The sequence below is a fragment of the Bos taurus genome, chromosome 7 (genome assembly GCF_002263795.3).
Source record: "Bos taurus isolate L1 Dominette 01449 registration number 42190680 breed Hereford chromosome 7, ARS-UCD2.0, whole genome shotgun sequence".
NCBI classification, from domain to species: Eukaryota; Metazoa; Chordata; class Mammalia; order Artiodactyla; family Bovidae; genus Bos; species Bos taurus.
Genome location: NC_037334.1, coordinates 19,744,684 through 19,882,062, shown reverse-complemented (window position 1 = coordinate 19,882,062; position 137,379 = coordinate 19,744,684). Strand labels below are relative to the sequence as shown.

The window sequence follows — 137,379 nt, the reverse complement described above, 5'->3', positions numbered from 1 at the left end:
GCCGAAGAATTGTTGCTTTTGAACTGTGGTGTTGGAGAAGACTCTTGAGAGTCCCTTGGACTGCCAGGAGATCCAACCAGTCCATCCTAAAGGAGATCAGTCCTGGGTGTTCATTGGAAGGACTGATGTTGAAGTTGAAACTCCAATACTTTGGCCACCTGATGCGAAGAACTGACTCATTTAAAAAGACCTTGATGCTGGGAAAGATTGAGGGCAGGAGGAGAAGGGGACAACAGAGGATGAGATGGCTGGATGGCATCACTGACTCAATGGATATGAGTCTGGGTAAACTCTGGGAGTTGGTGATGGACAGGGAGGCCTGGTGTGCTGCAGTTCATGGGGTTGCAGAGAGTCAGACATGACTGAGCAACTGAACTGAACTGAACCACTTTCTATCACCAAGAATTACTGTTTGTTTGGTTTTTTTTTGTCAAGTCACAAGTCATGTGGGATCTTAGTTCCTTGACCAGGGATTGAACATGTGCCCCCTGCATTGGTAATGCAGCATCCAACTGCTGGACTGCCAGGGAATTCCCACCAAGAATTGCTTTTGCCTCTTCTCTGGGTTTCATTTAAGTGGAATCTTACAGTATACATGCTTTTGCATCTGGCTTCTTTTATCATTATGCATTTGAAATTCATATGTGTTGTTGAATGTATAATTAATAGTAATTTATTCCTTTTAATGACGAGTAGCATTGTGTTGTGTGGATATACCAGTTTGTTTATCTACTCCCCTATTATTGGATATTTGAGTTGTTTACTGTTTGGGACAATTATGAATAAGATTGCTATGAACATTCATGTACAAGTCTTTCTGTGAACATATATTTACATTTCTCTTAGGTAGATACCCAGGAATACAATTGCTAAGTCATATGGTAAATGCATTTTTAACTGTAAGAGATTGCCCAGATTTCCAAAGTTTCCCCAAGAGGTTGGACCATTTTGATTCCCACCAAGAGGTGAGAATTCTGGTTGCTCCATATTTTCCACCAACATCTGATGTTGTCTTTTTTTATTGTAGTCAGGCTAGTCTAGTGAAGTTGCTCAGTCGTGTCCAACTCATTGCAACCCCATGGACTGTAGCTTACCATCCTCATCCGTCCATGGGATTTTCCAGGCAAGAGTACTGGAGTGGATTGCCATTTCCTTCTCCAGGGGATCTTCCCAACCCAGGGATCAAACCCGAGTCTCCCGCATTGTGGGCAGACACTTTACCGTCGAACCACCAGGGAAGCCCCTAGTCAGGCTGCTGCTGCTGCTGCTAAGTCACTTCAGTCACGTCCAACTCTGTGCAACCCCATAGACGGCAGCCCACGAGGCTCCCCCGTCCCTGGGATTCTCCAGGCAAGAACACTGGAGTGGGTTGCCATTTCCTTCTCCAATGCATGAAAGTGAAAAGTGAAAGTGAAGTCGCTCAGTGGTGTCCGACTCTTCGCGACTCCATGGACTGCAGCCCACCAGGCTCCTCCATCCATGGGATTTTCCAGGCAAGAGTACTGGAGTGGGGTGCCATTGCCTTCTCTGAGTCAGGCTAGTGGTTATCTTTAAATGTTTTCGGGTGTTAGAAACGGTTCCGTATGAATGAAGTAACAATTGGAAGCAAAGCTCACACCTAACAATGTTTGAGAAATGCCACAAATTCATACCTTCTGAGAGTGTTACAGAGTATTGTAAAGGCTCTGACAAGTTCCATAAAGCTGTTTATTAACACAGTGTCCCTCAGTCTTGTTTGGCCACAGCATCCTCTTGTGTCTTGTGTTGTATTTTATACTTAAACTCATTGGTGGAATCTATCGTGGGAATTTTACTTTAGATTCCAACTTAGCATTGCTCTGAAGCATGTGTTTGTGTCTGGTAAATTAGATCATGATGTCAAGGGCATCAGAAAGTCCTCTTGTCCCTCAAGTGCTTACCCTCATCTTATCCTTTCAGGTATCTCTTCATTGTGCTCAGTCCTATCTGAATCTCCGCGGTCCCAGGGACTCTAACCCTTCAGGTTTCTCTGTCCATGGAACTTTCCAGGCAAGAATACAGGAGCGCGCTGCCATTTCCTATTCCAGGGAATCTTCTGAACCTGGGGATCGAACGCATGTCTCTTGCACGTCCTGCATTGCAGGCGGATTCTTTATCAGTGTGCCACCTGGAAGCCCCATCTTTTCACTAGGGCATATGAAAGCCTTCTAAAGCCCATGACTATAAAATTATAAAAGGGGACATCCCTGGTGGTCTGGTGGTTAAAAAGACTCTGTGCTTCCAATGCAAGGGGCGTGAGTTCAATCCCTGGTTGGGGAACTAAGATCTCACATGCCATGTAGCATGGCCAAGAAAATATAAATGAATGAATGAATGAGTTAAAATAAATTACAAAAAAGTAACAAATATCCTGCAGAGAAGACTATGGGGTCTAAACACCCATGTAGGTATTAAGTGAGTAATGCCAGATCATTTATTCAGGCAGATTTGGATAAGATGGGGACAAGTTCTATGTCAAGGGTACCGGGGCTCCTGAGAGTCATAAATGGGAGTGAGGGGGAGGCAGAGACAAGTCCAGAAGTCAACCTTCACCTATTTTCTACACCTGCCAAGACAGCCCTGGAAAGGTGCCTCCACAAGCCAAGGCTGAATAAATATTACGACTGAGAACACTAAGCCAAACCAAACCAAACAAACCCCTTAAAAATCCAACCCAGAGTAGTGAAAAAGGAAATGAAAGATGCAGAGGCCAAGAGTGAGCTAATGTTACCAGTATCCGGTGTGTGTGTGTGGCGGGGGGGGGGGCAGTTACGGTAATGCAAGGGTCCTCCTGCCTGGCACTGCCCACATCAAGGTCAGGCATTCCCTGTGAGGGGCTGTCCTGGGCACTGTGAGGTATGGAGCAGTATCCCTAGCCCCCACTCACTCCAGGAACACCCCAGTTGTGACAACCACAGGTGTTATTGTGAGATAAGAGCAACACTCTGGCACAGCTCATAGTAGGTCTTAAATTTTTGTTGCCTGAATAAATAATGGCTGGCCCATGGAGAAACATACACCAAGATGTGTATTTCTTGAGAGCAAGCAGAGTGTTTGAGTTACCGTGTAAACCTAGCACCTAGCATCTTGGCCAGCATACAGAAGGCTTGTCATCCATTCACTAAGCTCCCAAGAGCTTCCACTGTATTTAGTATAAACCAGTGGGTTTCCCTGGTGGCTCAGATGGTAAAGAGTCTGCCTGCAATGTGGGAGACTCAAGTTCAATCCCTGGGTTGGGAAGATCCCCTGGAGAAGGGAATGGCAACCCACTCCAGTATTCTTGCCTGGGAAATCCCATGGATAGAGAAGCCTGGTGGGCTAAAGTCCACAGGATCTCAAAAAGATGCGACTAACTTAAACTCCTTGCCACAGCCCACAAGACTCTGCATGACCTGCCCTGTTCCCTCTGTGTCCTCCTTTCCTTCCTCTCGCCCTTCACTCACTGTTCTCCAGACACACGGGCCTCCTTGCTGTTCCTCCCACACACCAGCTAGAGTCCTGCCCCAGGGCCTTTGCATGAGCTGTTCCTTGACCTGAAACAGCCTTTCACCAGGTATTCCAGTGGCTGGGCTCTTGCTCATCATTTAGGAACATACTTAAATGTCACCTTCCGAAAGAATCCTGGAACTTTCCTGGTGGTCCAGTGGTTAAGATTCCTTCTTCCAATGCAGGGGATGCAGGTTTGATCCTGGGTCAGGGAACTAAGATCCCACATGAAATGCGGCCCAAAAAAAGAAAAAAAAAAATTCATGGCATGCAGTTCAAAGAAAGCACACTATTTTTTTTTAAAGCATTAAAAAAAATAAAAATAAAGTCTTTGCCCGTCCTCTGTTGCTCTGTACATGATTACATTCAGCTTCTTGGTAGCATTCACCCATTTGTCAGCTATTGGTGTGTTTATGCTTTTATGATCTAGCTTGTCCACTGCCCTAGGAGTTGCCAGATGAGTAAGAGTTGATGGAGTGCCTCCTGTGTGTGGGCATCTTTAAGACACTGGGGACCCTGCTGAGAGCAAAAGAGCCTCTATTGTCCCCCTGAAGGTGCTCATATGAAAGGGCAGAGGAGCAATGAGAGAAGAATATAGGTAAGTAAACAAGAAAATTTCCAGTAGTGAGGTCCATGAAAACAGTGATGTGATCAAGCGGTAAGGGGTGGGGGGCCCTCCCTGGTTGTGTGTGTTGGGGGTGGATGGAATCCCAGAGGGGCTTCTCAGTTGTCTGTGCTGGGTTCCACAAATAGCAAACATTCAGGAATGTGTGAACACAGTGAGAGAGTTGGGTTGAGCAGATATGCCTTCCAGGCAGAGGGAACAGCCAGTGCAAAGGCCCTGAGGCAGGAATCAGTTTGGCTTGCAATAAATATCTGTTGAGAATAAGTGAACGCTAGAAGATTCTAGAAGGGATTGATTGCTCTGGTTTGGCCGGAGAGACCTTGCCTGGGGGAAGGGGGCTTTGAGGGCTGCCAGCTGTGATGAAGGAAGGGAACTCCTGGCTGAAGGAAGGGTGCCCCCAAAAGTCTGGGCTATTCTTTTGGGTTCTGTTTTGTTCTGGGAGTGGACGGGACCCGGCCAAGGGCCCTGGGCTCTCTTGGAGCTGACATCCGGGGACTATGGAAGACACAGTCCCCGAAAGTAGGGGAAAGATCATGGAGCCGCGGAACCCCAGACTTTGGCCTTTGCCCACTGCGACTGGAAAAGCACAAAACATGCGAGATAACGGTCTTCCCGCCCCTCCCCCTAGTCTGCCCCGCTGTCATTGGCCCTTAACTCTGTCCGTCCTGCCTGTTGCCCAATCAGCACCTTGGGGTGGGCTGGGAGAGCCCCGGGACTATTTCAGCATCTTTTGGGGAGTGGTGACAACCACAGAGAAGACGCAGCTGAGCCCGGGAGACTTGATGGCAGACTGAGCCTTCAGCTCGAGGCAGACGCAGGAGGTCTGGAGAAGGAGCTAGAGGGACTCATGGATGGGGACTTAGCTATTGGAAAGGTGAGACCTGCACGGGTCCCCAGGGGAGGGACGATTTATGCCAGGAACTCTCCCCAAGCTCCCAGAATTGGCAGGCACCTCACACCCCCTTGTACAGATGGGAAGACTGAGACCTGGAGGGAGAATACAATGACTAAGATTGTGTCTCTATTCCGGGCCGCTGCTGGACTTTATTCTGGGCTTCCCTGCCTTCCAGAAAAGGGTGTGTGTGTGTGGTGGGGGGGGGATTCTTACAGGATGGGAATGCAAGAGGGGGCTAGCTTCATCTGCTGTCCATCCCCACGGGGCAGCTGTCTAGTGCTTTTTAAAGAAATTGGCTCCTAGGCCCAGGAGCCTCTGGGTTGGCCCCATAACAGAGATTTGGAGATTGAGGCTCCGCAGGCAGGAGGGGCAGGCCGACCTGGGGGCTACAGCTGGGACTGAAGCAGAGGGGAAGGTACCTCAGGTGGTGGCAGATGGGCAGTGGGCAGGAGAGGGGCTGCATGACCCTCACAGGTGTCCCCTCCTCGCCCCAGATGGCTTCCTCCACCAGTCCCATGGGCCCTATCGACAGCCTGGAACTCCTGGATCTACTGTTTGACCGGCAGGACGGCGTCCTGAGACACGTAGAGCTGGGAGAGGACTGGGGCCATGGGGAGGACCAGGTGATAACCCAATGCGTCGTCCCCACCCCCAGGTCAGAGCCGGGACTCCGCTCAGCTTTGTGCCTTTACCACACACACATGTGATTTTAGCAAAGCACGTTGTATAAACCCTTTCAGCGACCCTAAGGGCCAGATGACATCGCCTTCTTCTTAAAGGGGTGGAAAGCAAGGCCCAGACAGGAGTGGTAACTTGTCCTGGGTCACACAGTAGTTTGAAGTTGGCTCCAGACTTAAACTTGGGGCTTGTTCCTCGCTCGACAAGGTTTGATGTTGTTCCCGAGCTACACGATTGGGTTCAGGCTCCAGCCATGCCAATGGGCAACAAACATTAGCTCTTTCCATATTACAGAAAGGACACGTGAGGCCCAAAGAGGGTCAGCAGCTTGCCCAGAGACACAGCATTGCAAAGCATAGACCTCCTAATTCCCACCGGTGCCCTCTGTCCCAACAGGTCCTGCCAGGTGCGGACTCTGATGACTTCCTCAACTCCATCCTGGGTTCTGGAGATTCAGATTCCCCAACCTGGTCCCCCGCGGCCAGTGACAGTGGCATCTCAGAAGATCTGCCCTCTGACACCCAGGACACACCTCCACACGGTGGGGTGCCTGCCACCCCTGCCGGCTGCCATAGTGTGGAGTCTGGCAAGGGGCCCTGCCCCTCCTACCATCCTGGCCCCACCTGCCCTGCCAGGCACCTCGGGCCAGTGGCCCCAAGGCTTGAGACTTCTGTTGCCATAGACCTGGGTGAGTCCTGTGTCAGCTGACTATCCTTGCCTTGTCTCAGGCACTGAACGCACAAATCCACCCTTTGAGATGGGCACTGGTGTGCTGTCATGGACCCATTTTCCGGATGGTTAAGAGATGAGTCAGAGCCGCAGAGCTGGGATGCAGTCTGCCTCAAGCATTGTGCTGGCAACCTCATTTTTTATACCTTCCATGCCTGGTTCATAGGAGACTCAGTGAAAGTTCGTGAGATTGTGGGATCCCAGGCCTTGGGGTGCTCCTACAGACCTGGGGAAAGGCCTGATGCAGAAGACTCCACCAAGAGGGCATCCTTTGTCTTTTGAGCCCCTCAATGGCGTGGGAGTACTTATTAGTCCCATTGGAGACTTGACAAAACTGAGGCTCAGAGAGGTTTACTCCCTTACCCAAGGTCACACAACTCCACCCAGTTGGTATTAGAAGCAAGGGCCCTCTGACTCGGAAGACTGTGCTCTCCAGAGCAGCTCACCTATGGGGTGCCAGGTAGCTGGTGGGAGGGAACTGCGGGTGAATCAGAACTGGTCCCTGCCCCCAGGAGGAGATAAGGCCAGGCCAGCTGCAGATCCAGCCCCTAATCCTGAGTGATAACAGCCACTCCCTCTTGGGCTGGCCGTGGGTTCCTAACAACGTCCTGATGAACTGGGGTCCCCGTCTTATGGCAGAGGGGAGACTGAGGCACCTGGTCTTGGAGTCCCAAGCCAGGCAACAAATGCCTAGCACATTAGGGTCGATGCTGTAGCTTTGCTGGAGGAGGCAGGTAGGACCTGGGAGCTCGAGGCCCCTTGCCTGACCCCCACCCCTGTCTCCATCCTCATGTGCCCTGTTAGAAATGTGGAGCCCAGGCGTCTATGCTGAGGAGCAGACCGACCTGGCTGACTCGCCCTCACGCTACAACCTCACAGTCAAGGACCTCCTCCTCTCCAGCAGCAGCGGGGACCTGGTGAGCAGCCCCCACCTGCCCCCTGGAGCATCAGAGCTGGGAGGGGCACTGGGCTCATGGGGCCCCAATACACCCATTTTGAAGACTGGAAGACAGTCACAGACAGGAATTGGTATTGGTCCCAGGTCTTTTAATTCAAAGCAACCGTGAAAATTGAGGCTATTATCTTAATTTCACATATGATTAAATGGGCACAGAGAGGTTTAGTAATTTGCCTTAAATCACACAGCTGCTGCAGGCCCACTTCCTGAGCTGACCTATTGGGTCTATTGTGCCCTTTGTATGCTTACCTTGGGCTATCTTATCTTGCCCTGAGCTTCCGCTATGGGCAAACCAGGCCTGAGAACCCAGTTAGTACCCTGCTCCCTTTCACAGATGAGAAAACCAGTCCCCAGAGAGGTTAAGCCACAGACACAAAGTCACACAGCAAGCATGTGGCCAAGTCAGGATTTGATCTCCTGATGCCTAAAGTTGTCCTGACAACCTCTAAAAAAGACCAGAACATCCCTCTTGACTTGAGAGACCTGCAGTGAGCATCAGCTGTGTGCTCAGTCTATGGGGACCTCATGGTCAAGAGGGGACAATGACTGCTTAGGGAGAGAGGCTAGAGGGGCATTGCAGGTCCAGGAAAGCTTCCTGGAGGAGATAGAACTTCAGCAGGTCTTGAAGGATAGGAAAGACAAATGACTACTTTGGAAATGCTAACTGGATTTTGTAAAAATATCAAGTTTAATATCATTGTTTTGTGGAAGTGGGAGGCAATAGGGGAAGAAGGCCTCCCACTTCCACAAAACAATGATATTAATCTTCCCATATTGCAGATGAACACACTGAGGCTTGAGCCCTGAAGAGAAAATGGTTGGACTGATCAATGGCCTGGAATTCCAGGAACTGGAATTTTATTCGATAGATAGCAGGCTGCCCCAATCTCTACCTTTATTCCTGAGTCATGGTGTGACATTCCTAGAACTTGGCTGTCTGATGACACGCTTCTTTCATTTTCAGTGTTTCTATTTCGTGATTTAAATTTAGTTTGAAAATTTTTTGAATAGTCAAATGCATGCACACAGTCCAAGTTCCAAAGGTACAAACAGGTACATGGGGAGAACCACCTCTCACTCTCTTTTCCCAGAGGCTCACTTATCCTATACACCCTGTTTGTTGGATTTTCCTTTTCCTGTTGCAGACAAGAGCTGCAAGGAATGCTCAGAGCGCGGAGCAGTGCGTAGCCTGTAGTAGATGCTAAACACATAACTGTCAAATGACTATTTGTGAAACAAACAAAAAACCACACTTGTATCTGTAAGATGAATTCCTGGAAACGGAATGGCTGGGTCAGAGGGCTGTGGGCTGGTTGTTTGGTGCCCTAGTGCCAGTGTGGACCCTACAGCGACTGGATCAATTGTTTCTCCATGCCTTTTATTTCTCAGAGGTAGTCACTGTCTCTGCCCCCAAAACAGTTCTCCTGGTTTCCCCACAGCAGCAACATCACCTGGCAGCCCCCCACCTGTTGCGACCTGGGACTGGGCACTGCCAGGAGCTGGTGCTGACGGAGGATGAGAAGAAGCTACTAGCCAAAGAAGGCATCACTCTGCCCACTCAGCTGCCCCTTACCAAGGTGAGTCCATGGGACCCCTGGCTCGGCCTCACCCCACTTCCTGCAGCAACATGCCCACGAGTCTCACCTTTGTGTGCATGTGTGTGTGTGTGTGTGTGTGTGCACACTCAGTCATGTCCAACTCTTTGCGACCCTATGGATGGTAGCTCACCAGTTTCCTTTGTCCATGGCGTTCTTCAGGCAAGAATATTGGAGTGGGTTGCCACTGCATACTCCAGGGGATCTTCCTGACCCAGGGGTCGAACTCATGTCTCTTGCATTTCCTGCATTGGCAGGTGGATTCTTTACTTCTGTACCACCTGGGAAGCCTGAATCTCACCTTTATGTCTCCCTAACTGGTGGCTCAGATGGTAAAGAATCCGCCTGCAATGCTGGAGACCTAGGTTCGATCCCTGTGTTGGGAAGATCCCCTGAAGGAAGGCATGGCCATCCACTCCAGTATTCTTGCCTGGAGAATTCCCATGGACAGAGGAATCTGGTGGGCTACAGTTGGTGGGGTCACAAAGAGTCGGACACGACTAGTGACTAAGCACAGCACACGTAATTAGAGTGTTAGGATGTGTCTGTCACCAGAACCAGAAAATTCATCGTCAGAGCCAACACAGAGGGGGCTTTCTAGCTGGCCGGGGCCTCCACTCAGCCTGTTCACTCAGTATCAATACCTGAGTTTGCCTTTTCCAGTTGAAAGACTTCTCTTAGTGATAACTGGCCTGGGAAAAGGCGCCAATCCTACACATGGCCAGATGGTGGCGCGACTGCACCAGTGCACAAAATCTAGTTGTTAATCATGGAACTGGGACTGGGAGCACAAAGACCGTCAGGAAACCAGGACCATTCCCATCCCCCCGCCCCTCCCCACCCCCACAACCACTAGAGACTCTGAGGGAATTTGAGGACAGAAAATCTGGCCTTCAAGCCATGAAGGGTCTGCCCTCAAGTCCCTGAGTCTGGCTCCCTTGGGAGGATACTGGGGGTGAAACTGTGGGCTCTGGACAAGAGAGTAAACCCTTCAGACTAACTCAGTCTCCTCCCCATGTCACTCTGCAGTATGAGGAGCGAATGCTGAAAAAGATCCGCCGGAAAATCCGAAACAAACAGTCAGCTCAAGAAAGCCGGAAAAAGAAGAAGGAATACATTGATGGCCTGGAGACTCGGTAAGGCTGGGGACCCAGGACCCCACACTCGAGGTGAAGGGGGTGGGGACTGAGGCCTGAGAGAGGCATGCAGTGGAGCAAAGGTCACAATCTGTGCACGCGCGCGCGCGTGTGTGTGTGTGTGTGTTCAGTTGCTCAGTGATGTTCGACTACATGGACTGCAACCTGCCAAGCTCCTCTGTCCATGGGATTCTCCAGGCAAGAATACTGGACTGGGTAGCCATTTCCTTCTCCAAGGGATCTTCCCAACCCAGGGATCAAGCCCACGTCTTCTGAGTCTCCTGCGTTGGCAAGTGGATTCTTTACCACTGTGCCACATGGGAGCGACTGTTTTGTCTGTGAATTACAAGGATGGAAAAATGCCTAGAGGTGGCACAGGGCTCAATTTTGAGGCCCCTAATCCCCTAGAATAGGGGTCCCCAATTCCTGGGCCATGGACTGGTATCAATCCATGGCCTGTCAGGAACCAGGCCGCACAGCAGGAGGTGAGCAGCAGGCAAGGGAGCAACGGTGTTTACAGCCGCTCCCCCCAACTCATATTACCGCCTTAGCCCCACCTCCTGTGAGATCAGCAGCAGCACTAGATTCTCCTGGAAGCACAGACCCTAACCCTAATTTCCAGAAAATAGAAATAAAGTGAAAATTAAGTGTAATGTGCTCGAATCATCCTAAGACTATCCCCTCCACACCCCGGATTCATGGAAGAACTGTCTTCCTTGAAACCAGTCCCAGGTGCCAAAAAGGTTGGGGACCACTGCCCTAGATGATGCTATGTCAAGAAGGGAGGTTATGTCCTGGCTCTTTGCCTGTAGGTGGGACATTTACTTCCCTTGTCTGAGCCTCTCTGGTCCTCAGAGCTGTCATGGCTTCCTTCCAGGGAGTAGAAGGAAGGAGGAACTTCCTCAACTTAAGAACTGTGCACTCTCAGTTCAGTTCAGTCGCTCAGTCGTGTCCGATTCTTTGTGACCCCACGGACTGCAGCACACCAGGCTTTCCTGTCCGTCACCAACTCCTGGAGCTTGCTCAAACTCATGTCCATTGAGTCGGTGATGCCATCCAACCATCTCATCCGTCATCCCCTTCTCCTCCTCCCGTCAATCTTTCCCAGCATCAGGGTCTTTTCCAATGAATCAGTTCTTCACATCAGGTGGCCAAAGTATTAGAATTTCAGCTTCAGGATCATTTTTCCAATGAATCTTCAGGACTGATTTCCTTTAGGATTGACTGGTTTGATCTCCTTGCAGTCCAGGGGATTCTCAAGAGTCTTCTCCAACACCACAGTTCAAAAGCATCGGTTCTTTGGCACTCAGCTTTCTTTATAGTCCAACTCTCACATCCATACATGACTACTGGAAAAACCATAGCTTTGACTAGATGGAGCCTTTGTTGGCAAAGTAATGTCTCTGATTTTTAATATGCTGTCTAGTTTGGTCATAGCTTTTCTTACAAGAAGCAAGCTTCTTTTAATTTCATGGCTGCAGTCACCATCTGTAGTGATTTTGGAGCCCCAGAAAATAAAGTCTGTCACTGTCTCCATTTTTTCTAATCCCTGTGCACTCTAAGCCCATCCAATCACCTCTCTAAAGTCATACAGGATACTGAGAGGCAGGGTCCTCATTGTTCTTTAATGTGGTGGTGTTATTCAGTCGCTCAGTCATGTCTGACTCTTTGTGACCCCATGGTCTGTAGCACGCCAGGTTTCCCTGCCCTTCGCCTTCTCCTGGAGCTTGCTCAAACTCATGTCCATTTAGTCAGTGATGCCATCCAACCATCTCATCCCCCGTCATCCGCTTCTCCTCCCGCCCTCAATCTTTCCCAGCATCAGGGTAGGAAACATAAAAACTTAGTTCACTCACTTTTTAAACCAAAAGTGATTTTAGTAAATGTTACAGGTCTATCTGTGTTTTCTATTTCTTCCCTAGTCAGTTTTGGGATGTGTTATTCTAAGACTCTGATGCTGGGAGGGATTGGGGGCAGGAGGAGAAGGGGATGACAGAGGATGAGATGGCTGGATGGCATCACTGACTCGATGGACGTGAGTCTGAGTGAACTCCGGGAGTTGGTGATGGACAGGGAGGCCTGGTGTGCTTCGATTCATGGGGTCGCAAAGAGTTGGACACGACTGAGTGACTGAACTGAACTGATTCTTCTGGAAAGTTGTCCATTTCAAATTTATCGACATAAGATAGTTCATAGTTCTCTCCCATTATTTTTTTAAGCTTTGAATCATCTGTAGCTGGGACCTTAGTAATAACTCATGTTGTGTATTTGCACCTTCGCTTGTTTTTTATCTTGAGCAATCTTGCCAGAACTTTGTTTTACTTATTGTTTTCAAAGAATGAATTTCTGACTTTTCCTCCCACTCAATTGTGTTTTTGTGTACTAGTTCCTTTATTTCTACTCTTAGCTTTATTGTGTCTTTCATTTTTTTTTTAAGTGAGTTTATTCTGTTGTTCTTTTGCTGATTTTTAAATGTGTATGTTCAGCTGCAGGCTTCCCCGGTGGCTCAGACTGTAAAGAATCTGTCTGCAATGCAGGAGACCTGGGTTTGATCCCTGGGTGGGGAAGATCTCCTGGAGGAGGGCACGGCAACCCACTCCAGTATTCTTGCCTGGAGCACCCCCATGGACAGAGAAGCCTGGCGGGCTACAGTCCATGGGGTCACAAAGAGTTGGACACGATTGAGCGACTAGGCACTGCACATGTTCAGCTGCTTAAACTGTAATAAGGTTATGCGTTTTCTCCTCAGCACTTCTTTAGCTGCATCTCATACATCTTGATTTGGATGTTGTCATTACTTGGTTCCTAGGTCTTCCCTACTTTTCACTGTGGATTCTTCTTTATCCCATGAGTTATTTAGGAGGGCCTTTTAGTGGGGGAATTTATCCTCTTCCCTGGATACTAACATACCCTCATGCCATGATTTGAATGTTTTATTTTTTTATGTCAGCTGTGCGAGTCTTCATTGCTGTGCGTGGTCTTTCTCTAGTTGCAGGAAGCGGGGGCTACTCTCTGGTTGTGATGTGCAGGCTTCTCATTGCGATGGCTTCTCTTTCTTCTTTTTTTAAAATGTTTATTTAGCTGTGTGAGTTTCTAGTTGTAGCCTGTGGGATCCAGTTCCTCGACCAGGGATCAAACTTGGGCCCCTTGCATTGGGAGCATGTGAAGTCCTAGCCACTGGACCACCAGGGAACTCCTGAGGTGGCTTCTCTTGTGGCAGAGCTTGGGCTCTAGGTTCTTAGGTTTCATCAGTTGCAGCTCACGGATCTGCAGGGGTGACAGGCATATTCTGAATGTCACTGTGATGTTGCATTTGCAGGATGTCAGCTTGTACCGCCCAGAATCAGGAACTTCAGAGGAAGGTCTTGCATCTCGAAAAGCAGAACCTGTGAGTCTTGGTGTGACTGGGACTGAGGACAGGGGGAAGCTGACCCTGGAGTCTCTTGCAGGAGAGGTGGACAAGGGGGGACAGGCTGTGTGATAGCAGGGCAGAGCAGAAGGTGAGGATTCCACCCAGAGAGGGGGCAGGCTGCACAGAAGAGGGGATTTAGACTTGGGCCCTTGAAGGATGTATAAGAGTTCCATAGAGGGAAGAAGGAAATGGTATATGAATGGCCAAAGGCTAGGAGTATGGTGTGTTGGAGAACTGCAGGTGATTCCATCTATGGGGTACATGTACTAATTCAGTTTTTATTAGCATCTACTCAGTGCCAGGCATAGTTCTGGGTACTGATACCTCAGTAGTGAGCAAAACAGATACAGTCCCTCCACTTAAAAGACTCATACTCTAGTGAGAAACATACTCAAGACAAACAAAACTGTGTAAAAGATCATTCAAACAGTGATAGCCACTTGGAAGAAAAATAAACTAGGGGGAAGGGGCTGGGGGGGGCGCTATTTTAGGCAGGGAAGTCAGATAAGCTGCCATTTGAGATGAGATCCAACAGATAAGAAAGAAGATAAGAAAGATAAGAAAGAAGCAGCTACAAAAAGACCTGTGGGTGGGGGGGGGGGAACAGTGTCCTTGGTACAGAGGGCACAGCCAGTGCAAAGGTCCTAGGGCAGGAATACTTGTATGTAGGAGAAACAATAAGGGGACTGTGTGGCTGGAGCAGTGTGAGTGAGGGGCAGAGTCAGGGGAGAGGAGAGAGGGAGGCAGGTCATGCAGGGCCTTGTGGGCAACAATGAAGACTCAGGCTTTTACCCCAAGGGAGGTGGGAACCTGGAGGGCTGGGGGTTGAATCACATTTGAAAAGTATGGAGCGTGAACCCTAGAGGGGGCACGAGAGGCTTGAGGGGACCAGAGGTGGGGGCTGGTGTCCAGGTGAGTGATGATGGCAACCTGGATGGAGGAGGCTGGGTGTCAGAAAAGCGGGTGAGATGTTCAGTGGAGATTTATTGAGGGAGCTTCTGGGACTTTTAATTAGCAGTAGGGCCTTGAGGGGTGGATAGGATTCAGACCTCAGCCAGGCTGGGAGAGAACAGAAATGGACAAGGAGCCAGGTGAAGGCCATACAGGGCTCAGCCAAGGCTTCCCATTTCCACTAAGGTCTCTCTTGGAACAGCTGAAGAAACTCCAGGCCATTGTGGTCCAGTCTACCAGCAAATCGGCACAGACGGGCACTTGCATAGCAGTGAGTCCTGACCCCCAGCTCTGAGTGGGAGGGTGTCCTCAACCTTGGCAGAGGGGCCTGTGGGGGAGGAGAGCATGAGTAGGAGCAGAGCCCTGAGTGCCGGGTCAGCACGATCTAGTCTTCTGGGCCTCTGTTTTCCTGCTTAAGCATGCTCAGGGGTTGTGGAGGGATGGGGTGACCCCACCCACATCTCCACCAGGTCCTGCTCTTCTCCTTCGCCCTCATCGTCCTCCCCTCCATCAGCCCTTTCGCCTCCAACAGAGCCGAGAGCCCCGGAGACTTCGCACCTGTGCGAGGTAGGTGGACTCGGATTTGCTCTTCCTTCAAAACCCCTCTGGGGCACATTCTGCTTGGCTCCCCAGTCCCCACTGGGGGAGGGGAAGGTGCCCCTTTGCAAGTGCTCCCTGGGGCTGGGGGCTAAGGAAAGAAGGGAACCGGCCCTCAGGCCATCCCTCATGACCCTCCCCCACCCCTTGCTCAGTTTTCTCCAGAACTCTACACAACGACGCGGCATCCCGGGTGGCTCCCGACACTGCACCAGGCTCTGAGGCCCCCGGACCCGGGCCCAACACTGGTGCACTTCAGGAAAGGTCTCCAGGCAGCCCTCCGGGGGAATGGGAATCCCAGGACACACGTGCTCTGGACAACTCGACAGAGGATCTGGACAACTCAACTCTGGTCCAGGGCAACTCTGTGAAGGAACTGGACCAGGCCACCCTACTGGACTGTGCCCCACCTGAGCCAGCAGTCAGCCCGGGCCACGTGGGGCTGGAGGCAGCAGGGGGGGAGCTGTGAACACCATGGGTCCCTGCCCCCTTCTCCACCCTGGCCCCTCTGCTCAGGGGTGCTTCAATAGGTGCTGTAGTGGACAGGGACAGGCATGGGGATCCAAGGTGAGAGAGAGAACCTGGAGAAGGTATTAGGATGGAGATGCACAGATACACAGCTACAGACCCAGGGATCCAGGTACACACTGAAACTGATTCTCAGACAAAGACCATAAGGCCACAAAGTCTGAGAAATCTACATGCAGACCCAGGTGCGGAAGGAAACAGGGACACACGCACAGACTGATCCCTGACCTGGACAGATCGATACACACCAGGCCTCAAAAACTACCCCCGCCCCCCGACCCTGGGGACTCCTCCCTGCCCCCTCGCACACACGGAGGAGAAAGCAGCCAAGTCTGCAGGGACCCCGGCCCCAGAGCACGGGGTGAGCCCTAAACTTCGGCGCTGCCATGACCCACAAACTTTTCCTTTTTTTAAACTGCCATGATCCTTAATAAAGTATCTTGGCAGAACACGGCTGGCGTGGAGGTGGAGTATGGTGGGGGCTAATTAGTCTGGGGCTCCCCAACCCACAGAAGGAAGGACTGGGCCAGCCGAAGATAGAGGAGTGACGTGGGGGAGTCCCTGGACCCCGAGGCTGGAGCGGGGACGAGAGGCGCCAGGGTTGTCTTCAGGACCTTGGAGAGCGGCGGCTGATGGAGGGCAGGGTGCGCCAGGAGCGCGAGGTTCTGACGGCTCTGGCCCCGCCCCGGCCCAGACCCTTCAAGGGAGTCTGCGGAAGGCCTGGGGCAGCTGCTTTCCTGGGGGACTAGGCTGCCCACCCGGCTTGTCTTATGGATGAGGAGACTGAACCGTCGGGAATGAAGGGACTAGCCCAAGGTCACAGCTGGGGAGCATGGACCCCAGCTGCACCCACGCTCTTCCTTTAAAGAGTCACACCCGGATCCCTGCCGGCTTTGTGCAGGTGTGGGGATGTGGGGTCGGGTGGGGGAATTTGCAATCGCGATTAGAAGATGTGGCCTCTCTCCTGGAGAGGCTCAAAGCCTAGTAGCATAGGGCACGGATTAAAGAATCACAGAAATAATATTTACAAATGGAGGACTCAAGGAATGTCAACAGCTGGTAAGGCCTTCCTTTACCGCCAGAGCTGGACTGTATGAATGTCCCAGCACACACACACACCAGGAGCCGCAGGCACCACACAGTCCTACCCCCAGGGATTGGACCCTGGGCAAGGTTGTGGATGGTAAACACAGACTCAAGATGCAAGAAATTCTGCTTTTATTGCATTGAAGGCTTTTCTGGAAGCCTGGAGGAAGTCAGGTGGACCCACTTGTCTCCCTCCAGCCACAAAGGCAGTGTGAGCCTCTGTTGTCTGTCCTGCCATGAAGTTTGGCTCCTAAATGGTGGCTGTGTGTCCCCTCCCTCCTAGAGGGGCTGTGAAGGCTGTGTGGGGATAGGCAGAGGTTGGGGAGTGTGAGGGTCCAGGGGGCAGACAGGCTTGATTCCTGTTTAGGCTGGAAATCAGGGAGGGCCTGGTCACGCCTCCCAAGAACACCCTGAGTCAGGGGCTGCAGACTGGGGGTGGAGCAGGTGTGGGGTTGTCAGCTCCAAGTTCAGGATCCGGGGCAGGGATGCTCCTTGCCAAGCCCCCTCCATAGGCCCCAAGTTAAAGGGAGGTCCAGTGGACGGCAAGTCTGCCCCCGGGCCTGGAGCCCAGCTCTCAGCACCCTGAGATCTCCCCCAAAGGACAGAAATGAGTAACAAAGTGAGACCGGTAAGAAAAAAGAAAAAGAACCCACGATTTCTATTTTAAAAAACCCCGCCCTCCCTGGGGCCCCTGGTCAGCTAGGCACCACCTCGGTTTTCACTCTTTTGGGAGGCCTGTGAGGGGAAGGGCTGTCCGGCCGCTCCCTTTTGGGGCTGGTGGGTCCAGAACCATTGTGCTGGGTGCAGGGCTCAGCTGTGGGTTCCTGCTTGGGGTTGGCAGGCACTGGGCTGTTGAGCTGGGGGGAGGCCTCCTCCTTGGGCTCCAGCTTGGGGGCAGGTGGGCGTGGCAGGGGCGGCAGTGCCCTCTCCACCATGTGGGGGCCGTCCCAGGCCGGGATCTCCAGGCCCAGGTGTTTCATGAGCCGCGTCATGACCTCATCAACATAACCGTGGATTCGCAGGTCTGCGTGGCGGTCCTGTGGAGGCGGGGACCAGTCAGGTGGAGGGGGAAGGCTTGAGGTGGGGTCCAGGGGTGATATCAGGGGTAGGCTCCCACACGTACGTGCTTGGTGGGCTGAAGGTTGACGATGACCAGGCGACCTCCACGTCGCTTGGTGGCGAGGGGAAGGTTCCCGCTGGGCCGGATTTGCAGGGAGGTGCCCAGTGTGATGGACAGGTCTGCATTCCTGGGGCCAGGAGGCAGGATTAGTCTAAGCCCCTTGGCAAGGGTCTCTGCAGCGCTCTTCCTGCCCCATGAGGCAGGGGCGTGTGGTGGCCAGCACATATACTCCCTGACCCTTGCTCAAACACCATGGCTTCACTGCTCTGCCAACACAACGGGGCCAGTCCTGGGAGACCTGCTCACACAGCACCCACCTCTGCTGGGGGCCCAGCCATGGCCTGCCTCTGATGCTTCCCTTCTTCTGGGCCACCCCCCAACCCTGTCGGCAGAAGTGGAGCTGCTGGTGGGGAGCAGGCCATCTATACTTGGACTCCTGGGTTCTGATCCTGGCTCAGTCACTTCTGGGCTGGGCAGCCTGGATGGAGGAGTCCAGCTGCTCCAGCCTCAGTTTCCTCCTCTGTGAAATGGGCCTGAGCAGCACCCACCCTGGGGTGTGGTAAGGATGGTATGTGAGGGCTCAGTACAAGAGCTATTACGAGCAAAGTGAGGCCCAGACAGGGTGCTGATCACTCCTCTCTGGAATCCTTTCCTGAGGTCCCTCGGGGCTGGAGCTAGCTGTGTTTCTGCCCCTCCCCCACCCACCCCACCCAGGACCCACTGGGGTCAGACCTGCTGGCTTCGTCGGCCAAGGTGAGGTCCCGGTCAGGCAGGGAATCCTCCCAATCCAGGATGGTATCTCTCAGCTCCCCCCTGTAGCGAGAGCAGGGGAGTCAGCAGGAGACTGGCGGCCCTCCCTGGGGTCCAGGGCATGGGGAGGGGTCACTCACCTGCAGGCCCGCAGCCCCCTGGACTTGGCCACGGTGCAGAGCCGGCCCGTGGGTTTCAGGCCCATGCTGCCCACCACGGTGTCCCGGACATACTGCCTGTGCCAAGGAGGAAAGGGTCGGCTCACTGCTGGTTCCCAGGCAGCCACCCTGCAGCCTACCTGGGCAGCTCCTGCTTTTTACACAGAGCTGTTTTCCTAGGAAAGTGCGGGAGCATAAGACCAGAATCTAAACATGAGGTGACAGCTGGCAAACCCAGCAGGGGTTGGGGATGGGGAAGCAGAGGGGGCCTTCCATGAAAAAGCTGGCCTGGGGACTTCCCTGGTAGGTTAGTGTTTAAGACTCTGTGGAGGGAACACGGTTTTGCCAACACCTTGATGTTGGACTTGTAGCTTCCAGACCCATAAGATTATGAATTTCTGTTGTTTTTAAGTTACTCAGGTTTGTGGTTGTTTTGGCAGCTGCAGGAAATGAACACACCTCCCAGGAGGAAGATACACTCCCAGATCCCACCTTGGGAGGGTCACACCCCTGACTCTAGACGCAGCAGGCTTAGCTCACCAGGACCTTTTGGGGAGCCTGACCTGGGTCATCCATGCCTTGTGTCCCGCCCCCTCCCACAGTGGCACTCACATCTTACACTTGACACATTCTTCTATAAACATGTTTCCGTGGAGCTCTGCCAGCTTGTCTCTGTGGGAGGAGAAGGAAGAGGCTCAGTGGAGAAGCAGGATCCCCAGATCCCCAGCCAGCCAAGATCCAGAGGGCTCAGGGCTGGAATCCTCCCAGGACCAGGAAGAGGGGATCCCGCCCAGCTCTCCAGGTGCTACTGAGAGACCTGACAGCTGAGCGCCAACCCTCCCTGGCTGCCTCGCTGAACTGCCCCAGGGGCCTGGAGAGGGACGGGCTGCATCAATGTCCATTTTCTAGATAAGGAAACTGAGGCTCAGGGAGAGGGGTGGCCTGCTCAAGGCAAGGCAGGGGGCTGGACACTGGGGGCACCTGGGGAAGCCGGAGCGCACGTGCAGTCCGTCCACGTTCTGGCTGACCAGGAAGTGCAGGAGGCCCACACGCTCCAGCTGGACCAGCGCCATGTGGGTCTTTGTGGGCTGGGCGTTCTCGAAGGTGGTGTCGAACGTGGGGGCCAGGCCCCGCTCCTCCATCGTCCAGACGCCATGGGGGCCCCTGCGGCAGCAGGTGGAAGAGACAGAGAGAATTTAGAGACCAAGGAGAGAGAGAACAGAAAAAGAGAGAAACAGGCAGAGAAAAAGTCAGAGAGATTGATATAGACAAAGGAGGTGAGGTAGGAAACAGGGAGAACATGGTACATAACAGGAGATATTAATTATTCAACTCGCCCAGCACTTACTACTGCTGCACTTGGCATGGCCCTGCACTGGGGGATGCTGGGGCCCTAGTGCACCCAGGCCCTGCCCTCAGGGAGTCCATGGCCCTGCACTGGGTGATGCCGGGGCCCTAGTGCACCCAGGCCCTGCCCTCAAGGAGGTCTCCATCTTGTGAGGGAGAGATACAGGTGGATACAGACCCTCTGGCCCTCTGGGGGCCAGGGCAGAGGGAGCAACCCAGGGCTGGGCTGGTCCAGTGGAAGTAGTGAGGGCTCTCTGTGGGACTCGGGGAAGGCTTCCTGGAGGAGGTGGAGCTGTCTCTGAACAGAGAGGAAAGGGCAGGGCTGTTTAGACAGTCTGGGGGCTGCAGGGGCTGAGGTTGGAGAGCTGAACCAAGGCTAGGTTGGGAAAGGCTTTGATTTCCAGCCTGAAGTGCTTGGAACTCTGAAGTGTGGCAATGGGGAGCGATGGCAGGTTATGGAAGGGGGATGAGATTCACACCTTAGAGTTCTAACACTCCTCCAGACGAGGAATCTGCTCTTCTGCTATGAGAGTCTATCCTGGGGGCCTGAGAAGCCTCGGAAAGGGAATACAAGTGCAACAGGCCTGCCCATCTGGGTGGGGTTGCAAACTTCACACCTACAGGGGCCACTTGGCGGCCACAATTTTGAGACCCCTGCTTTTCAGCAATGAGACCCTTGCCTAACACAGGCTGCCCAAAGTAGAGGGAAGTTAGACATTATCTGGTCTCATACCCTCACTTGCAGTTTAGGAAACAGGTTTGGATGGTTTCTATGGTAATAATAGAACCCAATATTTAGCCATGCACAGTGGGCCTAGACAAAAGACTTATGTTTCCCAGCACCACTTACAACTAGGTACAGTCACATGACCCAGTTCTCACCAATGAAAGGCAATGTTGGGTGTGATATAAAGGGACTTGCTTTGAAGGAAGGGTCTTACACATCCCCAACACCCTAGGGGACTGACGGGTCACCCTAGACTCAGTGGGAGGGAGGGCAGCAGGATGGGCTTTGATTCCTGTTCATCTGGCGAGCTCACAGGGAAGGCTGTGGCAGCCTGGCAGGCCCTGCCTTAACTTCCCGCCCTGCCCACCGACCTGAAGTCGGGGATGCCTGAGGCAGTGCTGATGCCTGCGCCTGTGTGGAACACCACACTGGAGGACTGCCAGATGAGCTGTGCCAGCTCCCACACCTTCTGCTCCAACTCCTCGGGGGGGTCGAAGACCTGTTGGGTGAGGGAGAGCAGCAGGGAGTGAAACAGAAGGGAGTGGGGCAGGTGCTGCGTCTCTTTAGTCGTGTCCGACTCTGTGCGACCCCATGGACCGCAGCCTGCCAGGCTCCTCTGTTCATAAACTCTCCAGACAAGAACACTGGAGGGGGCTGCCATTTCCTACAAGGATGACAGAGCCACAGTGAGGCAGGAAGTACATGCCCACCCCCCCACCCCCACCCCCCTCCGCCGCCACCTTAACGATTAATCGATTGGAGACTCATTCCCAGTGCTCCAAAGAAACTCTAAGGTGAGAACAGCAAGACAATTAAGGTAGGACACTGGGCCCTGCCCAGATCACATATTTCTCATTCTCAAAGTCAAGAGACCTCGCTGATCACATGTGGGCAGAAAGGCTCCTTGGAGGTCAAAGGTGAATGATGCCAAAGGATAATCGACCCATGGGCCTTCATAGTAGAATCCATCTTGGCTAAGAGATGCACGTGCACACATGGGAGGAGCCTGAGATATACCAAACATGGACTCTGAACCAGGCAAATCAAAATGACTGGCCAAAGGAAATCCAGAAGAAATGCCCCATAAAAGTGATTTAAACTGCCACAAGAGCACAACTCAGGGACTCTCCCTGAGTCTGCCTGTGTGTCTATCCTTAGGTATTGTACTCTTTTTCTTCCTAATAAATACTCTACTTGCTTCCTCACTACTTTCTGTCTTTGTGGAAACTCTTTTCTGCAAAGCTGAAGGGCCAGGACCCTTGTCACTGACCACTAGTCTAGTGGTTAGGATCCGGTATTTTCACCACCTTGGCCCAGGCTCAATTTCTGGCTGGGAACTCAAGCCTCGCTTCAGTTCCCAGTTTTAGGCCGGTTTTAGGCCCAGGCCACTTGAGATCAATAAAATGTGACAAAAACTGATTAGAAGCAACTAGGTCCAAGATGGCGGAAGACGAGCCTTCCAGTAGACCTTGAGCCTCATTACATGCTCATTGTAATACACCAGCATGATAAATGGCACGACAGTTCAGAAGGCGAAAACATGGGTGGTGGCCCAATTCCTGGAATTCCCCACCCCTTCCCTGAAATAATTGGAATAATCCTCCCACTCACTAGCCTATGAAATTATCCAGCCCCTAAAAACTAACCACACCATATTTCAGAACCTCTCACCTGCTGAGATGGCCCACACCCTGTGTGTGGAGTATTTCTCCCAAGGCTGTTCTCACCTTTTGAGACAGACTGCATTCTGTCTGTGCAGAGTGTTTCTCTCTAAATAAATCCACTTCTTACCTATCACTTTGGGGCTTCCCAAGTGGCACTAGTGGTAAAGAACCCATCTGCCAATGCAGGAGACCTAAGAGACACGGGTTCAATCCCTGGGTTGGGAAGATCCCCTGAAGAAGAAAATGGCAATCAACTCTAGTATTCTTGCCTGGAGAATCCCATGGACAGAGGAGCCTGGCAGGCTATGGCCCACAGGGTCACAAAGGGTCAGAAACAACTGAAGCGACTTAACATGCATGCATGCACATATCTCTGTCTCGCACTAAATTCTTTCTGCAGTGAGAAATAAAGAAACTGAGCTTCATTAAGTCCTAAGACAAGGGTGTGATCTCAACTGAACCATGGGTTCAAATCCCACTCCAAGTTCATGGTTTCAGGAGAAGTTACAACATGTCCCACAGTGGGCAAGCCCACAAGCCACAGACTGCCTTGCCCAGGAGGAGGGGAATGGGTGGGAAAAGGCAGCTTGTTATCACATCCTTTCTCTGCCCACAGCCCTCCAGGGCTCCCACCTCTCTCGATGGAAAAACCCAAGTCCCCACCAAGTCCCACAAGGCCCTGCAGTACCTGCCCCATTCCTGCTCTCCCCTCCTCCCTCTCTCCCCTTCATTCACTCCACACAGGCCTCCTTTATGTTCCTCCAACACACTAGGCACAGTTCAGCCTCAGGGCTTTGCAGAGGCAAAGCCCTCCACCTGGAATGTCCTTTGCCCAGACACCTACATGACTTCCCTTGCACTTCCTCTCCATCTTGGCTCAAAAGCTATCTCATTTGCACACTCATGTTCACAGTAGCATTATTCACAGGAGCTAAATATGGGAGCAACCCCAGTGTCAATTAACAGATGAATGGATACTAACAGATGTGGTCTACACGTACAATCAAACCAGTCAATCCTAAAGGAACTCAACCCTTAATATTCATTGGAAGGACTGATACTGAAGCTGAAGCTCCAATACTTGGCCACCTGATGCGAAGAGCCAACTCATTAGAAAAGACCCTGATGCTGGGAAAGACTGAAGGCAGGAGGAGAAGGGGATGACAAAGGATGAGATGGTTGGATGGCATCACCAACTCAATGGCCATGAGTTTGAGCAAACTCCAAGAGATAGTGAAGGACAGGGAAGGCTGGCGTGCTGCAGTCCATGGGGTCCCAAAGAGTTGGACATGACTGAGTGACTGAAGAACAGCAACACATACAATGGAATATTATTCAGCCTTAAGAAGGAAGAAAATTTGGACACATTATTCAATACACATGAAACCTGAGGACATCACACGCTCAGTGAAATCAGACAGACACAAAAACACAAATACTGTGTGATTTCACTTATGTGAGGTCCCAAGAGGAGTCAGATACAAAGAGAAAGCAGATGGTGGGCCTGGGGCTGGGAGAGGAGATGGAGAGTCACTGTTTAATGGGGACAGAGTTTTAGTTCGGGAAGAGGAGAAAGTTCTGTAAATGGATGGTGATGATGGTTGCATAACATTAAATGTATTTCATACTGCTGAGTTATCTTAGTGGTGGCTATTACCAGCCACCTAGTTTGCGATGCAGCCCCCAGCTCTCATCATCCGCTTTACCTTTCTGCCTAGCGCTGACCACTATCTGACTGACTCCTTACATTTATTTGCTGCTCATCTGTCTCCCAGCTGGAACGAGGGGGCTTGGCCTGTCTGGTTCCCCATGTGGTCCCAGGGTGAACGTAGGTACTTAATAAATGTTTGTGGGATAAAGTGAAAAAACTGGCAAGAGAGAAGAGTGGGGCTTCACACCATCTGAGAACTCGTGAATGACTGACTCAGAAGGAACGGACCAACCTTTGTGGGAGGGAGCAAGCTTCTCTCCAGTTTACAGGAGGGAAAGAGACCCAGAACGAAGGGATCCCGCCAAGGTCTCAGTGCATGGCGGGGACTTCTCTCAACGAGGTTGGAGGGCTCTGATTTCCATCCTCCAGGTTCCTCCTCAACTAAAAATCCTCACCAGCCTCAGAATAGTGTCAGGTCCTCAACTTGGCACGTGAGGCCCATCCTGCCCCAATTATGGAAACCTCTCTGCCCAAATCTGCCCTCCAAGTTTGTTTATTGCCACCTCCCGCCTTTGCCCCGGTGCCTTCCTCCTGGAACTACAAGCCTTGTTCCCCCATCAGAACTTCAGGACTTCTCGAAGTGGGTCCTATCCTCCGTCCCCTGCCGGACCGACCCGGAGCTGGGCGTGGTCGCATCCCCAGGCGCACTGGGTCGTCACTTCCCGCCCCCTCCTCACTGGGAAGTCCCTCCCATTGTCTAGCCTCAGTGTCTCCTGATATTCCCACAATGCTCCACTGCCAGCCGGTCCCGCCCAGCCCACGGCCTTGACGGCTGCCGTCGGGACCCCCAGCCGTGCTCACCTCGGGTAGACCGCACTTGCCCTTGTCTGCATACGGCGAAAGCCCCGCCGCGTAATTCACCGACATCCTCACTGCACCAAAGGGAACAATAAAGTTTAACTTGTTGCGGCCGCTTCCGCCGGAAATAGGGTGGGACGAGGAAGAAGGAGGAGCCGTGTTCTCATATTTCGCACCCGGCCGCTCCTCGCAAGGCGCATGCGCCGTGCACTGTCGCCGCAGTCGCCATATTAACTGCTGGCAATGGCCTGGCGGGTTCTTATACGCTGATCATGTGGGGTGGGGGCCTGGGAAAGTGTTGTTCAATGACCCGGGCTGGATACTAGGGGACTGCCCACGTGAAAGTTCTCCAGTCACCTGTAAAATGAAGGGCGCAAGCGATCGGTTCCCTCTTTCCCCTTTTGAAAACGAGTAAACTGACGCCCACTTACCTCCCTGCGTCCCCCAATCCCAGGACAGAGCCTGAGAGAGGAAACCCAAACTCTTGCTTCCAATCCAAGGTTCTTCCCCCTGCATATTTCAGAAGTTTATAAATATACAAATTCAGGGTTGCTGTGCATGTGTGCTGGAGTCAGGAGGCAATTTGGACCCTCACTAGGGAGGCTAACGGATGCCGTTCTAAGTTACCTGAACGTTATCCATGTGTGTGATAATCACTCAGCAAGACAAGTCCTGACCGCACCTAGAGGCTGGAGAAACTGCTTATGTCCTTGTTATGGAGGCTTGAGGACTTATTCAGGAAATGTATTGAGCACCTACTGTGTGTTGGCGAGACGCTGGAGACCACAGGCAGCCCCCTGTGATGGGGCAATGGTGACTTGGTGTGACTGGCTTGTAATGAGGGCCCTGGACAATGAAGGGGCTCAAAGGAGGCGCCTGACCCAGCCTGGGGGCAACCAGGAAGGCTTCCTGGAGAAGGGATGTTGCAGCAACTATCTGAACAGTGAGTACCAGTGAGAATCAGCCAGTTGGAGGTGACAGGAGGTACAGAAAGAAGGCTCCTGGCAGAGGAACTGCAAGTACAAAGGCTGAGAGGAGAGAAAGAAGGTGGCTCATTCCAGAAACCGAAATAAGTCCAGCGATGTTAGGGAAGAACCTCCGTGTCTTCCCGCCAGAGCCCCTTGGCCAACAGACAGCCCGGCTGCCACCCTGTCTCCTCCCTCTGCTCATCCTCGGGCCCCCTGGGGCAGCTGCTTGCTCAGAGCTGATCAGGTGTCAGGGTTGAGTGCTGGGAGCTGCGGGTGCAAGCTGGTGGCCCGGCTGGGAGCAAGTAACCAGAGCCGGCAGTGGACACGGTGGCCTAGTGCTGGCGGCACTGGAACTGCAGGAGGTAGGAGGGAAGGAGGTGAGGGAGGCCCAGGATGGAGGCTCCCCTAAGGCCCTCAGGCTCCTTGCCCCCCAAGCCCTGCAGGTGGGAGAAAGGAAAGGCCAGTGTGTCCAGCCATGCTAAGGCACCATCTCTCTCACACACACACACATGCGCGCGCGCTGGTTGATGCGTGCACCTCTTACTTCTTTGTCTAGGATTCGTACCCTCTCTTCCTGCTGCTGCAGCTCAGTGTCCTGCCCGGCCAGCAGGCCCTGTGGATATATCATCACCTCTTCCGGGAAGCAGCTCCCTAGATGAGGGTACTTTCCCCTCCCCCAAGCCGGCAGATTCCCTCCTGCCCTGACAACCTGTGGACTCCTCTCTTGGGTGTCAATTACACCCTGCTGTAGGTGTGATTGAGTCTGTTAGACAAGAGTAAAGAAAAATGGTGGTGGATGAATGTGTACATTGATGAATGGGGTAAATTGAAGGGGTGAATGAATGGATGGGAGGGAGGATGGATGGGTGGGTAGCTGGTAGGTGGGTGTTGGCTGGCTGGCTGGCTGGGTGGATAGTTGAGGTGGATAGATGGATAGATGAGTAGTTGGGTGGGTGGATAGGCAGCTGGATGGTGGGTGTGTGGTGGATGAAGCATGGTTGAAGGGTGCATGGAGAACCATAAAAAGATGAGTTTGGTGGATAGGTGGTGGCCAGTGAGTGGTTGGATGGATGAATGCATGGGTGACTGGATGGTGGGTGGATGGATCAATGGATGGTGGGTGGATGAACAAGTGGATGTGTGGATGTTGAATGGGTGGGTGTGTCAATGGTAGATGGATGGATGGATAGGTGAGTGAGTGAGTGGATAGGCAGGTGGGTGGATGGTGGATGGAACATGGTTGAAGGGTGCATGAAGAACCATGAAAAGATGAGTTGGATGGATGAGTGGATGGGTGGTGGCCAGTGAGTGGTTGCATAGATGAATGAATGAGTGAGTGGATGGTGGGTGGATGTTGGATGGATGGGTGGGTAGATGGTGGATGGATGGATGGATGGATAGGTGAGTAGGTAGGTGGCTGGGTAGGCAGGTGGATGATGGGTGGGTGGTGGATAAAGCACGGTTGAAGGGTGCACAGAAAACCATGAGAATATGAGTTGGATGGGTGGTGGACAGTAGGTGGATGTAGAAATGCTTGGTGGAAGGATGGGTGCATAGGTGAGTGAATGGGTGGAAGGAAGTCTTGGAGAATTCATGGGCAGGAGGGCAGGTGAAAGGTGAGGGATACACCTTTACAGCAATCCCATTCTGACATAGGAAGGAATTCCTAGCCAGACACCCAGCAAAACACCCCCTTGAGATCACTGCCTGACCTCTGTACCTGCAGGTGCACAAAACACAGAACAGGCTAAGCTGGACAGACATGCGTGTACAGACATACCTTGTGTTGAGCTGTGCACACACATGCATGGAGCCATCAATCACTCTAGACCTCCGCCCACCTCGGGCGACTGGCCTCTGTGCTCTTATTCACGCAGGAACCAGGCTGGTGTAAAGGGTTTAGTCTCAAGGATGTTCTCTCTGACTTCCCAAAGAATGTGCTCTGTACTAAGAGGCGTCAACTCTGTGCCTGGGCCCTGAGGACCCACTAAGTATTCAGGAAAACAGAACCAGTCAAGACACTTCTAGCCTCTGGAGCCAAGGATGGAGCAGAAGAAGAGCTGAGGGGACCCAATTTGGGAGTTAGAGTTCTGCCCATTTGTAAGAGGCAAAGCTGATCAGAACACCACAGGGTTTTGGAACTAGGCTGGGAAAGATGAATAGGAGTTCACCAGAGGAGGGGTGGGGACAAGGCAGACATAACTGCACAGATAAAAGCTTGAAGACCAGAAAAAGCTTGTACCTACTTGGGCAACAGGGAAAACTGGTGGGATGAATTTACTGAGCACCTACTGTTTGCCAGGCTGTATGTTAGAGACCTCATGGGAAAGCAGAGGAAATTATCTCCTGCATTTTAAGGAAGAGGGATGTGAAACTCAGAGAGGGGAAGTGACCTGATGAAGGACACAGAGCAGTTAGAAGATGAAATAGGTCTGTGACCTGCTCTAAGGGCTGGGATGGCCTGGGGAGGAGGAAGTGGTACTTTTGAGGAGTGAGAAGCAGATGACCCACCTGCCCCCAGAACTGACGTCCCTCACCTCCTGGCTTTTCTCAGGAGGTCTGGGGAGAGGAGAAACACCAGACGCTAGCTATGAAGACCCTCCGGGCACGATTTAAGAAGACAGAGGTGAGTCTGAGGCCACTGAGATGCCCGCTATCTCTCAACTTCAGACTCCTGTCTCCCAGGACCTGGCTGAAGGTCTACTGGGCCTTTGCACCATTGTCCTGTGTCGCTCGTCACATTCTTTTGGCAACTTCCTTATGACCAAGCCCCTCCCTGGTTCCCTACCAGCCACAGGTTCAAGTTTACCATTTTATCCTCTGGCCACCTCTCCCGTTTCTCTCTACTGCCCCCTGCTGCCCTCATCTCCACACTGCCTCCTGCTCAAGCTTTCCAGCCTCCATGCTTTTGCCCCGGCTGTTCCCTCCATCTGGCCTTTCCCTGTACTGCTCCCCATCAAATCCTCCCCACTCTTCACAATTTGGCTCCAAGAACATTTCTTCTGGAAGATCTCTACTCCCAGATACAGTGACCATTGGCTCTTCTGGGGTCTCACTTTCACAGGGATCCAGATATCTTGCTGTTGAGTATTCAGCAAATACTTGTATCCAGTGCTGTTCTGGACACAAAGGTGACAGCAATAAACAGGGCAAACAGAAACCCCTGCCCTCGTGGAGCTGACAGCCGCGTGTGGGTGATGGATGCTGTTAATAAACAAGATAAATAAGTGAAAAGGCATGCTTTGTACCAGGCAGACAAAGAAAGTAAAGAAAGGGAATTAGAAGCATCCAGGAGAGTGGAGATGGTTTCAGTTTTAAAGCAGATTGTCAGGGAACTTCCCTGGTGGTCGAGCGGCTAAGACTCCATGCTCCCAGTGCAGGGGGCCTGGGTTTGAATCCTGGTCAGGAAACTAGATCCCGCATGCTGCAGCTAAGAGTTTGCATGCCGCAATGAAAATTGAGGATCCTGAGTCCCACAGCTAAGACCCGGCACAGCCAAAGAAAAAAAAAAAAATTAATAAATTGCCAAAATAAATAAATAATAAAATAATAATAAATATTTAGAAAATGAAGCAGGTTGTCAGGAAAGGCCCCACCAAGAAGCTAATACAAGAGCAAAGATTAGAGGGGAAAGGAGGAGGAAATTGTGTGTATATTTGAAGGACAAGCATTGCAGGCAGAGGGAACAGCCAGTGCAAAGGCCCTGAGGCAGGATCCAGTTGGCATCCCTTGCAGCTCTATCATGGGCTATGAACTTCCTCAGTCATCCTTTCTCCCTCCTAACTCTCCTATCCCTAGTCCCTGCGGGGGTGGAGGGCAGTCCAGGGCAGAGTGACAGAAGCTGAGTGCGAATTCACACAGTCAGGCAGCCAGCCTTCCTGATCACTGGTCTTTGTGGCTGCCCTCTGTCAGGCTAAACTCCGCAATTACAGCACAAAGAAACTGAGTTCCAGAGAGGTTAACTTGGCTTTCTTGTCACAGAGCAAAGCAGCAACAGGGAGATTCAAGCCCACACGTGTCTGACTTCAGAGCCCTTAGTCTTTCTATCATGATGGGGCCTCCCCATCAGCCAGGTGTGGCCCCAGGCAATCTGGGAGGCTACCTGGAGGAGGTGGTGCTGGAGCAGAGCCTCGAAAGACCGGGAAGATTCAGACAAGTGAAGACCCATGGCGGGCGAGGGGGAGGGGAGGTATATGGATATGTATGGATATGGATATGAGGATATGGACCAGTATGGGCAAAGGTTTGGAGGCTGGGCTGAGCCTCTTTGATACAGAGGCATTATGGGATGATGAAGAAGTTCTTTTGGCTGGAGCAGAGAATGTCGAAAACCAGGCAGAGGAACATGCCGGTTGTTGTTCAGTCGCTCAGTTGTGTCCGACTCTTCGCAACCCCATGGACTGCAGCATGCCAGGCCTCCCTACCCTTCACTTTCTCCCAGAGTTGGCTCAAACTCTTGTCCATTGAGTCGATGATGTCATCCAACCATCTCCTCCTCTGTCGTCCCCTTCTCCTCCTGCCCTCAGCCTTTCCTAGCATCAGGGTCTTTTCCAGTGAGTCAGCTCTTCACATCAGGTACCCAAAGTATTGGAGCTTCAGCTTCAGCATCTGTCCTTTCAGTGAATATTTAGAGTTGATTTCCTTTAGGATTGGCTGGTTCAATCTTGCTGCCCAGGGGACTCTCAAGAGTCTTCTCCAGCACCCCATTTCAAAACCATCAATTCTTCAGTGCACAGTCTCCTTTATGGTCCAACACTCACATCTGTACATGACTACTGGAAAAACCAGAGCTTTGACTATATGGACCTTTGTCAACAAAGCGACATAAAAAATGGGGCAGAGGAAAAAGCCTGGTTTTATTCATTCATTCATTCATTCATTTACTTGGGCCGTGCTTCGAAACTTGCAGGATCTCAGTTCCCTGGCCAGGGACTGAACCTGTACCCCCTGTAGAGGAAACTCAGAGCAGGGAATTCTGCCCTCCCAACCAATTCTTAAATGTATTTTTATTATTTATCAATTTTAACATTCCTTCATTTTATTTATTTAAAATTTACATTTCATGTTGTTGAATTTATTTTTATTTATTTCATCCTATTTTTGTTTTTATTTTCAAACACTCTAAGGAACTTTCCAGGTGCTTGGCAGACGTCAGTCTATTTAATCCTCCTAACAATCACGTGGGATGAGAGCTTTTATTATCTCCACTATTTAAATGAGTAAAGGATGCTCAGAGAGGTTAAGGAACTTGCCCAAGGTCACACAGCTAGCAAATGAGAGGCCCGCCTTCTCCCTGGACTGTGTTACTAGGAGCAGGATAGGGTCTTGACTGTGAGAAAAGTGCACTGATTAAGAGAGAGAGGGACTGGGATGGGAGAAAGTGAGAGAAGAGAACGAGGAATAAATGGCTTGTTAATCCCTACAAAATCTGGCATGGGGTCAGCTTCATTTGGGGCTTCCCTGGTAGCTCAGATGTTAAAGAATCTGCCTGCAATGGGGGAGACCCAGGTTCAATTCCTGGGTTGTGAAGATCCGCTGGAGAAGGAAATGGCAACCCACTCCAGTATTCTTACCTGGCAGAACTCCATGGACAGAGGAGCCTGGCAGGCTACAATCCATGGGGCCACAAAGAGTTGGAAACGACTGAGTGACTAACACTTTCACTTTCTTTTCAGCTTCATTTATTGCAGACTGATCCTACAATTTTCATTCCGTTTGGAATCAATTCTTAGTTAGTGTTCACATTTACCCCTAAGAATTCCTGAGAACTTGAAGTCAGTGTTAGACCAAACCATATCATTGGTTTTTAATTTTGTTGTAAATTGAGAGAATGCTTTTAATCAGGAAGAGCATCTCATATTTTTTATCTACAATTTCTATTCAGAGAAACCAGGAATCCAGGTATCAATCACATGGGTCTCCTCAACCATAACAGAGATAATACCAGAGGGCCTGTAGCCATCAGTTCAGTTCAGTTGCTCAGTCGTGTCCGACTCTTTGCGACCTCATGAATCGCAGCACGCCAGGCCTCCCTGTCCATCACCAACTCCCGGAGTTCACTCAGACTCACGTCCATCGAGTCAGTGATGCCATCCAGCCATCTCATCCTCTGTCGTCCCCTTCTCCTCCTGCCCCCAATCCCTCCCAGCATCACAGTCTTTTCCAGTGAGTCAACTCTTCACATGAGGTGGCCAAAGTACTGGAGTTTCAGCTTTAGCATCAGTCCTTCCAAAGAAATCCCAGGGCTGATCTCCTTCAGAATGGACTGGTTGGATCTCCTTGCAGTCCAAGGGACTCTCAAGAGTCTTCTCCAACACCACAGTTCAAAAGCATCAATTCTTCAGCGCTCAGCCTTCTTCACAGTCCAACTCTCACATCCATACATGACCACAGGAAAAACCATAGCCTTGACTAGACGGACCTTTGTTGGCAAAGTAATGTCTCTGCTTTTGAATATGCTATCTAGGTTGGTCATCACTTTCCTTCCAAAGAGTAAGCGTCTTTTAATTTCATGGCTGCAGTTACCATCTGTAGTGATTTTGGAGCCCCCAAAAATAAAGTCTGACACTGTTTCCAATGTTTCCCCATCTATTTCCCATGAAGTCATGGGACTGGAAGCCATGATCTTCGTTTTCTGAATGCTGAGCTTTAAGCCAACTTTTTCACTCTCCACTTTCACTTTCATCAAGAGGCTTTTTAGTTTGTCTTCACTTTCTGCCACAAGGGTGGTGTCATCTGCATATCTGAGGTTACTGATATTTCTCCCAGCAATCTTGATTCCAGCTTGTGTTTCTTCCAGTCCAGCGTTTCTCATGATGTACTCTGCATATAAGTTAAATAAGCAGGGTGACAATATACAGCCTTGACGTACTCCTTTTCCTATTTGGAACCAGTCTGTTGTTCCATGTCCAGCTCTAACTGTTGCTTCCTGACCTGCATATAGGTTTCTCAAGAGGCGGGTCAGGTGGTCTGGTATTCCCATCTCTTTCAGAATTTTCCACAGTTGATTGTGATCCACACAGTCAAAGGCTTTGGCATAGTCAATAAAGCAGAAATAGATGTTTTTCTGAAACTCTCTTGCTTTTTCCATGATCCAGCGGATGTTCTCAATTTGATCTCTGGTTCCTCTGCCTTTTCTAAAACCAGCTTGAACATCAGGAAGTTCACAGTTCACGTATTGCTGAAGCCTGGCTTGGAGAATTTTGAGCATTACTTTACTAGCGTGTGAAATGAGTGCAATTGTGCGGTAAAGTTTGAGCATTCTTTGGCATCGCCTTTCTTTGGGATTGGAATGAAAACTGACCTTTTCCAGTCCTGTGGCCACTGCTGAGTTTTCCAAATTTGCTGGCATATTGAGTGCAGCACTTTCACAGCATCATCTTTCAGGATTTGAAAGAGCTCAACTGGAATTCCATCACCTCCACTAGCTTTGTTCGTAGTGATGCTTTCTAAGGCCCACTTGACTTCACATTCCAGGATGTTTGGTTCTAGATGAGTGATCATACCATTGTGATTATCTGGGTCGTGAAGATCTTTTTGGTACAGTTCTTCTGTGTATTCTTGCCACCTCTTCTTAATATCTTCTGCTTCTGTTAGGTCCATACCATTTCTGTCCTTTATCGAGCCCATCTTTGCATGAAGTGTTCCCTTGGTATCTCTAATTTTCTTGAAGAGATCTCTAGTCTTTCCCATTCTGTTGTTTTCCTCTATTTCTTTGCATTGATCGCTGAAGAAGGCTTTCTTATCTCTTCTTGCTATTCTTTGGAACTCTGCATTCAGATGCTTATAGCATTGTTAATTTCAGAAGCAGAGTTCTGTTGAAATAAAATTCTTCAAAAAGTTTGGGCCGCAAAAAAAAAAATTTACCTAATTTGGGACATGACTGTGTTTTGATAGGTGCCTAGCACAGAGTCAGAAGGCAGGGGCGGAGGCAGAGGGGTGTTAAAAACCCCATCTGGGTGTGAGAGTCTCTGGGGTTGGGTGTGGGGGTGTGCAGCGAGCAGAGACACCAAAGGCTGGGGCAGGAGCGGCTGATGCTAGGCCTGGAGCAGGAAGCAGAGGAGAAGCTGCGCTCCATCCTCCCATTCCCCCCGCAGCACACCCCCACCCCCACAGCCCCGCCCCGCCCCGCCCGCCCCAGGGCTCCAGTTTCTCTGCCGGCAGCAGGAGTCAGGTTCAGCTTTTGTTCGGCTGCCCCGAGGGAAGAAAGCAAACACCCCTGACGGCAGTGGTCCTCCTCCGCCTTCCTCCGCCTCCGTCTCCCCGGACAGTCTGTTTCCCTTTCTCAGCACACAGCCCAGCCACCACACCTGGGCTCCAGACCTTCCCTGCTTCCACTGCTCTCAGGATCCAGCCTGCTCTGCCAGGCCCCCTGGCAGAGCGCCCTGTTTGCTCTGAGTCCTCTCCAGGCCTCAGTATTTCCATCCGTAAGATGGGAGTTAGGCAATGGCAACCCACTCCAGTACTCTTGCCTGGAAAATCCCATGGACGGAGGGGCCTGGTGGGCTGCAGTCCATGGGGTCGCTAGGAGTCGGACACAACTGAGCGACTTCACTTTTCACTTTCCTGCATTGGAGAAGGCAGTGGCAACCCACTCCGGTGTTCTTGCCTGGAGAATCCCATGGACGGGGGAGCCTGGTGGACTGCCGTCTATGGGGTCACAGAGTCGAACACGACTGAAGTGACTTAGCAGCAGGAGCCTCGATTTTTTGGATTCCCATGATCTCTTGCCCTTATTTCAGGTTTTAGAAAAATCCCACAAGAAAGAAGCTTGTGGATCTGTAAAAAAAACTTTTTAGAACATTCATAGACTCCCGGTGCCTCAATGCTTTTTGGAAAGTCTGTCTGTCCCTGTCCCTCACTTTTACTCCCAGAGTCTCTATTTCTTTTTTTTTTTTTTTTCAACGTGAACAAACTAGTCTTTTGATATTGGATCAAAAAAGGCACTGGGGAATTGACTGAATTTTGTAGCTTGTAGTTTATTATTAGAATGCCCTGCAAAATACTCTTTTTGTTTGATTTTTTTTTATTGAATTTGTTACAAATACTGCTTCTGTTTTGATTTTTTGGCTCCGAGTCAGGTGGGGTCTTAGCTCCCTGACCAGGGATGGAACCTACGTCCCCTGCATTGGAAGGCAAAGTCTTAACTACCAGACCACCAGGGAAGTCCTGAAAAATACTCTTGAAATGAAGAAATGTACATGTAGATATTTACTAGATATATGACCTTATTTTAAATCCGAGTCACTATTTAATTCATTCAACAAACATTTAATGAATACCTACTGTAGGCTGGAGACCAAGGCTGGCTTCACAAATGCTCCCACTCGGAAGAGCCCCGTATTTGGTTTCGTTTCTGCCTGTCTTGACATTCGTAGTCACTTTTCAGCTAGGGGCCCTGTGATTTCACTTTGGATCGGGCACTCCTAAATCTGTACCTGGGACCTGCTGGGGAGATGCGGCAATGACTAAGGGACACAAAAATTCCTGCCTGTGCAGAGATGACATTCTGTGGAGACATCAAGAGGAAGTGATATTTTCAGAAAGGTACATGGGATGACGTCAGGTGATAATAAAAACCATAAAGGAAAATTGGCCCCCACTGAGGGAATCAGAGTGACAAGGGGGTGACCGGAGAAGGGCTGTCTGAAGAGGTGTCTTCCAGTGCAAAAGACAGTGTAGGGATCAGCCTTGTAGGCGGTGGAGGAGAGAGGACATCCCGGGTGGAGGGCACAGGAAGGGCAAAAGCGCGGAGGTGGGCAGAGCTGTCAGAGGACCGGAAAGGAGGCCACTGCAGCAGGAATCCATGGACCAGAGGGCAGGCCGGCGGAAGAGCTCAGAGAGTTGATGAGGAGGAGTGATTAGAGCCAAAGTGGGCACATTTTTCACGTAAAAGGCCCGATGGTAAATCTCTTTTTCGGCCACATCTTGCAGCTTGTGGGATCTTCGTTCCCAGTGTGTGCATGCTAAGTCACTTCAGTCGTGTCTGATGCTTTGCAGGTCCATGAACTGTAGCCTACTAGACTCCTCTGTCCATGGGATAACTTGGGAGTCCTAACCATTGGGCCATCAGGGAATTCCCAGAGGCTGTTTGAAAATTAACGAGCATAGCTTCATCCCAGTGTTGTTGTTCAGTTGCTCAGTGGTGTCCGACTCTTTGGACTGCAGTATGCCAGGCTTCCCTGTCCTTCACTATCTCCCAGAGTTTCTTAAACTTATGTCCATTGAGTCAGTGATGCCACCCAACCATCTCATCCTCTGCCATCCCCTTCTTCTGCCTTCAATATTTCCCAGCATCAGGGGCTTTTCCAATGAGCCAGCTCTTTGCCTCAGGTGGCCAAAATATTGGAGCTCCAGCTTCAGCATCACTCCTTCCAGTGAATATTCAGGGTTCCTTTCCTTTAGGATTGACTTGTTTGTTCTCCTTGCCATCCAAACTTGTTCTATGGACTCTGAAATGTGATTTTCATATAATCTGGGGGGGGGGGGGGGGGGGGGTGGCGGCCATACCTTGAGGCGTGTGGGATCTTAGTTTCCCGACCAGGGATCAAACCACGTCCTGCATTGGGAGAACAGAGTCTTAACCACTGGACTGCCAGGAAGTCCCCTCATATAATTTTCATGTGTTACAAAATATAACTCTTCTTTTGATTTATTTCCCCCCTAACCACTTATAAGTGTAAAAACCGTTCTCAGCTCTTGGCCTGGACAAAACCAGATGGGAGTGGGGTAGGGTGGGAGACCTTAGTTGGTGGACCCCTTGCCATGGATCCTCCTGGGCTCTGTGAGCAGTTAGCATCTGATGACAAGTGAGGTCGCTGGAGGCTTATGTGCAGGAGAGAGAGATGCTCTGTTGCAGGTTTAGGCAGCCGGTAGGCCAGGGAGGGGAATAGAAGCAAGCAGGCCCGGGTGGAGGTGACCCCACGGTGGAGCTGTGATGGGACTGACCGTGAGTGAGAAGGGGTCCTTGGATGCAGTTTGGCTGCTGGGTTGGGTGTGGGGAGAGAGAGAGGAGTCAGGTGGGATGGTGGTACCCTTGGCACACTGTGAGGGGAGGGGCTTCTGATTGTGTCTGGCATCCAGAAGGACAGACCAAGGGCAGTTGGAAATCCGAGGCCTGAGCTGGGAGATCCATTTCAGTCTCCTCTCTGGACAAGCCTAAGAGTCACCCCCCTACCCAAGTGTAAGAGGAGAGAGGAGGCCTCAACACCCTCCCTCCAACTCCTCAACTGCTTATCAGCAAACTCTCCATTTACCTGTCCCCACCTCTCCCTCCACCTGCCCAAAGGTGTCTGAGAATAATCACGGACAACGGCAGTGATCCTGCCCCCAGGGACACGGGTGATGCCTCTGACATGGTTGTCACACAGTGGGCGGTGGGGAGGGGGGCTGCTCCTGGACCAAGGATGCTGTTCAACACCCTCACAGAGTCCAGGATGGCCCCACCCCAGGGAATGACCAGACCCCAAATGTCAGCAGTGCCTCCAGGTGGAGGAACCCGGCTTTATGCTATCCATTCCGTTATCTATTCCATTTAACAGTGGAAGAATTGAGGCCCAGAGAGGGAGAGTGGCTAGTCTCAGGTCACACAGCAGGTATACAATGGCCAAGCTGTCTTCAAAGCCCCAGTGCCTGTCAGCAGCCATTGCTCTTAAATTCAGGTTCCTGGGACTTCCCTGATGGTCCAGAGGTTAAGACTCTGCACTCCCAAGGCAGAGGGCATAGGTTCAATCCTTGGTGGAGGAATTAAGACCCCATATGCCTCGTGGTGCAGTCAAAAATGAAAATTAAGGTTAAAAATTCAGGCTCCTGAAAGCCTGTCTCTCCACACATCCCTTTCTCTCCCCTGTAATCCCAACCTCCCACCTTCTCCTGGCCATTTCTCAAATTTTCATTCACAACACAGTGGACCGTCCTACCTTTTGGAACTGTCTGTGGCTCTCCTTACATCCCACACGCCTTGTTTCCCCCTAAGCCCAGCTCCTATACAACATCTCTCCCCCTCTGCCCCACCCTTCAGTATGCCCCTCACCAACGCTCCAGGTCCTGGACCAGGGCAGAGTTACCACACTGGTCCAGGAGTGCAATTTATTTCATGATTTCTCCCTAACATGATCTTGTTCCTGCTGTTCTCCAATGCTGTCCATTCTTCAAGTTTCAACTCAGATGTCCTCTCTTGCAGGATTTCCCTGACTTCCCAGATAGTTTCAAGAGTCCTCTCTGAGCTTCCAGCTCATCTGAGCTTCCCCTTTAACAGCCCTGATCACTTTGGTTCATAAATCCGTGGGTGTGTCTGTCTCCCCAGGGACCTCAGTGACAGCAAGGACAACTGTCTTTGCCACCGAGTCCCAACGTGCAGGGTTGTGCCAGGCACCCTCTAGGACGCCCGGACTGAATGAATGCAATCGGCCTATGAGTCATGCCCTCACTGAGCGAACATTCACCAACTGCCTCACTCCACCCTGGGAGTGAGGCCCTTTGCCAGGGAGGCCTCAGTGGGACTCTGCTTTCAACGGGCTCCCAATATGAGAACAGAATGAGGGGAACACAGACCTTCCCATCTCCTTGGAGTTAGAGCTAAAGCAGGTGTCCTCGCTGTCTTTCAGTGGTTTAACTGAGCACCTACTATGTCCTGAGTCCCAGGATGCAGGGTTAGATATGCAGACAGTCCAACCACATCTCTCTGCGATGAATGAATCTGTGTTTGTAGCACACTTGCTTTGTGCCAGGCATTATGTGTTGCAGAGGTCCCCAACCTTTTTGGCACCAGGAGCCAGTTCTGGGGAAGACAATATTTCCATGAGCCCAGGGTATGGGGGTGGGGATAGTCTCAGGATGATTTAAGTGCATTACATTTATTTTGCGGTTTATTTCTATTTTGTGGCAATCTCAGGATATTCCACCTTAACTTTTAGGGTTAGGGTTCAAGTTCCTCAGAATCTGATGCCCTTGCAGATCTGACAAGAGGCGGGGTTCAGGCAGTAAACATCAGTGAAGCGTCTCTTGTTTGGCCACTGCGCACCTCCTGTTATGCGGCCTAGTTCCTAACAGGCCACCAACGGATACTGGTCCATGGCTGGGGGGCTGGGGACCCCTGCTATATAGCATCTCATTTAGTCCTCCCAGTAACCCTCGGCAGTAGGTACTGTTTAATAGGAAACCCATTTCCTGGATGAGGAAAATGAAGTCCAAAGCAGGTAAGTATCTTGGCCCATCTTGTAGATGGTAAATGCGAGTGTGTGGAGGGTGGCGCTGGGGTGTGGGGGGATGGTGTCCTGGATTCAAATTCAGGTTTGTCAAGACTGCAGAACAGCCCCACTGGCGGATGAATGAATGAATGAGTGAGTGAATGAGTGACAGCCCGGATGGCCCAGCAGCAGTGAGACCAGGCCGAGAGTCACCTGAGACCCCCGCATCCCCCATTCCCCGGCCAGCTCAAAGGAGGCGGAGACGGATGCAGTCGGGTCCCTGGAGATGCTGGGACACTGGCCCCCTTTGCCTCAGCCTCCCGGTGGCGAGAAGGTCAGGTCTGGCCTCGGCGGTCCCCCTCCCCCAGAGCCCATCCCCGCTCCCTGGCGCTCCCCCCCACCCGTAGGGGAGGGGCCGGGAGGGGGGCGGCAGGCGGGGCGCGGGGGAGGGGCGGTGTCTGGTTTGGCTGGACCGCGCGGGCCGGGCGGCCGAGCTCCGGCTTCGCGGGCCCTTATCTCCGGCCCTTCTGGCCCCTCCGACCGGGTCACCTCCCGGAGCCCGGCCGCCCGGCCGCCCGGCGCCCTGGACGCCATGAAGCAGCTGTGTCTGTGCGCCGCCGCCTCCTTCGCGGTAGGGCCGGGGGAGGGGGCGCGGGAGGGGGCTGGCGCGGGCCCTTCCTCCCCTCCCCGCCCCGCCCCGCCCCGGCCCCTGACCGCGCAGAGCCTAGACCCTCCACCCGCAGACCCGAGAGAGCGAAGCAGGGAGGGCAGCGGGAGGGGGGGAAACAGAGATGGGAGGATGGATGGCACATATGGGGAGACAATTTTGAGGACAGATGGGGACACTTAGAGGAATTTAGAGGGCACTGACTCATTGGAAAAGACTCTGATGCTGGGGGGGATTGGGGGCAAAAGAAGAAGGGGACGACAGAGGATGAGATGGCTGGATGGCATCACTGACTCGATGGACGTGAGTCAGAGTGAACTCCGGGAGTTGGTGATGGACAGGGAGGCCTGGCGTGCTGCGATTCATGGGGTCGCAAAGAGTCGAACACGACTGAGCGACTGATCTGATCTGATCTGATCTAGGTGGACAGTTTTGGATGGGATCATCCAGGGGGACAATTTGGGTGATACTTTGACCTTTTTTTGGGGAAAAGATACTGACATTTGGAGAACAATTTTGGAGGACGTCTGAAAGATTTTGCGGGGAGGACATTTTGGGGACATTTGACGGGGTCATTGGAGGGATGAATTTGGGGAAGAGATTTATAGATGCATTTAGGACATTTGCGGGACAATCTTAGCATCTCAGGGGCAGAAGAAGGGTAGCTGGCAGAGGACAGTGTGAGGGACATTTAAGGGACCTTTAGTGGTTCCTTTGGGAATACTTTGGAGGGCAGTTCAGGAAGACGTGGTGAGGTAATATTAGAAAGGCGGGTTTCACTAAGAGATGGCTAGGGACCTAGGTTTGGGGGACAGCTTCTTGGAAAGATGCTGGGAGCTGAGCTGGGGGTGGTTTATGGTACGGTTGCTGGCAGTGGTGGAGGACAGCTGGGGGGGCAGGTGCTGAGGACCCAGGCTGGAGGTATGCTGTCTCAGGCCCCCACCCAGGACCACTTCCCCCGGCAGCTGCGGCTCAGCCCCACTGACCTCGGCTCCTGCCCGCCCTGCGGCCCCTGCCCCATCCCGAAGCCGGCGGCAGCCAGAGGCAGGCGCCAGGCAAGTGCCCAGGACCAGCAGGGAGAGCCCAGAGCCCCTGCCAGGGGAGCGGGGAGGGACAGTGGCCACCAGTCCCACGTTCCTCTGGGTGTGCCCCACAGAGCCAGGACTGGGGCAAAAGTGATGAGCGGCTGCTGCAGGCGGTGGAGAACAACGATCCCACGCGGGTGGCCTCCCTCATCGCCCGCAAGGGGCTGGTGCCCACCAAGCTGGACCCCGAGGGCAAGTCCGCGTGAGTCTCCATGTCCTGGGGGTGTGAGGGCTGAGGGGTGGCCACCCTGCAGTTGACCCCTGACCTCTGGCCTCCAGATTCCACCTGGCAGCCATGAGGGGTGCAGCCAGCTGTCTTGAGGTGATGCTGGCACACGGCGCCAACGCCATGAGCACGGATGGGGCAGGTACTACCCGCCGGCCCTGGGGGAGGGAGGAGGAACTCTGACCAGGTGCCCAGCTTGAGGGTCCAGTCACACCCTGCTTCATGGCCTCAGTGTCCTGTAGAAAAGAGAGGTTCCCTTCAGTGCCCCTGGGGACAGGAGCATGTTAGGCTGCAGTACCCAAGGATGGAGACTGGTTGGCAATAGACCGACTGAGGCAACTTGTGGATTGGGGGAGCTGGGACTCAGGTAGTGGCTGAGTCAGAGGAAGCAGCAGAAACAGAGGAGTGTCTGAGCTTGAGGAGCGTCTGAGGGCATGAGAATAACTAGTATAGTTTTTTGGGGGGAGTATCTGAGGTTCATGGAGTAGCTGGGGTTTAGAGGTAGCAGGAGCTCGGGGAGTAATGAGGCATGGGGCATAGCCAGGTGCAGGAGCCAGAATGTATGGAGTACTGGGGATTTACAGAGTATCAAACATAGGGGCATAGCTGGCACTTTGATATAGTTGAGCTTATAGAATAGTTAGGGCTTCCCTGGTGGCTCAGCTGGTAATGAATCCACCTGCAATGCAAAAGACCCAGGTCAATTCCTGGGTCAGGAAGATCCCCTGGAGAAGGGATAGGCTACCCACTCCAGTATTCTTGGGTTTCCCTGGTGGCTCAGACGGTGAATAATCTGCCTGCAATGTGGGAGACCCAGGTTTGATCCCTGGGTTGGGAAGATCTCCTGGAGGAGGGCATGGCAACCCATTCCAGTATTCTTGCCTGGAGAATCCCCATGGACAGAGGAGCCTGGCGGGCTACAGTCCCTGGGGTCAAAAAGAGTTGGGCCCGACTGAGCAACTAAGCACAGCACGTAAAGTAGCTGGGGACCTGGGGAGCAGCTGGAGACCCGAGGAGTAGATGGAGACATTGGGGAGTAGCTAGGGACCTGAGGAGTAGCTGGGAACAGAGGGAGCAGCTGAGGACATGGAGAGTAGCTGAGGACCGTAGTGCTTGAGGAATGGAAAGATGTGAAGTGTAGCTAGGATGAGATTGTCTGAGACTCAGACCAGCTGGGGCTTGGAGAGTCTCTGCCCCCGGGAGTAGCAGGGTTTTGAGAATACCTGGGTTTGGAGACTAGCTAGACAGAGTCATCACAATTATTGACACAGGTTTGGGGGGGCAGCAGAAGCTCCCTGAGTATCTGAAGCTCTAGTACATTCTAGAATATTCATTTTCCCTTTTAGGTTACAACGCCCTCCACCTGGCCGCTAAGTACGGGCACCCACAGTGCTTGAAACAACTACTGCAGGTCATTTCCTTTCCTGTCTCCAACACTTCCCAACCCCCTGATATTCCCCTGCCCTGACTATTCCTGATGAGTTCCAGCAATTCACAGAAGCCCCAGATACACCCCGAATCCTAGGTATTCCTTGGCCCCTTTTATTCCTGAGTCCTAGCTACTCCCTGGACAATGAGACTCTCCAAGTGTCCAGCTATGTCCCACATCCAAGAAATACTCTGAATATCAGATGACTCCCGAGCCCCACCTTCTCCCTAAACTCTGGATACTCTCTTAGCCATAGCCACTTTCAGGGCTCCCACCTACTCCCCAAAACCCCAGCCGCCCTTGGGCTCCCAGCTAATCCCTCTTTCTCACCAATTTTCATAAGAGTCAAGATGGGGGCCCATGAGGAGTGGGTTCCACAGAGCACGGGGGTGGATGGGAGGGGGGAAGGGCCAAGGAGCCTGAAATACAGCAAAGCCCAAGGAAGAGCAGTTCCTAGAGAAATTAGACAACAAACAAGGATGGCTCCAACTCCAATGACCCATCCCTCCCCCCAGGCATCCTGCGCGGTGGATACAGTGGACAGCAGCGGGTGGACCGCCCTGCATCATGCAGGTGGGTACAGCCCAGCCTCACCCTGGCCACCACGGCCCCCAGAGGCTGAGCTTGGGGATTATTCTACCTGGGGTTCTGGGGATGTGCCTGGGACATATTCCACCTTCTTCCTCACAGAGCCCCTTGCTCTGCATTATCATTTCTTTTTTTTTTTGGCTGTACTGTATCTTCATTGCATCATTCTTCATTGTGGCGCACAGGCTTCTCTAGTTGTGGTTCACAGGCTCAGTAGTTGCAGTGCTCAGGCTTCGTTGCTCCACAGCATGTAGGGTCTTAGTTCCCCTACCAGGGATCGAACACAAGCCGCTTGCATTGGAAGGCAAATTCTTAGCCACTGGAGCACCATTGGACGGACAAAGGAATTGAGTCCTGTAAACAAGGAAGTGGGGAGGATCCAGGCCGCCTGACCCCAAAGCACAGCCTACTGTATGCCCAGCCTGGGTGAGGACGATTGGAGGGTTATTGCTTCAAGGAACTCCTAGGGAACCTCAGGAAGGCTGAAGGTCTTCATAATCATCAACTCCAAAGTTTTCCAAGGGAGGGGAAGAGACCCAAACCCCTTGAGCCAGAGCCCAGCCCAGTGTCTAAACACCAGGCCCATGGCATTTGGGAATGTCTTTCACTTGATGACTCTCAAGTGAAAACATGATATACATTTGCTTTGGAGTTTTATTTAGTTGAAACATTCCCTGCAGTTAAAGTACGCTGCCACCTAGTGGTAGCAAAGCCTTTGCTTACTTTATGGAAGCTTCTTGGTTTTTTTCATTCAATAAATATTTGTCAAGTGTCTGCTGTGTGCCAGGTTCTGTTCTAAACAATGAGATTACGGCAGCAAAACAAAATCCCATAAGCCCTTGGGCACACAGCAGATAATAACGTCAGTTCAGTTCAGTCGCTCAGTCGTGTCCGACTCTTTGTGACCCCATGAATCGCAGCATGCCAGGCCTCCCTGTCCATCACCAACTCCCGGAGTTCACCCAGACCCATGTCCATCGAGTCGATGATGCCATCCAGCCATCTCATCCTCTGTCGTCCCCTTCTCTTCCTGCCCCCAATCCTTCCCAGCATCAGAGTCTTTTCCAATGAGTCAACTCTTCGCATGAGGTGGCCAAAGTACTGGAGTTTCAGCTTTAGCATCAGTCCTTCCAAAGAAATCCCAGGGCTGATCTCCTTCAGAATGGACTGGTTGGATCTCCTTGCAGTCCAAGGGACTCTCAAGAGTCTTCTCCAACACCACAGTTCAAAAGCATCAATTCTTCAGCGCTCAGCCTTCTTCACAGTCCAACTCTCACATCCATACATGACCACTGGAAAAACCATAGCCTTGACTAGACGGACCTTTGTTGGCAAAGTAATGTCTCTGCTTTTGAATATGCTATCTAGGTTGGTCATAACTTTCCTTCCGAGGAGTAAGCATCTTTTAATCTCATGGCTGCAGTCACTATCCGCAGTGATTTTGGAGCCCCAAAAAATAAAGTCTTACACTGTTTCCACTGTTTCTCCATCTATTTCCCATGAAGTGATGGGACCGGATGCCATGATCTTCGTTTTCTGAATGTTGAGCTTTAAGTCAACTTTTTCACTCTCCACTTTCACTTTCATCAAGAGGCTTTTTAGTTCCTCTTCACTTTCGGCCATAAGGGTGGTGTCATCTGCATATCTGAGGTTATTGTTATTTCTCCTGGCAATCTTGATTCCAGCTTGTGTTTCTTCCAGTCCAGCGTTTCTCATGATGTACTCTGCATATAAGTTAAATAAGCAGGGTGACAATATACAGCCTTGACACACTGCTTTTCTATTTGGAACCAGTCTGTTGTTCCATGTCCAGTTCTAACTGTTGCTTCCTGACCTGCATACAGATTTCTCAAGAGGCAGATCAGGTGTTCTGGTATTCCCATCTCTTTCAGAATTTTCCACAGTTTATTGTGATCCACACAGTCAAAGGCTTTGGCATAGTCAATAAAGCAGAAATAGATGTTTTTCTGGAACTCTTTTGCTTTTTCCATGATCCAGCGGATGTTCTCAATTTGATCTCTGGTTCCTCTGCCTTTTCTAAAACCAGCTTGAACATCAGGAAGTTCACGGTTCACATATTGCTGAAGCCTGGCTTGGAGAATTTTGAGCATTACTTTACCAGCGTGTGAGATGAGTGCAATTGTAGTTTGAGCATTCTTTGGCATTGCCTTTCTTTGGGATTGGAATGAAAACTGACCTTTTCCAGTCCTGTGGCCACTGCTGAGTTTTCCAAATTTGCTGGCATATTGAGTGCAGCACTTTCACAGCATCATCTTTCAGGATTTGAAAGAGCTCAACTGGAATTCCATCACCTCCACTAGCTTTGTTCGTAGTGATGCTTTCTAAGGCCCACTTGACTTCACATTCCAGGATGTCTGGCTCTAGGTCAGTGATCACACCATCGTGATTATCTGGGTCGTGAAGATCTTTTTTGTACAGTTCTTCTGTGTATTCTTGCCATCTCTTCTTAATATCTTCTGCTTCTGTTAGGTCCATACCATTTCTGTCCTTTATCGAGCCCATCTTTGCATGAAATGTTCCTTTGGTATCTCTAATTTTCTTGAAGAGATCTCTAGTCTTTCCCATTCTGTTGTTTTCCTTACTTCTTTGCATTGATCGCTGAAGGCTTTCTTATCTCTTCTTGCTATTCTTTGGAACTCTGCATTCAGATGCTTATATCTTTCCTTTTCTCCTTTGCTTTTCGCTTCTCTTCTTTTCACAGCTATTTGTAAGGCCTCCCCAGGCAGCCATTTTGCTTTTTTGCATTTCTTTTCCGTGGGGATGGTCTTGATCCCAGTCTCCTGTACAGTGTCACGAACCTCATTCCATAGTTTATCAGGCACTCTATCTATCAAATCTAGTCCCTTAAATCTATTTCTCACTTCCACTATATAATCATAAGGGATTTGATTTAGGTCATACCTGAATGGTCTAGTGGTTTTCCCTACTTTCTTCAATTTAAGTCTGAATTTGGCAATAAGGAGTTCATGATCTGGGCCACAGTCAGCTCCTGGTCTTGTTTTTGCTGACTGTATAGAGCTTCTCCATCTTTGGCTGCAAAGAATATAATCAATCTGATTTCGATGTTGACCATCTGGTCATGTCCATGTGTAGAGTCTTCTCTTGTGTTGTTGGAAGAGGGTGTTTGTTATGACCAGTGCATTTTCTTGGCAAAACTCTATTAGTCTTTGCCCTGCTTCATTCCGTATTCCGAGGCCAAATTTGCCTGTTAACTCCAGGCGTTTCTTGACTTCCTACTTTTGCATTCCAGTCCCCTATAATGAAAAGGACATCTTTTTTGGGTGTTAGTTCTAAAAGGTCTTGTAGGTCTTCATAGAACTGTTCAAATTCAGGTTCTTCAGCGTTACTGGTTGGGGCATAGACTTGGATTACTGTGATATTGAATGTTTTGCCTCGGAAACTGTCACGCGAGTGTATGTTCCTCGGTTCTTTGTCTCGTCACAACAAAGATTTGGAGCAACAGACATTAAAGCCCTCGGTGCATCACAGCTCTCAGGTCTTGGACAAACCGTGTTACAGCTCTTAGGCAAATCAGTGTTACAGCTCCATTTTATTTATAAGATAGCAGGAGAATCCAAGACTCGAAGAGAAGAGAGTGGAGGAGTGCGTGGGGAGGGAGAAAGAGAGAGAGAGAAAGAGAGAGAGAGAGAGAGAGCACGCACGTGGGAGAGAGAGTCCAAGAGAAAGCGCTTTGGCTCCTCCTTTTATATGTTTTTTCCTCCACCTGGGCCTGCCCTATACAAATTGGGCTTAGCCAGGAGTGCTGTTTGTTCTGTTTGTTCTGCCTTAAGTCTTCACTCTGGTCCTCGGACCTTCCTTGTCTTTTAGCCACCGTCATTTTGGACTCCTTTTCCCTATTCTACCTACCTAACAGAAATGAACAGAGATCATTCTGTTGTTTTTGAGATTGCATCCAAGTACTGCATTTCGGACTCTTTTGTTGACCATGATGGCTACTCCATTTCTTCTGAGGGATTCCTGCCCGCAGTAGTAGATATAATGGTCATCTGAGTTAAATTCACCCATTCCAGTCCATTTTAGTTCGCTGATTCCTAGAATGTCGACATTCACTCTTGCCATCTCTTGTTTGACCACTTCCAATTTGCCTTGATTCATGGACCTGACATTCCATGTTCCTATGCAATATTGCTCTTTACAGCATTGGACCTTGCTTCTATCTCCAGTCACATCCACAGCTGGGTATTCTTTTTGCGTTGGCTCCATCCCTTCATTCTTTCTGGAGTTATTTCTCCACTGATCTCCAGTAGCATATTGGGCACCTACTGACCTGGGGAGTTCCTCTTTCAGTATCCTATCATTTTGCCTTTTCATACTGTTCATGGGGTTCTCAAGGCAAGAATACTGAAGTGGTTTGCCATTCCCTTCTCCAGTGGACCACATTCTGTCAGCTGTCTCCACCATGACCTGCCCATCTTGGGTTGCCCCACGGGCATGGCTTAGTTTAAAGTTTATATATTTTTTTGTAGCTTTTTTTTTTCTTATTTTATCTTTATGGCCATGGTGAGGCATGTGGGAGCTTAGTTCCCTGACCAGGGATTGAACTTGGGCACCCTGCAGTGCAAACATGGGGTTTTCACCACTGAACCACCAGAGAAGTCCTAAAGTTTGATGATTTCCAGCAGCACTTCCTTGCACAAAGCCTTCCCTTCCCTCTCTGGGGCTCTGGACATACACAGCCTGTCCTACTTCTTTGACGACCAAGTCCTCCCAAGCTCCTCCCTGCCTCAGGGTCCGCATCCATGCAGTGACCTCTGCCCTTCCCCTTTCACCATCAGAACTCAGATCAAACCCCAATAAGCCTGCTAAACCTCAGCAGAGGTCTGATCTCTCTAGTAAACAGTAACACTCTTTGGGGAATTCCCTGGCAGTCCAGTAGTTAGGGTTCCAAGCTTCCACTACAGGGGTTGTGAGTTTGATCCCTGGTCAGGGAATTAAGGTCCCACATGCCACGTGGAGTGGCCAAAAAAAAAAAAAAATTAACACTCTTTGTATGATGGTTTGGTATATAGTCAGTATACAGTTAATGCTGCTTGGACAAAAAAGGGATAAATACTTGAAAATCAGTGAAAAATTCCACCCTAAGAGGAAGCCACAGGCTTCCCTGGTGGCTCAGCGGTAAAGAATCCACTTGCACTGCAGGAGACCGAAAAGGCACAGGTTCAGTCCCTGGGTCAGGAAGATCCCCTGGAGGAGGGCATGGCAACCCACTCCAGTATTCTTGCCTGGAGAACCTTATGGACAGAGGAGCCTGGTGGGGTACAGTCCATAGGGTTGCAAAGAGTCGGATACGACTAAAGCAACTGAGCACGCACGCATGCAAGAGAGACCCACAGTGGAAAGATGAGGAAAGAGCTTTGGATTGGGAGTTAGAAGACCCAGGTCATTCTGGCTGTCTCTAACCCCCTGAGTGACCCTGGAGCTGGTTGGGGCTCAGTTTCCTCATCTGTTAAATTTAAGTCTTATCTTTGTTACTGATCTTCTGGGGGAGGTGAGAGTTTCTTATGAAATAAAGGGTAAGAATGACACCCAGGGACATACCTGGTGGTCCAGTGGTTAAGAATCTGCCTCCCAATGCAGGGGACACAGGTTAAATCCCTGGTCCAGAAAGATTCCACATGCCGAGTGGCAGCTAAGTCCATGCACCATAGCTGCTGCCTGTGCTCAGCCATGAAGACCCAGCACAGCCAAAAAAAAAAATCACCCTCAAGCAGAAGGCCCCCAGAAAATATCAAAGCCTCGCCCTACCTACCCACCCTTCTCTCTTTTTCCAGCCGCTGGCGGCTGCATCTCCTGCTCAGAAATGCTCTGCTCCTTCAAGGCCCATCTGAATCCCCGAGATCGGGTGAGTCCATGGATTCTTTTGTTGTTTTTCTTCAGTTGCTCAGTCGTGTCTGACTCTTTGCAACCCCGTGGACTGCAGCCCACCAGGGTTCCCTGTCCTTCACTATCTCCCGGAACTTGCTCAAACTCATGTTCATTAAGTGGGTGATGCCATCCAACCATCTCATCCTCTGCCACCCCCTATTCCTCCCGCCCTCAATCTTTCCCAGCATCAGGGTGTTTTCCAATGAATCGGCTCTTCGCATCAGGTGGCCAAAGTACTGGAATCTTTGGGGAAAGTGCATTTGAGGCATCCCAGGCACCCTTTGAAAAGTGTGAAGATTTGGAGTGAACTTAGGGGGCCCATCACAGGCTTCCCAACCTCCCAGAGTCAGTCTCTCATGTCTTGTCCTTGTCTCATCCTCTCCCCACGCCCTCCCTCAGCTGGGTACAACACCCCTCATCATCGCAGCTCAGATGTGTCACACGGATCTGTGCCGCCTCCTCCTGCAGCAAGGGGCTGCTGCAAATGACCAGGACCTTCAAGGCAGGTGAGCTTCTCCCCTCCCAGCCAGTTCACTGTGTGCTGTGTGACTTTGGGCAAATCTCTTAACCTCTCTGGGTGTGAGATCTAGTGTGTCTTCCTCTCTCAACCCAGCCTGGGCGTTGAGGAGGGTGTGGAGGTTTGAATGTATCCTCGCCCCCTCAGCAGCCTCCTCTTCTGGTAGGACGGCCCTGATGCTGGCCTGTGAGGGAGCCAGCCCCGAAACAGTGGAGGTGCTGCTGCAGGGCGGGGCCCAGCCGGGCATCACAGATGCGCTGGGCCAGGATGCTGCTCACTACGGCACCCTGGCAGGGGACAAGCTCATCTTGCACCTCCTACAGGAGGCAGCCCAGCGCCCCTCACCACCCAGCGGTATGCAAACCCCACCTCGTAACAGTTTCAAACACCCCCTTCCCTCCACTAGGTAGTCTGTCGCCACCCCTTTCTCTCCCTTCCTCCTGTGGATAGTTTCAAGGTATCCCTGTTCATATTATAGGAGGTTTCGTTGCGCCCCTCACACTGCTCGGGGTAGTTTCAAGGCGCCCCAGAGCTTTTAGAGTAGTCTAGGGGTCAACTCTGTGTTCCTGGGGCATCTTGGAGCTTTGCTTTCCCTAAGAATTGGCCCTCCCAGTCGCCCTATTCTGGAGATGCTACTGTTCTCTCTTTTTGAGAGTTGCAAGGCCCCTCCTATGAGCATTCTGTCAAAATGGTTAGTTCCTACCTTAAAAGTCCTGATTCTGGGGGGGACTGGGAGATCCCTCAAGTTCCCTGGGCTAACAAATACCCTTCCTAGGGCTAGGAAGGGAGCCCCTAACGCAGTGCCTGACCCTGCTTCCCTCTCTCCCCTGCTCTCGCAGAGGATGATTCGGGCGAGGCATCATCTCAGGTACGGATCTCTAAGCAGTGAGTGAGTCCCACCCCCCACCCCCACACCCCCGTGCACACACTGCCTTTCCCCTTGACTCAAGCTCCCTGAGAAGAGAAGGAAGAGATGGACCCTTGACTTGGGGTTAATACTTCGAAGGACCTCTTTGGAAGAGTGCTACCTTTAGGGTGGACTTTCCAGGTGGCGCTAGTGGTAAAGAACCTGTCTGCTAATGCAGGAGATGTAAGAGGAGTGGGTTCAATCCCTGGGTTGGGAAGATTCCCCTGGAGGACGGCTTGGCAACCCACTCCAGTATTCTTGCCTGGAGAAATCCCATGGACAGAGGAGCCTGGCAGGCTGCAGTCCATAGGGTTGCAAAGAATCGGACACGACTGAAGTGACTTAGAACACACCTTTAGGGTGCGCTGCCACCAAGTGGCAGCAACATCCATAACATAAGCACCAGGACTCTGAGAATACTGGGGGCATGGGGCCAAATCATAGGGCTGGGGTGGGATGGTAGAGGGAACGAGATTGATAAGGGCTGGTGTGGTCAGGGAAGGAGGCAAGTCTGGCCTCTTTCTCAATCCTACAGGTTTTCAGCTCCACAGGGAAAGGATTGTAAACAGTAGGGTCTCACTGGGGAAAGTACCAGGGCACAAAAAGGGACAGAGGGTAAAGCATAAGATCTGGAACTCTCAGGGGACGTAGTCTTATCCCTTTTTATACTGGGATAAGTGAGGGCCAGAGAGAGGCAGGGATTCACTCAAGATCACCCAGGAAGTGAGGGCAGAGTTGGGGCTGGTGACAGACAGTGGGCTGTGTTGGTTTATTTGGGTGGGAGGCTGGCATGTCGCCCATATCCCCCATCTACCCCTACCCCCAGAATTCTGTGTCCAGCCATGACAAGCAAGGGGCCCCCAAGAAGCGGAAGGCACCTCAACCCCCCATCAATATCCCAATGCCGGTGAGAGATGCCCTGGCCGTGGGGAAGAGTTGGGAGGCTTGCCTCTAGGTAGCACGGGGAGAAAGTTCTGGCTCAGGTATGGGAGGACGCAGTCCTTGGGCCTCCTGTAAAGGTGGTGGGGTGGGGGGCACAGGATGACCAAGATGCCTACGAGGAGATCGTGCGGCTGCGACAGGAGAGGGGCCGTCTGCTACAGAAGATCCGGGGCCTAGAGCAGCACCAGGAACGAAGAAAGCAGGAGGTGGGGGGTAGCAGAGACATGGGCTGGGGCTGAGCCTGGGGTGGGTGCCATTCTATGGGGATACTCCCCTCCCTGCCTTCCCCCTCCTCCCTCTCTCCCCACCCACTCACTCTGCTCCAGCCACACAGGCCTCCTGGCTCTTCCTCCAACACACCAGGCCTGGTCCTGCCCCAGGGCCTTTGTACAAACTGTGCCCTCTGCCGGGAACACCTTCTGCCAGCTGTCCGTATGACTCCTTCTCGCCCCTCCTATAGGTCTTTGCTCAAATGCACCTCCCCTACCCAACTTATTTAAAATTGTAACATCCCCATTCACTTTTCAGTCCCCTTTGTTTTTATTCAAAGCACTGCTATTAGATATACTATATATTTCATTCATATTCACTCATTTGCCTGTGAACCCACAAGGGCAGGCTTGGTTGATGGTGCCTCACTCACCATAACTGCCTAATAAGTATTTATTGGATGAATGAATATTTGAGTGAGTGAGTGAATGAATAAATAAATGAGACAGGAGTTCCCTGGTGGTCCAGTGGTTAAGGCTCTGTGCCACTGCAGGGAGCATGGATTTGATCCCTGGTTGGGGAACTAAGATCCCAAATGCCACACTACACAACCAAAAATAATGATAATAAATGAATGCATGCATGAATGAATGAGTTAGTGGCTCCAAAGGGGTTCTGGCACAAAATAGGCCAGAGGACATCTGTGGTGGGGATGGACGGTCACTGAGCAGGAGTTGGGCTGGGGAGGCCCCCCAGCCCGGATCTAAGCCCAGTCCCCACTTCTTCTGTCAGCTGCCAGAGGCAGAGGCCAGCTCCCTCCACAGCCTGGAGAGACAGGTAGGGTGGAAGGTGGGAGGAAGTGGACCCCCAGCTGCCTGGTGTTTTCTCCTGGAGGGCCACTGAGACCACCACTCCCTCCCTGCAGGTCCAAGAGCTACAGCAGCTGCTGGCCGAGAAGCAGGAGGAGAAGGAGAGCTTGGGCCGGGAGGTGGAGAGTTTGCAGAGCAGGCTGTCCCTTCTGGAGGTGGGCCCAATGGGGAGGAAGGCAGGGGTGGGGCCACCAGGAGGTGGGGTATTTCTTCTGCTGCAGCTGCACGATAACCACACTAATACAGATAGTCTCACACACGTGCAAACACAGAACAGACAAATGTACAAACATAATCACGTATAGATAACAAACACACGTACACATAATGAACACTTTCGGAAACCTGCAATCACCCATACTCATGTACGTGCAGAGACGGACAACAACATTTATGTATATGTGGTCTTACACATGCAACAGGCAAACACACAACAAACACATCTGTGGGTATGTCATCTCACCCACACAACAAATACTTGGGCACACACAACAGATACTTCGCATTCAATCACATACCTAGGCAACACATTCACAAATTCATGTATTCACACAAGTATTTCTCAAAATAAAGCAAACAGATACAGGTACACAGTCATACACACATATACACAAATACAAAACAGTCACACACCACAGACTACAAGTGCAAAATCACACACACTCACAGGAACTCACACAGAAGAGGCTGGGGCCGCTGTGCACGCCCCACAGGGGCACACACGTGTGCACATGCATGCTCACTGCAGACCTACAAACCCTGAGCCACTGTTGCAGGGACTTGCACCCAGGCAGACACATGTGGCCCCACACAGAATCCCAGACACACCCTTTCAAGGATGCACTGCCATCCCTCCCTTGGCCCCACATACCAGGCAGCATATACAACCCTCGCTATTGGGTTATGATCACACACTCACGGGGGAGACATGGGGGCTGGAGGGAGGGCAGGACCTCAAGCTGAATCCTGCGCCCCCCAGAACGAGCGGGAGAACACCAGCTATGATGTGGCCACCCTGCAGGATGAGGAGGGTGAGCTACCTGAATTCCCAGGTGAGACCCCACCTGCCTTCCCCCTGCCCACCCCCACCCCCCACCATGTCTGGGGCCCCAGGAGTCACAGCTGTAACCCACAGGCATGGAGAGAGGTTGAAGTTGGGAGGGAGCCTAGCCGACACTCACAGTTTATGCCATTCCTAGAAGCATGCCTGCCCTGGGGGCCCTGACCCACAGCTCCAGACCCCCAACTCCCATTCCTCGTGGCTGGAACTCTGGGGCCTGAATCTGTGTCCCCTGCCAGGGGCTGAGGTGCTGCTCTCCAAGCAGCTAAGCCCGTCGGCCCAGGAGCTCTTGGCTTCGCTGCAGGAGCAGGTGGCCATGCTTACCAGACAGAACCAGGAGCTGATGGAGAAAGTCCAGGTGGGGAAACCAGGAGCTGATGGAGGTTTCCGGGGGGTAGGGGTGCAGGTGGCCATGCTTACCAGACAGAACCAGGAGCTGATGGAGAAAGTCCAGGTGGGGAAACCAGGAGCTGATGGAGGTTTCCGGGGGGGAGGGGTGCAGGTGGCCATGCTTACCAGACAGAACCAGGAGCTGATGGAGAAAGTCCAGGTGGGGAAACCAGGAGCTGATGGAGGTTTCCGGGGGGGAGGGGTGGGGGCAAGTCTGAGGAGCCAAGGGGCTATTTCCCAGGGGTTTGGGTGGGCACGTGGCTAGGTCTGTGGACAGGGAAAGTGGTGTGGCTGCCCTGTGCCCCCCCACGCCCACCACGGCCACTTCCACTCTTGCTCGGTTCCCCTGTCCCCACCAGATCCTGGAGCACTTCGAGAAGGATGAGATGGAGGCAGATGGTCCGGCCGAGGTCATTCCTCTGGAGCTCTATGACGCTCTCCAGGCTGAGTTTGACCAGCTCCGCAGGCAGCACGCCAAAGCCCTGCAGGCGCTGGAGCAGCAGGAAGCCCGGGAGGCCCTCGCAGAAGAGGAGGCAGCCTCTAGGGAGGGCAAAGGTCTGGGAACCAAGACCTCCAGAAATGGGCCAGTGGAAATAGAGCTTAACGGCACTGCAGCTCCGGAAACCAGAGTGAATGGAGTCAAGACCACAGACGAGGAGGCTGCAGGAGTAGAAACCACGGAAGCCTTGTCACAGAGCTTGGAAGTGGTGTCCACGATGGCCGAGGCCACAGTAACAAAGCCCACAGACACGGAGGCCTCAGAAACAGAGGGCGTGGGAGCCCAGCCCTTGGAAACAAAGGCCACGGGAGCTGAGGTTACAGAAATGAAAACTCTAGAAAGAGGAGGAAACCCAGAACCAAAGGCCACAAGAGCAGAGACCACCAGTATGAAAACAGAAGAGCCAGAAATGAAGCCCAATGGCGTAAGTGCAGTGGAAGAAGAGCTCACAGGCACAGAAGCCATGGGAGTGGAGCTCATGATTCCGAGGGCCCTCACAGGCCCCATCTTGCACCCGGGTGCTGCGGAGGCCTCAGAAAAGCTGCAGACAGAGCTAGAGACCAGGATCCGCAGCTTGGAGGAGGCGCTCAGGCAGCGGGAGCGGGAGGCGGCGGCTGAGCTGGAGGCGGCCCATGGCAAGTGCGAGGCCGCGGAGGCCGAGGCTGGCCGCCTGCGGGAGCGGGTGCGGGAGGCTGAGGGCGGCCGGGCTAGCGGGGTCAGAGATGGGGACACAGGCCAGCTGCGGGCCGCCCTGGAACAAGCCCGCGAGGACCTCCGGGACCGGGACTGCCGTCTCCGGGAGCTGGAGGCGGCCTCGGCCCGGCTGGATGAGGCCCGGGCCGGCCGGCTGCTGGCCGAGGAGGAAGCCCGGGGCCTGCGAGCAGAGCTGGCCCGGCGGGAGGAGGCGCGGCTAGAGCTGAGCCGGGAGCTGGAGGCGCTGCGGGAGCAGCTGGTCGCGGCCACAGCCACAGGGGAGCAGCAGCGGGCCGCGGCCGCTGAGCTGGGCCAGGCGAGGGACGCGGCCGAGGCCCGGGCCGCGGAGCTGTCCGCGGCCTGCGAGGAGGCCCGGCAGGGCCTGGCAGAGCTGCGGGAGGCCTCCGAGGCGCTCCGTCAGTCGGCCGTGCCGGCCTCCGAGCACCACCGGCTGCAGGAAGAGGCCCTGGAGCTGCGGGGCCGGGCGGCCTGCCTGGAGCAGGAGGTGGTGGCCACGGGCAAGGAGGCCGCCCGGCTGCGCGCAGAGCTGGAGCGCGAGCGGGTGGGCAGCATGGCCCGCCTGGAGCATGAGCGCATCGTGGGCGCCCTGCAGGCCGACGTGGCCCGGTTGCAAGGGCAGCTGGAGGAGCTGGGGCGACGCCACGAGAAGACCAGCGCCGAGGTCTTCCAGGTGAGTGTGGGGGAATCCCCACTGGGCACACTGGGCAGCTGCTTGGTGGTCTGTTTTGATCCCACAGCCAGGCGAGGTTTCGACCCCACTGGTTTCAGTCTAGCAGAAACTTGACCGTGCTGGTAGGCCTTTAACCCTGCAGCCATTCTGACCTCCCCGGTGTTTGAACAGGTGTTTTCTGTTTTTAAAACATTTTGTCTATTTGACCCCCCATTTGTTTTCCAATGGTTAGCAGGTTTTGAGATCTGTTTGTTAAACCTCTGCATATCCCAAGATCGGGAAGATATTTTTAAACATTCATCTTTTGAAGTATCCTTGATTTACAATGCTGTGTTGGTTTCCGCTGCGCAGCCAAGTGGCTCAGTCGTGCGTATGTGTATTCTTTTTCGTATTCTTTTCCATTATGGTTTCTCACAGGCTATTGAATATAGTTCCCTGTGCTATAGGATAGGACCTTGTTGTTTATGGTGAAGTTTCATTTTGTTTGTTTTGGGTTTTATTTGTTTGTTTTTCTGCACCCTGGGGCATGTGGGATCTTGGTTCTCTGGCCAGGGATTGAACCCAGGTCCCCCTGTGTGGAAGCTTGGACTCTTAAACCACTAGACTGCCAGGGAAGTCCCAGTGAAAATGTTTTTATGTGCCTTCTTCAGCATCTCTTTATTTTAATTTCCCAACCGCATTTATACTGTGTTTCTAACTGTGGGTGTGGTGTGAGGTAGGAATTAATATTCACCCATCTTTTGGTAAGCAGTGAACTGGGCTTTTTACTCTGATATTTTTTCCTGTATTCATTTTCTCTGTTGGTCAAACTGACCCTGTTTTGTTTTGTTTAGCCAGCTGTTTTGAGATTGTCATTTTATCTTAGATCATTTTTGATGCTTCAACCCCCAAATAGGAGGATGTTTTGTATAAGGAGTGTTGATCCAATTATTTTGAACCCAGTAGATTTTTATGCTGATTTTCTTTCAAACCAAGCCCTGAAGGTGTATCTTTTGACTCCGTCTCTTTCCTTAAACATACACAGACGCAAACCAAACCAAATTAAAGAAAACAGCAATTTTTTTTTAAACAAATGTGGGAATAAAAAGCCATACTTATTGTCATCAGGAAGGCATTTTTCTCTCCATATGTCTGCTTACTCATCTGTGTAAGTGAAGTGAAGTGAAGTCGCTCAGTCGTGCCCGACTCTTTGCGACCCCATGGACAGTAGCCTGCACCAAGCTCCTCTGTCCATGGGATTTTCAAGGCAAGAGTACTGGAGTGGGTTGCCATTGCCTTCTCCAATCTGTGTAATGGAGCTGCTGAGAATTCTTAGTCCTCACATGAAAATTAAATGGTTTAATTTCTGTAAAATACTTAGGACAGTGATGGTACAAATGATAAATAATTGCAGCCAGGATTATTTTTTTCCAATAATATACTCTTTTGGTTTTTTTTTTTTTTTGGCTGTGCCACTTGCCGGGATCTTAGTTCCCCAATGAGGGCTCAAACCCAGGCCCCCTGCTTTGGAAGCACAGAGTCCTAACCACTGGACTGCCAGGGAATTTCCAAGAACATGCTGTTTTAAACCAGTAAAGTTTGATCTATTTCTTAGAATTCATGATCCAACTTTAAGTATGCCCATCTTCATACTTATTTTCCAGATTTTACCTTCTCTCTTGACTACTTATTTTGGGGGTAAAATGATTTGAACTTAGTTTTTCTGTTTTGTTTTTTAATTGTTAATGTGTAGCCAGTCTGTACTAAGTGAAACATCTAATTATTATCTATTTTTCCTGGAGTTTTATTTCTATAAAGCCCAGTGATCCACCCAGGCTCAATTTTTGCAAATCTAACACTGTTCCAACCTTGATATTTTTGTAAAAAATGCAGTCACAATTTTTGGACATTTGTTGACTTTTCATCCAGATTCTTCTGTTTTTCCTTCATTTTTGTAAGAAATCTACACACTTTCACACCTTCCCACTGGCAGAGAACAGAATGTTAGTTATGATGTAATAAAAATAATAACAATAACATTCATTATATAATTTTAATAATAATAGTGACAACAACGTCACAAACTCAAGCACAACACTTACTCTGTACCACCCGCTGTTCTAAGTGTCTTCTATGTATTTGCTCGTTTTATCCTCACAACCACCCTGTGACATGGGGATTTTTATTATCCTCCTTTTATATATGAGCAGGTTGAGGCACAGAGAGCTCGTGTCACTTGTCTAAGGACTCACAGCTTGGCAGAGTCAGAATGTTTCTAGTGCCTACAGGAATCCAGGGCCCCTGAACCAAATTCCTTGACATCAAATGGCCTTGAATGTCCCAAGATTGCAATGGAAGGGTAGGATCATTTTGGTCCAGGCTTCTTTGGGGTCCAAATGTCCTCACAGTCACACGGGGGCTTGGGCTGCAGGTGCAGCGGGAGGCACTGTTCATGAAGAGTGAGCGACATGCAGCTGAAGCCCAGTTGGCCACGGCTGAGCAGCAGCTGCGGGGGCTGCGAACTGAGGCTGAGCGGGCACGCCAGGCCCAGAGCCGTGCCCAGGAGGCCCTGGAGAAGGCCAAGGAGAAGGACAAGAAGGTGGGTTCCCTTTCCTTGTGCTCCACCGGGAGGTCCCCCACTCAACAGACATTGGAAGGAATCTAAGAATGTCCCAGCTGAATGGGTCTTGGGAATTTTCCAGATGAGCAAACAGGCTCCCAGAGGTGAACTGAGTGGCTCAGAGTCACACAGCACGTTCTGAGACAGTGGACGAGACCCCCAGGTGCTTTTGCACACAGAGTCACCCAGCTACAACTTGCTGTGTGTCCCTGGGCAAGTCACGTGACCTCTCTGAGCCCCAGTTTCTACCTTTGTAAACTGAAGATAAAGTTGTGATAAGGATTATGGTTTATTTATAGCAGGGTCCTTCCCTCTCAGCACTAGTGACATTTAGGGATGGGCCATTCTTCTTGAAAAATATTTATTTGGCTGCACCAGGTCTTAGTTGCTGCACACAAGATCTTCGATTTTCATTACTGCATGTGGGATTTGGTTGCAGAATGTGGGCTCTAATTCCCTGACCTGGGATCGAAACCAGGCCCCCAGCATTGGGAACTCGGAGACTTACCTGCTGGACCACCAAGGAAGTCCCAGGGGCTAGGTCATTCTCCGTGGGGGACCATTCTGGGTATTGTAGGGTATGGAGCAGCATCCCGGGTCCCTGCCCACCTGATACAAGGAGAGCCCCCAGTCCTGACAAACAGATGCCTCCAGATATCACCTGGCATCCCCTGGAAATAGGACCATCCCTGATTGAGAACCTCTGATCCACGGAAATAACAACAAAGCCCAGCATGCATTGAGTGCCTGCTGTTTGCCATCACAGCTTAAAATTATTCTCTGTTCAGAGTCACAGCAACCTACAAAGTTGAGAACGATGGTTCTCCTTACCTTACAGATGAGGAACCTGAGATTTCGAGTGGTTAGGTCATATTCCCAAGATCTCCCACTAGGCAAGGGGAGAGAAAGACCCAAACCCTGGCCCAAGTAACCCAGCCCCACCAGGATGGGCTGCTTTTGTCCCCCTTGTTCTGTCTGTCTCCACTTTCACCTTCTGGAGACTCCCAAGATCTGTACACTTTTTCTGCAGAGGGCCAGATGGTCACTGATTTTGGCCCGGCCTTGCCACAATACTCAGCTCTGCCACTGAAGAAGGGCCGTAGACTTGACAGCGAATGGGTGTGGGCACATATAAATAAAAACTTACATATGACCATGGAGTTGTGAATTTGGTATAATTTTCATGTATCAGAAAATATCATTCTTCTTTTGATTTCCTCCCCCTGCCCTGATGATTTTTTTAAAATATTTATTTATTGGGCTTCCCTGGTGGCTCAGACAGTAAAGAATCTGCCTACAATGTAGGAGACCTGGGCTTGATCCCTGGGTCAGGAAGATCATCTGGAGGAGGCAATGGCAACCCACTCCAGTTTTCTTGCCTGGAGAATTCCATGGACAGAAGAGCCTGTTAGGCTACAGTCCATGGGGTCACATGACTGAGCGACTGAGCACGTTTATTTATTTGGCTGTGCCTGGTCTTAGGTGTGTCACCAGGGATCATTGATCTTGCAGTGTGCAGCTTCGGTTGTGGCATGTCGCAGCATGTCAGATCTAGTTCCCCAACCAGAGATGGAACCCCGGCCCCCTGCACTGGGAGCACAGATTCTTAGCCTCTAGACCACCTTCTCAGAGAAGGCAATGGCACCCCACTCCAGTACTCTTGCCTGGAAAATCCCATGGATGGAGGAGCCTGGTAGGCTGTGGTCCATGGGGTCGCTAAGAGAGCGACTTCACTTTCAGTTTTCACTTTCACGCATTGGAGAAGGAAATGGAAACCCACTCCAGTGTTCTTGCCTGGAGAATCTCAGGGGCGGGGGAGTCTAGTGGGCTGATGTCTATGGGATCGCACAGAGTCGGACACGACTGAAGTGACTTAGCAGCAGCAGCAGACCACCTTCTGACGATTTAACATGTGGAAACCATTCTTAGCTAATGGGCTGGACTAAGCCTGCAGGGAGGCTTCTGTGAAGTCCAAGGCTCTTCCTGCTGCCCAGGAGAGGTCCCCAAGTCCCCACCCCAGGCTCAGGTGCCAGCTGACTCTCCCGCCCTCACTCCAGATCACGGAGCTCTCCAAGGAGGTCTTCAGTCTTAAGGAGGCACTGAAGGACCAGCCGGGGGCCCCAGACTCCTTGGAGGTGGAAGCCCTCCGTGGCCAGGTGAAGGCTCTGCGGGAGCAGCTAGAGGTGAGCCTCGCCTGCCCGTTGGGCACAAGGTCCCTGGAGGGTGACGGGCAGGCAGGCAGTGCACATGGAGGAAAATAGTTCAGTATTTTAGCAAGCAGCACTGCCATGCTGTTGCGTGCCATCAAAACAGGGACTCAGGGTGCAAAGGGGGCTTTTTGGCATAGCCTGGAGGGGGTCCTGCTTCTCTGAGCTCCCCTCCCCTACACTCACAGGAGGCTGCCAGGGAGCACAGTGCAGTGGTGGCCTTGTACAGGAGCCACCTCCTCTACGCCATTCAGGTGAGTCTCCCTGGCTTTGGGGGCACCACTGCTGCCCTCTGGGCCTTAGTTTCCCTATCTGTACAAGGGGAGGCTGGTGGAGGGAAGAGGAGCAAGGGGCAGGGAGGGAGGAGGATGAAGAAACTGGGTGGGGGGGTGGGAGAGAGTGCCCAGGCTCCCTCCGCTTCCACCCTCCCCACTCCTCAGGGTCAGATGGATGAAGACGTGCAGCGAATTCTGAGTCAGATTCTGCAGATGCAAAGGCTCCAGGCCCAGGGCCGCTGAGAGCAGAGTACTGCCCTCTGCCCCCCAGGCCTCTCACGGGGGCTTCGGGACTCATGCGTTGACCTTCCGCACTTGGAGACCAGCCTGGGCCCCTTCCACACTTCCCTCACTGCCTCCACCAGCCCCACTGGTCCCTGCGTGCACTGGGCAGTCTAGACCCCCACCTTGACCACAACCCCTCCTGGGACCGGGGAATTTGAGTCCTCTCCCCGACATCCGGTCCCAAACGCTACACCAGGAATAAAAGCTCATGGAGCAGAGCAGAGAATGAAAGTGTCATGTGGCCTGATTGCTGGGCCCCACTGCAAGTAGGGGAGGGAGTGGCCCAGAGCAGGGATTAGGGATTAGGGTGAGGAGAGTGAGGCAGGACTCAGTCCCCAAGATGGACACTGTGCTGTGCTGTGCTAAGTAGCTGCAGTTGTGGCCAGCATTGGAAGCTCAGAACCCTAAACACTGGCCCACCAGGGAAGTCCCCTAGTTACTGCAGTATTTTGAAAAGTCAGAATGGGTGCCCCAGAGTTCATGGTGAACAAAATATCCAAGTGTTAAGTGAAGACAGAATCAGATCATACACCTTACTTCACTGTTCTCACATGAAACCCGTTCCTGGTGGGACGGTCCCCAGAGGGTCCCACCCTCGCCTCCCTGCTCCTGGGCTAACCTTCTGAAATCCCCTGGGGGTTCTTGGCTCTTTCCAGCTCAAGCAGGGAGGTGGCCCTGTGTCCAGCCTGTCCCCGGGGTTCCACGGCACCCAGCAGTCATTTTGCCTCTCCCCGGGCATCCCAGGTCCTCGGAGAATGTCCTCAGTGGGGGATGTCCGCCCAAAAACCTGGGTGTCTGCCTCTCTGTGGCCTGGAGCATGGAGTGCAGCTGGCGGGGGGAGGGGTCCCCATCTCAGTGGTTGATGAGTGATCCAACATCACCCGGGTCTGTCAGTCTGTCTTGCTTAGTGCCCCCCCGCATCCCGCCTCTCTGTTGTCTCTCTCGCTGTCATTACCACCCTCCCCGGGGGCTCCCCCTCCTTGCTGAAGCCGGAAGGAAGGCTCTGCTGGGAAAGGCCATGGGGTCACCACTTCTCCCTTTTGTGGCCTCCTCTCTCTGCCCCCACTTTCGGGGCCTTCCGCACCAGAAACTGGGGGTGGCCGGAGAAGGGACTGGGGGCTCCTCCTCCAGGGCCCCAGGAACTGGGCGGTGAGTCAGACAGGGAAGGGGAAGTAGGGGGCCTCCAAAGGGGGCTGGGCTTTCCCCTGGGTGGGACCCGAGTCCCCTGCCTCCCTGAGGGTGCTCCTGGTCCCAGCCCCTGAGAGCAGAGCCTGCCGGAGCCATGGCCCTGAGACTCGTCCTGGCTTTTGCCGTCAGCCTCTGGCTGGGCTGCTCATTCTGTCGCGAGAGAGAAGGTATGTGTGGACCCCAGGGGTTGGAGGGAGTCCTGGCAGAGAGACACTGTCTGAGGACTGGATTGGTATGCCGCCATGGAATATTCTGGGTGGGCTGAGAGCCCACATGCCTTCTGTATGCCCACTTGCGGGAGAGAGTTACCATCCCATTGCATAGATGGGGGAAACTGAGGCACAAAGAGGCAAGACCTACCCCAAGGGGACCAGGAAGCGGCAGCCACAGCCTGGAGGGAGGGAGGCTGGGAGAGAGAGACATTTTAACTGTATTCATTCACTTCATGTGATTCAAAACAAAACTATCACAAAGAGGGAGTTTAGGAAAGCATCTCTCTCCCACCAGAAGTCCCTACCACCCCCAGGTCCCCTCTGTGACTCCTTCAACCTCAGTTTTCCCATCTGGAAAATGGGCTAATAGTTCCTGCCTTGGCAGGTTGTATCAAGGGATGGGAGATGATGTGAATGCCTTTCATTCATGTACTCATTCATTCTACAAACCTTTATTAGGCACCTGCTGTGTGCCCAGCACTGACTGGTAGCAAGATGGGGGCTGGTGAGCCACAGCAAGGCTTTGACAGTTCCAGTGGATGAGAAGCTCACACTCTCCCTCTCTCTCCAGGCCACCCAGTAGCTTCCTCCCAGCCCAGGGTGCGGTGCCAGGCCTCCAGGTACCCGGTCGCCGTGGACTGCTCCTGGACCCTGCCGCCCACTCCTCCGAACTCCACCAGGCCGACATCATTCATTGCCACCTACAGGTCAGACAGCCTGGAGGGCTTCATGGGGACTAAAACTGGGCTGACCCCTAGGATCAGGGTAGCTGAACACTTAGCGAGAACCTGAAACACTCAAAATTCTAGAGCAGCACCAACCCTTAGAAATATACTCCCTAGAATACATATTGTCAGCCATGTATGGAGGGTAAAATTTCCTAGAAGCCCTATTTGAAAAATTTAAAAACAAAATGGTGATACTGGTTTTAGTATTTTATTTAAATAATATTCAAATATTCCAAAGATGTAGCATTTAATATGATTGAATATAATGTGCTTTAACATGCTTATATAGAGTTCATATATTTAAATTTATACTAATATGCACATTCAGTCACTCAGTCATATCTGAGTTTTTGCAACCCCATGGACTGTAGCCTGCCAGGCTCCTGTGTCCATGGGATTTTCCAGCCAAGAATAATGGAGTGGGTTGCCATTTCCTTCTCCATTTATACTAAAAATTTATACTAGAAATTGATTTATTATCATGAATAGGATTGCTCAAAGTATTGTTTCAACATGTCATCAAAACTTTAAAAATTAATGAGATACTGTACATTCAGTCCTGTTATACTAAGTCATGGAAATTCCATTGATGCTTTATGTATATATATCACATTTCAATTCAGATGCTAAATGTTCACTGGAAAATATTGATCTCTAATTAGATTTTATAACATTTGTGTTTGGGAAAGTAGATTCATACACCTGAGTTGTTCTGAGAAACTTTCTCAAGCTTTCTGATAACTAGAAACTTCATGTAGATTAGAAAGAAAGCAGAAAGTGTTAGTCACTCAGTTGTAGCCGACTCTTTGTGACCCCAGGAACTGCAGCCCTCCAAGCTCCTCTATCCATGGCATTTCCCAGGCAAGAAAACTGGAGTGGGTTATCATTTCCTTCTCCAGGAGGTCCTCCCTACCCAGCAGTAAAACACAGGTCTCCTGCATAGTAGGCAGATTCTTTATCATCCGAGCCACCAGGAAACACTCAGGTAGATTAGATAAAATAGAAGCCCCACTCGGTTGCACTGGCTGCACTTCGCATCCACACTGCAGAGGCAGAACGTTTTGGACGCTGTGGAAGGTTCTGTGGGTGGTGTTGAACTCCAGTCTCTAGAGTCTGAAATCTAAGGGTGCCAGAACTCAAGAGAATTGGAATCATTATTCCAGACTCCAGAATCTGTGAACCATAGACCTGGGAATGTTGGCATTCTAAGGCTGGAATGTTGACAATCTAGAAAGCTTTACAGCCTAGACCCTAGCACCTTCCAGTGGGGTATTCCCTCCGACCCTGGGTCACCCAAGTTCTGTGATGTTGGGTTGAGGGACCGCCTAGGATCACACAGCCAAGACCGGGACCTACTGTCCTCACGTGGGATCAGGGCACAGGTGGGCCAGCAGGAAGTGGTAGGATCCTCACAGCACCCCTTCTATGTACAGGCTTGGCGTGGCAGCTCATGGGGAAAGCTGGCCCTGCCTCCAGCAGACACCGGAAGCCACCAGCTGTGTCATCCCCGACGTCCAGATGTTCTCCATGGTGCCCTATGTGCTCAACATCACAGCTGTCCACCCCGGCGGTGTCAGCAGCAGCTTCGTGCCCTTTGTCCCAGAGCACATCAGTGAGTAGGGGTCGAGGTGGGGGTGTGGAGGGCCCCCCACCTTCCTCCTACTCCTCCCCCACAACAGGCTCACCTCCCTCCTGTCAGGATGAGATCCTGTCTATCCATACGGATTCGGTGGGATCCACTTTCACAGTTGACCAAGAATCAGCCCACTTCTCCCCCCTCCGGAGCCCCTGCTTGGTCCAGCCTTCATCATCGCCCACCTGGACCGCGCGGCCGATCTCGGTCCTTCCCTCGCTCCTGCCCTCACATCCATCTGTGCTTCCTGAGGCAGCCACGAGAGGGCACCTGTGAGCACTACAGTCAGGTCCCATCGTTGCACTGCTCACAGCCCTCCAGGGCTCCCACCTTCCTGCGGGTGAAAGCCCGAGTCCTTCTCATGGCCCACAGTGCCCTGCACGGCCTTCCCCATCCCCTCCCTGTCCTTCCCTCCTCCCCCTCTCCCCTTTGCTCACTCTGCTCCAGCCACACGGGCCTCCTCACTGTTCCTCCAGCATGTCAGGCACAGTCCTGCCCCAGGGCTCTTGCACATGCTGTGCCCTCTGTGTAGACGGCTCTTCCTCCCTAGATCTGCATTTACTCCCTCACCTCCTATAGGTCTCAACTCAGATGTCATCTCCTCAGTGAATCCTCCCCTGAGCACTTTTTTTTTTTAATTGCAAACCATCACACATTGTTAGTGGTTGCTAGAAAACAGTCTGGCAGACCCTCAAAGATTTAAAGATAAATTACTGAGTAATCCAGAAATTTCAGTCCTTAGGTATATATCTAAAAGATATGAAAGCACAAAAACTTGTACGTGAATGTTCATAGCAGCATTATCCGTAAAGCAGAAGCAACACAAATGCTCATTAACTGATGAATGGATTCTCAAAATGTGTCCATCTACACCCTGGAATATTATTCAGCCATAAAAAGCAAAGAAGCCCAGACACTCACTACCATGTGGACGGACCCTGAGAACACGATGCTCAGTGAGAGAAGCAGACACGGAAGGACACACAGGTGTGATTCCACTGATGGGAAACGTGCAGAGCAGGCCGATCCAGAGACACAGGGAGTGGGTTCCTGGTTGTCAGGGTCTAGGGAGTGAGGAATGGAGGGTGACTGCTAATATGGACAGAGTTTCTTTGAGGGGTGATGGAATGTTCTGGGTTAAACAGTGGTGATGGTCACACAACACTCTGAATATATGAAAACGACAACCGTACACTTTAAAAGAGTGAGTTCTCTGGTGTGTAAATTGTGTCTCAAAGAATATTGCAGCCCACTCCCCTCCCTGCACTCCTGAACTCTCTTCCTTCCCCTTTATGACCTTCAGATTTGCCTCTTGTCTGTTGTCTTCTGCCTGAAGGGACTGGGCTCCAAGAGGACAGGGCTACTGTGTCCCAATGTCCAGAACATCGCCGTGCACTCAATAATATTTATCATTTGGTTGAATGAATGAATGAATGTCCCCTCTGCTGACCCTGCCTCCTGCTTGTCCATCAGTCAAACCGGATCCTCCAGAAGGCGTGTGCCTGAGCCCCCTCCCTGGGCAGCGGCTGTGGGTGCAATGGGAGCCCCCCCGGACCTGGCCCTTCCCAGAGATCTTCTCCCTCAAGTACCGGATCCGCTACAAGCGTCATGGGGCTGCTCGCTTCCGTCAGGTGAGGACGAGGGTGGTGGTTCTTGGATAGAGGGAAGAGGATGTGTAAATGTGCACTGGGGTCTTGGTCACAGCTTAGGGTGCTGGTGTGTGACATAAAGGCAGCCCAGGGACTTCCCTGGTGATCCAGTCGCTAAGACTCTGAGCTCTCAATGCAGGGGGCCCAGGGTTCAATCCCTGGTCAGGGAACTAGATCCCACATGCTGCAATTAAGAGTTTGCATGCTCTAACTAAGATTCAGCACAGCCAAAATAAATAAATATTTCTTTGAAAAGGCAGCCCAACAGTTCCACTCCTGAGCATCCACCTGAAAAAATTAAAAACAGGATCTTGAACAAATACTTGTACATGAATGTTCACAGCAGCATTACTCACAATGGCATAAGGAGGAGACAATGTCAGGGCCCTCAACAGATGATGGGTCCACAATGTGTGGTCCGTCCCCTCATGGGAACATTACTCAGCTGTGAACAGGAGTGAGTGATGGAGAAAGGGATTAGTGGGGGTGTGCACACAGGGTGGGTTGGTTTGTATATGAAAAGCATGCTCCTGGTTGACCAAGAACTGCCTGACCCTGGAGGGGTAGTCTTTCTCTGCTCAGCAAGATGTTGAAGGTGGCCAAAGGCGTGCAGGGGGCCGCAGAGGGCATGCTGCTTCGAATGGACATCGGTGCCTGAGTCCCAGGGCAACAGCCTGGGGGGGGACAGAAGGCTTGATCAGAGTATCCTCATTCCCACTGACCCAGCCTTGCTTCTGCTCTCAGGTGGGGCCAATTGAAGCCACATCCTTCACCCTCAAGGCTGTGAGGCCTCAAGCCAAGTACTGCATCCAGGTGGCCGCTCAGGACCTCACCGACTACGGGGAATGGAGTGCCTGGAGTCTCCCTGCTGCTGCCTCCATGACCCTGGGCAAGTAGCAGGGGCTCCCCACACCCCTGAAGAGGGGCCATGCCCTTGACATCCACCTAAGGGTGAATGGGACCTATCCAGCCTGGGTTCTCCACTGTCTGCTGGGCAATCTTGGACAAGTGACTTTGCCTCTCTGAGCCTCAGTTTGTCAATCTGTGAAATGGGAATGTGTTCCCTCCTGCCTTTGACAGAGTGCAATGCTTTGAGAACTGTGAATATGAGATTTTTTAATTAATTAGAAAGGATCATGGGAGGGAGGTTCAGGATTGGGAACACGTGTACACTCGTGGCGGATTCATGTTGATCTATGGCAAAACCAATACAATATTGTAAAGTACTTAGCCTCTAATTAAATAAATTTAAATTAAAAAAAAAAAAGGAAAGGATCAGTGTCACTGGAATTGGGACTCTTCCTTCCTTCAACAGATCCACATGAGCCCCAGGGAGGAGAAACAGATCAGGACACACACACACTGAGTCCCCACTCCCACACGTGGGATCAGGGCGGGACCAGAGGAAGAAACGGGGCTGGGGGAGGCAGAGTAGGGGTGATGTGGGTGCTGCCTGGGATGGAATGATGGGACCTGTTGAGTTCAGCAGTTTGCTTCACGCACCTACTCAAAAGCTGCCCAGAGAGACTTCCCTGGTGGTCCAGTGGTTAAGAATCTGCCTTGCAATGCAGCGGGGACATGGGTTCCATCCCTGGTGAGAACTAAGATCCCACATGCCTCAGAGCAACTAAACCCAAGTGCTGCAACTACTGAGCCCATGCACCACAATTAGAGAATTCCTGCACCACAAGGAAAGATCCCACATGATGCAGCAAATATCCCTCATGGCACAATTAAGACCTGATGCAGCCAAATAGATACATTTTTTTAAAAAGCTGCCCAGATGTGAGCCGTACTGGAGGTGGACATAAGTTTATCTGGGATGATTTATCTGAGGAGGGGGCCACACAGCCAGGCTCTGAAGGCTTTTTCTCAGTCCAGGAACTTCTCTGTACATTTCACTCAAGGCTCTTAATTCAAAGGTTACCTCCTCCAAGAAGCCTTCCTAACCACCTCAGCTATGGCAAAGACTAAAGACCCCTCCCCCAAAGATATCCATGTCCTTACTCCCAGAACCTTTGAATATGGTACCTTACATGGCAAAAAGGGCTTTGCAGCTGTGATTAATTTAACAGAATTGAGGATCCTTAACGTTTGAGGATCTTTCACTGAGTTAATGAAAATGAAGTAGAGTTATACTGGATTATCCAGGGGGCTGCAAGGATGACCGCAAGTGTCCTTATTGATGGGAAGCAGGAAGGTCAGAGGGAGACAGAGAAGGTGATGTGACAGTGGTGGCAGAGATCAGAGTGATGCAAGACCACCAGCCATGGAATTCTGGCAGCATCTGGAAGCTGGAAAAGACAAGGAAATGGATTCTCTTCTGGAGCCTGCAGAAGGAACCAGCCCTGCCTCCCATTCCAGACTTCTCATCTCCAAAACTCTAATAAATGTTTTGAAGTAATGAGCTTAAGGACTTCCCTGGTGGTAAAGTGGATAGAAATCGCCTGCCGATACAGGAGACACAGTTTTGACACCCTGGTCTTGGAAGATCCCACATGCTGCGGGGCAACTAAACCCAAGCACCACAACTACTGAGCCTGTGCTCTAGAGCCTTGGAGCCGCAACTACTGAAGCCCATGGACCAGAGAGCCCATGCTCCGCAACAAGAGAAGCCATGCAATGAGAAGCCCTCGCACCACAACTAGAGAAAGCCAGCACAGCTATGAAGACCCAGCACAAACAAAAAATAATTTAAAAAATTGAGCCTGTGGTACTTTGTTACAGCAGTTATAGGACACTCATACATCTCAAGCAGCCCCTTCTCATAACTTACCATATGTCACCCTGTTTTATTGTCTTTGGGTCACTGACCAGGACCCGAATGGGTTTTTTTGTGTGTTTATTGCCAGTCAGTCCCACCAGACAGTGATCTCCATGAGGACAGAAATCTTGTTCTGCGATGTGCCCCAAAGACTGAGTACATCTTTGACACAGAACAAACATGTGTAAAAGGAAAGGAGGAAGTGCGAGAAGGAACGTCCTCTTTAGAAGGACAACTCAGAGGCAAACCATGGAGTGGACATCTGGGAGCCAGTGCATGTAGCGGGAGGTAGATCTGAAGCCTGGTCTTTGAGTCTCTACCGGTGATTCAAGATAAACTTGGGTGGGGCCCGTGAGAACTGTCCCAGTCCCCAAGTGAGCGCTAGGGACACAGGAACGACGTGTAGGGTCTACAGGGTAAGCGCTCAACACTGAGTTCTTTATTTGTTGAATAAAAGAACTATAGGGGATGTCGCTGCCAGCAGCCACGTCCCCTGACGACCTCTAGGGGGCGAAGCTCCTCAGAACTTCAAATCCAGAACGACCCCGGAACCTTTGTGGCACATTGATGAGGTTGCCACTGGGGAGGGAAGACAGATGGACTCGAATGCTGAGAGGCGGGGATCAGAACCAATGAAAAAGGCAAGGCATGTACACTGCAGTCAATGATAGCGGCTGAAGGAGGTGACGGAAGCGGAAATACAAAGAGTCGGGGAAGTTCGATAAGCACCAAGCATAGTCAGTACTCTTGTGCGCGTGAAAACAGTAGGAGGCGAAGATGTCGGAGCGAAAAGTTTTAAACGTAAGTGTTCGGCGACTAGGGTTTTCGACCTGGGGTGAGACGTCTCGGAGCTCGGGTCGAGGGGGGCTACGTATACCCTATTAGAACCTTTGTCTTCTTCTCCAACGGCCTTCCGTTGGGCGGGGCTCTCTAGACTCCTCCCAATCACTTTCAGTGGAGGGTGGGCCTTCGCTAAGCCTCGAGGCTGGAGTGTACCCAGTCACCTGTGTGGGCGGAGCTTAGGCTATTTACCCAGTCACTTCTGATTGGATTTTTAAGGGGATTATCCTATAGGTCTCTTGAGGGCGGAGGTTCCTTAGCTCTGTGTTCTTCGCGTTTACACCCTCGTCTTCAGGAGGCATTCCTCTGTTAAGTCCCGCCCCGCTTGGGGTTCTAGCCCAGCGTGTTCCTTGGAGGGATTAGGCTTTGCTAACCTCTCTTGCTCTGCTGGAAGGGGATCCTTCCAATTGCATCAACTAATCCCAGTTCTGTTGGGGAAGACTGGGAGTCTTGGGGTGTGGAGCTGGTTTCGGGAAGGCAGGGTTCAGCTTCTGGAGAAGAGCGCTCCGGAATTCTGAGTCCCTGTTTCGCACTCTCCAGGAAGGAGTGTGCTCCCGGGAAGGGGGTTGAGCTCCCCAGCCTGGGAGTGTGTAAGCCCAGGATGTCAGGACGAAGTAGAGAACAGACCTCCAGACTGATGGCTCGGAGCCCAGGTTTTCGAGGTCAGGTTGATGCCCCTTACTGTGATTCAGTGCTCTAATGTTTTAAACACCTATATTTGGACTCCAGCCCCAGCCAGCCCCAGTGCAATGTGTTGGACTTCGTGTCCAAGAAGGTCCTTCCATCCTGAGGATCCAACTGAGAGGCCAGTTGTTTCCATAACTTACTGGTAGATACTTCTGTCCCAGACACTGCTTGAAGTGTCATATTCATCAAATCTTCTCAGGTGGACAGGTTATGCCATCTTTATTAGATGAGGAAACTGAGACCCAGAGAGGTTATGTGATAGCCAGAGAGTAGAGTAGTCAAACTCAAGATACTCCCTCCCGCAGCTCTGCAACTCTGATCACTATACCACAGTTTCCTGAGTCATGTCCCTGGTTCTGAATCCTGGCTCTGCTCTTCACCTTGTGTGATCCTGAGTAGCTGAAACCACCAGAACTCAGCTTCCTCCTCTGTGAAATGGGCACATTTCTTTCTCTATTTAATAGAGTCTTTGCAAAAATTCCGTGAGTCCGCGGACATCAAACTCTCTGTGTAGTACCTGGGGCTCCCCTGCTCGCTCAGCAGTAAAGAATTCCCCTGCCATGCAGGAGATGCTGATTTGATCCCTGAGTGGGCAAGATCCCCTGGAGAAGGAAATGGCAACCCACTCCAGTATTCTTGCCTGGGAAATCCTACAGACAGAGTAACCTTTTGGGCTACGGTCCATGGGGTCACAAAGAACCGGACCAGACTGAGCAACTAAACAACAATGTAGTGCCTGGCACGTAGGAAGTGTTCAGAACGCAACGTGCTTTATTTTTGGATTATCATATGTAGTTCTTTTTTCCATAATCCAAGCTCTCCTTCCCTACATCTCCCATCTCAGGCTCCTATGCAGAAAGAGTTAATACTGCAGGCCTGAGGCTGCTGCCCTAGATAGAAAGGCCGGCTTGCAATGCTGGACTTTGGCTGGCTTCTGGGAACTTGAATTTCAGGATGCTTCTCACAGTTCACAGAAAAGAATGGCTCCCTGTGCTTAAACTGTTTGTATAAACAGTGTGATTTGTGCTGAGCATCTGCTCCTCTCCCAGAGCCTGGAATCGTGTGGGCAGATGTGCCTGTACGACTGGGCAGATGTGCCTGTACGACTGGGCAGATGTGCCTGTACGACCAGCCGCTAGTGAAAACCCTGGGTGCTGTGTCCCCCTGAGCTCCCCTGGGAGACATTTCACATGTGTTGTCACAATATATCACTGGGGGAACTGACTTCATCAGGAGAAAACCCTGGGAGCTTGTACCTGGTCTCCTGGGCCCTGCCTCATGCACCTTGTTGCCTTTGCTGGTTTTCCTCTGTGTCCTTTTGCTATTGATGAATAGCAGCCATGAGTACAAGTGTGTGAGCCTCCTAGGAGTTCTCTCATCAACACACTGAACCTGGGGGTGGTATTAGGGACCCAGACACAGCTCCCCAGAGGCCCTTCCCTCTGCCTCTGGCCTCCCTTGCACCTGAAAGCAGCTCCCCTGACACTACCTTCCTCCCCACAGAAATACTACCCCCCTGACTTTGACCCATCGAAGATTCCCAAGCTCAAGCTGCCCAAAGATCGGCAGTATGTGGTGCGGCTGATGGCCCCCTTCAACATGAGGTGAGTGACCCCTCAGGGCCCCTGCACTGGTCATGGTGGACAGACCCCATGCCCGGCATCCACAGAGAGCAGCCTGTCCCCAGACCTCAGACCAGGTCACCAGTCCTGGCTCAGACATGAGCCCAGTAAGCGGGTGACCTGTCTTTCCTGCCGTTGAGGATCAATCTTCCTGACTGCTCAGAGCTCCCACCCGGTGCCTGAGAGCTCAGTCTTGGTAGTAGAAGCTTGAGTGTGAGACGGAGTCCTGTACACACATTCATTTCCTCCAGCAGCCCTGTCTGTTCCTGCCTCAGGACCTTTGCACAGGCTGTTCCCTCTGCCTGGCATACACTTCCCTCTGCTCTCACATGGCCAGCTCTTTTCCACCTTCCAAGGCTTGGCTTAAATTTCATCCCCTCAGAAGAACCCTCCTGATCCCCCACCCAAACCCGTCTATGCTTCCCGCCTCTGCCACTAGTCCCCAGACCTCATCCTTTGTACTGTCTTGTAAATTACCATACCTCACCAATTCCCAGCCCCACAGTTCTTCTCATCTTTGCACATCTGAAATGAAGTGGTAACCAAAGCCACCTTTGTTAGTGAAGTTCAGCACGTGTTTACACATTACTGATCTGCTTGTCTTCTCTTTCTCCTTCATGCATTTGTTTTTATTCGGCAGTCATTTATTGGGTACTGCTGAATGCCAGGGACACTGGGGGGATCAAGATTGACCCCAAGAGTCCTAGTCTGGTGAGGAGTAGAGATAATAAACAAGTGCTCTGGCACATTCATGCAAAGCGTTTGTGGGACACACAGATTGTCACAAGACAGTGACTGGATGGTGGTGGGGAAGGTTGGAGAGGGCTTTGCTGGGTGATTAGGGAAATATCAGAACAAATACCAGTGGAACTAGAATCTAAGGGTTGGAGGATGTCACAGGCTATGGGAATTGCAATGGTGAAGGCCCATAGGTGGGACCGAGCTGGGGTGTTTGTAGGAACAGCCAGGAGGCCAGCACACTGGGCCTGGGGAGCACAGGGGCTAAGCAGGAGGGGCTGAGGGAGGTCAGAGTGCCAGAGCTCTGCCTCGCTTCGTGTGGTATCCCCCCGAGGGAATCCTCCCTTTGGAGGTCAGGATGCCCCATGAACACCAGTCTGGCTTCTGGGAGTGGGCGACAGGCAAGTCTCACCTAGCTTTGGTCGTCTGGGTGCTTTCCAAGAAGACAGGCAGATACTAGTGAGAAGAATATGCTGGCTAAGGGGAAGCCTTACCTACTTCTTGGTAGGGAGGGAGCTCCCTGTCCCCGGAGGTATGCAAGTGGTTATCTGCCAGAATGCTCAAGGGTCCCACCGGCAAGAACCACGGCACCGAGGTGACTTGAGTCCCTGTCCCTCCACACAGATGTAAGACATGTGGAGAATACATCTACAAGGGCAAGAAGTTCAATGCTCGCAAAGAAACAGTGCAGAATGAGTCCTACCTGGGCCTGCCCATCTTCCGCTTCTACATCAAGTGCACGCGCTGCCTGGCAGAGATCACCTTCAAGGTAAGCAGCCACCCAGCCCGGTCCCTCCTCCACTGGGAGGTCACCACTCCTGTCCCCTCCCTCCAGGGAAATCCCATTTCACCTTCTCCCCAGGAAACAGCAGAAGTTCAAGGAGCAGTTAACAGGAGTGTTATTTATAAAGGCAGAAAACCAAGAAGCAACCTAGACGTATAGTGACGAGGTTTGATGGACAGGCTAGTGCACATTGGAAATTTTCATGGCTAATAGCAGTCATATTTTTACTTTCATTGTCATCCTAAGGGTGGTATTAAGAACTTGAGGGACTTCCCTGGTGGTCCAGTGGCTAAAACTCCGAGCTTCCAATGCAGAGGGCCTGGATTCCATCCCTGGTCAGGGAACTAGATCCCATATGCTGCAACTAAGAGTTTGCGTGCTACAACTAAAGGGTTAAAAAAAAAAGAATTTGGAAAAGAGACGAAGAAAACTTAGTTTTTTCTCCTCGTACTTCTGTGCTGTTTGAGTATTTTTTTGCCAAAAGACTTTTTTCTTCCGTTAAAACATTTGATTTTATTAAAATAACCAAAAATACATTATGTTTTAATTGTTTATTATTTAAACACAGTTTTATGAGATATGACTTATATGCCATATAAATCATTGTTTTAAAATGTATAATTCAGTGGGTTTTAGTATGTTCCTAATGTGCTAAATTGCGTTCTCTAATTCCAGGACATTCTCATCACCCCCACATTAACCTCCATCCCGTCCCCCAGCTCCTGGCAATCACGAATACACTCTGTGTCTCTGGTTTGTCTGTCTGGACATTTCACATCAAGGAATCACACACTGTGTGGCCCTTTGTTCAAGAATATTGTAGCAAGTATCAGTGCCTCTCTCCTCTTTAAAGCTGAGCAGTATTCCACTGTGTGGCTGGATCACATTTCATTTGTCTGCTCATTAGCTAATAGAGAGTTAGGTTGTCTCCAGAAAAAACGTTTTCTTTACCTACGTGGTGAAGTATGTATATATTTAGATATTAATGAATACACATTAGTTTTTTAAAGTTTAGAAAAGCTGTGGCAGAATGTTATAAATTGGCTTTTCTAATGAAGAATTTCAACTGATGAAATAACTAGGATTACATATGTATGTTTGTGTGTCTGTGAGCATGTGGTAAAAACAGAACTCCAGCAGGTAGACACTGGAAAATTGGTTGACGACTCTTCTTTGCCCAGCCAGTCACCAGGCATAGAAACGCTTATAACAGTTTCCTGTATGGGTTTCAAAAAAATGTGCTCTGGATACACGTGCACACAAGGATCACTCTCCTCCTTGGTCTCTTTTAAACAGTAAATATCTTATTTTGGAGTAGTTTCGGATTCATAGAGAGGTTGCAGAGATAGCAGAGAGTTCCCATCTGCCCCTCACCGTCTTCCCCTCCTGTTAACATCTTCCATTTCCACTTTGTATCTGCCACAATAAGAAACCAACACTGAATTGTTAGATTGTTACTTTTAACCAAATTCCAGACATGACACAGATTCAATTTTTCCACTAATGTTACCTTTCTGTTCCAGAGTCTCATCCAGGATACCATGTTATATATTGCTTCTCTGTTTTATAAACACAAATAGGACCATGCTTTATACGTAGTCGATGTGTAATTTATAATCAGAGGAAGGTCAAGTGCACATGTGTGCACATACATACAGAAGGGATTTGTGCAGTGACTTCCCTGGTGGATCATGGTTAAGAGTCTGCACTTCTCACTGCATAGAGCATGGGTTCGTTCCTTGGTCAGGGAATAAAGATCCTGCATGTGATGCCGTGTGGGGAAAACATTAAAAAAAAAAAAAGATTTGTGCAGAGACCTAGAAACTTATTTGCAAACATGTGGAGGGTGAAGGTCAGCAGAGGGACAGTGGGCAGGTGGAGAAGTATCTGAAAATCCATGCTAGGGAGTTCAGCGATTCTGTGAAAGGGGCAGGAGCACTGGAAAGAAAGAACTGTGCTCGCCAAAGCAATAAGACAGGAAAAAGAAAGAATCAGTGTTAAGAGGCCTGAAACAGGGAAAGAAGGTGTTGCAGGCTGCTAGCCACTGTTCAGCAGAAGCTTTTAATGCTCAGAGACGTAGGAGCTGACGTCTGCCCGTCCTTCCTCCCAGACAGACCCTGAAAACACAGACTACACCATGGAGCATGGAGCCACGAGGAACTTCCAGGCTGAGAAGCTCCTGGAGGAGGAGGAGAAGAGGGTGCAGAAGGAGCGGGAGGACGAGGAGCTGAACAACCCCATGAAGGTGAGTCAGGCACCGCCTGTGTGCGTGTGTGTGTATGTGCCTGCCTGTGTGTGGGTGCCGATGGAGTCGATTCCCCTTCCTGCTTAACCTTCCAGGCAGGGTGTTGGGGTGGGGAGAATGGTCAGTAGAATTCTAAGATGTCCCCAAGACCCCCGCCTCCTAGTCACACGTGCTGTGTAGTCCCAGGGCTGCGTATACAAGGATCTTACTCCCATGATCAAGTTAAGATTAAACTATGGCCCAGACGACCTCACGAAAGAGGGATTGCCCAGAATGGGCCTGACCTATCACCTGAGTCCCTTAACCTGGGTCTAGAGTCCGAGACTGAGGGAGTCATTTTTTTTTTTTTTAACTTATATTATTTTTACTTAGTGACGGAGCCAGGCTGGAAGTCCAGGCCACCTGGTTCCAGTACTGACTAGCCACATGGTCTCAGGCGATCTCGTCCCCTTCCCCAAGCCTCAGTGTTCTGAGCCATGAAGTGGGTGCAGCCAAGGGACCAGGCGCTGTGCATCCAGGGCCCGGGGTTGGGGGTTCCTTCCCTTGCCCATGGTGATGCCCTAAGGTCAGGCAGGCCATGCGGGGTGGCAGAGGGGGTTGAGTCGCAGCGCCCTTAGCCCCATGTCCGTGCCCTGGTCCCCACCAGGTGCTGGAGAACAGAACTAAGGACTCCAAGCTGGAGATGGAGGTCCTGGAGAACCTGCAGGAGCTCAAAGACCTGAACCAGCGGCAGGCCCACGTGGACTTCGAGGCCATGCTGCGGCAGCACCGCCTGTCAGAGGAGGAGCGGCAGAGGCAGGAGCAGGAGGAGGACGAGCGGGAGACGGCGTGAGTGGGACACGGGCCAGAGGAGGCCGGGGTTGCCCACCCGCCTCGCAGCCTGTGCAGTGCCCTTCCCTCTGCGTGGAGTCCCCCTTCCCGATCTTTGCATGGCTCTCATCTCGGGGAGGCCTTCCCCATATCCCGCTCCCCATCTTGTTTTCTCTCTTGTGGCATCTGTGTCAAGGTCCCCAGGACCACCCCCAGGTTCAGTGGTTAATTAGAATGAAAAGTTACAGGGAAAAATCAACAGCAGGAAAAGGCAAGGGGCAGGGTTGGGGGATTGGGCACAAAATTTCAGAGTCTTCTGCCTGTCATGAGATGGGCTTAATTCCCCCAAAATGAGACGTGATGGCGTGAATGAGGCGTGGTCCCAGGGGAGGCCTAGCCTGGGGTTCTCACTGGGGGCCAGTCACGCAGGCACCTGCCCAGCTTGGCCGAGCCCCCAGACTCCAGGAGGAGAGTGCACCCCTTGTTTGCCCAGATAGTGTTGGGGCAGGGAGCCTCCCATCAGTAGCGGGAGCCCCAGGGTCCAGGTCCAGTTGCCCCCGAGGGCTGGCCTGGCAAGCCAGCCTTTCTCAGCCTTTCTGTCCATGCTTCTGCTGGGCACCTCCCACCTTCTGGAACCATCTTGCTGATTCACCCCTTTCCTGATGTCTTCTGTCCTTCCTCACCTAAAATCTGAACAGGGACTCAGTTTGGCTTCTGCATGCAGGGCCTGGAAGGGGGTTGGGCACAGAGTAGGTGGACAGCCAGTGCTGTTGGGTTGGCAGGTCAGTGAGACCGGGATTAACAGTGAGAGGAGTCTGCGCTCACTGAGCCCGTTTTGGATATGGGCATTGTTCTGAGTTTGAGTTTGGACCCACCATTGTGGTCGAGGGAACTGGGGTATGAGGAGCTGTACACAGCCCTGACTGAGGTCCCCCAGTTGGGGTTCAAATCGAGACAGGCTGGTTCCAGCCTCTGAGTGCTTAACCACCCCACTGGGTTCAGTGGACAAAGAACTTTTTTTTTTTTAAGATATTTGTGCACCCCATCCCCCACTCAGTGAGGCTAGGAAAGGAAAACCAGGTGCCTCATTGTGGGGCGGAGGGTCCTGGTCACTGTTCCCCCAAAAAAGCATGTCCCCAAGTTCCACGTTCCTTCCTGCAGGGCGCTAGTGGAGGAATCAAGGAAAAGAAGACTCCTTGAAGACTCTGACTCAGAGGAGGACACCAGCCCCACCCAGCCCCAGCCAGCCCTCCGGCCCAACCCCACTGCCATCCTGGATGAGGTGAGTGGGGCCACCCGCATTCCCACGTGCTCTCAGGTGAAGCAGGGACAGGGCAAGCCAGGGCTTGGCTTACCTTTGTCTTGAAGGGCCACAGACAGCCCAAGCCAGAGTGCTCAACACCATTGTTGTAGCACTAAACAGCCATGGATCGTGTACGAATAAGTAGGCATGGCCATGTGCCAGTAAAACTTTGTTTACAAAAACAGGTTGCAGCCCTCCAGGACTGTAAGGTTTTCTTTTTATTTCTATTATTTTTTTATTGGAGTATGATTCCTGTACAGTGTTGTGTTAACTTCTGCTGCACAACAGCGTGAATCAGCTGTATATGTACATGTATCCCCTCCCTCCCATCCCACCCCTCACACAGCACCAGGATGAGCTCCCTGTGTTACATAGCAGCTTCCCACTAGCTATCCATTTTACATGTGGTGGTGTATATACATCAGTGCCTCTCTCCCAACTCGACCCACTCTCTCCTTTGCCTTGTGCCCACAAGTCCGTTCTCTATGTCTGCCAGTCTGTTCCTGCCCTGTAAATCCAGGGCTGTAGTTTTCCACCCCTTCTCCAGCTGCAGAAACAAGGAGACTCGCTGGATTTAGAGACCTCAGGCACATGTTGATTTCTCAGGCACTTAACAGTCCTGAGCTGGACTCCCGGGCAGCCCTGTTCCATGCAGTCGTTTCAGGGATCCAAGGCTCCTCGTTTCTCCTAGTTCTGCCCTGTCCTGGAGCATGGCTGCCAGCTCTGTGGTCACAGCTGGCTCAGAGCACCCTGGGGTTCTGGCTGTGGGAAGGCGAAGGGGGTGTGGAGGAGCACCCGCCAGTGCCTGGAGGCCCAGGTTCAAATGCCCCCCACACCCACTCCCCTGGAATGTGGAGTCCCAGTGGCTGGACATAGTCATGTGGCCACCTTGAACTGCAAGGGAGGCTGGGAGCTGCCCGTGCTATTATTAGCAGGAAGAAGGGAAAAAGAGGGTTGCGGGGGTTGGGGATAGGGGGTTGTCTAGCATTTTTCACCACAGCTGTCTTATCCAAGGTGATTGAGGCCACTCTGGTTAATCGAAGGAGGGGCTTAAAATGGGAAATGGTAAATAATGCAGAGACCCCAGAAACTTTATTATAACTCAAAGCATGTTCCCGGTCTGTATTAGTTAAATACTAGTCCAGCCACTGGACAGGACCCAAAGTAACAGCAGTCACAACTGCATGGAGGTTACTTTTCTATCAAATAACAGTTGTACATGGCCATGCTGAACAGGGAAGTTGGACCCTGTTGTCCGGGGCATCCTCCACCTCAATGTCTTGCCATCCCCTTTGAGGATGATGCCCTGAGCTGGCCAGTGGGAAGGGCTGGGGACAGGGAGGACATTAAGGATAACAGTACCTTTGGTTGAGCAGATCCTTCTGCTCACACCCCATTGGTCAGAACTGAACCACCGGCCCACATCCTGTTGCAAAGGGGTCTGGGAAACGTAGTCTTTCACAGGGGCAGCCATGTTCAAGCCATGAATCCTGAAGAGGATGGGTTTGGGGGTCATGCACTCTCACTTGTCAACCTTTTGATGTAGAACCAAGATATTTTCTTTGAGGCTGCATCCCCTGATCAGAGTTCTCTCTCTGTCTTTCTTGCGTAATACACCCTCAGAATTCACCTAAAATTTCTTGTTTGTTTATTTCTTTCAAGTGGAATAAGAGATTGAAAGTTCTTTCAAAGCAATATGGCCTTGTATGATTTTTCCCCCCAGTCTTTTCTTTTAAGTCTATTTTATTACTTTATTTTGGCAGCACTACACAGCATGTGGGATCTTAGTTCCCCCACCAGGGATTGAACCTGTGCCCCCTGCAGTGGAAACATGAAGTCCTAACCACTGGTCCACCAGGGCATTCCCTCCCCCTAGTCTTGTGTTGTTGCTGCTGTTTATTTATTTATTTTTGGCCCCCGTGGGTCTTTAGTGCTGCAAGTGGGCTTCGTCTAGTTGTGGCCAGTGGGGTGTACTCTAGTTTCAGTGCAAGGTCTTCTCATTACTGTGGCTTCTCTTCTTTTGGAGCACAGGCCGGAGGACGCATGAGCTAAGTAGTTGTGGTGCGCAGGCTTAGTTGTCCCTTGAGATGTGAGATATTCCCATACCTGGGGTCGAATCTGTGTTCTCTGCATTGGCAGGCAGATCTTGACCCCTGGACCATCAGGGAAGTCCTCCCCCTGATGACCCAGTGGTTAAGCTAGGTTGCTATAGTCTTGGATAACTATTAAGTCTTTTCTGGTTATCTTGCTTGTAGGTAATTTGATAGTGGACTTTTTTGTTTTGTTATGCATTACACAGATTTCACCGTAACTTTACTGAAGAATCTATCTTTCCACCCCTCTGTCCCCTGGGTTTCATTTAATGGGAACCCGTGATGGTGTTTGACAAAAGGTAAAGGAAAGAAATTAATTCCAGCAGTCAGTTCAGTGGTGCCAGATGAGCAAGCTTCGGCTGGGACTGCTGGTCTCTCTGTTACCCTAGTGGACAGCACCTGTCCTGGTCAGCACACAGGGGGAATGCAGTGTGACCACTGTGTCCTCCTCCTCCCCCTGCCCCCACCTCAGCTGTGCCAGCCCCCTCAGATGGGCCAGGCTCAGTCCACATCACGATCTCGCTTGCAGACTTCTCTGTGTCTGACTTCAGCACCAGGTTCCTCCCCAGACCACCTGATCGACAGCAGCTGTCCCCTTCCCCCACCCCCACACTGTCACATCACCCTGACTTCTTTCTTTCCCATCACTGATTAGGACGATGGTGTCTGGGGACTTCCTTGGAAGTCCAGTGGTTAAGACTCCATGCTCCCAGGGCAGGGGGCATGTTTTCAGTCCCTGGTCAGGAAGCTAAATCCCACATGCTGCACAGCCAAAAAAACAAAGATGATGGTGGTTGTCCTGACCATCTACTTGCTCGTCCACCCTCTCTCCTCCCCAGATGGTGAGCTCTGTGAAGGCATCCCCCTGCCGTCGTGCTCCCCCTGCACCCAAACCCCAATAGGGCCTCTTGCTTCTAGTGGTTTCCAGTTCCTGTATTTAAACATCAAACATAAAAGGGGTCCTTTCTGATAAGACTGAAGAGCTGGATGTGGACTGAGCCCCCTTCTGCCTCTCCCTAACTAGTTCCTCCCCCTCACTAGGCACCAGGGAGGTGCCTGCATCCCCCTTCATTCCCTCAAACATGTTGATTGAGCACCTGCTACAGACAAGATCGGGTATGTTCAGGGTGGTATGGCTGTAGACTGAGCTCCTGTTACAGACTCAGCAGTGAACAGGCAGGACCCTGCAGCGGCTGGGGAGGCTGCTAATAAAGCAGTGGAGGCACTGTGGACACAGACGTGCAGCTTTCACTCGAGCTGGAACTGAGAGGAGAGGCGTCTCGGGGTTGCCGATACTTGAGATGGGTACTGAAGAATGAGTAGTTCACCAAGTGATCTCAAAACAAAGCAGGTGTTCCAGGTGGAGGGAACATTGTGGGTACAGATGTGGAGATGAGCAACCTCGGTGTATGTGATTTAGGAAGTGTAAGGGTAGGGTGTAAGGGATAGAAAATTGGCAGAGGCCTTGAGTACCAAGCTTAGGGCAATGGGAAGCCACAGAGGAGTTTAGAGCAGGAGGGAAAGGGCTAGTCACACCACAGGGAGTGGAGCTGGTAAAGATCCTGGCTCAGCTGGGGACTGAGAGCAGGGAGGCCAGAGGAGGGACAGATTGGAGACAAATCACCCAGTCACATCCCGCATCCGTCACCCCCAGCAGACCCCGAAAGCCAAGAGGAAGGCAGAGAGCTGGGAGCGCAGCGTGGGTACCCTTGGCAGCAGGCCCCAGCTGTCGGGCCTGGTTGTGAAGAAAACAGGCCTGGACACCAGCATCCGGCGAGGAAGAGCCCCACCCCTCCCAGGTAGGTTCAGTCCCTTAGCTGCATGCAGTGCCTCAGGCAGCCACTGGGTGGTGCTGTTCTGTTGAGAGGGGCGGCAGGGTGAGGTGTGTCCCCAACTAGGGTTGAGGCTAGAAGGGCTGTTTTAATTTTTTGTTTTAATTAAGAGGAGCAAGCTGTTGTTTAGTCGCTAAGTCGTGTCTGACTCTTTCACGACCCCATGGACGTAGCCCGACAGGCCCCTCTGTCCATGGATTTCCGAGGCAAGAATACTGAAGTGGGTTGCCATTTCCTTCTCCAGGGGATCTTCCTTACCCAGGTATCAAACCCACATCTCCTGCTTGGCAGGCAGATTTTTTTGCCACGGAGGCACCAGGGAAGCCCAAAAGGAGCAAGTGCTCGCTTTTAAAACCTCATTCAGAGGCCTGTAGAATAAATTGTCTGATCTCATGGCTGCCCATACCCCGGCTGCCCATACCCCATACATGGACAGTGGCCCCAGCCTCTCAGGTTGGGTCCTGCGCATCCACATCTTGGCTGTTGTGTCACCAATGCTGTGTGTGGCCCCCGGGCCCCAGGGAGGAGGAGAATTAGGGTGAGGTGGACCCTGTGAGGTGGAAAGAGCAGGACCCCCCATGCCTTCGTGTGCTTGTCCCGTGGCCTTGGTCCAGGGCCCTCACCCCTGCCCTGGGCCTGAGCTTCCTGTCCTGGAAGATGCTGGTGATAACAGGATCGGCCTCATGGGTCCTCAGAAAGTTTGGGGCCGGTTCTCTGAGATGCTCCCAAGTCAGGCACCTGCAGTAGATCCTGGCACCCAGCGAGCCTTACAGATGCGTGACCATGTTTATCAAAACAGTTACTACTCCATTTGTCAGATGAGGAGACTGAGGCCCAGAAAGGTGGAGCCACTTGCCCAGAACCATACAGCTGGGGTGAGTGGTGGAACCAAGGTCCACCCCTCTTCATCACCATGGTACTTGGCTTCACTTGGGACCTGGAGCATTTCTATTTTCTGCACCCCCAGCAGGGCGCCTGTGTCCACCCGGGTCCAATTTCAGAAGTGGAGCTGCTGGGTCAAGGGGTGTGTGGGTTTAAACTGTGATGGGTCTGCCAGATACTTTCCAGAAAGGCTGCACGCAAGCAGTTATGGCTGGTCCTGTTCTCTGGCCTCCCCCAGGCTCAGCCTGCCTGCACCTGTCCCAAGGTGACTACTAGCTCTTGCCTCTCCCCCAGGTGTAATGAAGAATGGTCAGGTAGCTGGCCCAGCGCCCCAGATGCCCGGCACGTCCTCCCTGAGCCAGCTGGGTGTGTATTCTGACAGTGAGGACAGCAGCGGCAGCAACTGAGGCCCCCCTGCCCTTCCCTGGTCAAGGTCACACAGCCAGCTGCAGCCACGGTCCAGGCCAGAGGCCTTGGAACCAAGCAGAATCACAGCTGGACAAGCGTGAACGCCCTCAGGCCGGCAGGGCGAGTGAGGACTTCAGCTGAGGGACTCAGTTTTCTTCCTGTCCCCCTGCCCTCTGGAGCTCAGGTCTCCAGGTCACACTGCAACATCCTGGAGCAGCTTCAAGGTCATCTCTGTGACAGTCCTGAGAGGCCAGCCATGCTTTAGGCACATGCTGGGCCCACCCATCACCCTGGCTGGGCTCCATCCCTTTCCACCACAGAACCATCTGGAACCAATGGAAAGAACCTGCTGATGGCCTGGGCACCTTCTCTCTGTCAGTGTCTGAGAAGGGGATGTCAGAAGCACACAGCCTAGCCAGTCCTGGACCCCTGCCTCTCAGAAACCACCAGCTAATAAATGCTCATTATTTCATAGGCTTAGTTTGGGGCTGATTTGTAGAAAGCTGATAAAGTCAGGAGACCAGCGAGTCTGACTGCAAACCTCCTGTTCTTTCAAGGTTGCTGGATTCCACCTCATAACCCCCTCTGACTGCAGCGTTTTCTAGTTGAAGGTCCTGTGCCCCCACCAGACACTTCCGCAGGCTGTGCATACAGTGTGCTCTGTCACTTCAGTCGTGTCCAACTCTTTGTGACTATGGACTGTAGGCCGCCAGGCTCCTCTGTCCATGGGATTCTCCAGGCAAGAATACTGGAGTGGGTTGCCATGCCCTCCTCCAGGGGATCTTCCTGACCCAGGGATTGAACCTGAGTCTCCTGTGGCTCCTGAGTTGCAGGCGGCTTCTTTACCACTAGAGCCACCTGGGAAGCCCCCTCACAATCTAATGAACCTCCATCTCCTCTCTCCTGCCCTTCCTGGGGTCGGTGACATCAGCCCTTCTCTCACACACACACATACATGCAGGCTTTCATTCAGCCTTTGAATAAAGAGGCTTTGTGGTTTGCAGTGTCAGAGTTTGTGGGGTGAGACCCCCCCCACCCCCCCGCCACATCGGGGATCTGCTTTCCTACAACAATTTCCCTGCTTGGGGATTGTAGAGAGAGGTGAACCAGGGTCCCGCTAGGGCTTCCAACGGGGGCTCAGGGGCTTCATATCAAGGCTCTGAGGCTGCAAAGATGGCCAGGGAGGCATGGTTCCCAAGCCCTGACAGTGGGGGTTGGGGCAGGCCCACCAGGCTGGCAGCTAGTAAGAACTGGTACCTCGTGCACCTCTGTTCCCAGTTCTGCGCTCAACAGCGTCGTGTTTATGGCCTAACGTTGGCCGCCTCAGGAGTGTTTACACCGTGGAAATCAGTAGAGGCTGCAGGAGCCGGTTGTGAAGCCCGGCCGGCACACCACTGCCCGTCTCCCCCAGCTCAGCATCCTGCTGTCAGTGCCTGAGATGTAGGCCTTTGAGAGGCTCTGGGTAAAACAAATCATCCAGGGACTTCTGCGGTGGTCCAGTGTTAGCACTCGGTACTTTCACTGCTGAGGGCCCGGGTTCAATCCCTGGTTGGGGAACGAAGATCCCATAAACTGCGCAGTGTGACCAAAATTTAAAAATAAAATAGAAAAAAATGAGTAAGTCATCTAGCTTAAGTAGTTGTGAAAAGACAGTGGGTTGGGAGCTCTCTGGCTCATTTTTTAAAATTTATTTATTTGGGTGCATCAGGTCTTAGTTGTGGTGTGTGAGCTTAGTTGCCCGGTGGCATGTGGGATCTTAGCTCCCCAACCAGGGATCAGACCCTCATACCCTACATTGGAAGGCAGATTCTTAACCACTGGACTACCAGGGAAATTCCTCATTTTGATTCTTTCAGACTTTGTGGAACTCCCATTGCTCTCAATTCACTGCAGTTTTTGCCATGTATGTGCACTGTCCGTTACTATTGTTTACTTAGTATTATTGTTAACCTAACTTTATCCTAAAACACAGGTCGCCAAACTACAATCCATAGGCTAAACCTGGCCTGTGGCCTGTCTTTGTAAATAAAGTTTTATTGGCACACCAACACACCTATTTGTGTGCATGTCACCTATGACTGCCTTTGCTCCCTGGTGGCAGAGGTGAGTGGTTAAGGCTGATTCTGTGACCTACAAAGTCAAAATAGGTACTCTCACATACCATAACAGGATAAACAAATGATACTAGAGGTGGTGCTAACCATGATGCAATCAAAGCAGGATAGGAAAGTTCTGATGGGGCTACCTTAGGAGTTATGTGTACTGCCGGTGGCTCCCTGTATTGGTTACCTAATGCTGTGTAACAAGTGATCCCCAAATTTAGCAGCTTAAACAACAGGAATCTGGGTGTGGTTTCACTGGGTTCTGGGCTTCAAAGTCCATCACAGATGCAGCTGAGATATTGGCCAGGGTTGGGGTTTCATCTGAAGGCCTGCCTGGGGAAGGATCCACTTCCAAGCTCACCCATGTGGTTGTTGGCAGAATTCACTTTTCACAGACTCTTAGCCAGAGGCCACCCTCAGTTCCCTGCCTGCATAGACCTCTCCAACGGCTGGCCTCCTAAGGAGAAGAGTCTGCTAGAAGTGACAGCCCATCACCATTGCCATGTTCTGCTGGTTGGAAGCAGCCACACAGCGCCACTCCCCCATGTTCCAGGGGAGCTGCTCACACGTGGGTGCAACCACCAGGAGGCTGGGGTCATGGGGGCCACCCATGGTGGCTGAGGCCGAAACACCTGAGGGTCTACCTGCAGACCCCTCAGGCTTTGCAAGGGACTGTGTGTTGACAAGTGTGTCCCTGGCACCTGAGATCATTCTTGTATTTTGTAGGTGTTCATTGAATGTGTGTGGCCTGAGTGGGTGTCTCATTCACTGAGGACGAAATTGAGGCCCAGGAAACCACATGCTTCTGCCTGCTCTCTGCCCCACTCCCCTTTCCACCATGCTGGAATTGTTTCTTTCATTCTTATTTTTCCTGCAGGGCTTTACACTTTGTTCTCCTGCCCCTGTCCTGGGAACAGTTTGGCTCTCAGCCCCCAATTGCCTTGCTGGGTTTTCCAGGGTAGAGTGGGCAGAGGGATTGCATAGCAACACACTGGGGTCTGCCCTGTGTGCTGACCTTCCAGGGCCTCACCCTGCACCCACTGCCTGCCTTGAGCCTGCCTCCCCCAGACCATCTTCCCCTTTTTAGTCTCTGGAGCCTGCCCTTCCCCCCTCACTGCTGACAGTCCCATTCCCCACAAGCTCCGTGTCTGTCATCTGGTCCTTGGGAGCTGTCAGGCCTCATCCGGATTCTCCTCCATCAACTCCCCTGGGGGCTGCCTGGCTGCCGGAGCACATCAGAGGGACCGGGGTTTGGGGGTGGCCTCTGCTCTGCTGGAGCCCCCGCCTGCCTGAGCCTGGGCTCCACAAAGAGACAAGGGGCTGCTCCTGCTTCCTCATGCTTCTCGAGCTCCCTACACGCCCATGCCCTCAGGCACGTGCTCCCCATTTCACAGAGTGGGTGAGGGGCAGGACCTGGCTTTGAAACCGCAAGGCTCGGAGGCTACACCTTTGATCACCAGGACCTATAGACTGCAAGCTTCCAGGGGCTGGTCGGTGCCTCCCCCATCAGGTTGGAGATGGGCCTTGCAGGGCCATGTCTCCATTAGACTGAGAGCCCTTGAAAGCAAGTACATATTTCCCCCATCAGACTGGGAGCATCAAAGGGGAGGATCACGCCTCCTCCATCAGACTGAAAGCTCCTTAAGTCAGAGCTATGCCTCTCCCTTCAGACTGGTAGCTTATTAACACATGCATTTATCTCCTCCATCAGACTGGGGGCTTCCCAGTGCAGGACCATGTCTCTCCCATCAGACTGTGAGCTAAGAAAGGCAGGGCTGTGTCCAGTAGATTCTGAGGGCAGAGGTCAACTCTCCTATCAGACTAGGAGCCCCTAAGTTGAGGCGACGTCCCCTCCATCAGATCGGAAGGTTTCAAGCCCCATCATAGGTCACCCCCAACCTGGTTCCCACCTGCCCTAGTGCCTTGGCTCCCATCCCCACTGCAGATACGGGGACCCGCAGCCAGGGATTCCTCTTGCTTCTTCCTCATGTCCCAGCCACCGTAAGCATATATTGAGTACCTACTGTGTGCCATACAAGGAAATATCATTTGGTCATAAAAAGAAATGAAACATGCACGCCATAATTTGGATGAACTTTGAAAACGTGATGCTCAGTGAGAGAAGCCAAGACATAAAACGTCACACAGTGATTCCATTTGTATGAAATGTGCAGAACAGGCAAATCCCAGAGACAGAGAATGGGTTGATGGTTGCCAGGGGTTGGGGGGGGGCGGGGAGGGGGAGTCTGGGAAGAACCGGAAGTGACTGCTAATTGCAGGTGAAGATTTCTTTGGGGGGTGATGAAAATATTCTGAAATTACTGATGATCACACAGCCTCATGAACATACTAAAAACCCATGGAAATATAGTTTGAGTGGGTAAATTGTGGGGTATGTGAATTATACCTCAAAATCTTTAAAGCACCCAAAACAGTGTGAGGCAGTAAGCGCTCAACAGTGGCTGGCTGTTGTCCCATTTCACAGACAGGAAAACAAAGCCAGGTCACTTAACGCGAGGTCACATGGGCTGGGATTCCAAAAACAGAGCGCCACCTCGGAGGAGACCCTGAGAAACCATCTCTCAGACCCTCAGTGCTGGGGGAAGGGAAGCTCCCTCAGCCCAGGACCCCAGACCACCCACCTCCTTGCCTTTGTCCAGACAGTGCCCGCCTCCTGGCTTGGCTCCCTTGCTCCCCGTTCCCCTAATTGAAAGGCAAAGCCCAAGAGGTTATGTGGCTATTCAAGGTCACACTACCACAGGGTTGTGGGACCCCTAGCCCGGCTCTCCCCTTCATCCACTGCCACTCGCTCCTCCCCGAGCCCCATCCCTGCTCCTGCGGTGGGAGTTGGGGCAGCCCCAGGAGAAGCCGGCTCAAAAGCACAGGGAAGTCAAACGCCGTTTGATTCTGCCTCCAGGGCCCCTAATTGCTATTCCTGACACACACTGTAATTAGAAGGCCCCTTTCAAATATTTATACCTTAGACGTCGTGTATTTATCTGACAGGGAGAGGACTCGGATTTGATGAGATCTGTCAACAGCTCATCCTGGAGCCGGGGAATTGCCTTGCGGCTGACAGAAAACAGGACAATTACCCGATGTGCTCCCTGGCAGTCCCCAGGGATGCTGCCTCGTTGCTGAATGCTGAGGGCGGGTGGGGCGGGGGGTGTGAATGCTCTTGGGGAGATTGGGGAGGACCGAATTCAACAGGTTTGTGTCCAACAACTCAGCCGAAGCAGGAAAGGGAAGGCGAGGGCATCCGGACACCCCTGCTGCTGTGAGGGACCTGGCCTTGCTGGCTCTGGACTTCAGTTTTCCCATCTGGAAAATGGGGCTAACAGTGCAGGGGAGATGGAGAATCTCTGACTTCGTGAAGAGACCTGATGGGTGTTGAATGCCACTCCACGCCAGGCCATATCATGGCACCTGGGCAGAACTAAGCTGTGAGGTGTCTCTCCCTTCTCTGTTCCTCCTCGGTTTCCCCACGGGGGATGAAAAATAAGTCATTCCCTCCTGGCAATCCTTTCCCCGATCTCTGAGGGTTTCCTGTTAGAAGCCCCCTTTTTCAAATCAGGAGACATTGCCCGGGCCCCACTATTCTGAAGGGAGGGGGTGCAACTCTATAGCAGTGTTAGTCTATTTCCCCTCCCTTCCAAATTGCAGGCACCCGCCCACTCTAAGGGGCTTGGAGAAGGGAGCCTGAGGTCCTATCCTTCCTGACCACCCCTCTTATTCTTCTATTAGGGGTCCCTGAATAAGCCCCTCTATGGGAAAAGAAAAAAATGTGTTTCTTTTGGGACTGGTCAGTAGCTCCCTGGGCTCTCTTACTCCCCCCAAATCCCTCAGTATCCTCGGCCCCAGACAGCTGCAGCTGCCAAGAGGCAGCCAAACCAGGCGAGACCCCCCTTCCCCATTTCTGCTCCCTCCCTCCCTCCACCCCCAGAAGCCACAAAGGGACAGATGCTGAAGACACAGGCCAGGCACTGATACCATCTCCCTTCCCCTGGCCAGCTGTCCCAACCCCTTCCCCCATCCCACAATGGGTCCCCTGGGGAGAGGGGGACAGAGGAAAGCCCTCTTGGGGGAGGGGAAGCCAGAACCCCTTCCCTTCTGTCCCCCCCACACTTCCTCCGGCGTCATCGTCAATATCTGTTTTAGCCAATGACCTCTGAAACAATTTCCACACCCCCATTCTCCTGGTCAGTTTCACTGCCAGACCCTGGTTCAATTTCAACCCTCAACAGTGGTCACTCTCACCCCCTCTGCTGGTCAATTTCACCCCTTCTCGCGGTCAAGTCCAGCCCACCCTCTTTCCTGGTCAATTTCCACCTCGCCTTCCTCTCGTCTTCCCCACCTCAGCACCTCTTGCTCTGCAGAGCAAGGTCAGCGCCTGTGGGTTCCTGCCTCCCGCGCTCCTCGCTCGCTCCTGCCAGCCTCGGTCCTCCGGGTCACTGTCCAGCCGCCGCGGCCTTGGCCCCAGCGACTCCCGCTCCGCATACCCCCCTCCCTCCGCGGGCAGCGGCTCTCCTGCCTCCCCAGAACAGCTGAAGGTCTCACTCACCTCGGAGGGGAGCGCAGGGCGAGGGGAGGGGCGGGGGAACCCGCGGAGGGGGAGGCGGGGAAGCCTTGACGTCCCTGCTCTGGACCCGGCCCGGGGCTGGTAGGGACTGGGGCGCCCGCCCGCCCGAGCGCCCCCTCCCCAAAGTCCCACCTCCCGGTCGCGCGCCGGCGGCGGCGGTGAAAGTCTCTCCGAAAGCGTGAAGGGGGATTGGAGGAGATTTTATTTCCCTTTGTGCCCGTGACTCGGGCCGGATCGAGGCGGCGGGGCCGGGGACCCCGGGCTTGGGGCTCCCCCCGGAGCGGCGAGGAGCGCAACAAAGGATGCGCCCCACCGGGGTCACCGTCCCCGCGGCCCAACTTTGCGCGCGGCGCCCGTGCCCCCGGGGAGCCCGCCCCCTGCGTTGAGAACCCAGGCGTCCGGGCTGAGCCAAGGCTGGGGACGTCCGCTGGCGGCGCTGTCCTCGCCCTCGGCTCCCAGGAGGGGGATTCCAGAGCTTTCCGGAGGCGGCGGGTGGCCGCGCCGCGCACGAGACCGCTCTGCCCGCGGAAACTCCGCGCGCTTCCGCGGATGCCCCTGGCTCCGGCCGGACTACCCCGCGCTCGGCGTTCAGGGCCCCGCGCGACGCCCGCTTCCCACGCCGTCCTTCCAGAGCTGGGCTAAGGTGCAATTTTGCTCCTCCTTTCCCCTCCCTCTTCTCGTCTCCTCCTTTTTCTCCCCTTTTCACCCTCCTCTGAGCCCAGCCAAAGGGCACACCTGATCTTTCTCCTCCTCCTTCCCCTCCCACCTTTTCCCTGGGGACCCTGCCGAGGGAGAGGGCCCAGAAGAGGGCATGCGGGTCCCCCGCTGACAGTGGCCAGGTTTGGGGTGACACGCGCTCAGATGGCCAAGTGGCTCCGAGACTACCTGAGCTTTGGCGGTCGGCGGCCCCCTCCGCAGCCGCCCACCCCCGACTACACCGAGAGCGACATCCTGCGGGCCTACCGCGAGCAGAAGGATCTGGACTTTGAAGACCCCTACGAGGACGCCGATAGCCGCCTAGAGCCCGATTCCTCCGGGGGGCCCGGGGACTCCAAGGGCCCTGGAGACGCGAAGTACGACTCTCCAAAGCACCGGCTCATCAAGGTGGAGGCAGTCGACATTGCCAGAGCCAAGGTCTTGCTGGGAAGCCCCGGGGAAGAGGTGCGTGGCTAAGTCCCCTAAGCTGGGTGGGCCCCGGAGACTGGGTGGGGAGGGCCAGGCTGGCTCCCCCACCCTGGATTTTGGGGATCTTCTTTAGGTGTTATCCCAGGGGCAGACCAGGCCACCAGCCCACTTCCCCCAATCCCCCACCTGCTTGGCAGTTTGCTGTCTGTCTCCTTTCAATTCACAGTACTGGCTGCCCGCCTCCCTCTGTCATTGGCTTTGTACCCCTTTCCTCCAGCTTCCTAAGTTCCCCCTTCTGGATCCCTTCCCCCAGCTTCCCTTCCTCTTAGAAGCTGAAGGGATCTTCCTCAAACAGATCTGAGTGAGTCGGTTTCCTATGGGGCACTTCAACATCTTCACCACCCCTCTCCACCCTTCCTCTGTTACACCCATTTTACAGAAGTGGAAACTGAGGCTCACAGAAGAAAAGTGACTGGCCCCAGGTCACATGGCTCTAACTTGTTTAGAACTTGAACCAGACTTGCTTCCAATGCCCATACTTTTTTTTCCCAGTATTTTTCCTAAATGATCAGAAGGTCCACCATACACCATCAGCAGAGACAGAAAAGACTTCAAGGGGAATTATGGGAGGCTGTGTCTGGTAGTGGGGCTTCTCTGGTGGCTCAGATGGTAAAGAATCTGCTTGCAATGCAGGAGATCCGGGTTCCATCCCTGCGTCAGGAAGATCCCCTGGAGAAGGAAATGGCAACCCACTCCAGTATTCTCACCTGGAAAATCCCATGGTCAGAGGAGCCTGCCTGGTAGTGGTTAATGGCACAGAGAAAGGTAGGAGGAGGCAGGGACTTGGGGAAGCAGACAACCTAGGATCAAACGCTGCCTCTGACTTATCAGCTGTGTGACCCTGAGCAAGTCACTTCCCTGTATGTGCCTTGGTTTCCTTATCTGTAAAATGGGGATAAAGTACTTACTGAGTGTTGGTACTACCAGTAAATATATTTGAAGTCTTTTGGAACAGTACTGGCGCCTGATAAATATTAAAATGATTGAAGGAGGGAGGTAGGGGTCAGAGGAAGAGAGCAAGGGATGATCTACTTGCAAACACTTGTGGGTGGGAAAAAAAAAAGAGAGAGACACGTGTACCCCAATGTTCATCGCAGCACTGTTTATAATAGCCAGGACATGGAAACAACCTAGATGTCCATCAGCAGATGAATGGATAAGAAAGCTGTGGTACATATACACAATGGAGTATTACTCAGCCATTAAAAAGAATACATTTGAATCAGTTCTAATGAGGTGGATGAAACTGGAGCCTATTATACAGAGTGAAGTAAGCCAGAAGGACAAACACCAATACAGTATACTAACGCATATATATGGAATTTAGAAAGATGGTAACGATAACCCTGTATACGAGACAGCAAAAGAGACACTGATGTATAGAACAGGCTTATGGACTCTGTGGGAGAGGGAGAGGGTGGGAAGATTTGGGAGAATGGCATTGAAACATGTGAAATGTCATGTATGAAACGAGATGCCAGTCCAGGTTCAATGCACGATGCTGGATGCTTGGGGCTGGTGCACTGGGACGACCCAGAGGGATGGTATGGGGAGGGAGGAGGGAGGAGGGTTCAGGATGGGGAACACATGTATAATTTTTTTAAATTAAAAAAAAAAATAAAGATGTATGTGATGAAAAAAAAAAAAGAAAAAAAAACCCACTTGCTTGGACAGCGTGTGTCAGATAGATCAGAGACAGCAGGCGAGAGGTGTACTGTATCCATGCTGGGCACAGCATGGGTACCCAGAGCTAGGCTTGGTCCCCCTGAGTCCTTGACCCCCTCTCTTGCCTTTCTCTGTCCAGTCGAAAGTCGACACCGAGTATTCGGACCCCTTTGATGCCCAGCCCCATCCACCACCCCCGGATGATGGCTACATGGAGCCCTACGATGCCCAACGGGTCATGAGTGGTGAGTAAGCAGGGCTTGGAGGGAAGGTGACAGGCTCCCAGGTGGGAGTGGGAGCTGAGCAGTATCTTTGGTCTCCCAGAACTGCCATGCAGGAGGGTGCAGCTGTATGACACCCCTTATGAGGAGCAAGACCAAGAACTGGGAGATGGGCCCCCTTCAGGGCAGAAACCTCGACAGAGTCGGCTGCCCCAGGAAGATGAGCGGCCAGCAGATGAGTATGACCAGCCCTGGGAGTGGAAGAAAGACCATATCTCCAAGGCGTTTGCAGGTGATTCTCTTACCCTGATTTCTGAAGATCTGTGTCCCTCTATTTTCTGCTCTGGTCATGTCCCCTGTTTCAACTAACAAAGTAAACCTCCATCACTTGTCACTTTGGTAGTTTGTTAATTCTCACTAAAGTGTGAATGACTGATAGTCATAAGTTTCTCTTTCCAGGAGAACCTGTATCCTCCTTGGAAACTGAAACCCCTTTAATTAATTTATTTATTTTTATTTTATTTTATTGACTATGCCATAAGGCTTGCAGGACCTTAGTTCACTGACCAGGGATTGAACCCAGGCCTTTGGTAGTGAAAGCAAGAAGTCTTAACCACTGGACCGCCAGGAAATTCCCTGAAATCTCTTTTCGAATGCAGTGGAATCTACTCATTCTGCTCACTACAGTGCAGGAATAGGCTTTGGTGTCAGGACTAGATCTGGGTTTGTGTCTCTTACGTGGGCTAATGACTTTATCTCCCTGAGTCTCAATTCTCTAACTTGTACCTATTGAGTAGAGCACTTGTAAACTGAGTGCTAAAGTACTCAATTACACAGGAGCTTTGGGGAGGAGAGTAGCATTTCTTAGAGTCAGTTTCTGAGTTGGGTAAGCTTGGACAAGTCTCTGAACCTCAGTTTCCTCTTCTGTAGAAAGAGGAATAATAAGGTCACCTAAGGCTTCCCTTGGAGAAGGCAATGGCACCCCACTCCAGTACTCTTGCCTGGAAAATCCCACGGACAGAGGAGCCTGGTAGGCTGCAGTCCATGGGGTCGCTAAGAGTCGGACACGACTGAGCGACTTCACTTTCACTTTTCACTTTCCTGCATTGGAGAAGGAAATGGCAACCCACTCCAGTGTTCTTGCCTGGAGAATCCCAGAGACGGGGGAGCCCTGGTGGGCTGCCGTCTATGGGGTCACACAGCGTCGGACACGACTGAAGTGACTTAGCAGCAGTAGCAGTAGCAGCAAGGCTTCCCTTGTGGATCATCTGGTAATGAATCCACCTGCAATGTGGGAGACCTGGGTTCGATTCCTGGATTGGGAAGATACCCTGCAGAAGGGAAAGGCTACCACTCCAGTATTCTGTCCTGGAGAATTCCATGGACTGTGTAAGTCCAGGGGGTCAGAAAGAGTCGGACACGACTGAGCAACTTCCACTTTTCACTTTCAAGGTCACCTTTAAGAAATAAACTTCAGGAAGAGTTGTGCGAACGCAAATCTGCCCAAGAAGTTGTATAATTGTGAGGGAAATTGGAGCTAGTGCCTCAGTCTACCAGTCTGTATATCAGGGGCGGTTGTCTAGCTCTGGGCTTTCCTGGTGGCTTAGACGGGAGAGAATCTGCCTGTAATGCGGGAGACCCAGGTTTGATCGGGAAGATCCTCTGGTGAAGGAAATGGCAACCCACTCCAGTATTCTTGCCTGAAGAATACCAAGGACAGAGGAGCCTGGTGGTCTACAGTCCATGGGATCGCAAAGAGTTGGACACGACTGAGCGACTAACACATTCTACATTCTCTGTGACTTGGCCAAAATCTCGCGGAACTTCCCACTTGCCCCTCTAGCCACGTCCCCTGCTCTCTGATTTATCATTCAGGGAACTGGCCACCCTTCGATGCCACCAGATTCGGGAATGACCACACCCCTTTCTTCTGAAGGCTAATTGGTTGCTGGTGTACCAATCCCCCACCCCCCGCCCCAACCTTAAACCCAACCCCCTCTTCTTCTGGATTCTGATAGGTTGCCCTAAGCTGGCACCGCCTTCCTACTGAAATTCCATTGGCTTGTTCCTATCCCACCCTCTTGAGATAGGCGGGACTTAACCATTTTCTCTTTAAACCTTCTCCTCCAGTTCAGTTTGACAGTCCAGACTGGGAAAGAACCTCGGGCTCAGCCAAGGAGCTCCGGAGACCGCCGCCCAGAAGCCCCCAGCCTGCAGAGCGCGTGGACCCGACCCTGCCCCTGGAAAAACAGCCGTGAGTGAGGAAGCTGAAGGTGGAAGAGCCGGGTTGAATCCCTCCCTGCCCCATACTAGTCACAGATTTCTCGGACCAGGGGGGCTGGAGGAACTTGGATTCATTCATTCACTTCATTCATTTCTTCAACTAATCTTCACTGGGTGACAGCGCCTCGTGTGCGCTAGACACCCAGCTCGGTGCAAAGCAAGAGCAGGTGTCTCCACTCCCTCTGGCCTCAGATTCTGGGTTCAAATCCCTTCTCTGTAATTTTTGGCTCCGTGACCTTGGGCAAGTCACTCAACCTCTCTGAAGCTCGGGCTCAACACTTCCAAGAGAGTTCCTGCCTCACACAGAATAGGGATTTCCTCCCTTTCCTTGGGTGGGATTTATAAGCCTGAGAGTGAAGAGACAAAAATCATTCTCACCCCCAAGAGATCTTTTGGTGAAAGTGGGAAGATCAAGACTTTGAAGGGGTTCCAACTTTAGGCTGGAATGAAGCTCACAAGCTGGGAAAGTCTGGGTGTTCTGTGTTCCTCTAGCCTAGATGTTCCTCAAAGAACTCCCTGAGCCTTGAGAGCCCAGCCCTGTGAGTACTAGGGCGTGTTTAGCACAGCCATTCCCAAACCTCTTAGGTGGGTGGTACAGGATTACCTAATTAACACAAGCATGAGGTATTTTCTTTCAATACAAACAACTTTTTGGTGCTCATTGGTCTTTGACACTTTGCTCCCTCTGTCTGAGCATGTTAAAGAAAAATATTATGTAAAGAATGTACAGGTAGGTGGGGATATGTTGCTGTTGTTCAGATGCAAAGTCGTGTCTGACTCTTTGTGATCCCATGGACTGCAGCTCTCCAGGCTTCCCTCTCCTGCACCATCTCCCAGAGTTTGCCCAAGTTCATATCTGTTGAATCGGTGATGCCATCCAACCATCTCATCCTGTGTCCTCTTCTTCTTCTGCCTTCAGTCTTTCCCAGCATTAGGGTCTTTTCCAATGAGTCAGCTGTTAGCATCAGGTGGCCAAAGTATTGGAACTTCAGCTCAGCATCAGTCCTTCCAAAGAGTATTCAGGGTTGATTTCCTTTAGCATTGACTGGTTTGATCTCCTTGCTGTCCAAGGGACTCTCAAGAGATACAGGATGCAGCAAATCTCCTGAAAGTGATGTGCAAGTGATGCAAGTTGGAGGGAGGGGTTGAGGACACCTGGGCACTCAGCTGAGGGAGGCTGCAAAGATCAAAGTCAAGGGTACATGTTGAATTGGAGGGAGAAGCTCCAGGTGGACCTGGGTTTACCTGACTCACAGAGAGACCCTTGTCTGCCTGAAAACCAAGTTCCTCTTGAGAAATCCAAGGGAATTTGTCTCCCTTGTTTGCCTGGGTGTCACAAGTCCTTGAATGAGCTGTGCCTACATCCAGCCCCAGGATGTGTTGGAAGGGGGATTGCCTTCAGGAGACATCTGTCCCCACCCCCTAGGTGGTTCCACGGCCTGCTGAGCCGGGCGGATGCCGAGAACCTCCTGTCGCTCTGCAAGGAAGGCAGCTACCTTGTGCGGCTCAGTGAGAGCAGCCCCCAAGACTGCTCCCTGTCCCTCAGGTGAGACCCCAATCTTCTGGAGGGACAGAGGGTCACAGGACTGCATGCCTTCGACTGTCAAGCTTTTGACTGAACTCAGCTGGAGAAGAGGAGTGTGGCTCCAGGAGCCGATGGGTGGGATTTCCAGGGCGGATGGACAGAGCTTTCAGGCCAGTGGGTGGGGCTTATGGGAGCCGTGGGCAGAGCTTCTAGGTCAGAAGGTGGGGCTTTCAGAGAGGCTACCGGCATGGTTCCTACTGAGAATGAGCTCCCTGTCACTGGAGGTACGCAAGACAATGGAGAGGAAGCCATACAGTAAATCTAGAACTTCAGTGAGATGAGGAACTAGGTGTCCAAGTTTCCTCTGGACTCCTTCCAGGTTTAAAAGTATATCCATTTGTGTTGATTCAGGGCCAAAATCTCAGTGGCCCTGTAGACGTTTGAGTTTGATACCCTGGTTCTACGTGCTTCTCTGCCTAAGATTCTAAGTGTGTCTGATTACAAAACGCTCCTAAGATTCTACCAGGTTTCTGAGTGTGAGATTCCTAAAAGGTCAAGATTGAAGAGGGTTTGGAAGTAGGTTCATATCCTGCCTCTGCCACTTCCTAGCTGTGTGACCTCAGCTAAATCATTCAACCTCTCTGGGCCTCGGTTTCCTTATCTGTGAAACAAAGACAATAATAGCATCCAGTTTGTTTTAATACTACGATTAAAAGAGGGGGAAAGGTGAAAAAGTGTTGAGAAGAATCCCCAGGAAACAGGAAGCGCTTAATTCATACTAATGATGGTGATAGAATCATTTCCAGGTTCTATGTCATTCACCTACCAGAGACGTAAAGGAAAGGGACCCTAGGGAATTCCCTGGCAGTCCAGTGGTTAGGACTCCATGGGTGAGGGTACAACCAGGGAACTAAGATCCTTCAAGCCTCATGGAAAAGCCAAAAGCAAAAAAAAAAAAAAAGGGGGGGGGTGGAGGTCCCTTGATTGAGGGTAACCAGGATGGGTAGCACAAGGGATCAGGAGGTTTGGCGAGAAAGTGCCTTATGTGTTCTTGGGGAGGGACCTCCAACTGGGAGGAACTCCAGCCTGTCTTCACAAGGGACAAGCGCAGAAGGCAACCCACAGTGTGGAACGAGTCAACAGCTTGATGCCAAGTGGCTGTTAACCAGAAATATTTGAGGATGCCAGGCTCGGGTTCCTAGGGTCCTCCAGGGAGTGGCTTTAGGCTTGGAGGGTGTGGGCGGGCCTGAAGTGCTGGGTGCCCCTTCTGACCTGACCCCTGTCCCCAGGAGCAGCCAGGGCTTCCTGCACCTGAAGTTCGCGCGCACCCGAGAGAACCAGTTCGTGCTGGGTCAGCACAGCGGCCCTTTCCCCAGTGTGCCAGAGCTGGTGCTCCATTATAGCTCCCGCCCACTGCCCGTGCAGGGTGCCGAGCATCTGGCCCTCCTGTACCCGGTGGTCTCACAGACCCCCTGACCTGGAGCCTCAGCCCTGTACCCTGGGCTGTGAGACCCCAGATCACTGGCTGCAAATGTTGGAGGTCTTTCCAGTCCCGGGGGAGGCTGGATGGAGAGACCTCTGCTCCTCCAGTCCCTGCTCGGCCCCCTTCTGGGTTCTAGGGCCCAGAACTGTGTCTGGAACCCCTCCTCTGGCCTGGAAAATAAATAAGTTATTGTGTGTTTCAAGTGTTCTTTCTGGGAGGGGGAGCTCAGCCCCTGAAGGAAGAGGGGAGGCAGCCCCGTGGAGGGGAAGAGTATCCCCAGCTCCATGTTTTGGGGGTGGAGCCGGGGTTGGAGCCTGAATGGCTCACAGGGAGGGACCAACATTCACAGAGCTGTTGACAGGCAGGGAGAGAGCGGTACGGAGGCAGATAAAACCTGGAGACAGCAAAGACCGGCTGATTAAAAAGATGGCGAAACCGAGGGGGTGAGGCTCTCAGGCCAACCCTGCCCCCACCCCGCCCCTCCTTCCTATCCTGGGCCGGTGGCCACGGGCTGCTGCTGCTGCCACCGAAAAAGGACATCTGTCCCCATGGAAACAGCAGACGTGGGGGAAGGGAGCCAGGCTCAGCTGGTGTCACTTCAAGGTGACAGTCGGGCAGGAGACCCCGGGGGGCTGACAAATGCCAGGAAGCCCCAATTTCCCCCCTCACCCCCTAAGTCCAAGCCTGCTTAGGGAGGGGGTAGACACCAGTTGGGGAGGGGGAGTGTTTCCAGCTCCAGGCACTGTTTAGAAGTGAGGGACATCACTTCTCTGCTAATTGGACATGACCCTCCAAGGATAAGAGGGGGAAAGCTTTCAAGCCCTCTCACCAGAGTCGTCCTCCAGGACCGCATCCCCTAGATGACTCCCTGATGGCTCAAATCTCTAGCACTGCCAAATTGCCACAGATACTGGCTTTGCTTTCTTCATGAACCTTTATTGGATGTTCTTGGGACAAGGGAGAGGTCTATCCTCAAAAACAAGGACGGGGTCTCTATCATAAACTGCTGGACTCTGTGATCCCCTAGGAATAAGTCACATCTTTATATAGTCGCTGGGGGTAGGTCTTCTCTGGCTCTCCTGCGGTTCTGATTTCTCTTCCCACTTCAAGGAACCCTCTTGACCTTGGCTGCCCAGAGGAGCCTGGGCCAGGAGAGATTCTGACTGCAGAGATGGGGTGAATGGGTCTGGGACTGGGGCAAAATTTGGGAGCCATATGCGACTTGGGGCGCTGGGGGAAAGAGATCGAGTAGAAGCTTTGGCCCTTCTGATCCTCACTGTCCAGCACCTTCCTTTCCACAGGCCATGCCTTCTTCCTTGCGGCTCTCCGGGGCCGGTATAGGACGTTGCTGTAGATTGGACTGCCTGCATTGGTGGGGGAGGGGGTGGGGGTGGGGGTGTGGGGGGTGGGGAGATGACACCAAGAGGGGACAGTCATTTAAGAGAGCCTGGTCCTCTCCAGCCCACTTTTTGGGGGCTTTGTCTATGCCCCTGAAAAAACACGGATGTAGGGGCCAACCTTCCCGATCCATTCCTCTTCTCTGCCCCCCAGCCTCACCCTCCCTTCTTCCTAAAGAAGCAGGGATCAAAGTCAGAAGGAGATGCGTTCCGCCTAGTCAAGCAGCTGCAGTTCCAGCTTTCGCAACGAGGGGGCGCGATCGCCAGCGGGTGGCGGTGCTCTTGGGAACCTCCCGCCCTCTGCGCAGCTACCTGCGCGGTTCCTTACCTGCATCCCCGTTCCGGCAGCGGCGGCGGCCCCAGATCCCAGCGCCCAGAGCGAAAACGGCAACGGCCACGGCCCCCGTCACCAGCGGCGCGAAGTAGAGGCCTGGAATGGGAGAGGGGATGGTGGGCAGGCTGACGGAGGGCGGGGCAGAGGGGCGGGGCGGAGCTGAAGGAGGGTCAGGTAGACGGAGCTCACCTGAGAAGCTGTGGTCCTGCAGCCAGACACCTGCAGAGAAGAAACCTGCGTCTCAGGCGAGCTCACCTTTGAGTTCAGCATCCTGCACCCCTTTAGGGTAAGAGCCCCTCTACCCCGTGTGGAACCTCAGGGTTCTTGCACTTGCCATGCTGTGAGTTCAGGCAAGTATTTGCTCTAAACCTCTTTCCTCTTCTGAAAAATGAGACTAAGCATGCCTGTCTTGCTGGGTTATTGTGAATACATTCCAGACCCGGTAATAAACTCTTTAGATATAATCACTTTAAAGTCATATAATCTGGTGACTTCCCTGGTGGTCCAGTGGTTGAGACTCTGAACTCCGAATGCAGGGGGCCCAGGTTCAATCCCTGGTCAGGGAACTAGATCCTACATGCCAGAACTAAGAGTTCACATGCTGAAACAAAGATTCCGCATGCTGCAACTAAGACCTGGCACAGGAAAATAAATACATATTTTAAATAGAGAAATAAATTCACCTAGTCTGATGAGAAAGCACTATTAGCTGAATTTTGATAACTAAGGAAACAGGCACAAACGAGTCAAGTCACTAGCATAAGGTCACAGAGCAAGTGAGGATGTGCTTTCAGGCCTGTGTAACTGACGGGAACCCCAGCCAAGGCGCTTTCTCCTGTGACCAAGACAAGGCCTAGAGTCCCCAGCCCCTTCATCTTCCAGGTTCTGAAGTTGGCAGTGATCCCGGGGTGGGGGGGTGGGCTTCTGATGGGGAAGCCAGCTGTGCAGAGCTGAATCCGTGCCGACCCAGCCTCGCTCCCTCACAGCTGCCAACAACTCTCAGCCCGGTGCCTCCGCTACCCCCGCCTCTGCTAATTGGTAATTGGCCCCCTTGTCTCAAGGAGCCAAGGGTTGGCGGGGGGCTGGGGGTGCGGCCATAACACACCGCCCTGGAGGCAGGCAGTGGGCGGATCCTGCCAGCTGGAGAGAAATGGGCATCTCTTGGAGCTAGGAGTCTGGGTGGTGCTTCATTTTGCCTGATAGGAGCCAGGCAGGTGCCCAAGGCCCTGAGGAACAGCAAAGAGAGCAAGACAGCAACAGGTCAACTTGCAAACTATGCAGGGTTTGGCCCTTACGTGGGTGTCAGGCAGAGGTGGGGAAATGTGTGAGTCGGGCTCTGGAGAAAGCTGCCTGCATCCTGGCTTGTGTGGGTGGCTGGACGTGTCTTGGCCCTGGCTGGGCCTTAGCTTTATTCTCTGTGAAAGGAGGCTGCTGGCTAAGCTAATCTGGAAAGTTCCTTCCAGGCTTGAGAGTCAATGGTTTTCTTTTTTGTCTGTTTGTTTTGTGTATGTGTTTTATTTTTGGCCCTGTGGAATTGAAGCTGTGCCCCCTGCAGTGGAAGCATGGAGTCCTGACCACTGGACCACCACAGGGAAGTCCCGACAGTCAATGGCTTTCAAGTCTAGATCCTGGAATTCTACAGTTTTCTGCTCTTACATACTCTGATTGCAAAAGGCTAAGAGTTTATCTGTTTAAAGTATTTCAGACCCTACAATTCTAAGATTCTATAATCTTCCATGCCTTTGTTTCGGTGTTTCTCAACCTTTTTTCATTATCAGTCCCCTAAGAAGGCTTTCTAAGAACCTTCATTTGTTCCCTCATGAAATGTTAATACCACAGATATGCTATAAATCTGTGGGCTATCTGCATATCTCTGCTTTAAACATAAAAGGGTAAGATTTTCTTTGCTCCCAAGAACCAATGTTTTTTCTGAGGAGTGATAGTCCCTATGGATAACATAGGTTGCAATTCTCAGAGCTTAGAATTTACGCCCCTAGAATTCTCGAACTGCAAGATTCTGCTTTATGGTTTGAGATTCTAGAATTGTTTTCGGTACAATACAACTGTGTCCATATGTTGACCAAAAGACAAGTTCTAGGGACTTCCCTGATGGTCCAGTGGTTAACACTCCATGTTTCCAACGCAGGAGGTGTGGGTTTGATCCCTGATCGGGGAACTAAGATCCCACATGCCCCCACAGTGCAGCCAAAAAAATATTTAAAAAAAGACAAGTTCTAGATTGTTCATAGAGGTCTTATTTATAATAGCCAAAACCTAGAAGTTGCCAAAATAGCCATCGATAGGAAACTGGACTGATCAGTGGTGATGGAGGGCACTCCACAGAAAAGGAAAAGGATGAGCCATTGCTCCACACACCAACACAGAGGAGTCTCACAGACAGTGTCGAGTGAAAGATGTTGGACACAGAATGCACTCTATGATTTCATTAAGTAAAACAGGAAGCCAGTTAAAATAGATTACTGCTGCTATAAATCAGAATAGTGTGTGTGGGGGGGAAGGATAGCATTTATAAGGAGGCAGATATGTGTGTCGAGCAGGGTGGTGAGTACCCAGATGTGTGCAGGTTGTGAGAACCCATTGCTATGATTTGTGTTGTTGTTGTTTAGTCAATAAGTCATGTCTGATTCTTTTGCAACCCCATGGACTATAGCCCATCAGTCTCCCCTCTCCATGGATTTCCCAGGCAAGAATACTGGAGTGGGTTGCCATTTCCTTCTCCAGGGGGATCTCCCCAAGCCAGAGATCTCCTGCATCACAGGCAGATTCTTTACCACTGAGCCACCAGTGAAGCCCATTATTTGTATACATCCCTCCAAAATTCATATGTTGAATCCTAACCTCTAATATGAAGGTAATGAGAGGTCAGGGCCTTTGGGGGGTAGTTAGGTAAAGAGGGTAGAGCCTTCATGAATGGGATCAGTGCTCTTATAGTGGTCCGTACCGTGGTTAAGACTCTGCCCTTCCAAGGCAGGTGGTGCAGTTCAGTCCCTGGTTGCTGAACCTAAAGAGCTCCCCAGCCCCCTGCTGCTACATGAGGACACAGCTAGAAGGTGCAGGCTATGAACCAGGAAGAGGGTTCTCACCAGAGCAAGACCTTGCTGGCACTTTGATCTTGGATTTCCAATCTCTAGAATTCTGAGAAATAAATATGTGGTTTATAAGCCACCCAGTCTGTAGTGTCTTATCAGTGATCTAACAGACTAAGATATCCATGAGCTGGCCACTTTCAGTATAGGCATTTCTCTGTATGGAGGATATACTTGAATAACACAGTTTATGAAACTGTTTTGAATTAGAATCCAGAATTATATATATTCAAGAGTGTTTGTGATTGTGATATACTGGAGCAGGGCTGAGTAACTACAGCCTGTAAGTCAAATTCAGCCCTCTGTTTTTTTTTTTTTTTTTTTTCAAATAAAATTTTATTGGCACCGAGGCCCTCGCATTCCCTTAAGCATGTCTATGGAGACTTTCACACTATAACAGCAGAGTGGAGTCGTCACAACAGAAATTTTCTGGTCTGCAAAATTCTTGCATCTGCAGACTGTTTCTAGGAATCCAATTTAGAGAATTTAGTTGCTAGGAGCTTGAGATTCTAGAAGCTTAAGATTTCTAGAAGTTCCAAGTCCTCCCTGGCTTACACCCCTGCCCCCTACCCCCATGCTCTCATACCTCTCTCCACCAGGAGCTGCGTCCCGTTGCCCTGGGCCTCCTCCCAAACAGGGATCTCCACGGTTGCCCCACACACATAGAGTCCACTGTCATTGAGGCTCACGTGGTTCAGCTGCAGGGTGAGGTTGCCAGGCGGCTGCCAGGATAGCCATCCCTGAGGCCCACAGACATCCTTGCTCAGACTGCCATTGATGATGTGTGTCTGGCAAAAGATGTCAGCATCCTTGATCCACTCGACACGGAGCCACTCCCAGGCCTGGGCGTGCATCACCTGGCAGGCCAAAGTCACCTGGCTGTCCTGTCTCACCTGCAGCAACTTCGGTGCCTGCTGCACAGTCAGGCCTGTGACTCCTTGTAGGACTGGAGGAAAGAAGAAGTGAGTGAGAACTTCTTAAGTGTGTGTGTGTGTGTGTGTGAGTGTGTATGTGTATGTGTGTGTGCGTGACTTACTTCCCTAGCCAGCCCACAGGAATCAGGCAGTGAGGGCCTGAAAGCTTACTATCTGTGTGATCTTTGCAAGGTCATTTCTTGCTGAACCTCCATGGCCCCATCTGTGAAATGGGTATAAGTTTCTCAGCACTTGTGAGATTTCAAGGTGAACTCTATGACATGTCTGGCTCTCAGCCACAGAAAGATTGCCTGGAGTGTGCCAGACCCTGATCTGGACCCTGTGGACACAGACACACAGGTGACTGAGACAGACAAAAGCCCCTACCCTTGTGAAGCCAACGGTCTCAGGGTAGAGACACAGGAAGTCATGAAATGAGAATCGATGGAGGAAAGGAATGGGGAGTGGCAAGAGATGATAAGGATGAAATGAGAGGGTGTACTTATAGAGGGTGATCAGGGAGGGCCTCTCAGAGGAGGTGACATTTGAGCAGGGATGTGAATAATAAGATGTATTCGGGGCTTTCCTGGTGGTACAGTTAAGAATCCACCTGCCAATGCAGGAGACACGGGTTCGATCCCTGGTTGGGGAAGATCCCACATACTGTGAGACAACTAAGCCCGTGCTCTGCAACAAGAGAAACCACTGCAATGAGAAGCCCAAGCACCGCAACTAGAGAGTAGCCCCTGCTTGCCACAACTAAAGAAAGTCTGAGTGCAGCAATGAAGACCCAGCATAGGCATAAACAAATAAAATAAATCTTAAAAAAATGAAAGAAGTAGTCAGTCGTCCGTAAGGAATGGGTCATGCAAAGGTCCTGAGGCCAGACCAGGCCTGGTGAGTTGGAGGAACAGGGAGGAGGCCCCCAGGGTTGGAGCAGAGCATGTGAGGGGGAGAGAGGGAGGAAGTGGGATCAGAGAAGTCAGCAGGGCATGGCTTTTAGAGACCTGCGGCCTGTGTGGGTGGGGTATGACAGAGGTAGGGAGGTGGGTGGGGGTGGGGAAAGGGGGACAGTGTACTTTTCAATCTAAGCGTGATGAGAAACCACGGGAGCAGGGAGGAAGTGTGGTCCAGTTAAAGTTTAAAAAAAATCACAGTCATTGCCATGGTGAGAACGGACTGTGATCTTCATGGGGCAGAAGCGGGAGAGGGGTCAGGATGGCGGAGAAACCAGGGTCCAGGAGACCAGTGATGGGACTCAGACCCTGGAAAAGAAGAGGTCAGAGTTTGAACAGATTTTGAAAGTTGCCCGCAGAAGAACTACAAGACCTGAGTTGGTCACTGTTCCCTGAAACTGTCGCAACACTGTTCATCGGCTATATTCTAACACAAAATAACAAGTTTAAAAAAAAAAAGAACTGAATTGGGAGGGAGGGAAAGAGACAGAGTGGCAGATTTCCAAGGTTCTTAGGCTGAGGGACTTTGTGAATGGTGGCGACTTTAGGACAAGATGGGGGATGCTGAGGGCCTTCCTTGGTGGCCCTTCCACGGTTTAAGACTCGAGCTTCCACTACAGGGGGTGTGCGTTTGATCCCTGACTGGGGAACTAATGGGGAACTCACATGCCACACAGCCAAAAAAAAAAGATGGGGGACACCGAGTAGAAGAAGCAGGGCTAGAGGGGAAAGAAAGGGTCTGCTTTTGGCCATAGGAAGTCTGGGGTACCTGTTAGATGCCCACCCCCCCCAGAAGGGGTGAGTTGCCGTCAAGTTCCTGGCATTTGGGGTGGAGTTACAGCTGACCCTAAAGAGAGGAGATGCAGGGAATAGTATTCCAGGCAGAGGGAACAGAAGGTGCAAAGGTCCAGAGGTAGGATCAAGCTCTATGTGTTGGGATAAAAAAAGAAAAAAAAAGAGGAGTCAGCAGACTGGCCATGGGGGAGAGAGAGGGAATGCAGAGGAGCACAGAGAATAGAGCAGCCAGCAGGGCCAGGTCATACAAGGCTCGTAGGCAGGTCCCAGTGTGAATTTTATCCTAAGGTTCCCTCTGTGGATTTTCGCTAGAACGGTTCAACCCTTGCAGGCTCCCCTGGGAGCCCAGATGGCAAAGAATCTGCCTGCAATGCAGGAGACCTGGGTTCAATCCCTGGGTGGGGAAGATCCCCTGGAGAAGGAAATGGCAACCCATTCCAGTATTCTTGCCTGGAGAATTCCATGGGCAGAGGAGCCTGGCGGGCTACAGCTCATGGGTTGCAAAGAGTTGGACTCTACTGAGCAACTCCACACACACAGAGTTCTTGTAAAGTTCTGAGTATCAGGGAGAGAGACAGGGTGTATTTGGCAGAGCGGAGAGACGAAGGTTTCGAGGGGGCTCTGAACCGGAGGGGCAGGCAGCTGGAGTGATGAGTCACAACAGGATGGGGGCCAAGGCAGGGAGATTCAGATACTCACCCCAGAACTGCACCAGGAGGACCAGCACTGTGCCCGGGGACCCCATTCCTGGCCCCTCAGGCTCCTCTCTCCCAGCTGGCGCCCCGCCACCCCCTTTCCCCTCCCGTGTGACAGACTTCCTGCCACAGAAGCATAGGTGACACTCCGCCCCCGCCACAGAGGCATAAGTGACACCCAGGCCAGCCAGCACACGTCCGGTGGCCACTACTGCTGGGGCTCCACTTCCTGTCACTGGTGCCTCAGTTTCCCTCTTTTTTTTTTCAAGGCGAAAGGCAATATGTATGTGTGATGGAGATAAAGTGAGTGAAAATCTTCCTAAAAGACTACAGAGGGGCTTCCCTGGCCGTCCAGAGGTTAAGACTTGGCCTTCCAATGCAGGCAGTGCGGGTTCAGTCCCTGCTTGGGGACCTAAGATCCCACATGCCGGGAAACCAAGAAACCAAAACATAAAACAGAAACAATATATTTTTTTTAATGTACATTTAAAAATTGTATTTGTTGATTCATCGTTGGTTGTACTGGGTCTTCACTGCTGCGTGTGGGCTTCTCCTGTTGGGGAGCACGGGCTCTAGGTGCACGGGCTTCAGTAGTTGTAGCCCATAGGCTTAGTTGCCCTGCAGCATGTGGAATCTTCCCTGACCAGGGATCGAATCCATGTCCCTTGCATTGGCAGGCATATTCTCAACCACTGGACCACCAGAGAAGTCCAAAACAAGAAACAATATTGTTAACACATTCAACAGTTTTTAAAAATGGTCGACATCAAAAAAAATATAAAAAAAAAAAAGACTCCATAAACATGCCTAGACTGGGGACACGTGGCAGGGCAGGTGAGAGAAGGAATGGGGAGGGGAGCAGATGGCACAGACCTGAGCAGGGGACCTAGTGGCAGCTTCTCAGCATCCATTATTTTGCCCCTAAGATGTTTTCTTTTGGGGTTCAGGGGAATGGATTTCTGCTAATGGTTTTCAGTCCTGAGGCAGGTAAGGCGGGTAACCTGCCCCTACAGCTGGAAGAAGTTTGCAGGAGGTGGGGCGCTTCATAGTCTCCAGACTTTCTCTCAGCCCTGCACCTATTACCCCTTGGCTAGCTGTACCCACCCCTGGAGGAGAAGACAGACTCCTAGACCTCAATGCCTCACTCCCAACCACAGCGTGACCTCTTTTTTTTTTTTAACCAGAAAGAAGAAGGTCAGTGTTCTTGGCAGAATTGTTCCCATCACTCACAGACAGGCCCCTGTGGTGGTGTTCTGCCCACATGTCATACACAGAGCTTACCAGCCTCCTCCTAGCCGTATGGATTCTGGGCAGGCAGAGAAGCTTCTGGAGGAGATGTGAGAGCCTGGGGCTCTGTGGGATGCACAGGTGTTCAGCTGTGATGTTGGGAGAGAAAGGCAGCATTGGAAGCTGATCATCCGCTTAGGCAAAAGACTTTGGCTTTTCAGTAAATGCGAGGTTTGAGTAGTCGTGGAGCCAGGTCTACGGGCCAGGCTGGAGGGCCGGAGCTGTGACAATGAAATTCCATTTTGAGTGGTAGCTGAGAAGTTGCAGGGGTGAAAGAGTTGGGAGACTGAGGCACAGAAGAACCAGGGACAGGCTCAAGGTCACAGGGCAGTTGAACCCAGGCATCCTGCCTCCCAGTTCTGAGCTCTCTCCAGCTCAGGCATCATTAGCAATATCACCTACGACGACCCAGACTCTGAGGGTCTCGGCTTTCCGCGACCCCAGCGCAAGACAGACTACATTTCCCAGCTTGCAGCGAGGGGCGCGCCTGCGCGCTGCGGCCAGTGATGGAGCGCTGACTGGGGGCACGGCGGCGGCGGCGGCGAGGGCTCGGCGGGCCATTGGCTACCGGCAGCAGCAAAGGCAGCTTGGGGACTAGAAGAGCGAGTGGGGCCCGCGGGTCGGGCCGGGCTGACCTGGGCTGCAGCCATGGAGGACCAGAAAGTAAGACCCGGGAGGGGCAGGGCGCGGTCCGAAGCGGGGGTGGACGAGAGGAGGGGGACCAGGTAATGCCGCAGCGTCCTCCCAGCTTCCCCGACCCCAGCTGCTCTGCGGCCGAAGCCCCACCCTCGCCGCAACCACGCCCGGATCTAGCCCCCCTTCTGGACGCCGCAGCCCCCCACCCTAGCCACGACCCACATCATCTTGGCCTGAGTTCAGGCGCATCCCCTTCATGGCCCCCACGCCTCCCCAGTATCGGGGACCCAGCCTTGACTCTATCACCCACGCCTTCCATCGGGACTGCGGACCAGGTGTCCCGACCCTGGCCACGCCCCGCCGCGGTGGGCGCCCCGCCAGCTCAGCACAGGTGACCCCCACCAATCTCGTGCCCCCAGGAAAAGGACCCGTGGGAGGCCTGGGTTTGGGCTGCAGGCCCTAGAAGCACCCACCCACGCCGGCCTCCTCTCCCGGCATCCCCTCCCCCAGACCTCCTTACCTTTCTCCACTTACCTGATTCCCTAGCGTCTCCCGTTTTCCAGATGAACCCATGTTCTGCGGGTATCCCTTTTCCTCTGGGGTCTCTTTCCCGGAGCTAGCTCCTTACCCCGATGATGCCCCCACCCCCCTCAGGATATAGTTACCTGGTTGAAGGCTTTGCACTCAGGCAGACCTGGCTGGGGCTCAGGGTCTGTGCTTCCTGAAAAGTTCTCTCAGAGCCTCAGTTTCCTCCCCTTTGAAATGGGTGGGCTCAATGTGCCCGATGCCTGCTGCTCCTGAGGGCTGTAGGGCCAGAGCTCCACCCAGGGCCTGCTCTTGTCTGGTGCCCAAGCTTTTTGGCACAGTGGCTCCCACATCCCTTCCCTGGATCCCTGGAGGACAGAAAGGGGGAGCTTCAAGTCAAGGAGCCCTGGCCAGGCTGAGAGACTTAGTTTGTGCATGCTTCTCTGGGGGCAGGAGGCTCTGAGGAAGATCATCACAACGCTGGCTGTGAAAAATGAAGAGATCCAGAGTTTCATTTACTCCCTCAAGCAGATGCTGCTGAACGTGGAGGTGAGGAAGTCACTCCTATCCCCAAGGTGGGGGGAAGGGCAGCTATAAAGGTAACCTGCCCTTGGGGACCCTGGGCCTTGCTGCCCATCTGAGCAGCAGCTTGGCCAGTCCTGGCAGCTCTGACCCCACCTTGTCTCTCCAAGGCAAACTCGGCCAAGGTGCAGGAGGACCTGGAAGCCGAGTTCCAGTCCCTCTTCTCCCTCCTGGAGGAGCTGAAGGAGGGCATGCTCATGAAGATAAAGCAGGACCGTGCCAGCCGCACCTATGAGCTGCAGGTGTGTGTGATTTGGGGCCGGGGCTGGGGGTGTTCTCCCAGACCCCCTCCCAGATGCCATCCCCTGCACACTCCCCAGAGCCCGACCGGCCTCAACATCTTCCTCCGAACCTGCTCCTCCTCTCTTGCCCCTTCCCAGAGGGGCCGCCAGTGTCCCTGGTGTCCTGAGCCAGACCATCCAGTGGTGTCAGCTCTTCCCAGCCCCCTCCCTGCCCATGACCTATCCATCCCTCACGCACCTGCTCTCCCTCTTAATCCCTTCTCCCCTGCATTGCTGCAGCCCCATCCCTACATCTGCTGTTCCTCCCCACCTGTCTTCATCTCGCACTTCCAATTTTTCAGCCCTTCCCACTGGTCCCTCAGATCTGAGGGCATCACTTCTTGCCAAACACTGGCTATGGCTCCTCTGGGGTCTCAGATTCCAAGCTGGGGTCACTAGGGCAACACCAGCACTTCTTGGGCCACCCCTTAACACCCTGGATGCCCATCCACAAGGAATGTGGAGCTCTAGGCTCAGATGTGACCTAGGCATGTCTGTTTCTTTTTAAAAATTATTCACTTATTTTATTTATATGGTTATTCTGGGTCTTTGTTGCAGCATGTGGAATCTTTAGTTACAGCACGTGGAATCTAGGTCCCTGACCAGGGATCGAACCAGTCGCCTTGCATTGGGAGCATGGAGTCTTAGCCACTGTACCACCAGGGAAGTCCCTGGACATGTCCTTTTCTAAGGAAGGGATCCCCAAATGGTTCTGATGTCCTGCCCGCAGAGAGGCCCAAACTCCCTCTAGCCTCCCTTTCCTACCTGGAGTTGGAGAAGGACATGGTACCCCAGATCCCCAAGGCGATGAGGAGCCCTGGGAGGCTCTGATGCCGTGGAGTAAGATGTCTCTTCTCTTGGTGGCATGGCTCCTGCAGAACCAGCTGGCTGCCTGCACGCGAGCCTTGGAGAGCTCCGAAGAGCTTCTGGAGACAGCCAACCAGACCCTGCTGGCCACTGACAGCAAGGACTTTCCCCAGGTGGGCGCCTCGGGAGCCAGAGTGGCCACCCAGATACGTTTGCATTTCAGATCAACCACGAGTAATGTTTTACTCTGATTATGGCCCATGCAGGATTTAGTCTGAGTACATCCTAAACACCATTGGTAGGACATATGCTAAAATAATAATTCTTTGTGGTAGATCTAAAACTCACAGGAAGCCCAGCTTGGTGCTCTGTGATGACCTAGATGGGTGGGATGGGAAGGAGGTAGGAGAGGAGTCCAAGAGGAAGCATGTATATATGTATCCATACAGCTGATTCACTTTGTTGTACAGCAGAAACTAATGTAACATTGTAAAGAAATTATACTCCAATTAAAAAAAAAAGAATGAATAAAATTTTTAGTATATCTCATGCAAATGTTTAGTGTAAGTATTTCCCAAATGTTGCCTGGGACATATTTACACTAAAATACTTATTCATTATTTGAAATTCAAATTTAACAAGGAATTAATTTTTTAGTAATATATGTCACGTCCAATATTTAGTGTAAGTATATCTGAAATATTGGATGGGGTCTACTTATATAAAAAGTATATATTTATTTATTGTTCATCTGCAATGCAAATTTAACTTTGTAGCCTATATTTTCATTTGCTAAATCAGTCAACTGTATGTACTGGGCACTAGGCGGGAGGTGGGGATAGGGGTGGGAGCCTGTCTTTGCCTCCCATCCCATCAGGGTCTGGCTAAGGCTTTCTGCCCCCATGCTGGGGCACTTTGACACATGGACACCCGACTGGGCCTCAGTCTTCTTGTCTGTGTAGTGGGTTTCTGATTCAGCCAACACAATTCTTTGGCTTTCGTTCTGTCCCTCTTTCTAGGCTGCCAAGCAAATCAAAGATGGGTAAGACGCTGGGACCTGGCTCCCACCCCATTGCCTCACCCCCATTGTGAAGGTGGGAACACCCAGGTGAGGGTCCCTTGGCCCAGAGCACCCGACCGCAACAAGGGGGAGGGGGCCCCCTACACACACCTCGGGGGACTAGGCCTGGGCGTCCACCTCCTTCCCTGCAGTGTGCAGGCTGCCTCCACCTCCTTCCCTGCAGTGTGACAATGGCCCCCGCCTTCCGGCTGTCACTGAAAGCCAAGGTCAGCGACAACATGAGTCATCTCATGGTGGACTTTGCACAGGAGCGGAGGATGTTGCAGGCACTCACATTCCTGCCTGGTGAGAGGGCAACTCACTGTATGATAGGGGGAAAAAATCCCAAAGTCTAGGAGAGAGCCCGGAGACAAGGCATGACAATCAGAATAAGGCTGACAACCATTTGTGAAAACTGCAGAAGGTCCCGCCCTGACTTGGAGCCCTGAGGATTCCCACCCCCCAGTGGGTGGAGCCACAGGGAAGCCCCACCCTGTGGTAGAGTCCTAAAGAATCCCCACCCACTAGGGGTGGAGTCCCATGGAGACCACACCCCAATTGGTAGCATTCTGGAAACTTACTACCTCTAAATGGTGGGATTTTCAGAGAAGCCCAAGTATTCGTTGGTTGAACCCTTAGAAAGCTCTTCTGTGCCTCACACCCTTTGGTGAAACCCTGAGGAGGCTCCACCCCCAGGCTACGGAACCCAGAGAAGCCCCGCCCCTAACCTGTTATCGGGAGGACGCCCAGACCCCAAGAAGGTCTAGTGGGTGGGCAGGGTTACATCCAGGCACGCCCCTTCAGGCTTCCCTGCCCCGCACCCTGACACCCCTGTCTCCTCTGTCCTGGGCAGTGCCTAGCGCCCCTGTGATTGACCTGACCGAGTCCCTAGTGGCCGATAATTGTGTAACCTTGGTATGGCGCATGCCAGACGAGGACAACAAGATTGACCACTTCGTGCTGGAATATCGGCGGACCAACTTTGAGGGCCCACCCCGCCTCAAGGAGGACCAGCCCTGGATGGTCATCGAGGGGATCCGGCAAACGGAATACACCCTGACCGGTAAGGGCAGCTCAGCTTTCCCCATCAGTCCACCTGGGGCTCGTGGACCATACTCAAGGCTCTGCTGGGCTGATGGAGAGTAACATATAATAAGGAAAACGATGCCGGGGACAGCCCTGCACCATGTACTGAGGGCTTACTATGTGCTAAGCATTTTACCCAGAAGCGACTTAGCAGCAGCAGCAGCAGCAGCAGCAGAAGCAATGAGTGTGTTATTGTCAGCTTTTTACAGATGAGGGAACTGAGTGAAGCACCTGGAAAGGGTGTGCTCCATCCCTGTCTTATCTCTATGACCCATCATTCATTCATTCATTTTGACTTATTTCCTGCAGGATACCAAGCACTGTCCTTACAGTAGTAAATAAAGTGCCTGAGAATCCCTCCTCTCATAGAACTGGTGTTCAGGGAACCGTCCTCCCAGGCTCTGAGGATTTCCTTGGAAGTTATACGAAAGCAGAAAGACTGGGGGAATCCATCCAGCTGATAGGAGAGGGTCTGAAGGAGGGTAAAATCAGGGGTCCCTAATGAGTTAAGAAACCATCCTGAGCCTGGGGAAGCCCTGAAGGGAGAATCTCCCTGACAAGATAACTATCACCAGGGCTCTTGGGCTATAATCAGCCTGCTCCCTATCTGTAATTAGCATACAAGCTTAATAATAAGCCTGCTAATTGCAGGAAAGAAAAGCCAGCAGCCGAGAAGAGGGCCTGAAAAGCTCTCAGCTTATCCTTTGCATGGAAATCAAAATAAACACACCTCATTTTCCCCCCGGTCTTTTTTAAAAAATTATTGTGGCAAAATACACATAAGGTAAAATCCACCATGGTCACTATTAAGTATGCAGATCAGCTATTCAGTAATTCAGTGCTACGATCACCCCACCATCCATCTCCAGAACTTCTTAGCTTGCAAAACTGAAACTGTCCCCATTCGTTTTTGTTACTGTTGTTGTTTGTTTTGTTTTTAAATTTTGGCCTTACCACATGGCTTGCAGGATCCTAGTTCCCTGACCAAGGATTGAAGCCGTGCCCTTGGCAGTGAAAGCACAGAGTCCTAAGCACTGGACCACCAGGAAATTCCCCTGTCCCCATTAGACACTAACTTCCATTCCTCTCTGCCTGGTCCCTGGCACCCACCATTCTAATTCCCGTCCCTGGGAATGTTGCTACTCTAAGTTCCTCATATAGATGGAATCATACAGGACGCCTGGCTTATGTCACTGAGCATCGTGTCCTCAAGGCTCGCCATGTTGTAGCAGGTGTTAGTTTCCTTTCTTTTTAAGGCTGAATAATATTTCATCGTGTACACACACACACACACACACACACACACACGCACACAGGGCTTCCTAGGTGACGCCAGTAGTAAAGAATCCACCTGCCAATGCAGAAGACTTAAGAGACGTGGGTTCAATCCCTGGGTCGGGAAGATCACCTGGAGAAGGAAATGGCAACTCACTCCAGTATTCTTGCTTGAGAAATCCTATGGACAGAGGAGCCTGGTGGGCTTCAGTCCATGGGGTCACAAAGAGTTGGACAGACTGAGCACATATTATATATCATATGTATACACAATGAAATATATATATATATATATATATATATATACATTGTATATATTCAGCTTTCTCCAGTAGTGGCAGCTTCCATAACTAGAGTTCGATACCAGAACCAGGAAGCTGACACGAGTATAGTCTGCAGGGTTGATTTACTTTCCATCAGTTTTACCAGTTTAGCACGCACTGATTTGCATGTACATGTGTAATCCTGTATGCAATTTTATCCCCTATGTAAATTTGTGTAACTACACCACAATCAAAGTGTAGAGCTTCTCCATCACAGGCTTCCGGATGCATCCACTTTACCCCTCTGGCCTTTTCCAAAATCCATAGTGAGCGAATTCCTCAGGGCAGGAAGTTGAATCCCTCACAAGACCTGTGATACTGAAGATGATCACTCACCTATGTAAACAACCCATGTGGTTATTTGCAATCCACCTACTATCTTGTTGACTGTTTGGAAGACAGGAGGGTTTTGGTTAAGTTCTTATAACTTATATTCCTTGGGCCATCTCATCTTTATGTGAACCCTGCTCAGTGTGGGGAAAATGATTGTTAGGTTGCAGACTAGGAAATAGACACCCACTGTGAAAAGTCGGATATGTTCACGATTCAGAATCCAAGCCTTCTGGGTGGTAGTCTTAGCTTCCCTGGGGGCTCAGAGAGTAAAGAATCTGCCTGCGATTTAGGAGACCTGGGTTCGATCCCTGGGTCGGGAAGATCCCCTGGATAAGGAAATAGCAACCCACTCCAGTATTTTCACCTGGGAAATCCAATGGACAGAGGAGCCTGGCAGGCTACACAGTTCATGGGGTCACAGAGTCAGACACGATAGAGCGACTAACACTTTCTACTTAGCGCTGGGGCAGTAGGTGGCGCTGCTGAGCAAACTACAGAACTCAGGAGGGGATTCAAGAAAGGGTGAGGTAGTCTGGGTGGGCACCTGGAGAAAGTAACAGCCAAGCCGAGGCCCAAAAGAGAAGCTGGGGAGACCGAGTTCCAGGCCAAGGAACCGCCTGATCAAGGGCTCATAGGACAGAACACTGAGCCTTTGTGTCTGGAACTAGTTAACTTTGCAAAGCGAACATCTCTAGGGAAAGGGGAGAAGAGGAATAGGGACTTTATCCTGAGGGCAAGGGGACCTATGAGAGGTTTCAGAACATGGATTTCTGAGTGCTGTTTGGAATGCCCAGAGAAGGCATCCGCAGGGAACACCCGGGGCAACTGGACACGTGGTCTGAGCTAGAGGTTGAGCTGTTTGTACCCTGTGGGTAGGCAGATAGTGTCTTAAGGGTAAGCAGGGTCTTAGACTGAGTCACCCAAACATTTGGCAGTACAGAGGAGCCTGCAAAGAAGACCAAGAGGGAGCAGTCAGAGGGGGCAGTCAGTAGAGGGCAATGCCATGACTGCCAAGGAAAAATTCCATGAAGGAAGGAGTGGTCAGCCAGGAGAACCTACTAGATGAGGACTGACAAGCCCAGAAGAGAGAGAGGGAATGAAGCCACTGAGAGAGGTCTGGACATATCTCCAAAGAGGTTTTGCACGAGGGGAAGACAGTTCAATAGTTGCTTTCATTTTTTTAAGATTAGAAGAAATTAATAATAACTTTTTAAAAGGATACTATTAGGGAAAATCTTTAAGGCACTGGTCATGGCTAGATGCAGGAGTTCCAGCATATGACTCACTCAGCTCAGTTCTAGACACTGTTGGCTCTGAGAAAGCAGACATTCTCAAGTAGGGTTGCCAACATGGTGGCAAATTTTCCCAGGAGTGGCTTCCTCCTAGTTGGCTGCTGCTGCTTCTAAGTAAGTCACTTCAGTCGTGTCCGACTCTGTGCGAGCCCGTAGATGGCCGCCCACCAGGCTCTCGTCTGGGATTCTCCAGGCAAGAACACTGGAGTGGGGTGCCATTTCCCTCTCCAATGCATGAAAGTGAAAAGTGAAAGTGAAGTCGCTCAGTCATGGCCGACTCTTCGCGACCCCATGGACTGTAGCCTACCAGGCTCCTCCGTCCATGGGATTTTCCAGGCAAGAGTACTGGAGTGGAGTGCCATCGCCTTCTCTGCCTAGTTGGCTAGTTCAGAGGAAAGAGGGACTCCACTCACTCTAATATCAGCCAGAGTCCCAGGGTAGATTCTGATTGACCTGTTTGGGTCATGTGCCTATTCCTGGACCAATTGCTGTGACTGAGCCTTAAAGCATCCTTAAAGCAGACTGATTGGCCAGTCTGGAATAGAGGTGGAGCCAAGTGATCCATAGCCCCACAGGTGAATGAAGACACGGATGATTTCTCAGGGTTACCATGTGGTCTACAAGATGCTCCTTAGAATGAGAGGTGGTGGGATGACTGTGGGGCACAAAGGCCTCTAATCTATCACTCAAAGAGTACACAATGGTAAGCCCTCTCTGTTGCCTTGCAGGTCTCAAGTTTGACATGAAATACATGAATTTCCGTGTGAAGGCCTGTAATAAGGCAGTTTCAGGCGAGTTCTCCGAGCCAGTGACCCTGGAGACACCAGGTGACTGACTCCCATACCTCCCCTCGCTGTGACTCCATAACCACTCACTCCCAGGGCTCCAGGGACTGGTGTCTAATGAGAATCTTCTAATCAGGGTTCTGTGGCCCTTTTTGCCCTGGTTGCCAGGAAGCTCAGTGCTCAATCCATAGTAGATTCCTTAGCCTGAGTGTCTGCTATAAATTTGGTATTGTTCTTTGCATTTGCAGTTGATCACATCATACCTGGATGGTTTTTACACACACACACTCCCCCTCTCTCTCTCTCTCTAACTCACTCTTCAAAAAAAAAAAAAAAAAGCTAAGTGCTCTATAGAATTGGAAATAGGGTATCAGTACTGAAGATAGATTTCTTAGCCCCCCACAGTGATACCTTTGCATGTTCGGGTAGGAAGTCCTTTCTGCACTCTAGCTTAGCTCTGTCATGCTATAGCACAGCTCCCTTTCTGGGATTAATCCCCAGTGAAAGCACAGGCCAGCACAGTGGTTTGAAATGGCTTCAGACCTGGGAGACCTTTAGGCAACTAGCCCTTGGCCTTCACTCCTCTGGCTACATGTTCTGCCCTCTCCACCCTTCCCTGTCCCGTCTTTTGGTGCCTTTCTGCCTGTTGTCTCTATATCTCTCCATCTCTGAACCTTTGTGCATTTGTCTCTTTTTCTCTCTCTTGGTCTTAGTCTCTGTTTCTTTGTTTCTTTCTGTTCTCTGTCCCTGTCATGGTCTGCCTTAGTCACTGTCTGTCTCTCTCTGTGTCTCTGGGTTTTCCCATCTCTGTGACTCCTGTGTCTGCCTGGCCCCAGCGTTCATGTTCCGCCTGGATGCGTCCACATCCCACCAGAACCTGCGGGTGGATGATCTCTCCGTGGAGTGGGACGCCATGGGCGGGAAGGTGCAGGATATCAAAGCTCGCGAGAAAGATGGCAAGGGGCGGACGGCGTCTCCCGTCAACTCCCCAGCCAGGTAGCCCGCCCTCTCCCCTCCCTGAGTCTCTGGTGGAGGAGATCAAGCTGGACATGGACATACAGAATCCAGTATGGTCAAGGCTGGGGTAGGGGGAGGGACATGGAGTGGGGGGAGCCCAAAGAGTGAATAAGGGAGAGGAATCTTTGAAGTGGGTTTTGATGGTCAAATAGGATTTTTCCAGATGAGGAAGGGCACAGGTATGTTCCAACATGAGAGACCCTGTGTATGAAAAGAACCACACACAGTCCAGGAAAGATGAAACGTTCATGGTGACTGGGGTGGACCAGGGAAGCCCTCCTATGGGAGAGGTGAGGTCTGATTGAGACTTCCCCCTCCCTGTCACCCACAGAGGTACTCCATCTCCCAAGAGGATGCCCTCAGGTCGTGGGGGACGGGATCGCTTCACAGCTGAGTCCTACACGGTGCTGGGTAAGGAGGAGGGAAGACAGGACTAGAAAGAAGTCTGGGCAGGGGCCTGATAGGGGTTGGTGGGAGGGAATTCCTTTGGCTGGGGAAACAAGCAGGTGTCAAAAAGCTTCTATGGGAACAGTACCAGTGATGTGTTATTGTGACGTTGGGGGAATGGGAAGATTTGGGGCTGAGGGATCATTGGGGGAAAGTCAGAACTTATGGATGCTCTAGACTGGGGAGGGCTGAGCAGTAGCTTGAGGGGGAATTTCCTGAAGTCTGTGGAGTAGATGAGACCCAGGGAGTAGCTGAGACTCGGGGAGTAGCTAGAAAGAATAGTTGCCTGTGGCTAGCCAGGTTTGTGGAGGAGCTGAAGCAAGACATGGGCTCAGGGAAGTGGCTTAAGGTGAGTGGAGGAGCCAGAGAGTAGCTGAGTCTGAAAAGTGGAGAGAATGACTAGGGTGAGAGATGTGGTTGGCACCACAGGACTGATTGGATCCTGTGGAGGAGAAGCTGGAGTCTGAGGAGGAACAGGAGTTCCTGGAAATCACCACTGTCCTGAAAAAAACCTCGAGAAAGGGGTCAGGATCTATGCAGAAGCCAGTGTGGTCTGTAATACCTGGGAGGCGATGAGGGTCGGAGATGAAGTTAGGGAGTTGCTGGTTTCTTTTTTAATTTTTTTTGGCTGTGCTGGGTCTCAGTTGCGGCACTCAGGATCTTTAGTTGTGGCATGCAAACTCTTAGTTGTAGCATGTGGAATCTAGTTCCCTGACCAGATTCCAGGGTGGAACCCAGATCCCTGCATTGGGAGAGCGGAGTCTTAACCACTGGACCACCAGGGAAGTCCTGGGAGTAGCTGGTTTCCTGGGCTGAATGAGGAGCTGAGATATGGTCTGGTGGGGCAGAAGTGGGTGGAGAAGCTGCAGCGCAGGAATAGCTAGATGGGAAAATCACTGAAGTCACAAGAATCTGGATCCAGGATCCTGGGAGGGTGTAGATTAACTGATATCTCGCTGAGACTTGGTGACTTATCTGGGCTTGGTCAGATATCTAGTATCTTAGTATCTAGGGAGGCATGGGATAGCTGGGGACCGGGCAGTGTCTGGAGGAAAGAGCTGGGGTCTGGCTGCCCGTTTTGAAAGGGCACCCAGGAGCCAATTCTACCCAGTCTCCCTGCCTGCCCCATCCCCCAGGGGACACGCTGATTGACGGCGGGGAACATTACTGGGAGGTGCGCTACGAGCCAGACAGCAAGGCGTTTGGCGTGGGGGTGGCCTACCGTAGCCTGGGCCGCTTCGAGCAGCTGGGCAAGACGGCTGCGTCCTGGTGCCTGCACGTCAACAACTGGCTGCAGGTCAGCTTCACTGCCAAACACGCCAACAAGGCCAAGATGCTGGACGCCCCCGTGCCTGACTGCCTGGGCGTGCACTGCGACTTCCATCAAGGTGATCCCCTCCGAGCCCTGGCTGGCCTCTGGCCACCCTTCTCCACTGTTCTACTATCTCTGCCCAAACCTCTCTCACCGGTCCCTTTGTCGCTCTGGCCCTCCACTCTAGGCCTCCTGTCCTTCTACAATGGCCGTACCAAACAGCTGCTGCACACCTTCAAGGCCAAGTTCACACAGCCGCTGCTCCCAGCTTTCACGGTGAGGCCTTGTCAGGGGCCCAGGGAAGGAAGATCAGGGTGGCGCGAGGGTTGGCTTTCCTGCTGAGCCTGTCTGTCCCCTTCTCCCTGCCCTAACTGTCCCTCAGGTGTGGTGTGGCAGCTTCCATGTGACGACTGGCCTGCAGGTCCCCAGCTCCGTGCGTTGCCTGCAGAAGCGGGGCAGTGCCACTAGCAGCTCCAACACCAGCCTCACCTAGGCCCCTGGACTGCCCATCAGCGGGCAGATTTCGGGGGCCGCCTCCAGGCCTCGACTGTTTGAGCTGGGCACCCTCCTCTCACTTGCTGCTTGGAGCCTTAACTCCTGATGGGGGGTCACTGATGGAGAGTGGGCACCCAGGTCAGGCCCTCCTCCTCACCTCACCTCCTAATAAAGGTCAAACACTGGCCAGGCGGTGCTGCTGGTTTTTTGGGGCTGGGTGGCACTGGCTGTGCCTGGTCCTCTCCAGACCTCAGCTTTCTCAGCCATAAAATGGGAAATTTCTTGGGAATTCCCTGGCAGTCCAATGGTTAGGACTCTGTGCTTTCACTGCAGAGGCCTGGATTCAATCCCTGGTCGGGTAACTAAGATCTCACAAGCTTGTTGTTTAGTCCCTGTCAGGTCGGACTCTTTGAGACCTGATGGACTGTAGCCCGCCAGGCTCCTCTGTCCGTAGGATTTCCCAGGCAAGAATACTGGAGTGGGTTGCCATTTCCTCCTTCAGGGGAGCATCCTGACACAGGGATTGAACCCGTGTCTCCTGCGTTGCAGGCGTATTCTTTACCACTGAGCCACTAGGGAAGCCCCCTACAAGCCATGAGGCATAGTCATAAAAAAGGTGGGAGCTTTTCTTACAGGGTGAGGAGGCAGGTTTTGCTGAACTGAGGACCACTGGAACCAGCTGTGGGCAGTCATCTAACAGACCCCGCACCACCCACCCAGCCAAGCCAAACACAGCTCCTGGGGTTGCTTGAGCTTTAATTCTGGGAGGAGGGATCCACCTGACTGGTGTGTGGTGCTTGGAGATGGACCCGCTGGTCTGCCATGCGCTCAGCTGCCTACTCCAGTGCCCGCCTCTTCTGCAGTTTCTCTTCCAGTTCTGCTGTCACATCTGCCAGCCCTGAGAATGAGGGTAAGGGTACCTGAGGCTCCAGTGGCACCAGAGACCCCCAATCTAGGCTTTCCCTGCTTATATCCACCCAGGATCACTGCAGCGTAAGATGAAAATGTGTTCAGTGGCCATGAGGAACTTCAAGATGGACACAGCAGAGCATTAAACCAAGCACAGAGTGCTCCAGAGTGTGACCACCTGGGTTCCCCACTTGAAAAGCCCTCTTACATTGACCCCTTACCTGTGGTGGGCGAGAAAGCCTGTGCTGAGCTGGCTGCCAGCTTCTTGGCTGGGCCACTGTTGAGGCCTTTGGGCTCTGCAGGAACAGACAGATGAAGGCTGAGGCGCACCCTCAGCTGGACAGGGGAGGGGCTTGGAGGAGGGACCCCTCCCATACCTGACTTGGGCACAGTAGGTGGCTTTGGAAGCTTTGCCTGTAGCTTGACCAACCGCCTGGGCTTTGGAACAACTAGTTGACTGGGGGAAGGCACTGCGTGGACAAAGATGTAGTATGTCACATCCAGTCACCAGCTTGCTACCTCTTGCCAGCTCTAGCCACCCCGGTCCCCTACCCACCATCCTCGTTCATGTAGCTGGCAGCTGGGGTGTCTCCAATGGGGATGACATAGTTGTTATCCTGGTCCGGTAGTGGAGGCAGCTTGTCCAGACTGGGTGCAGGCGTGATGGATGTGGGAGGCAGCTGCTTAGGGCCACCCTTGGGGGGTGCAGGACCTGGTGGGAAACTGTGGTCACTGTCGGGGCCCATGTGGAACAGAGACACCAGTGGGGATGTGTGTGTGCACACCTGGATACAGGCCTATGTGTCCATGCATGTGTGTCTGGGCATGGGCCTGTTTATGTCTGTGGATGTGTGTCCCTAGGTAGCAATGCATGGACACTGGGTGAATTTCATAAGTTGAAAGTAAGTAAAGGGTTTCCCTGGTAGCTCAGGCTGTAAAGAATCCACCTGCAATGTGGGAGACCTGGGTTCAATCCCTGGGTTGGGAAGATCCCTGGAAGAAGGCATGGCAACCCACTCCAGTATTCTTGCCTGGAGAATCCCCATGGACAGAGGAGCCTGGTGGGCTACAGTCCATGGGGTCAGAGTCAAACATGACTGAGCGACTAAGCAAAGGGTTTATACTCTTGTGCATGCATGACACCTCATGGATGCTAAGGTACGTGCTACAGCATTTGTCTGTATTAGTGTATACACACATGTATCTGTAAAGGTCTGAATTTGTGCTCACGAGTGGATATGTCTGCAATTTGTGTGTACACACATGATTGTGACTTGAAGTATATATATGTGTGCTATATGGGACTGGAACTGTATGACACCCATGTTTATGCATGGGTGGAGCCACTGTCTACATAGGAACTTCTCATTATGCAGGTGGACACACACAGGTTTATGTTCATGAGTGGCATGTGTGTGTGTATGTACATTTGTGTACATTGTACATACATTTGTGTATGTGTCATGCATGCAGGGTCCTCAGCATCTGCCCAGCCCAGGGAAGACCATACTGCTCATCCCACAGACCTTTCCACTTTTCCAATCTCTTCCTTTTGCTCCATAATCTGGACCACCTCCCAGCCTGATTTCCCATCTCTTCCTAATGAAATCCTTTGAGAACTTTAGCAAACACCCACTCTTCCAAGAAGACTTCCCCCCGACTCTGCCCATCCTCCTCTTCTCCCCAACTCTAGGTTGCGCCCCCACCCCCGCACTCCCCCACCCCTCGCCTTCCAGCTTCAGGTTCAACCCCTCAGGATTGCGAGTGTGTGCGCCCAGCCCTGTCCATTCCCTCCATAACCTGGAAGCACGTAGAGGACAGGGTCTGGGTACTTTCTGGGTCCCTGCAACTCTAGGTACAAGACTGGGCACAGGTGGAGCCATGAGAGTCCTAGGTCCTTTCCCACTCTGCCCCAGCGGCGTCCGCGGGGAGGGGGCATCACCTGGGCCGGAGGTGGAGGGGGCCGAGGGCGCCACCCACACACTCTCGCCATTCTCTTTATCCGCCTCCACGAAGCCTGGAACAGAGAGGGCGGCCTGGAGGAGGCACGGCAGCTGGGGGCTGACCCAAGGGTGTCCGGGTTGGGGAGGCGGCGGGAGAGGCGTGGACTGAGCCCTCCCTCCAACCTAGTTCCCTGAGGTTCTACCAACCTATCACTTTATCATAGTCTTCATCCAGCAGGAAGGGCACCAGCGCCTTATTAGAGTACGACACGAAATAGTTGACCACTGCTTCGAGCGAGGTGCAAGAGAACTAGGGTCAGAGAGGGGATGCTATCAGGGCCGGCGTGGAAGGGGTGCAGCCCACGCCGTTGCGCTTCCCCGGACCCGGCCCAATGCTCACCGGCTCCTCCACGTCGATTACGTATTTGGCGCCCTCGCGCTTCACCTTGTAGTGCCTGACCATCGGCGTCCTGACAGGATAGGGGGCGAGTGCATGACCTGGCTGAGGACAAGGAAGGGCCCGTCCCTCGCCCGGGCCCCGCCCCCAAGAAGGGCCTAACCCTAACCACCCCACATCCTGGCGTGGCTCTCGGCGTGGGACTAGGCCCTCAAAAGACTCCACCTTCAAGAAAGACCCTGCTCCTGGCAGTGTCCTCCGGGAGAACCAAGCCCTGAGGGATTCCACTAGGAGGGCCCTCCCAGGCCCCATCCACAATGTGACACCGCCCCGCTACCCGACCACGCCCCTGTACCCGACGCCCCGCCCACCCGGAGCCGCGCATGCGCACCCATTGAGCGTCTGAAGCGTTGTGACTGACACGCCGTCCGTGCCGTCCCCGCTCGGCCGCAGCAGTAGGTTCCCGCACTCAGGGTAGCGCTCCAGGAGCAGTTGCGCCTCCAGTCGGCTCACTTTCAGGAAGCACCTGGGGCGAGCAGCGTCACTCACAGGTGCAGGCCCCGCCCCCAGAGACACAGCCACGCCCTCCAAACGTAACCCCGCCCCTGGGCACCCAGCCAAGCTCACCTAGCCGTCACCTGGTCCCTGGAGACCCTGCCTAACCACCCCCCCTCCCCCCCACAGACCCAGACTCTGCCTCTGCAAGCCCATGCCTGCCCTCCGGGAACGGAGGCCAACACTCAGAGCCCCACACCCGCCACCCCGGCATCTAAACCCGCCCCTGAAGACCCAGACCCGCGGTCAGGAACCCAGAACCGCCCCAAACACCCAGTCGGGCTCCCAACTGTGGGGACCCAATCCCCACCCCTGCCCGGATGTACCCAAGACCCAACGCCAGGAGACCCCATTCACTGCCCTCTGCGGCCCCATGTTCTCCAGCCCGCCACCATCCTGCAGACCCACGGGCGCTTACGACGGCATCTCGAGCACACGGCGGGCCTCCTCTTTGGCCAGGGCCTCGGACATCATGTACAGGTGTCCTGGCAGCAGCGTCAGGTTGGACGGGACGCGGAGCTGAACGGGGATTGGGGCGATCAGGAAATGGGCGCCTGTGACCGTGTCACAGGGGGCACACTGAGGCAAAGGTGCGGATGTAGCCAGGATGGAACCCAGGTCTGGACGGGGCTCCCGAGCCGCCTGACACCTCAGGGGCAGAGAGGTCTTAAAGAGGACTTCCGTGAGGGGGACGGACAGAGCAAATGCTAGCATGGAGGATCTCAAACTCAACAGCCTGTAGGGCCAGACGGGGAGCAATTGAGTAACATAGAAATCGGGGCTGTTTTCTAACACTCCTGGTTTTTAAACGACAGCAGCTGACTTTTAAATTTATAGCACTTTGTTGGCAAAACAAAACGCAGATAGTTTACACCTGGTTCAGAGGCCGCCAGTTTGAGACTAAGGAGGAGGTTGAGAGGTTTGTTTGGGGAACGGACATTTTAAAAAGGATTTCTGAACAGGCCAAGTGGGGAAGGAGAGAGAGAAGGGCCGGGGTTAACCACTCTTACCTCCACTACTGTCAAGATGAAGCCTTTCCACATCTCCCGAGACTCCAGGCTCTCTACCTGGGGAGCAAAAGAAAAAGTATGCCTGGCTGATGAGCCTTGGTCTACCCATCTGTGAAATGGGAGTAAGGAATAAGCATCCCTGTGTCTGAGGGTTGTTTAATGAAAATTAAATGTTAGAACAGGTTAATTTAGAATGATGTCTGAATATAAGTCCTTAGTAATATGGGGGTACTATTCTTTAATGTTATTACATCAACTATTTTTAATATAATTAATTTATTTTTGGCTGTGCTGGGTTTTCATTGCTGCACGCAGGCTTTCTCTAGTTGCAGTTTGCAGGCTTCTTGTTGCAGTGGCTTCTCTTGTCACAGATCATGGGCTCTAGGACAAATGGGCTTCAGTAGTTGTGGCACTTGGGCTCAGTAGTTGTGGCGCATACCGTTGCTCCACAGCAGGTGGAATCTTCCTGGACCATGTCACCTGCATTGGCAGGTGGATTCTGAGCCACTGGACCACCAGGGCAGTTCACATCCACATTTCAAAAAAAAAAACACACATAGATCATACCTCTCCTATGTGTGAAACCCTCCCTTGATTTCTACCTCCCTCAGGGTTAAAACCCAGGCCCTCCTTGTGGCCCACAGGTCTTACACAACCTGTCCCATCCCCTCCCTGCCCTCATGCCCTCCAGCTTTCCTCCTTTCTTACTCTGCTCCAGCCACAGTGGCTTTCTCACTGTTCCTCCAACATGCCAGGCATAGTTCAGCCTCAGAGCCTTTGCACATGCTGTTTGTACTGCTGAAGTTGTTTCTCAGATCTCTACACTGCTGGCTTCCTCACCTCCTTCAGGTCTTCAATAAGAAGACCTATAGATTTAAGGGCCTAGATCTGATAGATAGAGTGCCTGATGAATTATGGAATGAGGTTCGTGACACTGTACAGGAGACTGGGATCAAGACCATTCCCATAGAAAAGAAATGCAAAAAAGCAAAATGGCTGTCTGGGGAGGCCTTACAAATAGCTGTGAAAAGAAGAGAAGTGAAAAGCAAAGGAGAAAAGGAAAGATATAAACATCTGAATGCAGAGTTCCAAAGAATAGCAAGAAGAGATAAGAAAGCCTTCTTCAGCAATCAATGCAAAGAAATAAAGGAAAACAACAGAATGGGAAAGACTAGGGATCTCCAAGAAAATCAGAGATACCAAAGGAACATTTCATGCAAAGATGAGCTTGATAAAGGACAGAAATGGTATGGACCTAACAGAAGCAGAAGATATTAAGAAGAGATGGCAAGAATACACAGAAGAACTGTACAAAAAAGATCTTCACGACCCAGATAATCACGATGGTGTGATCACTGACCTAGAGCCAGACATCTTGGAATGTGAAGTCAAGTGGGCCTTAGAAAGCATCACTATGAACAAAGCTAGTGGAGGTGATGGAATTCCAGTTGAGCTATTCCAAATCGTGAAAGATGATGCTGTGAAAGTGCTGCACTCAATATGCCAGCAAATTTGGAAAACTCAGCAGTGGCCACAGGACTGGAAAAGGTCAGTTTTCATTCCAATCCCAAAGAAAGGCAATGCCAAAGAATGCTCAAACTACCGCACAATTGCACTCATCTCACATGCTAGTAAAGTAATGCTCAAAATTCTCCAAGCCAGACTTCAGCAATACGTGAACCGTGAACTTCCTGATGTTCAAGCTGGTTTTAGAAAAGGCAGAGGAACCAGAGATCAAATTGCCAACATCCGCTGGATCATAGAAAAAGCAAGAGAGTTCCAGAAAAACATCTATTTCTGCTTTATTGACTATGCCAAAGCCTTTGACTGTGTGGATCACAATCAACTGTGGAAAATTCTGAAAGAGATGGGAATACCAGACCACCTGATCTGCCTCTTGAGAAATCCGTATGCAGGTCAGGAAGCAACAGTTAGAACTGGACATGGAACAACAGACTGGTTCCAAATAGGAAAAGGAGTTCGTCAAGGCTGTATATTGTCACCCTGCTTATTTAACTTATATGCAGAGTACATCATGAGAAACGCTGGACTGGAAGAAACACAAGCTGGAATCAAGATTGCCGGGAGAAATATCAATAACCTCAGATATGCAGATGATACCACCCTTATGGCAGAAAGTGAAGAGGAACTAAAAAGCCTCTTGATGAAAGTGAAAGTGGAGAGTGAAAAAGTTGGCTTAAGGCTCAACATTCAGAAAACGAAGATCATGGCATCCGGTCCCACCACTTCATGGGAAATAGATGGGGAAACAGTGGAAACAGTGTCAGACTTTATTTTTCTGGGCTCCAAAATCACTACAGATGGTGACTGCAGCCATGAAATTAAAAGACGCTTGCTCCTTGGAAGGAAAGTTATGACCAACCTAGATAGCATATTCAAAAGCAGAGACATTACTTTGCCAACAAAGGTCCGTCTAGTCAAGGCTATGGTTTTTCCAGCGGTCATGTATGGATGTGAGAGTTGGAATGTGAAGAAAGCTGAGCACGAAACAATTGATGCTTTTGAACTGTGGTGTTGGAGAAGACTCTTGAGAGTCCCTTGGACTGCAAGAAGATCCAACCAGGCCATCCTAAAGGAGGTCAGCCCTGGATGTTCATTGGAAGGACTGATGCTAAAGCTGAAACTCCAGTACTTTGGCCACCTCATGCGAAGAGTTGACTCATTGGAAAAGACTCTGATGCTGGGAGGGATTGGGGGCAGGAGGAGAAGGGGACGACAGAGGATGAGATGGCTGGATGGCATCACTGACTCGATGGACATGAGTTTGGGTAAACTCTGGGAGTTGGTGATGGACAGGGAGGCCTGACGTGCTGCGATTCATGGGGTTGCAAAGAGTCAGACACGACTGACAGACTGAACTGAACTGAATAGTTAGCGATGTTGAACATCTTTTCACGTGTCTCTTGGCCATTTGTATGTCTTTGGAGAGATGTCTATTTAGATATTCCATTTTTTGTTTGAGTTGATTGTTTTTTTGATATTGAGCTGTATGTATATTTGGGAGATCAATCCTATGTTGGTCATATTGTTTGCAAATATTTTCTCCCATTCTATAGGTGTCTTTTGGTTTTTTAATGGTTTCTTTTGCTGTGAAAAACCTTTTAAGTTTAATTAGGTCCCATTTGTTTATTTTTGTTTTTATTTCCTTCACTCTAGGAGCTGGATCCAAAAAGATACTGCTGCAATTTATGTCAAAGAGTGTTCTATGTTTTCCTCTAGGAGTTTTATAGTACATAGTCTTAGATTTAGGTGTTTAATCCATTTTTAGTTTATTTTTGTGTATGGTGTTAGCATATTAAAAAGCAGAGACATCACTATGCTGACAAAAGTCCATATAATCAAAGCTATGATTTTTCCAGTAATCATGTACAGATGTGAGAGTTGGACCATAAAGAAGGCTGAGAGCCGAAAAATTGATGCTTTTGAATTATGGTGCTGGAGAAGACTTTTGAGAGTCCCTTGGACTGCAAGGAGATCAAACCAGTCAATCCTGAAGGAAACCAGCCCTGAATATTCACTGAAAGGGCTGATGCTGAAGCTGAAGCTCCAAAACTTTGGCCACCTGATGTGAAGAACTGACTCACTGGAAAAGACCCTGATGCTGGGAAAGACTGACAGCAGGAGAAGGGGATGACAGAGGACGAGATGGTTGGATGTCATCACTGATTCTATGGACATGAGTTTGAGCAAGCTCTGGGAGTTGGACAGGGAGGCCTGGCGTGCTGCAGTCCATGCGGTTCACAATGAGTCGGACACAAATTAGTTCTTAGCACAGGAATTTTAAATTGTGTTAGTCACTGCTGTGACTAAGAAGAGTGTCTGGAACACAATAGGTGCTCAATAATGTTAGCTGAAGATTGAATGATGGCAGTTGCGGTCCTTGTGGATCAGATTGTGTTCTGGGGATTTTACACATATTATCTCATTTTTCACTTGTAGAAACTGAGGCCCAGAGAGGTTAATGATTTGCCTAGTGATACAAACCCAGTGATAAATTCTGTGTGACTTTGTGTTGGTATGTGTTAATGGTGGGTGTGACATGGAGGAAGGGTCTCCCACCAGCCACCCTTAAGAGACTTACCTTGAACTTGATCTCCTGGTTCCGAAGGACCAAGCAGAAGTGGGTGCTAGGGTCATGGGAGTTTCCCCAGGGAGCCTCATCTGTGAGCTTCACAAAGCCTCCTAGATCTAGCTTTTCCACATGCTGGGAGCACAGAAGACAGAGTTTGAGTGCCTCATCCCCCCCAGCTAGGACATCCTGTCCACACCCTCTGTTAGGTCCTAGGGTCAAGGGCAGGCCAATTCTTGAGGCTTCATTTCCATCCTTACCTTAGTGTCCCGATTGCTATTGTAGAAATACAGAGTCAGGCCCTGAAGGCCTGCCCAGAACTTCTTGTAATCCTGTGGACCAGAGGTGGAGAAAGAGAGGGAGGTGAGGTGGCAGAGCTGGGCACCTCCATCCTTCTCTATCTCAGGACCTTTGCACCTTCTGGCCTCTTTGCCAAAACATGCTTCTCCCAGATCTTTACATGGTTTCCTTCATCACCTACAGCCACCAGGGCAGCCCACAGAGAAAGCAGAGGCACTAAAATCTTTCAGAGAAGAGAAATTAGCACCCTCAGGTAGAGACAGACCCTGGGCCAAGAGATTGCAGAGGAGAGAGGACTTCAAATTGCTAAATTGGGGAAGACTTCCTGAAAGAGGAAGTAAATTAATGAGTCCGTAAGGGCTTCCCTCAGAGAAGGCAATGGCACCCCACTCCAGTACTCTTGCCTGGAAAATCCCATGGACGGAGGAGCCTGGTAGGCTGTAGTCCATGGGGTTGCTAGGAGTCAGACACGACTGAGCGACTTCACTTTCACTTTTTACTTTCATGCATTGGAGAAGGAAATGGCAACCCACTCCAGTGTTCTTGCCTGGAGAATCCCAGGGACAGCAGAGCCTGGTGGGCTGCCATCTATGGGGTCGCACAGAGTTGGACACGACTGAAGCGACTTAGCAGCAGCAGCAGAAAGGGCTTCCCCGGTGGCTCAGATGGTTAAGAATCTGCCTACAATGCAGGAGACCAATGGGGGCTCAATCCCTGGGTTGGGAAGATCCCCTGGAGAAGGGAATGGCTACCCATTCTAGTATTTGGACAGAGAAGCCTGGTGGGCTACAGTCCATGGAGTCGCAAATAGTTGGACATGACTGAGTGACTAACACTTTCACAATGAGGATAGCTCTTATATTGACAGTGATCATCTATCCATCGAGCCACCTATTGATTCAGCCATCCATCCATTCTTTTATCCACTTATGTCCTCACCCATCCACCTGTGTACAGGCATGCTTCATTTTATTGCACTTCACAGATATTGTGGGGTTTTGTTTTTAAACAAATTAAACATCTGTGGCTATTCTGAGTCAAAGAAGTATCTACTGGTGTCATTTTTCCAAAAGCATTATTTTTAAATTAAGTTATGTACATTGTCTTTTTAGGATACAGTGCTATTTCACATGCCCTGGAGCCCATGGTCTGCCAAAAGAGAAGCCACTACAATGAGAAGTCCATGCACCGCAACTACAGAGTAGCCTCCCCTGACTTTAACTAGAGAAAGCCCTCGAACAGCGACAAAGACCCAGCACAGCCAAAAATAAATAATTAATTAAAAAGAAAGCAGATGATTATGAGCTGATTTTTAAAAAGATATAGTGCTATTACATACAACAGGATACAGACTAGTGTCAACATAACTTTTATAAAGCACTGGGAAATGAAAAAAAATTCATATGGCTCACTTTATCGCAATATTTGCTTTATTGTGGTGATCCAGCACCAAACCTGCAGTGTCTCCCAAGTATATTTGTGCTTATGCATCCTTTCACCTGTCGGTTCTGGAGATGGACATGGCACCCCACTCCAGTACTCTTGCCTGGAAAATCCCAGGGACGGAGGAGCCTGGTGGGCTGCCGTCTATGGGGTCGCACAGAGTTAGACACGACTTAACGACTTCACTTTCACTTTTAACTTTCATGCGTTGGAGAAGGAAATGGCAACCCACTCCAGTATTCTTGCCTGGAGAATCCCAGGGACAGAGGAGCCTTGTGGGCTGCCATCTATGGGGTCGCACAGAGTCAGACACTATTGAAGTGACTTAGCAGCAGCAGCAGCAGCACCTGTCTGTCCACCCATTCACCCATCTGTCCATCTATAGATACATCCTAGATACACACATACATTTAACTATCATTTACTGAAGAACTACTGTGTGCCAGGCACTGGGAAGAAAGCAGTAAGTGGACAAACTCATCTGCTTTGTCATACACCAGCTATGTGTCACCCCCTGAATGCTGTTTAAGCTCTTCGTGCCTCTACTATAAAATAGTAGATAATTATGGTACCTGCCTAGGACTTCCCTGAAAGTCCAGTGGTTAAGACTCTTGACTTCCACTGCAGGGGGGGTGGATTTGATCCCTGGTTGGGGAACCAAGATCCCCCACATGCTTTGAGGTGTGTTCACAGATAAATAAACCTCTTTCTTAACCCCTGAGATCTCCTGCCTCTGGTGCTTTCTAGGCTGGGGAGGATTTGAATGCATGAAGGTAGAAGGAAAGGAGGAAACTTCCAGGGCAAAGGCAGGGAAAAGGGTGCTTGGTTTGGGTTCTAGTGGCGGATGAGGGTGGGCCTTAGCGGAATGGAGGAGTTGAGCTTTATTCTGAGAAGGACACACACACACTCATTGGGCCCCTGACTGGCAACAGCCCCCAGTACCTCTCACTGTCCCCACCTGCAATCTGTATGGACCTTGACCCCTGTGGCTAAGGTTCACAGAGTTAGTTCAGGGCTGGGGGAGGAGGGATGGGGGGTAGGGAGTGGTGTCAGAAGACACCCCCCTCCCCGCCCCCACCGCCATTTCCTTGAGAAAGTCCCTATTCCTGTTTATATCTGAGATTCAGAAAGAGACCAGTCCAAGCGGGGAGAGACAGAAAGAGAAAGAGCTTAGATCAGAGACAGACAGACAGACAGACAGAACCTTTCCCAGCCCCCAGTCTATGCCTTGCCCCAACCAGCACCCACCTCATCCTCCTCAGCAGGCTGGGGAGGTCTAGGTTCAGAGAGGTGCCGCACCTGCCCAGGGGCCACCCAGCAGTGCCAGCTCCCCAGCCTGTCTTACCCGATCTCGGGGTCCCTTCTTCTCCAGGAAGCTCTCATAGTAGTGCAGGGGCAGGGCGCTCTTGGGCTTGGGGACCCGGGGCGGGCTCAGGGCCAAGGCCATGACGGGCCAGGGTCCTTGGCCCGGCCTGGCCTCTCCCTCCAGCGGGTGCTCCAGCTGAGCCAGGAAGCTGAGAAACAGGTTCCAGGGGAATTTCCTCTCTCTGTCAGCTCCAGAGCTCCCTCCCCTGCCAGCCCTGGGCGGGGGCTGGGCCGGGCAGGTCCAGAGACTCTAGGGAAATCCCGGTCTCTCTGACCCTGCAAGGAGTCAGGGAGTCAGGGAGGCCTGGTTGGAGTCAGGGAACAGAGGAGGGGGCTGCTGGTGTGGTGTAGGGGGCATCAACAGGGGCACTTGCCTAAGCAAAGACCTGGAAGGGAGAGAAAGGAATCTGGTGCCAGAGCTGTGAGGGAATGAGACTAGACAGTGACACAATGTCCAGGAGGCCTGTTAGGCTGCCTGGACATTAGAAAAATCTGGATGTATTTACCCAAAAATCTTGCAGAGATTTTGACAGGAATAGCACTAAATCTGTGTATCAGTTGGGGGAGATTAGGCTTTTTTTTTTTAATTTTAGGCAGTGCCACAAGTGGGATCTTAGGTCCCTGACCAGGTATGGAACCCACACCCCTCTGCATTAGAATGTGTAGTCTTAACCAACTGACAGCCAGGGAAGTTCCAAAACTTGATAACTTTTGCATACTGTGTTGAGTCTTCCAACCCATAGAAATGGTCCTTCCCTTTTTCCCTTCCTTCCTCCCTCCCTCCTTCCCTTGTTTCTTATTGAAGTATAATAATATTATGTTAGTTTCAGATTCTTTTCATTTATTTAAATCTTCGATTTCTTTCATCAGTGTTGTATAGTATTCAGTATCCAAGTCCTGTATCTGTTTGGTTAGATTTACATCTAAGCATTTCTTTTTTTCTTTCTATTTCAAAACATTATAAGTAATATTGTATTTTCAATTCCAGTTTTCATACACTCATTATTAGCATACAAACATGCCATTGATTTTTGTGTGTTGATCTCTTATCCTATAACCTTTCTGAATTAACTCACTCCTTAGTTCTAGGGGCATGTTTGGGAGATTTCTTGAAATTTTGTACACAGGTCATGTCATTTGCAAATAGGGTTAATTTTCAATTTATATGCCTTTTATTTCTTTTTCTTGTCTTATTGTAATGGCTAGCACTTTCAGGACTCTGTTGAAGAATGGTGAGGGTGGACGCCTTTCCTTGTCCCCAGTCTCAATAGGAAAAGTGTTAAGTCTTTTATCGTGAAGTACAAAGTTACCTGAAGTTTTGTCCATGTTCTTCATCAAGTTGATGTAGTTTCTCTCTGTTCCTGGTTTGCTGAGAGTTTTTATTATGAGTGGGTGTTGAATTCTATCAAATGCTTTTTTTTTTTTTCATGAATAGATACACTCTTGTGACATGTCTTCTTTAGCTTGTGTATTAGTTTTCTGTGGTCGCTGTAATAACTTATCATAAATATAGAGACTTAATACAACACAAATGTGTTATCTTACAGCTTTGTAGGTCAGGAGTCCTATGTGGTTCTCATGAAAATAAAATCAGGGTGTTGGCAGGACTATGTTCCTTATTCTTTTTTTCTTTTAAATATTTATTTATTTGGCTGTGTTGGGAAGTGCATGAACTCTCTAGTTGTGGCGCTCAGGCTTAGTTGCTCTGCAGCATGTGGGATCTTAGTTCCCTGACCAAGGATCGAACCCACATTGCCTGCATTGCAAGGTGGATTCTTAACCACTGGCCCACCAGGGAAGTCCCTGAGGGCTGTGTTCCTTTCTGAAGCCTCAAAGAATGAATCTATTTCCTTGCTTTCTCCAGCTTCTAGCTTTCCCCATTCCTTCCTCCATCTACAAAGCCAGCAATAGTGGGTAGAAACCTCATGTTATATCAATCTGAATTTCTTCCATAGTCACCTTTCCCTGACTCTCTTTCACATTTAAGGATGCCTGTTATTATGTTGGACTCAGTAGATAATCTGGGATCATCTCCTTATTTTAATGATTATTACTTTATTTTAACGTCTCCTTATTTTAATTCGATTAGAAACTGTAATTCCATCTGAAAACTTAAATTCCCTTTGCCATGTAACCTAAATATTCCTAGGCCTTGGGAATTTGGACATTGAGATCTTTAGGGAACCACTGTTTCACCTACCACAGTCTCTTTAATACAGTGGAAAACACTCATTGAATTTGGAATATGGAAACAGCCCTGCAACCCTGGGATAAACTCCACTTTCTCATGATGAATACTTCTTTTTATATATTGCTGAATTCTATTTATTAACATTTTTTTTAAAGATTTTTTTTGGGTCTGGATTCATGAGGGATGTTCTGTACTTTTGTTTATTTGTACTCCCCTTATCTGGTTTTGGTATCAGGGTGACGGTAGCTTCATAAAATGAATTGGGAAGTGTTCCTTCTTCAATTTTCTGGAAGAGATTATGTAATGCATGCATGCACGTACGCTAAGTCGCTTCAGTGTCCGACTCTTTGCGACCCCGTAGACTGTAGCCTGCCAGGTTCCAGGTCCATGGGACTCTCCAGGCAAGAATTCTGGAATGGGTTGCCGTTTCCACACAGGGAGATTATGTAAAAGTGGTGTTAATTCTTCTTTGAACCTTCATAGAGTTTTTCACCCGGGCCTGGAGATTTCTTCTTTGGGAGTTTAATTTTTTTCAATTATTTTTTTCCCAAACAAATTAATATTTTTATTAGCATGGTAAAAAAAAAAATATGTTTTTTAAACACAGGAGATTTTGTCCTCAAATACTTGTTAGGTCCTGCTACTGAAATGAACTTGTAGCTAAACAACTTATGAACCGTGATGATACCTAGTCCATTTTAGGGGACTTTTAAAATTACAAATTCAATTTCCTTAATAGTTCTAGGACTGCCTGGACTTTATACACATAGCAAAGATTAGCCTTGGGAATTCACTGAAGAACTGTGTAACTCTTCCTCTCCTGAACTGTCTGGTAATGTTGATTACACTACTTGCCATTTAGGGGTGCTGTAAATTGTTAATGATTGATAAGGTCACAGTGGCTAATTTATCAAAGGCAATGGGGATTCATAGAAGGATTTAGAGCAATGGAGGGAGGTGGTCATAGTTGCATTTTAGTAAGATTCCTCTGGGGCCAGGATGGGAGATGTAAGGAGTGTGTGTGAATATGGAGGCCTGAATCTCCAGGAAATGATCCAGATGAGAGATGCTGGAGATTCAGCCCTGGGTTTTAGAGGAGAAGCAAAGAGAAAGTAGACAAGGCCATGGGCAAATAAACTGAGGCCATTTGAGCTCTGTTGAGTCTAAGCAGCTGTGTGTTGTGCTCAGTCGCTCAGTCCTGTCCAACTCTTTGAATCTCATGGACTGTAACCTACCAGGCTCCTCTGTCCATGGAATTTTTCCAGGCAAGAATACTGGAATGGATTGCCATTTCCTTCTCCAGGGGATATTTGTGATCCAGGGATTGAACCCATATCTCTTGAGTCTCCTGCATTGGCAGGCAGATTCTTTACCACTAGTGCCACTTGGGAAGCCCCCTAAGGGGCTGGAGATGCCTATCTGATGGCTGGACCCTGGGTGGGTGGTGAGATGACTCCAAAAGGAGGTTTGGACTGGACACAAAGTGAGTGTCAGGGAACATTAACTATCAAGTTAAGAAGAGAAAAACGGAATTTTCTTTGAGCCAAACTGAAGATTATAACAGGAAGCAGATTTTCTGAAAGCTCTAAGAACGGTTCCGCCTGTTAGTAGGCACAGTCATATATATTTCATTTATGCATGCATGCCTGCTGCGTCACTGATTCCCTGACCAGAGATTGAACCCACGCCCTGTACGGTGGAAGCATGGCTTCTGGACCTCCTTGAGACAAACGATCATACATCAAAATGACATACTGATATTTACATAAACTTCACTAAGGATACATAGTTCAGGTAAGCAAGTACAGAGTGAGCAGCAGATCATCATGACCCCTACAGAGCTGGGAAAGAACACTGTTCTTATAAGAAGATATATTGTCAACATTAGAAAAAAGAAAAAAAAAAAAAAAAAACATGGAGAAGGAAATGGTAACCCATTCTTGCCTGGGAAATCCCAGGGACAGAGGAGCCTGGCGGGCTACAGGCCAGGGTGTCGCAGAGTCGGTCACAACTGAGCGCGCATGCATGGCTGATTCACTTCGTTGTACAGCAGAAACTAACACAACATTGTAAAGCATTATCTTTCAATTTTTAAAAATGGGGAAAAAAGAAATAAAATGTTAGAAAAAGAAAAGAGACCTTTAATGTGGAGCAGGAGTTCCTATCTTTCCATCTTTGAGGATCTCTGGTTAATGTGTTACACAGATTAGCAAGAGAGGGAGGGAAGGGGTCCAAACAAAGAATTGTTTACTTTTTCTTGTCCTACCTTAAAATACAAATCTTATTGCATCATGAGTAATAATAATCACTCACATTCCCCAGCTCTTACTATACGTCAAGTCCTGTTCTTTAACAACTCTCAAGTAGGAATTGTTATCCGCAGGAGCAGAGAGGTGGAGACACATGGCCAAAGTCACAGAACTGGGAAATGGTAGAGCAAGATTTGGAGCTAGGCTCACTCATTCCAGACCACTGTGGCTGGACAGCCCTGTCCCTAACAGCCTGTCCCCTCTTTCAGACCGGCATCGGTAGCTGAGTCCAGCCGAAAAATTGCCGTGCAGCTGGAGGGAGCCCCTGCCCAGGGCTTTCAGCCCTCCCTGGGGTTGGGGAGTCCCAGCACTGGGAGGTGGCCCTGCGCCTCGGGGCAAAGGTCCTGGGACAGTGACCAGAGACAAAAGAGCAGCAGCTGTCGCCCGCACTCCTAGCCAGTCTCCGCCCACGTGCACCGCGAGCTGAGGGTTGGGTGGGAGAGGTTGGGGGGTGGGTCTCAAGGGAGGTTTGAGCCGCGAACTGATTGGTTGGTT

General features: G+C 51.5%; 9 protein-coding genes and 1 non-coding gene across 20 annotated transcripts; 7 read left to right on the top strand and 3 right to left on the bottom strand.

The window, feature by feature from the left end:
- The first annotated feature begins 4,874 nt into the window (after nt 1-4,874).
- On the top strand, nt 4,875-16,059 carry CREB3L3 (cAMP responsive element binding protein 3 like 3). 2 transcript variants are annotated; one of them, NM_001034432.2, is given in 10 exon segments: nt 4,875-5,003; nt 5,519-5,647; nt 6,099-6,390; nt 7,236-7,348; nt 8,829-8,966; nt 10,014-10,120; nt 13,440-13,508; nt 14,670-14,754; nt 14,954-15,050; nt 15,236-16,059. In NM_001034432.2, coding segments are annotated over 10 exon segments (1,371 nt in total). In that variant the 5' UTR covers nt 4,875-4,976; the 3' UTR covers nt 15,550-16,059.
- A 750-nt stretch (nt 16,060-16,809) lies between these two features.
- Nucleotides 16,810-25,069, bottom strand: SIRT6 (sirtuin 6). Of its 2 annotated transcripts, NM_001098084.1 has the most exon segments (8): nt 16,810-17,731; nt 17,818-17,941; nt 18,547-18,627; nt 18,705-18,800; nt 19,335-19,394; nt 19,704-19,886; nt 21,168-21,295; nt 24,973-25,044. In NM_001098084.1, coding segments are annotated over 8 exon segments (1,080 nt in total). In that variant the 5' UTR covers nt 25,039-25,044; the 3' UTR covers nt 16,810-17,389.
- Nucleotides 25,070-25,151: 82 nt separating this feature from the next.
- Nucleotides 25,152-61,401, top strand: ANKRD24 (ankyrin repeat domain 24). 6 transcript variants are annotated; one of them, XM_059888658.1, is made up of 22 exons: nt 25,152-26,299; nt 28,492-28,563; nt 40,757-40,846; nt 40,948-41,078; nt 41,156-41,244; nt 42,449-42,513; nt 43,047-43,104; nt 48,933-49,003; nt 49,426-49,532; nt 49,710-49,897; nt 50,383-50,411; nt 51,277-51,357; nt 51,491-51,598; nt 52,395-52,439; nt 52,528-52,626; nt 53,451-53,523; nt 53,771-53,889; nt 54,281-55,804; nt 58,215-58,382; nt 60,461-60,586; nt 60,799-60,864; nt 61,051-61,401. In XM_059888658.1, exons 2-22 carry the CDS (start codon nt 28,528-28,530, stop codon nt 61,126-61,128), a joined length of 3,351 nt encoding a protein of 1,116 aa, XP_059744641.1. In that variant the 5' UTR covers nt 25,152-26,299; nt 28,492-28,527; the 3' UTR covers nt 61,129-61,401. The 6 variants fall into 6 exon arrangements, with proteins under 6 accessions (XP_059744641.1, XP_059744643.1, XP_059744644.1 ...); XM_059888660.1 differs by lacking the exons at nt 25,152-26,299; nt 28,492-28,563; nt 40,757-40,846 and adding an exon at nt 36,438-39,458; XM_059888661.1 differs by lacking the exons at nt 25,152-26,299; nt 28,492-28,563; nt 40,757-40,846 and adding an exon at nt 39,584-39,755.
- A 1,025-nt stretch (nt 61,402-62,426) lies between these two features.
- Nucleotides 62,427-67,847, top strand: EBI3 (Epstein-Barr virus induced 3). Its single transcript, NM_001100365.2, is given in 5 exon segments — nt 62,427-62,525; nt 63,142-63,277; nt 64,732-64,910; nt 66,405-66,562; nt 67,325-67,847. Coding segments are annotated over 5 exon segments (699 nt in total). The 5' UTR covers nt 62,427-62,452; the 3' UTR covers nt 67,478-67,847.
- A 2,199-nt stretch (nt 67,848-70,046) lies between these two features.
- YJU2 (YJU2 splicing factor homolog) lies at nt 70,047-85,640 on the top strand. 2 transcript variants are annotated; one of them, XM_005208943.5, is made up of 8 exons: nt 70,047-70,145; nt 72,375-72,475; nt 73,856-74,000; nt 76,126-76,260; nt 76,907-77,088; nt 78,232-78,352; nt 82,121-82,265; nt 83,475-85,640. In XM_005208943.5, exons 1-8 carry the CDS (start codon nt 70,122-70,124, stop codon nt 83,585-83,587), a joined length of 966 nt encoding a protein of 321 aa, XP_005209000.1. In that variant the 5' UTR covers nt 70,047-70,121; the 3' UTR covers nt 83,588-85,640. The 2 variants fall into 2 exon arrangements, with proteins under 2 accessions (XP_005209000.1, NP_001069159.1); NM_001075691.1 differs by having other exon boundaries at nt 70,061-70,145; nt 82,124-82,265; nt 83,475-84,060.
- Nucleotides 85,641-90,659: 5,019 nt separating this feature from the next.
- Nucleotides 90,660-98,827, top strand: SHD (Src homology 2 domain containing transforming protein D). Its single transcript, NM_001205518.1, has 6 exons — nt 90,660-91,430; nt 93,259-93,364; nt 93,444-93,632; nt 95,471-95,594; nt 97,050-97,169; nt 98,438-98,827. Exons 1-6 carry the CDS (start codon nt 91,131-91,133, stop codon nt 98,622-98,624), a joined length of 1,026 nt encoding a protein of 341 aa, NP_001192447.1. The 5' UTR covers nt 90,660-91,130; the 3' UTR covers nt 98,625-98,827.
- Nucleotides 98,828-99,542: 715 nt separating this feature from the next.
- TMIGD2 (transmembrane and immunoglobulin domain containing 2) lies at nt 99,543-106,937 on the bottom strand. Its single transcript, XM_002688933.7, has 5 exons — nt 106,834-106,937; nt 104,056-104,415; nt 100,552-100,581; nt 100,357-100,458; nt 99,543-99,995 (listed from the first exon to the last, which is right to left on the bottom strand). The coding sequence occupies exons 1-5, from the start codon at nt 106,877-106,879 to the stop codon at nt 99,655-99,657; spliced, it is 879 nt and encodes a 292-aa protein (XP_002688979.1). The 5' UTR covers nt 106,880-106,937; the 3' UTR covers nt 99,543-99,654.
- Nucleotides 100,856-100,928, top strand: TRNAR-CCG (transfer RNA arginine (anticodon CCG)). Its single transcript has one exon. It is a non-coding gene; the product is annotated as a tRNA-Arg (tRNA).
- A 1,814-nt stretch (nt 106,938-108,751) lies between the features above and the next one.
- FSD1 (fibronectin type III and SPRY domain containing 1) lies at nt 108,752-120,557 on the top strand. The gene is given in 13 exon segments (NM_001081518.1): nt 108,752-108,779; nt 109,731-109,826; nt 109,970-110,101; nt 111,019-111,120; nt 111,967-111,989; nt 112,192-112,313; nt 112,861-113,070; nt 117,045-117,143; nt 117,938-118,097; nt 118,450-118,529; nt 119,702-119,953; nt 120,065-120,153; nt 120,260-120,557. Coding segments are annotated over 13 exon segments (1,491 nt in total). The 5' UTR covers nt 108,752-108,764; the 3' UTR covers nt 120,371-120,557.
- A 554-nt stretch (nt 120,558-121,111) lies between these two features.
- STAP2 (signal transducing adaptor family member 2) lies at nt 121,112-132,567 on the bottom strand. 3 transcript variants are annotated; one of them, XM_005208917.5, is made up of 13 exons: nt 132,365-132,542; nt 129,537-129,608; nt 129,289-129,411; nt 125,187-125,243; nt 124,595-124,695; nt 124,013-124,147; nt 123,625-123,694; nt 123,432-123,534; nt 123,224-123,298; nt 121,838-121,993; nt 121,659-121,751; nt 121,503-121,577; nt 121,112-121,270 (listed from the first exon to the last, which is right to left on the bottom strand). In XM_005208917.5, exons 1-13 carry the CDS (start codon nt 132,464-132,466, stop codon nt 121,209-121,211), a joined length of 1,224 nt encoding a protein of 407 aa, XP_005208974.1. In that variant the 5' UTR covers nt 132,467-132,542; the 3' UTR covers nt 121,112-121,208.
- Nucleotides 132,568-137,379: the final 4,812 nt, after the last annotated feature.

What these genes read in the sequence shown, in the direction of transcription:
- CREB3L3 (XM_015472070.3), top strand. Translation starts at nt 4,977, where the DNA reads ATGGATGGGGACTTAGCTATTGGAAAG. An exon ending in TTCTGTTGCCATAGACCTGG is followed by an intron (nt 6,391 to 7,235) that starts GTGAGTCCTGTG and finishes GTGCCCTGTTAG; the next exon opens with AAATGTGGAGCCCAGGCGTC. An exon ending in CCAGCAGCAGCGGGGACCTG is followed by an intron (nt 7,349 to 8,831) that starts GTGAGCAGCCCC and finishes TCCCCACAGCAG; the next exon opens with CAACATCACCTGGCAGCCCC.
- SIRT6 (XM_010806985.4), bottom strand. Translation starts at nt 25,004, where the DNA reads ATGCAGACAAGGGCAAGTGCGGTCTACCCGAG. An exon ending in GTGCGCTCCGGCTTCCCCAG is followed by an intron (nt 19,395 to 19,703) that starts GTGCCCCCAGTG and finishes CTCCTCCCACAG; the next exon opens with AGACAAGCTGGCAGAGCTCC. An exon ending in TTGGCCGACGAAGCCAGCAG is followed by an intron (nt 17,942 to 18,546) that starts GTCTGACCCCAG and finishes TCCTGGCCCCAG; the next exon opens with GAATGCAGACCTGTCCATCA.
- ANKRD24 (XM_010806999.4), top strand. Translation starts at nt 40,619, where the DNA reads ATGCTGGGAGCTGAGCTGGGGGTGGTTTATGGTACGGTTGCTGGCAGT. An exon ending in GACCCCGAGGGCAAGTCCGC is followed by an intron (nt 41,079 to 41,155) that starts GTGAGTCTCCAT and finishes TCTGGCCTCCAG; the next exon opens with ATTCCACCTGGCAGCCATGA. An exon ending in GACCAGGACCTTCAAGGCAG is followed by an intron (nt 49,533 to 49,709) that starts GTGAGCTTCTCC and finishes CTCTTCTGGTAG; the next exon opens with GACGGCCCTGATGCTGGCCT.
- YJU2 (XM_005208943.5), top strand. Translation starts at nt 70,122, where the DNA reads ATGTCGGAGCGAAAAGTTTTAAAC. An exon ending in CGGAGCGAAAAGTTTTAAAC is followed by an intron (nt 70,146 to 72,374) that starts GTAAGTGTTCGG and finishes TCCTCCCCACAG; the next exon opens with AAATACTACCCCCCTGACTT. An exon ending in AAGAGCCCCACCCCTCCCAG is followed by an intron (nt 82,266 to 83,474) that starts GTAGGTTCAGTC and finishes CCTCTCCCCCAG; the next exon opens with GTGTAATGAAGAATGGTCAG.
- SHD (NM_001205518.1), top strand. Translation starts at nt 91,131, where the DNA reads ATGGCCAAGTGGCTCCGAGACTACCTGAGCTTTGGCGGTCGGCGGCCC. An exon ending in TGGGAAGCCCCGGGGAAGAG is followed by an intron (nt 91,431 to 93,258) that starts GTGCGTGGCTAA and finishes TTCTCTGTCCAG; the next exon opens with TCGAAAGTCGACACCGAGTA. An exon ending in GACTGCTCCCTGTCCCTCAG is followed by an intron (nt 97,170 to 98,437) that starts GTGAGACCCCAA and finishes CCCTGTCCCCAG; the next exon opens with GAGCAGCCAGGGCTTCCTGC.
- TMIGD2 (XM_002688933.7), bottom strand. Translation starts at nt 106,879, where the DNA reads ATGGGGTCCCCGGGCACAGTGCTGGTCCTCCTGGTGCAGTTCTGGG. An exon ending in GCAGCTCCTGGTGGAGAGAG is followed by an intron (nt 100,582 to 104,055) that starts GTATGAGAGCAT and finishes TCTTCTCTGCAG; the next exon opens with GTGTCTGGCTGCAGGACCAC. An exon ending in GCAGGACCACAGCTTCTCAG is followed by an intron (nt 100,459 to 100,551) that starts GTGAGCTCCGTC and finishes CTCCCATTCCAG; the next exon opens with GCCTCTACTTCGCGCCGCTG.
- STAP2 (XM_005208917.5), bottom strand. Translation starts at nt 132,466, where the DNA reads ATGGCCTTGGCCCTGAGCCCGCCCCGGGTCCCCAAGCCCAAGAGCGCC. An exon ending in AGAAGGGACCCCGAGATCGG is followed by an intron (nt 129,609 to 132,364) that starts GTAAGACAGGCT and finishes TCTGGTCCACAG; the next exon opens with GATTACAAGAAGTTCTGGGC. An exon ending in ACCAGGAGATCAAGTTCAAG is followed by an intron (nt 125,244 to 129,288) that starts GTAAGTCTCTTA and finishes TTTGCTCCCCAG; the next exon opens with GTAGAGAGCCTGGAGTCTCG.